The 111,282-nt window shown below is 33.0% G+C and overlaps 6 protein-coding genes across 8 annotated transcripts in view; 5 read left to right on the plus strand and 1 right to left on the minus strand.

The window, feature by feature from the left end:
- Positions 1-2,408: 2,408 nt before the first annotated feature.
- On the plus strand, positions 2,409-6,541 carry LOC105323566 (uncharacterized). 2 transcript variants are annotated; one of them, XM_066081742.1, is made up of 8 exons: positions 2,409-2,561; positions 2,982-3,054; positions 3,263-3,357; positions 3,589-3,732; positions 3,835-3,906; positions 4,958-5,099; positions 5,451-5,559; positions 5,966-6,541. In XM_066081742.1, exons 1-8 carry the CDS (start codon positions 2,531-2,533, stop codon positions 6,317-6,319), a joined length of 1,020 nt encoding a protein of 339 aa, XP_065937814.1. In that variant the 5' UTR covers positions 2,409-2,530; the 3' UTR covers positions 6,320-6,541. The 2 variants fall into 2 exon arrangements, with proteins under 2 accessions (XP_065937814.1, XP_065937815.1); XM_066081743.1 differs by lacking the exons at positions 2,982-3,054; positions 3,263-3,357 and having other exon boundaries at positions 2,429-2,561.
- A 4,418-nt stretch (positions 6,542-10,959) lies between these two features.
- On the plus strand, positions 10,960-15,000 carry LOC105323565 (uncharacterized). Its single transcript, XM_011422625.4, has 5 exons — positions 10,960-11,087; positions 11,587-11,674; positions 12,553-12,705; positions 13,469-13,726; positions 14,737-15,000. The coding sequence occupies exons 2-5, from the start codon at positions 11,596-11,598 to the stop codon at positions 14,808-14,810; spliced, it is 564 nt and encodes a 187-aa protein (XP_011420927.3). The 5' UTR covers positions 10,960-11,087; positions 11,587-11,595; the 3' UTR covers positions 14,811-15,000.
- Positions 15,001-19,813: 4,813 nt separating this feature from the next.
- LOC117682429 (transmembrane protein 243) lies at positions 19,814-31,984 on the plus strand. The gene is made up of 4 exons (XM_034449933.2): positions 19,814-20,007; positions 29,195-29,245; positions 29,989-30,093; positions 30,682-31,984. The coding sequence occupies exons 1-4, from the start codon at positions 19,924-19,926 to the stop codon at positions 30,814-30,816; spliced, it is 375 nt and encodes a 124-aa protein (XP_034305824.1). The 5' UTR covers positions 19,814-19,923; the 3' UTR covers positions 30,817-31,984.
- Positions 31,985-32,542: 558 nt separating this feature from the next.
- LOC117686233 (uncharacterized) lies at positions 32,543-37,363 on the plus strand. Its single transcript, XM_066081744.1, has 2 exons — positions 32,543-32,954; positions 36,266-37,363. Exons 1-2 carry the CDS (start codon positions 32,576-32,578, stop codon positions 36,868-36,870), a joined length of 984 nt encoding a protein of 327 aa, XP_065937816.1. The 5' UTR covers positions 32,543-32,575; the 3' UTR covers positions 36,871-37,363.
- A 3,782-nt stretch (positions 37,364-41,145) lies between these two features.
- On the plus strand, positions 41,146-100,352 carry LOC105331976 (transmembrane cell adhesion receptor mua-3). Its single transcript, XM_034449932.2, has 79 exons — positions 41,146-41,283; positions 45,295-46,638; positions 47,082-47,255; positions 47,425-47,568; positions 49,087-49,242; positions 50,086-50,220; positions 50,631-50,749; positions 51,167-51,328; positions 52,287-52,475; positions 53,250-53,506; positions 54,075-54,428; positions 54,592-54,752; positions 54,944-55,183; positions 56,527-56,739; positions 57,067-57,177; positions 57,593-57,895; positions 58,160-58,440; positions 58,720-58,963; positions 59,194-59,319; positions 59,538-59,666; positions 59,959-60,081; positions 61,304-61,426; positions 62,722-62,859; positions 63,291-63,419; positions 63,860-63,982; positions 64,806-64,934; positions 66,156-66,275; positions 66,532-66,663; positions 67,300-67,419; positions 67,639-67,776; positions 67,982-68,104; positions 69,625-69,747; positions 69,978-70,115; positions 70,413-70,532; positions 70,710-70,838; positions 71,378-71,500; positions 71,662-71,904; positions 74,709-74,996; positions 75,427-75,600; positions 75,706-75,849; positions 76,379-76,534; positions 77,216-77,350; positions 77,655-77,773; positions 78,001-78,162; positions 78,418-78,606; positions 79,126-79,382; positions 79,694-80,041; positions 80,148-80,308; positions 80,553-80,792; positions 81,247-81,459; positions 81,791-81,901; positions 82,143-82,445; positions 83,536-83,816; positions 84,089-84,332; positions 84,526-84,651; positions 84,863-84,991; positions 85,194-85,316; positions 85,899-86,021; positions 86,370-86,507; positions 86,838-86,966; positions 87,533-87,655; positions 87,846-87,974; positions 88,839-88,958; positions 89,315-89,446; positions 90,227-90,346; positions 90,458-90,595; positions 90,798-90,920; positions 92,080-92,202; positions 92,624-92,761; positions 93,023-93,145; positions 93,732-93,860; positions 95,327-95,449; positions 95,893-96,066; positions 96,381-96,442; positions 96,685-96,800; positions 97,353-97,586; positions 97,856-98,012; positions 98,672-98,799; positions 99,288-100,352. The coding sequence occupies exons 1-79, from the start codon at positions 41,196-41,198 to the stop codon at positions 99,676-99,678; spliced, it is 14,280 nt and encodes a 4,759-aa protein (XP_034305823.2). The 5' UTR covers positions 41,146-41,195; the 3' UTR covers positions 99,679-100,352.
- Positions 100,353-102,044: 1,692 nt separating this feature from the next.
- The window catches only part of LOC105342412 (cyclin-D-binding Myb-like transcription factor 1), a 10,940-nt gene continuing 1,702 nt past the window's right edge, over positions 102,045-111,282 (minus strand). For both annotated transcript variants that reach the window (XM_034449930.2, XM_034449931.2), the window contains exons 2-17: positions 111,039-111,282; positions 110,571-110,716; positions 110,025-110,151; positions 109,685-109,761; positions 109,246-109,436; positions 108,483-108,592; positions 107,926-107,994; positions 107,551-107,710; positions 107,010-107,078; positions 106,830-106,912; positions 106,458-106,562; positions 105,529-105,689; positions 105,098-105,233; positions 104,748-104,836; positions 103,901-104,054; positions 102,045-103,316 (exon numbers count right to left, since the gene is read on the minus strand). The exon at positions 111,039-111,282 is cut by the window's right edge and continues 121 nt beyond it. In XM_034449930.2, the coding sequence (XP_034305821.2) occupies positions 103,192-103,316; positions 103,901-104,054; positions 104,748-104,836; positions 105,098-105,233; positions 105,529-105,689; positions 106,458-106,562; positions 106,830-106,912; positions 107,010-107,078; positions 107,551-107,710; positions 107,926-107,994; positions 108,483-108,592; positions 109,246-109,436; positions 109,685-109,761; positions 110,025-110,151; positions 110,571-110,716; positions 111,039-111,282 (2,046 nt within the window). In that variant the 3' untranslated portion in view covers positions 102,045-103,191. The remainder of the gene's footprint in view (positions 103,317-103,900; positions 104,055-104,747; positions 104,837-105,097; positions 105,234-105,528; positions 105,690-106,457; positions 106,563-106,829; positions 106,913-107,009; positions 107,079-107,550; positions 107,711-107,925; positions 107,995-108,482; positions 108,593-109,245; positions 109,437-109,684; positions 109,762-110,024; positions 110,152-110,570; positions 110,717-111,038) is intronic.

The raw sequence follows: 111,282 nt of genomic DNA on the forward strand, positions 1-111,282 counted from the left end.
TGCATCCGTAAGAACTAATTTCCATAGATACAAGTTTCACTATATGACTCAAAACATGATTTCTTAGGGCTTTTGTATTCAGTAGATAAAAATTGATAATATAACAGTAGCTTAATTTTTTTTTTTACTTTCCATGGATTATTTCATGCTTGAGGATTTAGATTCTTTAATGTTAAACAGATACATTGTATTTGTCAATAATAATTTATTTGTTTCCTATTGTTCATGAAAATTTTACATCATAATTAGCAAACATTTACATTTACTTTGATACCGTTATAGAGTGTTGGATCTTTTGTGTCACAATGATTCTTTAAATAAATGTTTTTGATGAATGATTTCAAAATTCAATTCTTTGTAAATAACTTTGATTACTTCAATTTGAATTTGTCTTGAAACCATTTGCGAAAATACCCGTTATCTGATTAATCGTCTTTGGACTCCTAAACAAAAGATGTAACACACCATCAGGAATTTGTAATTGTAATTTGGAAACATGCAAACAACAGGAATTTGTCAATTGTAATTTGGAAACTTGCCAATACAGACACCACTAACGATATAAATGTTAAACGATTTAAGATGCTTTTGTTTGAAGATGTGAAATGTTTTAATATATAAATCTTGATGCAAAATGACAGAAAAGATCCCAGGCACGTAAAATTTGATTATTTTTCATCACTGATTTCAGTTATTTCAATTAATAAGCATTCAGTGAAAGTTCCGTTACTCTCCAAGAACACAATATATTTTGCTCTAGTTGTTTCTTTCTGTTCAACTATATATTGAGCTTTATATTAAATGAATTAGGTAAAATTTATAGCACCTTTTATGTAATAATGTGTAATGAATGGTCTCATCCTCAGAAAATAAAGGGGTTTCCGTTTACTTATTTGGCAAATATTGGTTTAAAAAACGTCCTTAAATATAAAACTATTACTCGATGCAATTTTTATTTCAGAAGAAACCACTTCTTGTGAGGACTCAAATTATGTCAATATGTGCCGAATATTTTGATCAGAAATGTTATGGGGCAACTTTAGAGAACGCAATGATACCAGTATGTACATTGTATTACCCGGATAACGAGCGTGGTCATAAGAGATATCATTTGAAACACAATGAGTTTAATACCACAATAACACGTTTTATATACTATATTTATTTATATTATATTTATTTTATATTAATAATATTTTGTGCAAGTAAAGCGATTTATTGTTAATAGGAGATTTATTGGATGGATACAAAAAATCCTAACCTTTGGGTCGGACTGAGCTTTCTGCATATATATAATAATAAATTTCGTACATACAAATAAAAGACCTAAATAATTATAGAGTAGAATTCTTTTGAACTTTATTGCATTCAGTAAAAACCGTGTTAATTCATAGAGGATGTACCATTTAGTTCAAATTATATTGAAAAAAAAACAAACAAACAAATATCGAGACATGGCGCACCCATGATATCGAGTGGCCAATTATTTAAGGATTAATTTGCGATCGCAAAAATTTGCAAAGATGTGAAGGTGGAAGTGCAAAGAAGCAAAGGCTTAAGAATAAATATAAAATAAAAGCGATATGCTTTAAATAACGTATTACTATTATTTATGTTGTGTGTTCGTTCACCTTAAGACTGTTTTCTCATCTTTGAGGTTTTGCCCCAATCCTTCCCTATCGCATCATTGCATCTTCTGAAAATCTGCAGATTTACTTTTAGAATTAGCACAATTTAGAATTGGCTCTAAATGAGAAAGAGATATTAGGCGTGTGGTCCCAGTCAAGAACACCTATGCAGACATATGCAAGTTACTTTTATTTTATCTACTAAATCTCATTTTCACTGAATTTAGTGTATTAGTAGTATATCACAATTGGTTAGAATTGTTTATTGAGATACATTTACAGTAAACATATGAGAGGCGTTTCTGCAATATATTCTTATACATGAAAATAACTCTTTAAAAAAGGGTTTGTGACCATTTTGTAGTAAGTTTTACCTCACAATTACAAATCAAATGATTTTCACTGTTACGATTCCAATTTTTGATTATATATTGTTTTAAAATAAATTGTTCATGATGCACGGGAAGTTATTGTGTAGACCTAAATGTCGAGCCCCTTTAAACAACAAATCCCTTAGGCAAAGTTATATTTATTTAGTGAATGAGAAATAAACAAGATTGAGAGATAAACAACATGATAATGGGAGTCTGGTTTGATAAGTGAGTCATATTTTGTCCTAGTAACTATATTATCTAAAAATAACGATCCTCGTTATTGATCGGAAAACACCTCTTAAGGGAATATATATCTCTTTCCTTAGTTTACAAGTTTGTTTCAAAAAGATGACAATCCTTCCGTTTATAAGTAAAGTTAAGACACGTCTTAACCAGTCATGCATAACATGATTCATTTCTTGATGGGAGAAATGACGCGTTTATTTTCCACATATATTACTTTTCCTTAACAAAAGTGTTTTAAGATATTGTACGCTTTCACCGAATAAGACATTCTCAACCCGGAAGATGCTTTTGTGTCATAAAACGATTAGATTAGGTAAGGTTACATTAATAATTATTATTAACAAACAGCATTTCTGAATTTACTTTTTTTTATTCTTTATATATCTTTTTGGAATATTTTTCAATAAAATGTACCCCGTTTTTAAATCTTTTAAAGTTAAAATCACTGTGTGTCAATTTTGAATAGTTTGCGAATTAAAAACAGTGCGCCAGATGTTATCGTATTTTCAAAAAGTGATTCATTTTAAACCTTGTTTAACTTTACCTGGCCTAAATTATGAGAGAGAGAGAGAGAGAGAGAGAGAGAGAGAGAGAGAGAGAGAGAGAGAGAGAGAGAGAGAGAGCTAAAGGAGACCATAATTTTACGATAAATGTGCTTACCTACTTGAATTTTTCTTTGAATTTGACGATAAATAATTGTTACAAACAAAGTAATTATGTTTATTTTGAACAGGTTTGGTCGTACTTTATACACTTATTCTGAGGAATATGGTTCACTCTCAATCTTTTCAAGAGTTCTCTCTCGAGTGAGTTTTAGATTGTCTTCTATTTTCATATCAGAAAATAAGTTAAGGAAGAAAAACATCCGTTTTACATAGAGCTTTGATTCAAATTGGAAATCAATCTCTCTCTCTCTCTCTCTCTCTCTCTCTCTCTCTCTCTCTCTCTCTCTCTCTCTCTCAACACGAACTGTGGTTTTCCCTTATATTTACTTACTTTCTCGTTGTTTTATAGAATTAAATGCACGGGAAATAAAGGTCAACCTGGTTTCCCAGCGACATTAGTACAAGTTTGCGTCAAAGACCGTTCTAAATCACATTGCAGCAATGGTATTTATCACTGAAATATTACTTTTAATGAAACGCATGATAAAGTTATGTATGAAGGATGCGTCTTAAGTAATTCGTTTAATCGTTAAATTTGGTATTTTCTTTGTGCACAAAAACCTGGTTCTTCCTGCATATTTTCTATATGTGAACAACAGCACCAATATCAATATTCAAATATTTAAAGGGGGTACAGTAAAGAGAAAAATATCTAATTTCCTATCTTTATTACAGATGATGAGGACAGTCCCGATGATGACAGCAAAGAGGATTCGGACGATCTATTCCATGTGTTTGTCGAGTTAATTGGTCGGGAAATATGTCGAAACAAAAAACCTGCAATCATTAATTTTTTCAATGAGACAAAACCTCTTTTCGGTAAGAATATCTATCTATCTATCTATCTATCTATCTATTTATCTATCAATCCATATTTAAATAGGGCCTATATTTATCAATTGATTTGTCGTTTCTGTGTAGGATTAGGAATTATCTCGGCTCAAGAGGAAACGCCAGACCAAGAAGCACTGAAATTATCTGACGAAATCGAAGGTATACGTCTAAAGAAATTACAACTGCGAGGCAAATTCCATGGGTTTTTTTTAATCATGAAAGTATTCACTTAGGTAATGTAACGTACCTATATAAATATTATATTGTTAACTTTCCTTTTTAAATTCACATTAACCGTGACAATGTGCCTCATGTTTTTAATACGATTGCAAAATCTTGCTTTTTTATATTCTTTACTTTTACTTTAATTAATTGTCTTTCATATCACCAACAAGATAATGCATTAAAAAGCGCTAAAATATGTATCACTGTTGTTGCATGTCAATTGTTCGTATTTGAGTTTCACGTTCTGAATAAAAACTGAATCCTAAAGTCAATTTCAGTTAAGGACCATGTACTACACAAGTTCTTATTTAGGCCCGCTCGGCAGGTAGCCTGTATCAATCAGTAATTCGTCGACAAAGTTCAATAAAAAAAAAAAAAAAAAAAAAAAAAATTCGTCAGTCTCTTTGTCCGTTTTTTTTTTTTCAATTCCTTTCGTCCATACCACATTTTCTTTGCCTCACACTAGGCTCAAACTTCAGCGATGAAACCCATGGGTTAGTGTGTGCCCTGCGATCTTAAAGATTTTTTTGTCTGGATGAAAGGTCAAGGCTAATAATTCTTTTGCGCATAATTTTTCTGGGTCATATTTTTCATTTTGTTTCACCTTTTCGATCATGCAGTACTGGCCTAAGACCAATTCTTGTCAAGTATCATTTTTCGACTTTACATTTAATACTATTTTATAAATATTAGTGTATAAAATTACATGTACATGATTGTATATATAATAACCGAATGTGTTGAAAAAGTATGATAATCACTTTTAAGACAAGTCTTATTTTCTTTAATATGCAAATCTGTTGCATTCAGCTTGCAGTTTCGACCAATCGATAAACGGGGCGTGTAGATTTCAGTCTGGCTGTTTCCATAGAGCTATGAATTAACTATATGTTTCCGTAAGAAATAGAGAAAATAATATTTAGTAGATATAAATATACCCATATAAAAATATATCAAGTACGAGTTCCAGATCTCTGATTTTTAGATGATGACATGCGGGCCACAATAGACAGGTTGCGGGTTGGAGTCGCAGTCGGAACCATCCTTGGATTCGTGGCCGGAGTCATGGTCACGGGGTTGTTGATATTACTGTACACAAAAAAGATGCACAGACTTACAAATTCAAGGTATAATTATCAAGTGGTGTTATTTGTACTAGTCAACATGAGAAAACAGTTTCGTGAATTGACGATTCTCTTGGTTATACAAAGATAAATTTGGTAGTTTAATGTTCTTGTGGATGTCATTCACGTGTATGATGTATTATTACGAAATTCCAGACATATGATCATTCCGTAGTATGAAAATATAATTATTTCGTAGTATGAAAATATCTTTTAAAACTGGTCATATTTTCTGTGATATGCAAATCCACTGCATTCAGTCCAGATGTTTTTTTTCTGATTATTTTATTTATTGATTTATTAATTCGTTACTCGATCAGCAGATTAAATAATAGAATCATGTACATTTTTCAGGTACTCTTCACAGGTAGACACACAGAGAAAAACACAATTACACGGAGAGAAAGCCGAATACAAATATGATAATGCACATTACACATACTGTGATGTCAATGATGAAATCGTAAGTTTATAGATATTTGTGTTTTCTTGTTTAAAATTTAGATTTTAAAATTAGTGGGATCAAAATGGAATACTAGTGATTCATGTATAACAGTAGAGTATATACAATTTATAGTACTTTTACGAAAATATTCGAAAATTAATTGGGGAAAAATATTTGATAAAAAGTAAGAATACAGCTTAGTGGGGTTCTTTTTATAAACTGCAAATTAATTATAGCATATGTTGTACTCAGTAGTTAAATTTCAAAGTGACTGTAAAGTAGAAATAAAATACCATTAAGTAACAAAGCATTGTATAATATAGCATCTGTAAAACAAATCTTTTAAATAGAGGCACAGTGAACATACGTTTGTACTATGTTGTAGATTTCTTCTAAAAATACAGCAATATTGTTCTATTTCCAGTGCCAAAGGCCGATAGAACCATCTTCTAAAAGTCAAAATAGCGAGGAATCCCACAAGTACCAAGATTGTAATTTGAACACATATAACCATCTTAACGAAAGCAATTCCAACAATGCCATCAGACATGAAGAGTATGACCATATCCGGGATGCGCGCGCAGACTCGTTACCATCAGACGGAGAATACAGGATGTTAGAACCAGCCAACTCGAAGCAAGAAGTTGGCATTTTGTCACTGGAGAAACCAACATGCGACATGAGTAAACCAAGTGATGATAATTACTTTGAACTTGAAAATGTGAAATGTCAAGCCACCAACCCGGATGCGTATTTTGTTTTAGAGAAGGACTCCTAGTAAAAACATAATCCTGATTATTATAATAATTTCTTATTTCTGTTTCTCCAGTTTTGTTTATTTGTTTATTTATTTCTTAGGGGGGGTGGGGGGTGTTTTTTTGTTGTTTTTTTATTTGGGGGGGGGGGGGGTTCTGTTCATTTTTTTTTGTTTCTGTTTTTGATTTTGTTTTCTTTTTGTTTTTGTTTTATTAGAAATTTTCAATAAATTATTTTTTTATTATACAGAAGTACGTTTTATAAGAGTCACATGTACATTTTCCAGAACAGTTAAAAAAACTGATGGGCGGTTTGCATACATTGTACATGTCATTGACTAAATACATGTAGCGGTACGTACGTGCGTATGCTTACAATCACTTGATGCAAAAATAGTGTGTATATCGTTATGTGTTTCATCAAACTAAAAAAAAAGGTCAGAATATATATGTATATTGTACGTAACAACAAAATTATAAATTATTGTAAGCGTAACTTAGCGACCATTTGTCATTTAATTCATATGATAAACAATGCTGCATTGAAAATTTGTGCAATAAATAAAATATTGAAATTACAAAATATGTACTGTAATGACAATTGATAAGGTATTGTTCAGGTATAGTATCAGAAAAAATACAAATCTAATGGTAAATGAAAAATATCAAAACAAAAATGCAGACAAGGAAGTTGCATAAAACTGTGTTAATTTGTGTGTATATGAATAATAAAGTTATGATGAAGGAGATTTAATATACATCTTTGTGTATACGGTATCTGGGTTAGCGCAATACATTACATTAATGTCATATACACTGTAATTTTAAATCTAGAAAAAAGTGCATTGTATGTTTAAACTGGCGCGGTAACTTGAGCGTTACGAAGAAGAATTTTTATAAATTAAAAGAATAGTACTTGGGCCTCTTTCACAAATCTACATGTACCTTATAACTATGATCTGTCTTAATTTAGTCTAACAGTTGTTATAACGTTTCACAAAACCGTCATATATTTAAGAGCTGTCCTAAACTTATTACAACCAGATACTGTACACGTCCCAAGTCCAAACATAACATTTATTGGCAGTTTATACTTGTATTTTAGTTCAACACAAAGGGCCCAGTAAATTATATAAGTCAAGTGCGCGTGACTTCTCGCAAATCTAATTTCATGCAGTCGTTTGCAATTGTGCGAAGTTATAACTTCTTTAGTATTGAAATTTGAAAATTGTTTTTTTAAATCACATTTATCATTATTCATAACATTTTTGTTGATTAATTGGATTTTTAAGACTTTAATCGGGTCAAGTAATAAAATGGCAAATCGTGCTTCTGAACCGGTAATTGTAAACATAATTTTTTAGGAGTCGAGAGAAGCATGATGTTAAACTCGCATTTTTTAATTTTACATCAAAAATAAAAATAATATGGTAAAAAAAAGTCTCTCTCTCTCTCTCTCTCTCTCTCTCTCTCTCTCTCTCTCTCTCTCTCTCTCTCTCTCTCTCTCTCTCTCTCGTCACGAATGCATTTAACGAACTGGTAACACATATTATAACAATGATAATGATTAATTAATTTATGCGACACCTTTAATATGAGAAGAAAAAACCCAACCTTTCCAAGTACAAATAACAAATGTGCTTCGTGCCTCCTGGTTGGAATCTTGTAAATTTAGATTCAGAATGTTTTCCTTATTTTCATTCATGTAAGGCTAAGTGAGCAGCAGTTTTCATGAATGACATTTATAAACATGAAAGGGTATATTGCGAATAACAATTGAATTAACCTATAGGATCTGTATGGGTTTCTGTCTTTACAAAAAACATCGATTTCCTTTCCACGTCTTGATTTTAGGCCATACACAGCAAACTCTTAGGTTCTAGTTCTCGTAATGCACAGTGATTGAAAAAAAAAGAGATTCACAGTCGTTGTCCGAGCAGTATAAGTTATCGCGCTTTTTTACTTGATTATCTTTAAATTTAAATTTTCAGTTTTCTTTCGATTATAAACGATACATGTTCTTTATATGCGTTTATTTACAACCAGGGACATATAAGCAATTTATATCGAAAGTCTCGCGCGACGCGACTTCAAAGCTAGGTTTCAAATCCTTTGCTATAAACAATGCAAGTCGTCTTAGTTTTTTTTCAACAGAAGGAACAGGAAGAATGGTGCTTGTAGATGTAGAATGATTTTTACCAGGCATTCGAATTCTATCATCATTCACCGTACATTCAACTGAACTCTTTCCGTATTAACAATTAATTAACTGCATGCATCCTTAAGCTTTGTATAAGGGGACGTACCTGATGCCGGGATGACAAGGGGACGGATTTCAGATTCTAACTGACCTACCCCCATTTTTTAATCTATAAACATTCCCCCTGCATTTTTGGCATAAAATGTCACAACGCACACATTCTTTGCAAAGAACGAACTGCATCTACTCGATCTGCAGTACTTCTCTCACAGTTGTACTACTTCCTATAGATGTTCATGAAAGCAAACGCAACAGTTTTTGCTCGGCATGTTTTTTTTTTACGTTGCACCTGTTTTGAGTAACACAGAGTGAATGATTCTTGTCCTCAAACAAAGCGTGCTTACACTAAGGTATAAACACTGTGTCGGATAATTATGCCAGTGCCAAGGTGGCATTTTTGCACCCGCTTTCGATGCAGTTTCGAAAAAATCTATATATACCAATTGATAGACTATCGTCTAGTCAGAGCATAAAACCACTTTTGTTTTTAGTGTGTTTCACCTGACAGGTGAGATATTTACCTTTTAAAATTAAAATCCCATACGAAAATGTTAAAGGTATATGTGGCGTATTTGGAGTAAAATTTTTGACATGAGTTTCAGTAAAAATATACATCATGCTTCTTAATTATAATTAGACGTTTCACAAACTCTAGGCCCGTAAAACATGTTCTTTCTTTAGTTATTTGTCTCTAAATATGCTAAACGTCTGATTAGTATTAAAGTGATCGGCCATTTGTAACGCCACTGCGCATGAGTGCGGAAAAACCTATACATGTAACACAGATGGAAGAACAGTTTGTTTACAAATTAGAATCATGTTTTTATGTCTTAAATTATATAATTCCTATATCAGATGATACTCGAACCATAAATAAATAAAAAATGCTCCCCAGGTTAGAACCCCCATACTTCACATTTGTATTAACGAGTCAGAGTTATATATGGTTTTTTTTTCTCTCTCTCTCTCTCTCGCTTACGCATGCATTGTTAATTATTAAGAAATACCACATATTGTATTATTATAATCTCTGTGTACCATTGTGCAATGGTGTTGAGATTGAAATAAATGAATGAATGAAACCATTATTATTCCGTTATTCATTAACGTAGAACGATATAAATTGTTGGTAATTATGTGTAATAAAGATGAAACAGTGACTATTTTAGCTTCAACGACACGGTAAAATGAGTGAATACCCCCTCTCCCCGAGGGATGCATGTACTGAGAGTGTTTATTTATTCTTTATTCAAAAATTTCTCTAAACGAAAATCCACTTGTGGTTCATAACTTACGAAGTAAAGACATGGAACACATGGAGCACGTACGAACCTGACTATAGCAAACCCCTACAACTTCATGATAAAAACTTAGTTTAATTCAGTCTATCTCTTTTTTCTTTCTTTTTAACCCGATTGATATAAACTGCATAACTTATTGTGAAAATATATCTTTATATAACATATTTAAATAAATCAATCAAATATTTTTTAGCATGACAAAATACGCCACATATACTTTTAATTCCCATAGGAGAAATTATTCTTCTACAGGAAATATTCACAATCCTATAGGATTTTCTAAAAATCCTTGAGGAATTATATTTCCTGTAGGAGAATGGTTTTATTTTCCTGCATGAATTTGATTCAGACAGGTAGTTTCCAATAGGAAATTAAGATTTCCTATTGGATTTTATCAAATCCTATCGGAATTTAATTGAAATTCCTAGGCCTGTATGAGGTGGGGGGGGGGGTGTATTCCGATCGAAATTTTCAAATTTCCGGTGGGAATATTGCTTTTCCTATGGAAAAAAATATTTTTCAGTAGGAATTTAATTTTGAAGGGTAATTATTTTACTTGACAGGTGATGTACAATGATAACACATATAGTCTATCATCAATCTAATTAAAATTAGACCTTTCATCTCGCTCTCTGTTATATATGGATACCGGAGCGGTATCCATATATAACAGAGAGCGAGATGAAAGGTCTAATTTTAATTAGATTGAGTCTATCACATGGCATATTTGAATTTTTCGATATATGTAGCATAGACGGGTGCAAAAATGCTACCTAATGGCACTGGCATAATTATCCGGCACAGTGTTTATAGTTCCGGTAGATTGCTTTTACGTGTACTACATGTAGTTAAGTAGTATACTCTTTTCATCGATATCTTTCATTTTAAGAGCAAATGTACATGTGTATTTAAGGAAGAAGATCGAAATTAAATATACAAAATCCACAATGCTGCATAAAAAAAAGAAAGGGCGTTTATTAATGCCGTTAGTAGGCCAAAAACCATGTAAAAATATATAAATTTACTGAGAAAATACTTTACTTTTTTGGTGTGGGCGTAATGCATGTCGTGTGGAGGTTACTGTTCGGGTTCGATATACTTGAAACATATACGAGTCACTGCGTAAATGAGGGGAATCGCGTAATTTCCGGCATAAACAGGGATTTTCCAATTTGGTTTAAAATACATCGCTTTGATAAACAAGGAAGGATTACTTAAGAAAGCAGATCTGTAAGTGTCTATGAAACCACTTTGATTATTGAATATCTCTTCCCGCCAAGATTGAATGAACTGACAAGCCGATGAAACATGTATACATGTAGAATAACAGAAACCAGTATAGTAGTCATCAATAGGGTCAAGTCTATGTATATACTAGTATACTACTTAGCTTTAGCATAGGTAATTCAGAACTCATTATTTATTTTTTAAAATTTTGTTTCATTTTCTAGTCATTAGAAAATGTATTAGCAGAGACATAATTAACATTTTTTCAACAACAAAACACGTTAATGGCGGTGTTGCCAATCTCTGTTATTTATGTCTCTGGTATTAGCTTTAACCAGAGACATAATTGTTATTTATGTCTCTGCTTTAACAATCTACAGATTTTAAAAACAGTTAAAGATATTCAAAGTGGGTGAATTTTCTTTCATACACTTTTCGGAAAGGTTTTTTTTTTTAAATACATTGAAGGAAATTAACATCATAATTATTTTGTTTCCTGTAGACTGCAAGCATGTGGCGGATCAAAGATCTACAACTATGTGCTGTTTTGATTTCCTTGTGGCTAGGGATTGCTTTCTGTGATTCAGATGGTAAGATTGAAGTTTATTGTAATCCGATATACATCATGGATCATTATATGTACACATGGTACATGTACATGTACAGCACCTCTATTCTCAATATTTACATTTACAAATATTTTTCGTTACATGAACCTATCGAATAGTGAAAACGTTCAATTCTGTATGAACTTTTTCATGACCTCACAATGATCAGAGCACGAGCTTATCGCTTGTGGCTTGGATTATTGTAAACATAAAATCTCTTGTAATTTTAACAGTTCTGAATGATTTCTCTTTTATTCCAAACATTAATATAAAAAATAAACAGCAATATTAAAAAGTTCACTGAGATATGAAGTTGGTGGGTACACTGTATGTGATCAAATCTACTAAGAAGCCTTTTGGGCTTCACAGGATTTGATCACGGGACCAATCAACTTCATATCCTGGTGAACTTTTTGAATTGCTCTTTATTTCTTAATTGAATAATACATGTATTTTGTTTGTTCCTTTTCTGTCAGCTGATCTGTTGCATTCGAAAACTGAAAATGTTTTGAAAATTTAAGTAAATATTTATCAAATTTCACTTTTTAAAATAATTATGTTAATCTGTAAATAAGTAAATATGTAATATCAGTACTTACATGTATCATATGCTTATGCCAATGTATACAATTACATGTATTACAGTTATGATATATTTCAAAACCAACAGCAAATGCTTTCTTTAAATGGTTTAATTTTTACATAATTTATATACTGGCAGTATAAGCTTTTCAAATGTGAGGTTATGATCAGTAATGCAGTATTAAAGTATATGCATAAGAATTTAAGTCTTAGAAATATAACATTGTGATACATGTATTTATTAAAACTGAAATTTTATCGATTTTTCTCTCTTGCAGACTTTGATTCCAATCATTCCGATTTTGAAAGCAGTTACAACGTGGTAAGGAATGCCTCCATGTCTATCGCGGCCATCATTGGAATAGTGGCCGGGCTGATCATCCTTGTCATAGTTGTCTCTATAGTCGTCGTCTGCTGTTGTTGTATGCGAAGTAAGTGATCCAGGGAATTTGAGTTTGACTAAAGTAATTTACATGTAATTATCCATCCTGATATTTATTCAATAAAGGTTCATTCTCTCTCAGCACACTCCTTTAGAAATTTGCTTCTATTCAATATTCAAGAAAAATTTAACAAACTTGATTATGAAACAAATTTATAATTCATCATCACCATCAATACGTTCTTAAAGAATTTTCCAAACATAAAGACACCTGAAATACATATGTAAAAAAAGTTTACAGTTGAGTGACCTTCAACCTCAAAATCTACATAGAAATTTGCTGAAGTTAATAGAGATAGGATAATTTTTGAAAAGGAATTATGAAATATTGTCTAAAATTAAGCACATCATTTCAGCATGCCTTATGCCTTGCTAGAAATGTTTTTTTCAAAGAAGTCAATTTCAGTGTGAAAGTTTATGAATGTAACTGACTTAATCGTAATGTATGTTTTTCATTTTTGGAGAGTTTTATCTTACACACTGGCATTGAGTTCAAAATAAACATGTCAGACAGATTTACAAATGTTATACAAATGTATATGATTAATAATAAAATTTATAAATTTGAATAATCAAAAATTTAGTCAAAAATGATATGTTTTAACTTTCAAGTCTAATGCTGATTTCATTATATTGTAATATTCTCATTAGTCACCAGTGGCGTTTTCTGAATCAAACAGGGAAATGCTATAAAGTTAACAATTTAGAAATGCAAGTGTTTACATCATTTCAACTCTATTCTTTTTAAATAGGGCAAAGGTCAGCTGGTCAGGTGTACAGACAACCAGCCAATCAGATGATTATCACCACGGGAACACAACAATCCTATCCAAACCAGTATCCTCCTCAGCAACCTTATACACAGTACCCCACAGCTCAAAACCAGTACCCTTACCAAGGGTATGTTCAGCACCCACCCCCTGTACAAGGAGGGTATTCCCCAGTACAGCAAGCACCACCAATGACCGGGTCAGGGTACCCCCCTCAGGAGAGCAAGGCAGCGCCCTCAGGTATGTGTTCAGTAGGCAAAGGCAGCAGGGAGGGGTTTTTTTTAAGGTGAAAATTCTAATAAGCATATACATTGTATTTTCATCCCCTGCTTAAGAGAGTACACATGATTTACAATTTATACAAATGTACAACTACATTTATTGAAAATGCAAAAAAGAAAGAAAAATGTTAAGTAAAGAATTATACATATATTACATGGCATCGAGGGCGACATACCAGAATATTTGCCCCTAGGTGGCAGGAAAGCCCTGGAGTGTTATGTCGCCCGATGCCGAAGGCAGAGGGCGACATAACACTCCAGGGCTTTCCTGTCACCGAGGGACAAATATTCTGGTATTGTCGCCCGAGAAGACATGTAATGTATGTTATATAACATTTTTAAACAAATCAAAGTCGGGTTATGAACATATTTATTTAATTCACAAGGCAGAGGCAAATATTTTTAAAACACTCACGCTTGAGTTTATCACTTTTGTCGTATTTGCCGAATTTTTTTCATCAATTAAACTATCGAGTTCATCTGAATTTAGATGAACAAACCGCAGACGTTGGCCTGACATGTTTAAAATTCGCGGATCTGTTTACGTTTGCTTAGCAACTGGCTCGTTGAATTTCGAACCCGACGTAATTAATATGCAGAATTCTTGCACGCGATGGTGATATTACAGTTTCGGGAGGGCAATATAACTATTTCCTGTGATATATAACTGTTTCCGGGAGGGCAATATAACTGTTTCCGGTGTGATTCAGCAATTTTCGGGGCATAGTAATAAAATTATCTCATTTGTGACATAACGAGAAAACTTATTCAAAAATGGTATATAATTAAATAAATGATAAATGAGCAAACACATGTAAACAAATTTAGCCTGTTGATGAAAATAAAAGTTTGTACATGCTATTGGTTTTTCAATGTTTGTATGCATTTCTGATTTGTTTGTAACTAGTCTAGTAAGTAACTGGTGCATGCACTTAATATTTCTTCAATGTATGTTTTGCTGTTTTGTAGCCCCTCCCCCAGATGATGGTTACCCACCCTATCCCACAAACCCCCAACAACCCCCACCCTACCCAGGGAACTGAAAGCAAGGCCAGAGGAAATATATCTTTTCTGGATAGAAATATATAGATAAATTGTGATATGACTAAAGTTGAATCCTAATTTTGTTATTATATAAGTATGTTGTCAATTTTATTTGGGTTTTTTTTTTTCATGTACTATGATGTTTGGGAGAAAATACTCTTTATTGTTGATAAATTCTTTTTAGTACAATACAGACTCAATAATTAAGGTATTTAATGTAGTTTTTGCTTTTTTATGTAATGTGAATTTATTTATTTTGCCAGAGTAGAGGCTCAATTATAAGAATTGTTTTTATTATAGGGTTGCTTTTTTATATGATTTTATATTTTACTTTTAATATGTCACCAAAATTTACAAGTTTATGTTAATACTAAAGCATCCACATCAATATTTGTGTTACTTGACATGTGTTTTGCCTAGATATGTACAGCTACCCAATTTATTCTCTGAACTCTTTTATGCTTTTTTTTTCCAAGAACTTTTTTAATTTTTTTTTTTATTGAACATGTTTTTTTTTTTTGTTTTTTTTTGCAAATGATCAAAATATTGTATATTATTTTGCTTATACTCGTACAAACCTACATTATTGTTTTGTTCCATCACATTATTTTTCAGGTGAAAATTCTCACTGCTCTTCATTCAAATCATGTTAAACTTTGATGAAGAAAATTTGTTGCCATATTACATGTCATTGAGCATATTTTGAAGAAAGCATGCATTAGATGTATATTCTTATTTTACTTTTATGAGTGAGTGATTATATATCTTGAATTATACATGTGTCTTAAATATTCTCAATATAAAAGTTTATATATATAAAAAAAAAACAATGTCTTGCTTATTAAGTGCACAAGATTGTGTAAATTGAACTACTAGTCAACTAGAAGAGATGAAGTTTTAATGAAATCATCTTTGATCTTGGAATTAGTAATTTTTTTTGTTTTACACAAACTGTTTTTAATTATTGATTATTTAATGTGAATGCTTGAAAAATTTTAATATAATGTTTTATTATACCCTTTTTTATTGCAACAAATTTACTTGACAGATATATCCAGGTGTTATTTCATTAGATTTTTGAAATCTGTGGGAGTCAAAAGAATGAATATAATTATGTTCAAAACATTAGTTATGAAAAGCCATAAGTCATTCAGTTGAACTAAATGTATAAACTTTAGAGTACTGTATACGTAATTTACAGTATTTGTCTGTGTAATTGTAATTTATAAATCATTTCTGACAGACTTTGCAGCTTTCATTTTTATCAAACTTATCGCTAAATGTCAAGTTTACATTTGAAGTGTGGATTTTTTGAACATTTGTTACATTTTTGCATTAAGTTACAGTTACCAGTACATATAATCTGCTCTCTCTACAATGCAGTATAAAATGATGATTGCTAATTTTTCATTTTTTTGCTTACCTGAGATGAAAGCTATTTAGAATTTTTGATCACCTTTTCACCAGTGTTGGTCTTTTAACTTGTTTAAATTATAAACTCTCATTTGTCTGTCTGTCCATCAGTCTTAATTTTTTAATTGAATTTTTGTCGCCTTGTCCATGGCCAGTTTCAAACGAACATGTCACAAAACATCCATAGGGGAAACTTCTGATAACTTTTACATATTAATTTATCAACTTCTCCAATAGAGCCAGTTTCAACCAAACTTTTCACAAAATATTTGGGGGTTAAAGGCTTGTGGGTTTGTTTAATAAGGAACCAGGTCTACATCAAAGAATTAGAATTTTATACCATGACCCCTGGAGACAATGAGAGGATACACTGATAGTATGGAATCAAGCTTGTACATTAACAATAGGAATGTTCAGGTTATTGATAGAACAGTTTAAGTTTTTGATTTTCAAAATGGAGACACAAGTTACGATATATATTTTTATATACAAAAAATTCCTATATGAAATTTAATGGATTTTATTTTATATTTTTTGTCAATTTTCAATTATTGAACAGTAAGAAAACTTGAATGCAGAAACATTTGAAATGAAAGAATTCCCTATAAATAGTGATTTCATAATGGAGACACAAGTTATATTTTTTATGTAGAAAAAAAAATACTATTTATATGAAATTTGATGGCCTTTTTTGGTCAAATTGTCAATTTTAAATTAGCGAGAAAAATATCTAACATGAAACAATTTCCTATAAATAGTGTTCATTATTTCTGAGAAAGTCAGACCCTTGTACAAATTTATTGTATTAGATAATTTAAAAGTAATATTTGGGTCAAATTAAAGCTATATTGTTGCTCAGGTGGGCCATGTTGCCAATGGGTTCCATGTCTTAAAAAAAAAGTGCATCAACAGCACATGTGAAATAAATGTAAAATTGTAACATTTTGATATATATTTTTATGCTATTAAGCAATGATTAACAATGCATCTACAGTGTATGTAAGAGAATGTTTGATGCAAGTTGATGTCAGGCACGTAGCATCGTTTTTGAAAGTGGGGGGTGGGGCCGACTCATCCAAAAAATCTTGACAAGCAAAAAAAAAAAAAAAATAATGAAAATTTAAAGTTTCCCAAAATCTTCAAAATCCTTATCCGTGTGTGTGTGTGGGGGGGGGGGGGTGATGCTACGTGCCTGGATGTGTACATCATGCATGTACAATATTTATCTTTAATTTGCTCACTGTATTTGATTCTAGTTCTTTAAATAAACCAAGGGTTTTTCTTTGTTTTTTAATCTTTTTTCTGTGGATTATATACTTGTACAGTCTGAGATACATTTTTATGTCTTATAATACATGAAATTTAAAACTTCACTAGTATTAAAACTCTTTTTGAGATTTCAATGTAAGATTTTTTTTTTTGGCATGTTGAATGTAAAATTTTTACAATTAAAAAAAAGTTTATTTATGAGTATAATAAAAGAATCTCTTCTATTCTGACGGTCTTATTTAGAAATAGTTACGAATATGATATGGAATTGTTTTATGGGAAATGTTGTGCAATGAAAAATAGTTGCAAAACTCAGTAGTGTGGCTTTACAATCTAATTAGATTGTGTGGCTTTACTGAAGAATCTAGTGAAGCAAAAATAGTCAGTGTGACAGGTGGTTGGACTAGAACACACAGCAAGGTCAAAGACCTAGTTTGGGGGGGGGGGGGCTACCCAATCGCCCCCACCCTTAAGAAAAAAACGAGTCTTAGTAAAGAATCGAAATTTCTCATTAAAATCATTTAGAATCCGATTTATAAATAGGTAGGCCTAAATAAAGATATTAAGGTAGGTCCCTAGCTACTCAGACGCGTCATCAATTTAGCGGATATAAAGTTTTAAAATCGAAAACGATATTTTTTCGGATTTATCGTTTTTGGTTAAAAATTTTTCAATGTTTAATTGATAATTCTGAATTTGATAGAAGCAGTCAAGTGTAAATAATGTCCACCAGACAGTACCAGTATATAAAGGTTTTGATCTTCAATGAGTCTAATAGTTGGAAATCGTGAATTTTTGTAATGAGATTTTAGTACGTTTGTGTTTATATATGCAGAGGACAGGTACTGTTTATCAAAAAAATTAATTTGTACTCAATACATGTAGTTTTGAAAGAAGACTTTTAGTGTTTATCAAAGCAAAGAAATAAAATTCTGTTTTCTGATATGTTGTTAAGTTGTGTTTGTGACACTTTTTTAGCTGCATTTTATAAGGGGGTATATGTGTTCTAAAGGTCGTAGAAAAAAATGAAGCATGTGAAGAACTATATTTTTTTTTGCTTTTTAGTTGCAGTAGACATAAATCTAATATTTTAAAGTTTAAAAAATGGTGTTTAACCATAACATTTTTAAGATAAGTTAAAAAATGTGAAATTATGTAAAAATTTTGAAATAGCATTTTTGTAACATTTCATTATAAAATTTCATTTTAATCAATTAGATGATGATAATCACACTTGTTATTACTTTCTTACATATAAATGATAAATTAAAACATTTGAAACTTTGTTTTGCTTTGATATTTTTTTTTAATATGAGCTAAATAATGATTTTGGTTGAAATCATGTGATCGAAGAAGGGGGTATGCATTTTCTGGTGACTCTAGTGATAAAAGTAAATATAGTTAAGACATGTATTTTATGGGCTTTTTTATTACATAAGTTATTATTCTACTTGATTAATGAATAAAACCCTTACTTTAACCACAAAAATCCTGAGTAGGGACCTACCTTAAAATTGCGAATCCTTCGAAATTTTTTGTTTCGCAAACGATCCGATGGCCAGGGATTTTTATTTTAAAACCGATGCCTTGGGTACGCGTTGCATAACTATGCAAAGATAGCCAAAGCGACTTACCCCAACATCTTGACGTCAAGAAAAAAGGGGTACAATGTGTTTGATAACGGAATTCAACACTCACTTAATTTCCAGGCACGAAGCAGGGGTAGGGGGCACTCTTTCTCGAAGTAGACATTTTTCTTAACTTTCATATATACACCACTGCCCCAATAACGAAGAATATTGACCCGGGATATTTACCTGACAACATGATAAATGAAGAGTTGTAATATTTTTATCTGACGAGTCGTCATCACTTTTGTTAAAAAATTTAAACAGCTAAGTTAATCTAACGAATATGAAAAAAAAACTGTAAAATTTTATTTAAAAAATTCAAGTTATAAATATCAATTGCTTTAATTTGTGCTTATGTGCTGTCGAAATTTGAACCGGTTTCATGATCAAAATTCCACGATGCGGATCAATTTTCAACGGACCAGGACTTTGGTCTCAAAATTGACCCCCGCGGGGTCAATTTTCAGCTTGGTCCAAATTCTTCTTTACATCCCAACTCACTCTTTTTTGGGAGCATGTTTACAGTTTGAAAATGTTTAGGGATAATTAACTAAATTAGCAATGCAATAGAAATTTTAGATACATGTACTACGATTTACCCGAGAAGTTGCGATTGGTTGAACGAGACTAGTACCAATTATTGATCATCCGACATTTCTGTGATCGACTTATCCAATCTGACTGTGAAAATGAAACCGGAAGTTATCCTCTCAAGTCATGTGAAAAAAAATATAATAGTTGTCAAAAATGAGAGGTTTTTAACTTTCTTTGACCAATTGAATGACTTGATATTACCAAAATGAGTGCAAGGAATTATAATTCAACAGATACTAGTCATACAGATGCCGCGGACGTTCCGTTATTTGGCGATCAACAGCCAAGAGTAAGCAAAGTTTGTGGAGATCGAATGTAACCAGGTTCAGCACAATCTATTGATAAAGCTATAAAGCTTGAAAAAAGCTATGTATCTTAACAAAGCTATTTAGCATATCTTGATTTAGCTTTTTTGTTATACATATTTCTCAAATGTGTATTTTCAGGATTTAAACAAAATCGCTGTTTAATAGTTCAGTAATAGTTTTCAACTTTGAACAGGTTGGGCACCAACTCCCGCTTGGTGGTTGGAGTCCCATTTGGTGGTTAAATGCCTAAACGGTATACCTATTTTACCTACCAAATGGGACTCCTTTTTCGTTAAACTCAGATTACGTTTTTCTGGAGAAAAGGCGCATCATGTTTATTACCGGAGCAAGTACTCTGACATGTTTGCTTCATGATTAAACATTCGTTTATTAAATTTTATGTGTCGATTTTTCCGCACATGTGTTAAAAAAAAGGCCAAAATGAAATGTTCCCTGGAAGTGGCGTTTAAACAAAGTGTTAATGTCTTCTAAAAGATCGATTTTAATCAAAGTACGACATGGCCTCATTCCTTGAACTCTGTACAAATGTACTTTCAATTTCTATCATCCGGGCAAAAACAATTGTTAAAGCTAATTTTAATAAGGGTTCCTTTTTAATGGTGCAGGGAATAATGAGTGGTAATTACCTTGTGATTTTTTGTTTTCATGTGTATTTCTGATAATTAACATTTTTGTGAAAAACTGCTTATAAATAGTTTTACCAAGATAGTCTACAGTAATTAGCTTTAATTACACAGGGCGAAAAACCATCTTTAAGCAAGTCCTTAAAGGTGGCTTAAAGGTGACTTAAAGGAGCTTAAAGGCTATACAACCTTTAAGCCGCCTTTAAGTCACCTTTAAGCAAGTGCTTATAGGTCCTTAATGTCCAAACTTCTTTAAGCTACCTTTAAGCCACCTTTAAGCATCTTTAAGTGGCATTTACGCTCTCTTTACACTGCCTTTACACTGTCTTTAAGTGGCCTTTAAGTCAATATTGATCAAGCTGAACAATAAAAACATATATTAAATGCAAAACCTCTTTTATAGAGATGGGAGGGGGTCATCCGAGTGATAATATAATTTAAGGAAGGGGGGGGGGGGGTTCCAGGCGGTTTTAATCGTCGCTCCATTAAACACAGATCGCTATCATCAGCACCGCTCCGATGGACACAGATTGCCGTTATAAAATTCTTTATAATTTTTTGGGGGTTTCAAAATTATTGTAGGGATGAGCGCAGTCTCTGTATCTTAATATGTGCATAAAACTAATTAAAGTATGTTTGTTTCCTATTATAAATTAATCGGTGAAAAAATATCTCTCTCTCTCTCTCTCTCTCTCTCTCTCTCTCTCTCTCTCTCTCAGTTCATCTGGTTATTAAACAAAATAAAGATAATGAACCAAAAATGCATGATTTAATTTGTTAATCGGTTTAAGGTTTGTATTTTTTTTTTCAATTTTCATTATTTCTAACTCTAGATCTGCTAGATACATGTTAAAGATGAAAATACTCTCAACTGCCTTTGTTATATCGGGCAGGATATTACTGCTTTGTTTGTCTAGACATAGTTTTGTTCGTTTGTGTATATCTAATTAGAGTCTATTGTGTTAGACCATGTGCTTTATTCAACTCGTTCACTAAAAGTAACTTTACAGGATGAAGAGCTCCCTTAGGGGGAGATAAGTAAAACATAAACAAGAGTTACTTCTCTTGTCATTGCATATTAAGTAAACTAACATTAATTATACTTTTCTCTTTTTTGAGCATAATGTACAGGTAAACAAAACTAAAAATGACAAAAGTTCAGAATTAATTAGAATGTGTCTGGTTTAAGAATAACAGTAATTCTGTCCATTTAAAACACAAAATCTGGCAACATCCGTCCTGTCTGAAGAATCTTCAAAACACATAAACCATTTGCTCCTGCTTTTGTTAGGCAATTTGCGAGCTGTTTTTGTCCAGAACACCACTGAATTTTCCTCACATCTCCTTGAGTAACTGCTTCAGTCAATGCAGCGATATCAATACGAAGTCTCCTGTCCTCCACCAGTTTTGTCGAATGCACAGATTCTATCACACTCTTATTGTCTATAAATGCATAAATTTCAATGGATTTGCTGGGGACTCCTAAAATTTCCTCTAACATGTGTCGATAGTAAAAACTTGCCTCCAGTCCTTCTTGTAGACTAAGCGCCTCTGCTGCTAGCGTGGAACGGACAACTCTTCTTATCTTTTTAGCCTGCCAGAAAAGGGGACAGCATTTCCCTTGTCTATCCATAATCCAAATAATGACTCCTTGAGTACTTCCCACTCCATCATTCAGGTTTCCTAGAGATGCATCGGTAAATGTCACTATCTTCACTGAAGTGAGATCTAAAGCTGGAAATCTAAGAATACTTTTGAAGTCTTTAAGCCTATTTATGGTTTTCGTTGCTCTGATTAAGTCTGCCATGTTTCCACTTCTTAGCTTAGTGCTCATGTCTATCATTTCAAATGCAAGGTCTGGTCTTGACCCCTGCACTGCCCAATTGATCTGCCCTATGATCTGTCTGTATGCAGTCTGTTCTTCAGTGCTTAGCTGACTTTCCTTCTGATATGCTCTCAGGGGATCAATCTCTATACTTTGTAACTTCTCCATGTAACTAGTGTGATCCAGTTCTATACCTTCCTGAGTTTGCTTAACGTAGAAACCAATATATGGAAATTGGCATTCAGCAATTTTTCCTGCTGAAAACCTCTCTCGAAACCTGCAAATCTGCCCCTCAAAGATTTCGTCCCCAGCATGGAGAAAATCATCAACATGAGAGCAGATGATTCCATGAAGCCTTCCATCCTTTCTATAGCAGAAGAGAGCCGGGTCTACGCTACACTGTTCAAAGCCGAGTTTATCAAGTTCTTCTTTAACACTTAAGTAAAACTGTCTGGCACCATCTTTCAGTCCATAAAGACAGTGTTTTAACTTCCATATCATTCCTACAGGAGTGATACTTTCCTTTGGAGGTTGAAGATAAACATCTCTATCAAGTTTTTTTCCTTGTAAAAAAGCTGACTTAATGTCTGTGGTTTTGACATCCCAGAATTTACTTGCTGTTATTGTCAAAAATATCTTAAGACCCCCTTTTCCAACTGTCGGACTGTCTCTTGGAATATCAAATTCCTCCTCAAATCCACGTGCTACAAGTCTTGCTCTTACTTGTTCTTCTTTTGAAGTGATAACCCATCTTGTAGATAGTCTATTTTGTCCTTCATCCAGAACTTCAGTGTATGTGTCAAAGTTTTTGAGCTTCTCTAGTTCATTTTGTTTAGCTAGGGATATATTGTCACAGCTTGTATTTTCACATGTTGTAGAATTAACACATTCATCGCTGATTCTTTCCCAAGGGAGCCTACTTAGGTCTATGCTCTTTTGTTCTTCACTCTCAACATCTTTTACATTATACCAATTTCTGTTATTACCAGAAGCTTTGCCTGCTCTGCCAAGAATTGTTGTTTTTATCCAATTTTCATCCTCCGATCCCATCTTATACTGAATGTTGTCATTTGTTTTTAATGCAAAATTGCGTTGAGGAGGTAAAGGTAACTTCTGTTCCTCTTTGTTCTCTGACAGGTATTCAGAAACTGTACACTTTTTAAGTTGCTTTTCACTTGCTTTTCCTTGGTGTGGTGTTCTTTCTTTATTTGTGCCTGTAGTTTCAGTGTCTGATATCTTCTCTTCTACTTGAGTACAGCCTGCGGTTGCTTTTTGTAATCTGTTAGGGGACACTCGAACAAAAACTCCCCCATGGCGAACAAAAACAACTTTTCCATCCTGAAACACAACTCTACCAGGACCAAGCCATCTGTCTCTACCCTCACGCTTGTAGTACACCAAATCTCCATTTTCATAACATTGTTCAGCTGCCCTCACTTTGTTCAGTAATGCCCGTCTGATTCTCTCATCAGCTTCTGCCTCTATGTATGCTCGTCTGGTGCTGTGCAGTAAATTCAGATGTTTAGCAAAAGTCTCACTCACTGTACGGCCTTCTAAAGCTGGTAACTTGTCTGTCATAATGTTGGGTAGATTGGGGTTCCATCCAAACACAAGCTGGTGGCTACTAAAGCCGTTCCACATCTGTAATACATTCCTTGCCATGTTAGCCCAGCACAACAAGCTCTGCTCATTTACATCTTTGTAGTCCTGTTCCAATTTTGTTAGCATCATATCCGTTACGGAGTGCACTCGTTCACACAAGCCGTTCTGAAATGGGCTTTCACCTGCGGATGTGCACACTTTGACGTTCAAAATGGATGCCACTTCTCGCATTTCGTCAGAGTTAAATTCTCCTCCATTATCTGTCATAATTGCACCCATAACACCAAATATCCCTATCCAGTGAGACATGATTTTATCAATGACATCAGTTGTCTTTTTCCTCTGGATAAAAATGGAAATTGTGTATCTGGACCACATGTCAATCAAATGTAAGATCCACTTTCCTCTCCAGTACTTCAGATCCATGGCCACCTTCTCATTAAAGTAAGTCGCCATTGGAAATGACACAACAGGCCGTGAAGGGGTTCTTGCATAGGTCTTGCACACATCACATCTCTCCTCTATTTTTTCAAGATCCTCGTCAAAGTTGTCTCGCCAAGCACCTGCATCCTGTAAGAGGGATACTAGTCGTTTCTTTGGTGGGTGCGCAAACTGTCGGTGCAGTTTTAACAGAGTTGAGTATCTCTTTTTTGGGTCTACATCATCAATCCTGACTGAGCAAACTTCCTCAACAGGTATCATTTCTGCTTTATCTATGGGAATACAATAATGTCCAGAAGAGGTCACATTTAGGTTCATTGTTTTCCCTAAAATCTCCGCTGTGTCATCCTCTAAGTTCAACTTCACACCAGCAGTTTTCATAGCCGTTCTTGACAACAGCAACGGAATGTCTGAATCAACAACATCAGTTATTATGGTCACATCTTTCCCTGCTATACGAGCTGGAATTGCAAATTCTCCTTCAGATTTCAGACGAGCCCCCCCTCCAAACTTAAACATTTTTCTGCCTTCAGTTTTCTTAACTCTATTTTTGTCCAAATCATTGAGTGAATCGATGTATGTGTTGATCCATGCACTACCACACACAGTACTACTGCAGGCACTGTCTAGGACTGCACAATTTCTAGCTTCCATCCCCAGGTGTCTTATTTCCTTTGGTTGGTAACCTGTAAACAGTACGAATTCTTCTTCTTCAGTTGAACATGCATTTACTTTTGCCATATTTTCCCAACTATGAGGACATGCTGCCATCAGATGTCTATATGACCCGCAAGACTTGCATGTCAACACATTTCCATCTTGTCCTGATGGATTCATACTCTTTTTAACTGCTAAACTGCCTGCTCGTGATTGTCCCCCATGCTGACCTCGATAAAAGCCTCTACTTTGGCCACTTTGAAATCCTCTGCCCCGCATCTGCTCACTTCTTCCCCCTCCTCGATAAAATTTGTTGTTCCTCATTCTAGCATATCCAGCTGCCATCAGCGCTTCTTCGTTCTCTGCAAGGAATGCTGGTTCAAGTTTAATGGACATTGGTGTAGAAGAAGAATGTCCTTCACAAGTTTCACCTTTGAATTTTTTAAGGGATTTCTTAGCTTCCTCATACAGAGTTTCTTTATTTTCAAAATTCATTCCCGTCAAAACAATCATTCTTTCTTCTTTGCTAATTTGTGATCTTTTGAGTAATTTGAATGCTAAAATCTCTGGAGGTAATTTCATATTTTTCTTCTCAATTTTTCTGTATTTAGCATCAAAAATGGAAATGTATTCATTGACAGATTGTCCATCAGACCTTTTAAAATCTTCAAAGTCTTCAAATTTCTCTAAGCTATCTGCTAAATCATCTTTGGCCAAATGTTTGTCCAAAAATTCTATCAATGTTTTTAAACCTGTCTCTTTTTTGAGATCCTCCAAATTCAGCTGATCAAACACTTTTTCTCTTATCTGGGACTCATCATTTTCAGGAAGAGACAATGCTATAGCAACACCTTGTTTCTTTTTATCTAACTCAGTGACCTCTTTCCATGCTAAAAGTTCTTGCTTGAAGAGTTCATAACTTTTGATTTTAGGATTGTACAAAGGGGGGTTGATTTTTGTTGACATTTTCTCAGTCCACTAACACCACTGTTTTTCACATTTATCAAACTCTGAATAACAAGTAATTAATTGTCACACCTCGCTTACACTGTTTCTAACACTAGGAATCACCAATTTTCTTTCAACCACGCTCTGTTACCATTGTTAGACCATGTGCTTTATTCAACTCGTTCACTAAAAGTAACTTTACAGGATGAAGAGCTCCCTTAGGGGGAGATAAGTAAAACATAAACAAGAGTTACTTCTCTTGTCATTGCATATTAAGTAAACTAACATATTGTTTGTCCAACTTAAGAAAACCCCTGGAACTAACACAGAATATACAAGATATACACAACAGTTGTGTCGTGTGCCCAGGTGCATGTTTGTGTATATCTAATTAAAGTCTATTGTTTGTCCAACTTAAGAAAACCCCTGGAACTAACACAGAATATACAAGATACATGTATACACAACAGGTGTGTCGTGTGCCCAGGTGCACGTCAGTGTTTCTAAAGGCGTTGAATCTTAGTATGTACGAGTATACGATAAGTCTAGTGAATAAAAGTTAATTTACATTTGTAATTCATTTTCAAAGTATTATTTCCTAGCTCTGGGTTTCAAATATGTTACGTCTACAAATTAACGATACATGTATGTAAGAGTAAAATCTTGAGGCTAATTAATTAATGTACCGGTGATCATAAATAGGGGTTGATTATTTAAATATATGTATAAGGGTAAATATGTCAAATATACCCGGCCTGGCACATCATACAATTGTATGTACAAGTCATTTGCAATTGCCACATGCAGTAAATACGTCACCGGTAATTGGTAATTTTGTTTGTTATAGAATTGATAGTTTAAAAATCATGTACATACAATTACATGTAAATATTTAAACATATTGGAATGGCGCCGCGATCATGAAAACCGGGAAATTGCGGGAAATTGAACAAATACCCTAATAGTATCAATGCATTTAATAAAAGAAATGATTTCATTTTCTTTCTTACATTTTTATAGCTATAAATTAGATGAATTACGTATATCTACTCGGTTTAAATTTATTAACTAAGAAAGCCTACTATAGTGAACCTAACGGTTTCCATTTAGTGATAATATATTTTTGTTCACTGAAGACCAAGTTCCGTATTTCATTCTAAATACATGCATGCATGTTATTTATAAATTAGATATAATTGATTGTTACAAACTGAATGGTTTGTCAAAATCTTTTCAAGTAAACACATTCAATACAGTGATTCAATATCCACTGATATATAGGATATAAAAACACTTATAAATATGTAAGTTGCCGTGGCGCAGAGGATGTGTGGTGATGCTAGTAAACTAATGGTCCCGAGTTCAATTCTCACCGCGGCCGTTTTTTGGGGTTTTTTTTTTTTCATTTTTCTTTCTAGAACAAAAACCGTTTTAATACCTTTTCTTTCATAAAGTTAATACATTTTGTTGGAAATTAAGCACAATATTGAATTAAAATTTTTTTTAATGGCTTAAAGGTGGCTTAAAGGTAGCTTAAAGGTGGCTTAAAGGTGGCTTAAAGAAGTTTGGACATTAAGGACCTATAAGTTGTCCTTAAAGGTGGCTTAAAGGTGGCTTAAAGATAGTCTTTAAGCTGCCTTTAAGCCATCTTTACGCTTTCTTTAAGCCACCTTTAAGCAATACATATAGCTTAACGGTAGCTTAAAGGTGGCTTAAAGATCGTCTTTAAGCTACCTTTAAACACCTTTAAGCTATCTTTAAGGAGGACTTAAAGATGGTCATTCATCCTGTGTTAGCTATATGACTTTTTTTTTCAAGCTATATATAGCCAAATGAAGAGATTGTGCTTGACGTGGAAAATGAGGATGTTGTTTTCCAAATTGAATATTAGATAAAGTGATTATTCCTTTTTTTTTTAGTATGTTTAATATTAATGAGCATGATGAGGAAAACATTCATTTATTCATTTTCATCTCAGGATATTGATGTTACTGAAGGATATATATTCATATATTTGATTAAGTGTTAAATACAGAGTTCTTTCCCCTTGTTTAAAGTGATTGTGATGTCAGAGTTCACTATTGCATATTAGGTTTGATGTCGTCCGGCTTTTTTTTTTTTTTAAACTCCCCTGTTTGGGAATAAGCTACATGCATTAAAATTATTTACCCTTGTAATGTTTTAAGTTTTTACTTGTTCTTGCAAGAACATGGAATTGGAAGCCCTATGCAATTCACACAAAATAGTGGGTCTGATTCTGACTTTGAAAAAACTCAATAAGAATAAGGGATCAGTAGATCAATTTTTCTCTTCATCCAGGCATTTCTGTGAACGTTAGCAGTGCTTGTAGCTATACTTTAAAACACATTTATTAAGATCAAAGACTTTGCTTTCATCTGCTAGCATTGAATATGATTATCATTACTTAATAATCATGTGGAAAACCATTGGTGTTCAAATATTGTATCTGACTACCTTGTTTTTCTCTCAGGTGCTTGAGGACCCTCACCCAAATTCCCAAGATATCTAGATCACCCCCATCCCCAAGATAGACCCCCGATTCTTTTCTACATTTTTTATTAATCATCCTTTAGTCAAACAAAAACTGTTTATTATTAATAAAGTTGGTAAAATGCTTGTTTTTTCTGGACTGAGTGTATGAATAAGATCAAAGATATGTCATCAAAAGATGATTTTTGAAGAAGAAGAAAGAGTAAAGACTGAGGGTTTTATACAGCAGTGGAAGGGGGAGGAGACGAGTGAAAGGGTTATGGGGGTCAGTCCAATCTAATTAAAATCAGATCTTTGATCCGCTCTGACTATAGTTCAATATTGCTATATATCATATTGGTCCTGTTCTCAAGCACCATGGTTTTTTCTTGATTTTACTTTATCCGCTTGATTTTTTTAAAGACAAACTTGAACCTGTTTAAGTCACAGTAATGTATTATAATATAATTATGTTTTCTGACAAAGTCATTACAGGTTACAGTCTCATTTTATAATTAGCCATTCAAACACTTGGTTCTTTCTTATTCTTATTTCTTGTAGGACCGCATGATAAACCTGGTTGTTGGAGTCTTCACAAGTATAGTTGTAGCTGTAAGTATTAGTCTACACAGAATGAGCGTATTTTAAAAATGTTTATTTAATTTGGAGGAGATATGATGCATGTACAGTAACTAATTTAACTGTAGTAAGTGAACGATACCTCTTAAGTGTCACTTTTGCATATATGCATGTGTATATATATATATTTTTTTAAAGGGAGAGAGAAATTAAGTGCCTTCACTTAATATAATAAGGATTTCATGGGTTTTTTTTTGCATTGAAGGGAAGTCTGTAAAATCAACCCCCCCCTTTCACACATTCTTTCTTAGGTTTTTTTTTATTTGGGGGGGGGGGGGATAACTAACATGTTGGCCCAGAGTAAAGCAATCTCTAAATTGAAGTATGTATTATATGAATTGTGTTGAATACCATTACAGTGGAATATATTCTTTTTGATATAGAATATTCTCAATATCAAGAAAATGTTTTTACAATATTTGAAGATTTTGGATGTTGCAAAACAATAAATTGTATCAACATTTGTACTAAATACTTAAAAGGTATTATCATATATTTATGTGCATTGCATAAATTTAATAAAACAATCTATAGGTGATTAATTTTGTATTGTAAGAAAAAAAATCCAAGTTAATGATAATTATTTAACCTCTAAAACAGACAGACAGGCATTCTGATTTTAAATATATACATTGTATACAGATTTTAAGGAATATGTTTGCTGTTGATACGAACTCTACATATTGTACAAAGCTGAAGTAATTTTTCCCTTACAGGTTACACTCATTAGTGCATTCGTTTTCCCAACTTTTCCTCCCAATGGAATCAATGTTTTCTTTGCTGTTGTCATCGTCATGATTTGTGGATCTCATTTGTTATTGGTAAGAAAAGATAGAAGGGTAGTTACTGAAAAGTTGTTGAATTCCTTATTGCAAGTTATTTAGAGAATAATAGAAAACATTTCTATATGCACTGAAGCACTTCCTAAGCATTTAACTGTCTTGCAGACGTAGATTCCTACCCACCAACCCCATCTCAATTAAAGAACTCCCTAAGATATGCTTTTCATGGACTATACTCAATCATTATGAAAAAAATACCACAAAAAGAAAAGAAAAATTTTAGTTGAGAAAAATTGTGTTATTTCCCTTTTCAAATATAAAGAGAGATAACTCTTGCAATAGGCATAAAAGCATAAAATACTTGCCAGTCAAATTATATTGCCTTTTTTTTTGGGGGGGGGGGTAGTAGTAGTAAGTTTGTGGGTTTTGTGTTTTTTCATGTTAACTGGGTATTACCTATGTACATATTTGTACATGTACATTGAAGTGTTAAGTTTGGTCTAGATTATGATGCATTAGATAAATATAGTGTACAGTATGCATTAGCAATTTCAATGTCTTACACTTAGCCTGTTATTCATATGCTGCATGATTGTAAAGAGAATTCAAACTGTTGATATTTTACAGATTTTCTGGTACCGACAGGGAGATTTAGAGCCCAAGTTTCGACGGATGATTATCTACAATGCCTTCACCATCATACTCTTGTGTGTTTGTGGCAATCTGTATTTCCATAACATTTTACGAAAAAAAACATCTTGACGAAATTAAGGTTACTTTGTTCATGGAGAGAGAGAGAGAGAGAGAGAGAGAGAGAGAGAGAGAGAGAGAGAGAGAGAATATCATATAGTACATGATGAGTTTGAGAAACTAAAAAAAAACTAAGTTAACATCAGGAATGTTCCAAATTTTCTCATTTGTTTTCCAAAGGAAAGGGTGCCATAGATATGTGATATTTTGAATGTGAGTGAATGTAATGTTATTACCAGAGTTTCTCCCATTTATGTTTAGGGTGTTCTCAAATGCCTCTGATTCCACAGACTGCATCAATTTTGCTTGTTACACATTTTTTTTTTTACATTTGCATTGTCTTTAATAGGTACATGTAGGCTTTATTACAGCATGAGATGTGTAGAAAGAAAGAAAAGTTATTTGTGAATTTAAATGTGAGTATTTTAAAATATCTGTATGACTGTGAATAAAGGAGAATTCAAAATTGGAAGATGCTTGTATTTTTTTTTTATATAACATGTTTATGAGGTCTTTAAGAAAATAGTAATATGGTTAAGAGAGAGAAACTTAATGAAAAAATGGTGGCACACAGAACATAGCATAAACAGAAATGTTTAATTTTATTTTACAAAACTTTATTTTCATTATACTAAAATAAAGTCTATCTGTTTAAAAGTATGTCCATAGAATAAACATCCATTTTACATTAACATTAACAAGTGTTCATTTTTTCTTCCATTGTATATTAATATTTACCAGTCATTGTAACCAACTTGCAAGAAAATTTTGATAACCTCGTTGTGTACATGTACAGATAATTATCTATGCTTTTTTAGTTTGACCATAAATTTCATATTATGCTGTATGATTTTTTATAACATCTCTGTCATCTGTAAGGAGTAAGGTGATGGCAATTTACTGAGTTTGAAAAAAAAAAACTTTTAATGTAATTTGTTTATTCTTTTCATTTATTCAAATAACTTTGAGTTGTGAAACCATTCATTATTTAGCGCTTGTTTTTTTTTGTAATATATCTTCATATATTTTCTTTGTAATATAATTTCGAATTCCTGCAGAGAGGAAAATGTTATTTTAGATAAATATCAAGAAATAATTTTGAACATTACATACCATAATGTCTGACCTTTTTGGTATCCTATTTTCTCACTGAATGTTATTAAAAACCAAGTACTTGTCATGTAACGTGTTGTTATTGTCATAATGAAGTGTTAAAATGTTTTGAGCACTTGTACATTTATTAAATACTGAAAAAATTAAAACGAGCTAGTTATAAAAGCAATTGGTTATGTTTATATTTATACAATGAAATGATTTCCTTGGTGAGCCATGTGGGATATGAAGGTGGCGACATTACAGAAAAAATACCTTTTTGGTATCCTATTTTCTCACTGAATGTTATTAAAAACCAAGTACTTGTCATGTAACGTGTTGTTATTGTCATAATAAAATTTATTTTCTTTTGAAAAATAAATCAGATTATTATAGCAATGAACAAACCTAACTGTACTATAAATAAATCTGGGAAATTTCATTCCCCGTATACATTGTGACGTCATACTTTTTTCTCATTGCGTCACATTCTACAACGGTTGTAAACAGGCCCCGGAGCCATAAAACTTAGATGAGCTTACTTTGGATCTAAGTCTCACTTTTACAAAAGGAACATATGATGGAAAAGTGAGACTGAGATCAAAAGTGAGCTCGTCTAAGTTTTATGGCCCCGGGCCCTGATCAGCTGGGTAGACTGAGTGAAGAAAAATTGTTTGAAATGCAGCCCCGTCAGGCTTCCCATTCAAAGGATGTTCGGCAGACCGAAAAAAGGAAATTGGCCGGGAAAGCTCGCCTACCGGGTAGGACTAAGAGGTCCAAACTTCAAAACGTACCGGACCAAACAGACCCGACGAATAGCGGAGTCAGCATCGAGGAAGTAGCTGCATCTGTATCTCAAATGATCCTCCCAGAATTGACACAGACAATCCAGACATTAATATCCCAGAGGGAAGATAATGGCGTGGTTTCAAGAAACCAACAACCGATTGAAAAATCTCCACCAGCAATCAACTTGGAATCCCTGGCAGGCCCGAGTACGGACTCTGAGCAAAAAATTGAAACAATCATCAACCCACATCAGCCAGATTCGTGTGAAGGTACCAGTTTTGATTGCATTAATGTTCGTTCAAACAATGCAGATTTAGATTTAGATGTTAACAATGCTATAATTAGCGTTAATGATGAACTCGGCATGCACGTAGCTCATGCTACAAAACAAAAAATTATGAAGGGGGAATTCGTGGAATTGTACAGTTTATTAGATAGACATCAAGTTAATGACCAGGAAAACAAAATTGTTTTGAATAACGGTCAATTGTCTTCAAACCAGTGAATCAAAACAAAATTTTTGATATCCAAACATGGCTAGATGCTTTTTTCATTTACATGAGCATATACTTAGTAGCCCATCCCGATCAAGCACAAAAGATGCTTAAATATATGGCAAATGTAAAAACTGCTGCTAGTCGATCACATGGATTTGGTTGGAGGGAATATGATAGACAATTTCGCATCAAGAAAGCAAGAAATGATTGTATTCCCTGGAACCAAATCGATCAAGAATTATGGCTTTTGTATATTAATTCACCATCAAGCGCGCCTGGGCAACAATCGCCTCAGCGAAATGCATGCTTTGATTTTAACAATAAGGGGTTTTGTATGCGACAATATTGTCATTATAGTCATACATGTTTGAAATGTTCTGGTAAACACCCGGCAACTAAATGTCATGAAAAATATCAAAACAACAAAACATTTATGTCGCAACCAAGCTCTGACAAGCCCGTTCCTCACTTTTTTCGTGGCTCATGGAAAAAGTCCCATACAACAAACTATCAAAAAACCAGGAACAACACCTATTAAATTGTGTAATATGCATCTTTACCTTTCTTTGTATCCTAAAACTCTGGATGCTAGTGAGTTGAGGGATGGCTTTAAATACGGTTTTAAAATCAACTATTTTGGTCCCCGTTTTTCCTCAACCTGTGATAACTTAATTTCAACCAAACAGCACCCAGATGAAGTAAGACAAAAAATATACAAAGAAATTGAATTAGGTCGTGTTGCAGGTCCATTCGATCAAGTACCTATGCATAATTTTAGATTATCACCTATAGGCATTGTTGCTAAGAAAGATGGGGGTTGGCGTTTAATACATCATTTATCATTCCCTGAAGGAAGTAGTGTGAATGATTTCATTGACCCAGATTATTGCACGGTTCATTACACACCGTTTGATGAGGTTCTAGAAATGATTGCTAACTTAGGTACAGACTCTTTTCTTGCAAAAATGGACGTGAAGTCAGCTTTTCGTTTATTACCCGTACATCCAGCTGACCAAGAGTTGTTAGGTTTTAAATTTAACAATCAGTTTTATTATGATATGTGCCTCCCTATGGGCTGTTCGATAAGTTGTGCTCTATGGGAAAAATTTGCTAGTTTTCTAGAATGGGTGACAATAACAAAAACAGGTAAAGATACATTAAGGCATTACCTTGATGATTTCATTTTTGCAGCCAAAGATATTGAAGGGTGCAAATTATTAATGTCAAGTTTTCAGAATACTTGTAGAGATTTTGGAATTCCGCTAGCAGAGGAAAAAACAGTTGGTCCTAAAAAGTCATTGGTTTTTCTAGGCATAGAAATCGACACAGAAAAGATGGTTATAAGTATACCGGAGGATAAAACAATTGCTTTGAAGCACAGTATATCACAGATTTTGGGCAAATCCAAAATAACACTAAAAATTTTACAGTCCCTGGTAGGTACTTTGAATTTTTGCGCCAAGGCAATTCCTGCAGCTCGTGCTTTTAACCGTCGTTTCTGTGACGCTATGTGTGGTATTAAGCACCCATCTCATTTCATAAGGGTCAATGAAGGTATGAAGAGTGACCTTCGTGTTTGGCTTAGCTTTCTTGAACAATTTAACGGAAGCTTAAATTTTTTAGAAATAAATTGGCTTTCCGATTTTGACCTTCACCTATACACGGATAGTGCAGGTAATCCACAACTTGGCTGCGGCGTTTATTTACAGGGTCAGTGGGCTTATTTCCAATGGCCTCATGAATGGCAGAACACAGATATTATATCTGATATTACTTTTTTAGAACTTATTCCAATAGTTTTGGCAGTTATGCTATTCAAAAGCCATTTCCACAATAAGAAAATTATGTTTCATACAGACAATATTGCTTTAGTGGCAATTCTCAACAAGAAGACATCAAAATCGAAACGAGTAATGCAATTGGTTCGCCCTTTAGTTCTTTATGCTATGATTAATAATACTTATTTCAAATCAAGGCATATAAGTGGCTGTAATAACTCAATCGCCGATTCTATTTCTCGTAAACAGTGGACAAGGTTCAGATCGCTCGCACCGGAAGCGGACGTTCATCCTTTGCCCATTCCAGAAGATTTCACGAGGATGATATCAGAGCTGAAATAGAACTGCTAACACTAAACTCTGTAGCCACAAACACAAAAATTTCATACAATAATAGTTTAAGAATTTTTTCAAGTTTTCGAAAAGACTATGGTTTTTCCGACATTTGGGGTCCGCCAGTTTCCCACTTATGTGTTTTCATTGCTCATATGTCCCTGAAAGGCTTAGCATATAGTACAATATCATCATATCTAGCTGGAATAAGTTTCAAATGCAAACTTTTATGCACCAACGATTGTACAAAATACTTCCTAGTTAGAAAACTTTTAGAAGGTGTTAAACGTTCACGCAAATCAATTGACCAACGTTTGCCTATAACTCAAGATATTTTAAAAAAGCTCATATCAAGTTCAAGCTATGTTTGCTCATCTAATTTTGAAACCTTCCTATTTTGTGCTGCATTTTCTTTGGCATATCATGCCTTTTTGAGAGTAGGTGAATTTACAAGGAACAATGCCAATAACATTCACCATATTATTGGTATTAAGGACATACAGATTATGAGATAATCAACGACCAATCAATTAATAGGAAACTATTAAAGCTTACTGTTCCGTTTTCGAAAACCGACCAATCAGGAAAAGGTTCATCAATTCAGTTGGTTGAATCCGATACTCAAGCTATTTGCCCTATTTTGCTTTTACTAAGATATCTGTCAGTCAGGCCAAATATTGGTGGGCAACTCTTTATTCATATGGATGGCAGTCCACTTACGCGCTATCAGTTTACGTTAGTACTGAATAAATCAATAGATATCATAGGTCTTTCAAACTCACTCTACACTTCCCACTCTTTTCGAATAGGGGCTGCTTCTGATAGTTTTTTAAAAGGTCATTCTGAATCAGAAATTATGAAAAAAGGTAGATGGTCATCAAATGCGTACAAAAGCTACATTAGAATTTAAAAAATTCGAATCAGTAAGAATTTTTGTTTTTTTCTTATATACACATTTGTTATCATATATAGGTCAAGAAAGGAACATTTGGATAATAGGTTCATCTATTATCAAGTGGGCTTTCCAACGCGCTTGCCTTTCTGAAGAGAAAGCTCATCTAGGACTTCAACGACAAAATTATCGCATCCTTTGGCAGGGCAAGGGCGGTTTAACGTTGAATAAGTTGTTCCCTCGAATTCAGTTGCTGTTGAGGTACGAACCTTCTCCTGATATTTTAATTATTCACTGTGGGGGAAATGATATTGGTAATGTTCCTCTTCTTGACTTACGTACAAAAATGAAAGAAATATTTCAAAGAATTCAGACCAGGCTTCCAAACACCATTCTTGGTTGGTCTCATATTCTTCCTAGATCTTCGTGGCGTTATAGCAATAATGTAAAATCTCAAAATTTTGCTGCCAAAAGAATTAACAGCTTTATGAGCAAATTGTTTGTACAAAATGATGGTTTTTACATCAGCTATCCAGAAATCGCATGGGATTCTTATGGCTTATTCAGAAAAGACGGAGTTCATTTAACTGAACTTGGAAATGACATACTACTCTACAATTTACAAAGTACATTGCAACAAATCTGCTCTTTTAATGGCGAACGTGGAACACGGCCAGTGTACTAAGCGTCGCTAATCCTCCAATGTTATTGGCGGTGGTTGTTCTCGCATAACTCGAACAACCATGTGGCGATTTTTCGCGACGCTTTTGGTTTTATAGATTTGATAGCAAAATGATACTGAGTATCTGTTCCCAGTACCAGTATTGTTTTGTCTATCTTTCAAAATCATTTAGCCAATAATGTAATGTATAATGTCATAATGTATAATGAGCATGATGCTTTAATGTATAATGTTGACTAATTGTCTTAATGTTGCATAATGAGTGATGGATGATATAATGGTCATCAATGGTTGACATTCATAATGTAATGTATAATGTAACACATAATGTAATGTATAATGTAATGCTTACTGTAATCTATAATGTAATGCATAATGTAATGTTTTAATGATAGGGCTAGCCATTTTACATACGGCAGTCCTAAGGCCGTGGCCACGTTCGCCAACAAAATAAAACATAGATTAACATTTTACATTTGCCTTCATTGTCTATAATAATGAAGTGTTAAAATGTTTTGAGCACTTGTACATTTATTAAATACTGAAAAAATTAAAACGAGCTAGTTATAAAAGCAATTGGTTATGTTTATATTTATACAATGAAATGATTTCCTTGGTGAGCCATGTGGGATATGAAGGTGGCGACATTACAGAAAAAATAAATATCCGCGTCAGCGAATTTTCACAATTATGGCAGTTTAAACTGCGCGACACAACCCGGGTTTTCTTCGTTCTTTTTAATTTATTGAGAAAAAATCCAGAAATTTAAAATGTACAAACACTTCAGATCTTGCTGGTGTGCATGTTGTAGTTTCTGGAGTAAAGTACTTGTAACTTATTTAAAGTTATCTGATTGGCTGCCCGATTTGTGTTTAACCTATATGCCCACCATCCTTCATGTCCGTACACCAGGATTCATGACTTCTGTTGTATCGGAAAGCTCCTGTTTGTCTTCTTACATACATGTATAAGCCATTGCCTCCCAATAGCATGACATTCAATCATGTTCGAATAAATCTGTTTCGATTGTAAGCAAAACAAATTCACCGCGTGTTGTTTGGAAATATTGCCTGCAAATACTTTCACTGTATATATATGGCGGTTATATACTGCAATTTAAGCTATTTTCTTACACGCTTACCTGTAATAAGAACGCACGAAAAGATCATTGATATATGCAAATATATAAACATATATTTTGAATTTTGTAATATTTTGTGCATAATGAAAAAATACGTAAGTCTTTATCGCAAGGAATTAATAAGAGACGAGTTATATAACAAGTTGTTAGCAATTTGAAATTCAAATTAACTTAACAGATTTGACAAAGAGGCAGTGTCTCTATTTGCCGTAAGTCCGATTAGGAATCCTAACCCAACCCTTAAGATCTTATTAATACTGATAACCAATAAACTGTTTTGTTTTATCGTTCTTACGGGTATAAAGGTAGCAAACATCACAGAAAAATATACATAACTCCGGTAAATCACTCCATGTCTAGAAAAGTTTATAAAAGCTTTGAGATTATAACCACAACCTCCTTAATTTTTTTCTTCCATTTTTAAACTGCCTTCTGTTACGAGTATTTAAAATCCTAATAAATGTGATTGTTATTGCCGGTTCAACATGTATTTTTCTATGCTTTTTATTTATTTATTTTAATTATTATGAAATGCTGATCACAAAGTGTGCAATAAGGACAATATAAATATATATATCCAAAACCTTATGCATGTGTGTCTACGCCCCTTCGAGCGTCCAGAAGCAATGGCGGATGTAGGCTTGAGGATGTAACTTCCAAACAAGGATCCGCGTCAAGGATCTCGCGCACCGTATGTCTGTCCTATTTGGTTGCACGGTAAGTTCCGTGCAATCGGCAATGTATAGCGATCAACATCCTCGTTTCAAAAGTTTATATCAAATTTTCTTCTAAAATTCCGGATTTTTTTTTCAAGCTGTTTGAGTGAATTTCCTCCTCTTATGTCTTCTAAAATTCTTGATTTTTAAACAATATTTCTGGGTTTTACTTTTTTTTTTTTGCTTTGTTTTTGTTGCATAAATAAATCTTCTTTTAAGAGCATGGCAAAATTTTCTATATTGGCACGCAATTAATAAGCTTACTGTTGTTATTGCCGCGTAACCTGATCTGTTTGAATGGCATGACTACCTGCAGAAGTAATACTGGTACATCGTTAGAAACCCGCAAGCGAAATATGCCACTTGGACTTAAATTGCATTTCTCAATATTCAGCTGAATTGAATATTTCACTTAGCTAAGTTAAGAATGTGATTGTTTGATTAGAATGAAATTCCCTGTTCATGATTTATAACAGGCATTCGTCCAACTCTGTTTAACTTATCAACTTATTTGTCGCTCTATCAGTTCTTTTGTGAAATCATGAAACCATTCTTCTAAATTATCTTGAACATGCATGTATAATGGAAAATTCAAAATGTCTTCTTTTTTTGCAATTTTGTTGTTGTTTATTCATTTTTTATTTTTAATTGTTCTAATCATGTCCATTTATATTAAACCAAATATGATTATCAGAAACGTATGTATGCATGTACGTTTGTAGATTGATATTAAAGTTATATCTTCACGAGGCAAATATAGCTGTTGGATTCAAATTCTAATATGTAAATGCAATATTGACACAATTCCACGTTGATATTTGCGTAGTTAAGATGCATTAAAGATACTTTCGGTAGTTAATATTGCTCAACTGGTCTGACATTTCTTTTTTTCATATTAACATCAAGTTATCAGTTGTTAACCATGTATATACATGTAACGCAAGATGTACTTTTTGTTGTTGAATATTGAATATGTTTTGTATGAAGGTAACAAACTGTTGATTATAAACTGTTTTAATTAATATTATAATATTTTAATGTATAAAACAAGGAGAGGACTAAGTTTTTAGAACTTGTGTCCGATCCTTTTGGCATTTAATAGTCAATAAAATATGTAAAACTCAACACTGTTAATTTTTTTTCTCACTTATTTAGGATGGTTGTTTAACAGATAAGTTATCAGATCACTCCTTCATTTGTAAAATAGGATCGTTTTAGCCATTACCTAGTACTGTGAAATCATTTAAAGCAAAATGAGCTGCAATTTTCATGTTGTGAATTTTTTTTTTTACGAAAATGTTATTTTCTTCTAGTTGACAAAGAATATCACGGTTTTTTGAATTTCTGTAAGCCATATTATTGTGGAAAAGGCCGTTAAGAAGCCTTATTTGGAGCAAAATTGAATTATAGTCGTCCTGTACAAAAACTGATCTGCTATATATTCCGTAGAATAGAAATCTTTCCTCAGACAAAAAACAACCATTTTTTCAAATCTTATTTATCATAAAAGTTTAAGTCACATGCAGACTTATCATACTAGCAGGTTTTGCCGCAAAATAAAATTCTAAAAAATACAGCTCATATTGCTTTAATTTCATGGGGGCCAATTTTCATGAATTGTGGAGTTTTTGTTTATTTGTGGGAATGTAATTTCCTGGATGCACCGGTTTTCAGTTTCAGTTGGAAAACAAAATCCTAGTATATAATTAGTTTTCATATCGAAGATGTTAATTCATTGGTGAGGGCTACCAATGAATATCATAAAAATGGAACCACCACGAAGTCTAATGATTCCACGGTGTTTTGTAATGAAACATTCCACAAATTTCAGCTTTTAAAATAATTTAAATTATTTTCAACATTTTTATACAAAGCTATCCTTCTAAACTTCTAAAGGAGATTGTCATAGTCTAAAAATGGTTTCGACCATCCAGCCCCCCTAAACAATATTATGTTTTTGCAACCAGAATTTTCAAGAACTTCGAAAAATGACAAAGTAAATTATCATGTTAGGATACCCGTAAACAATTGTTCGATTATTCCACTTCGGGTCGAAAGTTGCGCAAATAATGAAACTTAAAAAAAACCTTATTCATTGATTAAAAAACGATAAATGCAAATGTCTAGATTTCAGAAATGAAAATCTGTTATATTATTAATTTATTCAAAAGTAACCAAATTATTTTTTTTTTAAATAGCAGCTGAATTGTTTTTCTTTCTCTGGCCTTCGCATTCTATTATGATTATAAAACTTTCGGGCAGTGGTTATATAAAATTCAGAAAATGTCCCAAAACTACATGTAATTCTCAAGATCAGCATCGTTGTAGCTGATCATATAGCACGGATCCCAATTCTTACACAACTTCCTACTTCCTATTAACGGCTGATAAATACACTCCCAAACCTGGATGGTATTCTATCTTACTCAGATCAGCCCCCATAGCCTATTGTATATTTCTTGTACCGTGAAATGGGGCTTTACTTCCATCCATTCAAAATGAAATGGAAATTCTTTTTAATTTCTTGTGCTTTATTCCTTTTGGCATTGCACGTTCCAGGTAAGTGATTTTTTTTCATAATTTTTTTTTTTTTTTTTTATAAAATATGAATTAATAGATGTGAAGATTCAAGACTTGATAGGCGTAGACTTTTGAAGTTCGGTTTGCGACGAATTTCGGTGAATTTTATCTGTAAAATATTGTTTTCGACCGTCTCTTGTCGTTATCTATTTAATACGGATAATAGTTGGAATATCCCATGTTAATTTATCCAGAACCATATATATTATTGTTTATTAACCAAGAACCATACGATTCATAGGTTTATAAACATTTATACACTATTCTTGAGTATGTTGTGCAAACCCATGTAAACAATTTTTTAAATACCACAATTTTAGAATAGTCTGCGTGATAGCAGCTTATATACAGTACCGAAAACGTTATCTTTTACAAGATAAACGATAGGATAGGTTTTATGCACGATATGATAGGATAAACACACAATTTAACAACATACACGCACGATAGGATAGGATTAACACACGATATAACAATATACACGCACGATACGATATGATTGATACACGATAGGAAAGGATAAACGATGTTCATGATAAACGTATAATTGCCCTAAACGATTAACCTGATAATGGCAAAATTTGATAAAGAACTCGTGCGAATCAAGATGTATGCAGGATTTATTATCAATTACAAATGCCGAGTTGTTAGTCATCACTGTGTCATTTATACAATAAAGAAAATTAACCAGTTGAAATTTATTAACAAAAATTAGGAGCCTAAATGGTTGATAAATTATTTGTATTGGTAACATTGATTTCATAACCGAACACCCCAGCCGACCACCGCGAACATTTCAGTCAATCACACTAAAAATAAAAGGTTCAATTAAACTACAACTCTTGTTACAAAAAATGTTTACATGCATTTTCCTACTGTCTTTGTCTGTGATAGCATTAGAATCAATTTTGAACCCTAAAACCCAATAACTTCATAAAACATGAGTGACACAAAATGGGCGTGTCTTATAGCATAACCGACCGAAAAATTCAACGCATGTGCTACATAGTAAAATAGTGGTTTTAAAAAATGTTGTTTTATAGTGTATTAATTGAAAATAATATGAATATAAGCAATAAGGAAGTATTCTTTGAATTTTATGAGGTGATAATTTCGGTCAGAGCGTGGTCAAATCTATCATAAAGCCCTTCGGGCTTTATTGGATTTGACCACGCCCCGACCGAAATCATAACCTCATAATACTCAAAGAATGTTTCCTTATTCCTTAAATAAAATCTATCATAAATATGCTGTTTCTGTAAAAAAAAAAAGAAAAAAAAAAAAAAAAGAAGAAAAACGACTCCGCGTACGATTTTGTATATTCGACGTACAGGTAATTAAATATGTTACCTTGTTCCAAAGAATTTCGATTGTTGACATTTTTTTCATTTCCACTGCTTACAGATATAATTCAATGTAATATCTTGTTTAATTTTGCTCGAAAGAGTTTATTAGAAATCAATGTGATAGAGAGCTGAAATTGTACATTTCTTATTTGATAAATTATCGTATACGGCGCATTTAACGACTTAATTGAAACTTTGAAATAAAGTTGCTTGCATATAAAAAGGCACCGAACGATTAAACGATAGGATTAACGGAAGAAAAAATTTAGGACTGAACGATAAACCTGATAGGGTTAATGCACAATAGAGTAGGATTAACGCACTATGGTACATTACACACGCATGATACGATAGGACTGATACACGATAGGATAGGATAGGATAGGATCGGATAGGATTGAAAAAATAACGTTGCGCCATATTTGGGTACTATATATTGCAATGAAAATGAGAAATTAGAGATGAAAAAGATAATAGTAAACGGGATAATGGAAAGGATATTCTCAAGACATAAAAAAATTAAGAATAATTTATCTTAATTTTAATTTAATTTTAAGCATTTATAAAGTTATTTGCCCAAGTTACACAGTCCTTTGATATTCTTTGATGAACGAGTTTAAAGGCAGACGTATTTTCCCACAATATTTTTTTTTTACATACAGCTTTCTTATATTTTTAATTTATAAAATGTTCAGATTAGCTAGGATAAAATAAAATTGAACTTCAATCTGTGATATCATACAGTAACATAATTTACAAACTCTCTCGTTTCTATGAATATCATAAAACCTGCCACGCTCAATCTCAAGTTGATGAGAGGACAACGATATTTACTTATAAACTGTACATTTATATTTGGTATTCATTGGATTTTTTATCAAATATTCTTGCCATTCAAAATTATCGCATAAGTGCATATACATTATGCATTTGGAGGAACCTTCAAAGTAGCTATGGCCTTGTTATATAAACATGTTGGTTAACCTCTGTTTCACTTTCAGTAAAACACATCTTCATAAAATTGTTCATTACAGTTCCATATGAACCCAAAACATAAATTATCAATCAACTATTTAATGTATTACTAAGACAGCCATCAATTAGGGGATACCTCTGTTTCACATACATTAAGCATATCTTGTTTTAAGCATATATTTTGCTTTAAAAAAAACCGTCTCACTATATATATTCTTTAATTTTGACTGTGCACAATGGTTTACGAACCAATTAAAAATATACCACAATGTATCTCTTTTCGTAACACAGTACTGTGGTTTCATCAATATTCGTTGAATACCAATTTTCGTAGATTTCGTTGTTTAGTTGATCCACGAAATTAAATGTTCATTAAATTGCCTTTTCTATTCACACTTTGCATTGATAGGGTCATTGACCACGATTTTACGTATCCTTGAAACTGTAATTTTCACTTTATCCACGAAAATTGATACCCTTGAATATTAATGAAACCTTATCTTACAAAAAATCTAAATGTACCCTCTCTTAATTACTTGCTGGCTTTTGTCCACACACCGGTAATTCGCAACTGCAATGCACTATACTAACAATGTATGTCTCAAACAATGACAATTTTGTAGTTACGTTCAAATGCAATGGCTTTATTTCGGACAATAAACAGTGCAGTCTTTTTACTCTGTGATGCCAAAACACTTTTTGTTTTGTGAAAACTGCCATAAGAATTCAAAGTTATACCAAGAATAGATAATTAACATTTTTTAACGATATCAATAACTTCATTATCATAAATGCAACAATGCTGATTTTTTTTCCCAACCTTCCGTCTTTCCTATATACAACAATTTTAGTTATTTCTAAAGCAACTTTTAACTTCCAATTGAATGTGTATTGCTGTAAACAATCAAGCATATCTTGTTAACCCTGTTCTAGTGCTGAAAATAGGACGAACTCATCTGCATACATGGTCAAGAATAAGACAATTACTCTAATTTCAACCGGTAAACGAATCTTCTTCATGAATTCAATTCAATTCCATGGAGCAACTTTAATTTTTCTACGCTACAAAAAAAATGAATTCGAGTTTGATATGATAATTAAAAGTGATTAGAAAATTAAAAAAAAAAAATGAAAGAATATGATGAAACCAATGAAACGAAGAAATATAAATCTTATTGAAAAAATATCTCCATATCATTATCTATACTTGTATTTGTATGTGTTCTTTTTTTCCGGAACAATTATGATATACTTGTGATTTTTTTTCTGACAATGACGAAAACATTTCTTAATGTTACCAGATAATTACAGTAAAACACGCTTATAACGAAATGCCATGGATGGAGAATTTTGCTTCTTTATAAGCATAATTCGTTACATCCGTTAAGCTCGCAACAAGTAACAAGTCACCTGGAATGAAAATCATTTCGCTGTAAGCGTCAGTTCTTTATAAGCGCGTGTGCTATAACCGTGTTTTACTTTATATAAAAATTCAAGAAACAATTCTCTATTTTCTATATTTTTGATTTTATTTTTTGCAATTTAGCATTCTGGATGGTCAAAAAATTAACCATCAGATCGACCTAAAATTTTAAAATATGATTTTTTAGCTATAGACTTTTATTTCGTAAAGGAAAAATCGATATAAATGTGTATTTTATAAATGTAGCGCCTACAAGTGCTGAAACGACACCATCTGAAACGTCTACGGGAAATGCAGCGTCTTCAAGTACTGAGGCATCTACAGGTTCTGAAGTATCCACAGGTTCTGAAGTATCCACAGGTTCTGAAGTATCTACAGGTTCTGAAGTTACCACAGGCTCTGAAGTATCCACAGGTAATGCAGCATCAGCAAGCACTGCAGCATCTATAAGTACTGAAGCATTAGCAAGCACTGCAGCATCTATAAGTACTGAAGCATCAGCAAGCACTGCAGCATCTATAAGTACTGAAGCATCAGCAAGCACTGCAGCATCTACAAGCACAACGGCTTCCCAAAGCTCAGCAGCATCTACAAGCACCACAGCTCCCCCAAGCACAGCAGCATCCACAAGCACCACGGCTCCCCCGAGCACTGCCGCATCTACAAGTACAACGGCTCCCCCAAGCACTGCAGCATCTACAAGCACTGCAGCATCTACAAGCACAACGGCTTCCCAAAGCTCAGCAGCATCTACAAGCACCACGGCTCCCCCGAGCACTGCCGCATCTACAAGTACAACGGCTCCCCCAAGCACTGCAGCATCTACAAGCACAACGGCTTCCCAAAGCACAGCAGCATCCACAAGCACCACAGCTCCCCCAAGCACAGCAGCATCCACAAGCACCACAGCTCCCCCAAGCACAGCAGCATCCACAAGCACCACGGCTCCCCCAAGCACTGCAGCATCTACAAGCACAACGGCTTCCCAAAGCACAGCAGCATCCACAAGCACCACGGCTCCCCCAAGCACAGCAGCATCCACAAGCACAACGGCTCCTCCAAGCACAGCAGCATCTACAAGCACAACGGCTCCTCCAAGCACAGCAGCATCCACAAGCACCACGGCTCCCCCAAGCACAGCAGCATCTACAAGCACCACGGCTCCCCCAAGCACAGCAGCATCCACAAGCACCACGGCTCCCCCAAGCACAGCAGCATCTACAAGCACCACGGCTCCCCCAAGCACAGCAGCATTCACAAGCACAACGGCTCCTCCAAGCACCGCAGCAAGCACTGCAGCATCTACAAGCACCACGGCTCCCCCAAGCACTGCAGCATCCACAAGCACAACGGCTCCTCCAAGCACTGCAGCATCCACAAGCACAACGGCTCCTCCAAGCACTGCAGCATCCACAAGCACAACGGCTCCCCCAAGCACTGCAGCATCAACAACCACTGCAACTCCAACAACCACAACGGCTGATCCTTGTGCAAGCATTACATGTCAAAATGGTGGTCAATGCGTTGTCACAAAGGGTATTGCCGGATGTGTTTGCAATGCCAGTTTCTCTGGGCAACTTTGTCAGTTTGGTAAGATTTCGTGAAGATTAAGTCAACTAGGAAGTGATAGTCTATCTAATGGCAATATTTCTTGGAAAGATTGGAATATTTAGTCTACAAATATTTAATTTTTTTGTCTGTGATAATACTACGAATCAATTTTATAACGTATACTTCAACGTAATTCATCAATGACTTTATTGTTCAATCGTACATTTAATGAAAATTACATACATACACATGTAAGCAATAAGGAATTTGTTTTCAATATAATAAGGTGATCATAAACGGTTGGGCGTGATCAAAATTTATCATAAAGCCCTTCATGTTTAATTAGATTGGATCAACTCCGACCGTATTTGATCACCCCATTCTACTCAAAGAATGATCCCGGCCTTGTTATTACATGTAGTATAGAATTGATAATCAGGAGCAAAAAGATATTCATCGAATGAAATCTTGCAACATTATAGCTGTTCCTTACTACACCCAATGGTCAGCATATGGGGCCTGTGACTCGTCTTGTGGAGATGGTCTGCAGAAAAGAACACGTAACTGTACCGATATCACTGGAGCAAACAGAGGCCAGGACTGTGGACCTGACTTGGAAAACGAGAAAGCTTGCGTTGGTCTGCCAGAATGCGTGGGTAAAGAGCTTTGATTTGTAGGCAAAATTATGAATACCTATTCATTAATGTCACATTTTTGTGCTGGTGTGTGCAGTTTTTGTTGTTTGTTTTTCTTACTGAATAACATATACTACTTTTTTTTTATCAGTGATAAAATGCATTTTTTTTGGTGGGTTTTACTTTTCAGTAACTTCTAACCCGTGCGATGCACCTGTAAATCCTTGTTTATCTGACGGTGTTTCGCACACATGTCGTCTCCAATCTGGTGGAACCTTCAAATGCAAATGTAAAGATGGTTATGTCAACGATGCTGCCGGAAAATATTGTGTCAGTAAGTAGCAATATTTATGCTCTCAAGGTACACTATATGAAGCGAAAGTATTCGAGAGACAGAATGAAAACCAATTTCATATAGAGATAACTGATGGCCAGATTCAAATGCAATGATGCATTATAGTGCACTATAACAGAGGAAAAATCTTTTATCTATTTTTTTTAAATTTTTTTTTTGTTATCCATGAGTCGCTTCAATTTTTGAGGGTTGATTTTAATCAACTCTCCTATGCAGTTACTCTGACAAACCGAAAGTGAAACAGTGTTTGAACCAAAGCACAAATCATCGCCGCTAACAAGAATTAGTTCTTGAGAATAATTGATTAATTCGAAATAATGTATGCTAAAACATTGTTCTTCAAGGAAACATATTTATAAATACCTTGAAAATAGTCAGATTTTAAATGGTACGAACAATTTAGATATTTTTTGTAGTAGTTTGTATTCTTACGCCAGACTTCAATATAGTCTCGTTCAACTCGACGCTCGGCTGTCTCCTTAAATTCTCCGACAAGCAGAGAGTCTGTCTTGCTTGCTGGGGATTAACAGCGATAGCCGAGCGTTTGGTTGAACGAGATGAGATTTTAATATTGCTTGGATCCATAAATTTTCGAGAAATATTTCTATCACTGATACATAGTTTGATTGAATTCATTCTATCTTTAAATATTATATTACTTAACATGATTCATATGGAGTTTTATCAACATTCTTGAGTCAAAAAAGTCCGAAAATTCATATTATAAAACTGTGCCTTATTCAAATACAGATTAGAAACTACCTATACTTGTTATGCAAAATAACACATCATTGATTTTGAAATAAATAAACACCAATGAGATCAACTCCCGTCAGTTCTTCTTTGATTCTTGTTATGGCCTTGCTATGAAAGGAAACACAGTTTATGTTCAATTTAAAGGAAAAAGGTGTAGTCTGTTTTATTTGTGGCCACCAAATTTTGGGAATTATATTTGGATGAACGTCAATAAATGCGAACTGTTTTTCATAATTCAGTTGTGAGCTGTATTTTACAACAAATCCTCAAAACTGATTAAGCACCCAATATGATCACTATGTTACGCAACTATATAAAATCATCTATAACATAGGTCTATTTTCTCATAAAGACAAGTTTAATACTGTGAGTTTGACCTTATTCATCATTTTCATGCTTACCAAATGTAATTTCTAAATTCTATAGTGAATGTAAATCCGTTAAACCTTTATTTACCAAACATGGAAAATAATCGAAAAAATCCATCAGATTGTGGCTATTCTATTACCGATATTTTAAATGCTATGATTTTTTATATTTTTGAATTTTTCAACTCTCCTGTCCCCTTTGGTTTCAAATGTATTTTCACTTTGTCATTTGTATGATAAGAGAACCTATTGTAGTAACTCTCGATGGTTTCACAAAAGACATTATTTTTTTTTTACTGCATGACCTTTTGCAATAAAATAAAAAAAAATGCATAGCAAAACCTACAGCATCTTTTTTGTTATTGCTTTACAGATGAAAACGAATGTAATAGGGTAATCAATGACTGCAAAGACCTCAACACAAAGACCCTGAAACAAGGCGTGGCGAGTTGCAAAGACACGGTTGGAAGCTATGATTGCGTGTGTGCTAGTGGATTTACATATAACAGTACATCTAGAGTGTGTACCGGTGAGTTTGTAAAACAATATAACAATATACAAGAAATATTCGCCCCGCTTTATTTCCGCCAATTTCGCCCTCATTGTTAGGCGAGCGAATTTAAGACCAGGGAAAATTCATATGTCTTGAGTTATCTTTATATTGTATCGTTACTGTGTCTGGGCAAATTCAAGACCAGGCGACACTGTTTGAAAGTGTAGAAGGAGGAAATCATGTGGGCCAAAATAATCCTGTATTTATTATGACTAATAAGACAGTGCCTTATAAGAGAAATATTGACGGAGAAGTCAATCTCAGCTCATATTGCAGAACAAATAAAGGAATAGGTATTGTAAATGTACAATTATATTGTGTCATTACGTCATCATATCATAATTGGTAAGACTTTCAATTATTTATGGATAGGTGTATCTATAAACTTTATCGGATTTCTTTTTATTTGTGCCTAAAAATTAAGAAATGTACAGTTTCCGGGACTCATACGGGTTACAAAAACGTGATTGGTATATTTTCATAATATTTTCATAAACTTTTGAATCTCGTTGATATATGTAAACATATGTTCTTTTGTTGTTATCGTTTAACGGGCAAACATACAGCACTATGGAAGAAGCTATTCCCTATATCAGATGCGGATGGTATTGTTTAAAAACCCTGGAAATAATAACTTAAGAATTAAAAAAAAACATTTACAGTTTATTTTATAATTTGAATGCCCCTCCCGTAATTACAATGGAATCGAATGTTTTTGTGCACAAAGAACGTGAATTTGTACAAATATAAATTGCGTGGAATTACATGTATGCCTTTTCTGAGTGTATGATAAAACAAATGACAACTGGTGTTTTACAGACGTTGACGAGTGCAGCACAGGTGCCCACAACTGTGACATCACCTCTCGAGCTACCTGTACGAACACACCTGGCAGTTTCACCTGCAGGTGTCTCGCTGGGTACCAAGGTGCTGGTACAACAGGAACGTGCAAAGGTTTGTTAGTTTGTCACGTGCAAGGCACCTTTTAATAAGTTAACGGATTGTAAATCAATTTGGGTTTCAAATTGATTGTTTTGATTTTTTTTATTTTGATGATTTTGATTCTATACTGTAATTCCTAAAATAAATTTTCTGAGATATTTGGTCAAAGAAGAATTTCGTACAAATTTTACTTGGCTGCACGCTAATTCGGTGTTCTTTTATTTTTATTTATTTATTTATTTTTTTTTTTGGGGGGGGGGGGGGGGGTAAAAGTTGTTTATCATCATTTTGCTTTTTAAAAAGGGTACTAGTACATGTAAAAGAAATTATATCAAGATATAATTGTTGCTTCGTCAAATTCTCACATCATTACATTATTAAGTTTTTTTTCTTTTTTTTCTAATATTTATGATATATTTCAGAAAATCGGCTGTTGAGTTTCACAGGACACTCCAAACTGTCTTCGTCTGCTATATACTCTGATTACCTAGCACCGAATTTTGCGATGAAAGTAGGGGGTTTCCTATACCCTTCATTTTATGTAAGTTTTTGATATCATATCTCTAAAATCAATAACCTGCTAATAATTAAAAGTTTTATATTTATATACACATTCACAATGTTGTTCAAGAAATGAATGTTATAAAATAATCCTGTTAGGAGCTAATTTTTTTTTAATAGAGAAATAAAGCAGACATGCACATAGAAGTAATCTCAATATTTTACAGAATTTTCACAAACGCTCCTTAAAAATCGCCGCAAAAATGTTATCGAATTTTATTCTTATAGTCACGTGCACAAATTCAAAGATCGCAAAATAATGACCATTACCTTATATTGTTATTAAAACATTGTAGGCTATAGAAATATTTATCAAAAAATATTTACAATTCTCTAATACGAGATGTTTCTATAATTTGGCAATACAAATGAATGTAGTTTTATAATTCGTTTCCAGTTCACCAGGGGAGGTTTGCTCCTTTTCACTACAGTGACCAGTGACACCAAGAGCTCAGGGGTGAGACGTCCCTTCACCAACCCCTCCAAGTTCGCCTTGGACCCTTCTTTCCAGGAAAAGGCCGCTTTTGCTCCCTGGTGGTCCAACCTTATCACGGGCACTGTAAGTCATTAGATATATTGTCACATCTTAGAACCATTTTAACCGGAACTTGGACTTTGGGTAGTTGTGTCAAACAGCTATCTGACGTAGGTCTGTCTATTTCATTGTATGGCCACTTAGTTTTGTTTTTTTTTTTCTTCAAATAAACAAGATGTGTCTAACGTTTGAGCTATGACTAAGGAATCTGTGTATATTTCAATTGAAATCAGTGTCATTCTTTTTAACTTGTATTGATGCAGGAAACAGATCGTAGGAAAATCCTACGGAAAGTTCAAAATCTCGATAAAAACGGTTCTATTTTCAAATGATATCACCATCTTTAAACAAATTCAAAATCCCCCATTATATTTGCATTTCACTAAGCATTTACATATTACACTCTTGTCAAGGTCAGCAAAGCAAAACAGATGAAACGACTAACCAAGGGTGCAACTTAATCATTAAATTCCCAACCATTCCATGAATATCTATTTAAAATGAAAAAAAAGAGAAACACCTTTTAATTAAAAAAAAAAAATAATTTATTTCAATTCAAGAATGAAGACATAAACACCAAATGCTCTGTATATTTCTCAAGATAAATAGCTTTCAAATCACTTCCAACACATTATCGAAGTTTTTTCTTTTCTCCAAAAATGATCAAGACATTTATTATTTTTTTAACAGATATTATTTAATCATATATATTGAATGAAAGTTGTTTTTTTACCTAAATATTACGAGATTATCAAAGATATCTGAAAAATTTAGAAATGGAATATTGCATAATTTTGAAATACTAGTACTTTTGAACACAATATTATTTATTATAATCTACCTCATTTATAACAACAAACATAAATTGCTAATTCACACTACGTGACGTTTATAAAGGCACATTAAGGTCGAATTTTCATTGTAAGATATCTGTGTTACAACGTTTTTGTGAGAAATTGATAATATTATCTTATTTTGGCAGGATGCAAAAAGTGGAGTTTATTACAAGGAATTTTCCTCAGATGTTCCGAGCGAAAACACTGTAATACAGGGAGAGAAGAGAGATTTCTCTAGCAACTACGCCGGATTCAGTATGTCATCTCCAAAGTATATGATCATTATAACATGGAACAAAATGGAACTCAGCAAAAATCCGAGAGCCAATGCCGAGGTGAGGACTAAATTGTTGGAATTTTTTTTCAAAGGATAAAGGAGTCCATTTTATACCCCTTCCCCGGAAAAAAATTAAGAAATTACATGGTTTATCTTTTATCGTATACATTTGTTTTACCAATAGCCGATTTTTTTTTCAATGATATCGGTTTTTAATTTCAGCTTTGAAAACACTACGGGTCGATTTTGTAAAGTATAGTTCAATACATTTCATCAATGACTTTAAATATTTTAATCGTACAATTGCTGAAAATTATGTATATATATAAGTAATAAGGAATCATTCTTTGAATATTATGTGGTGATCAAATACGGTCGCGGTTGATTAAACCTATAAGCCCTTCGCGCTTTATTGTATTTGATCACACTCACCGGATTTAATCACCTCATAATTCGTTTTAATCATAAAAATTTAGATACAACGTTGAAAACTAAAAGGTGTAAAATAAGATTCTCTTTAAATCTGTTATACTAAAAAAAATTACTGACAGGGATAAACTTGCTTTTAATTTTGTATAATGTCAATATGGACAAAGGACTCATTATCTAAATGCATGCTAAAACTTAGTGGATTTATCCAAAAAAAAGAGAATTTAGTGTTGTAAGTAAAAAGTGATATATGAAGTAACCTTTTCTTCCCCTCTCCTTATTTAGAGGTGTATATGTAGGAACGTTAACTATTGTTAGTATCAAACGAACTTCCTTTTTTCAGCCTGAAAATTGCTAGCAGAAACTTCTTTAAAAATAAGTTGTTGTTTTTTCACATTTACAGACTGTGACCTTCCAACTTGTCATGATAACCGACTATGAGAACACCTATGTCAAGGTCATTTACAACGACAGAGAAATGACTTGGGACGTCCTCAACTCAGTGGGCAACTACCCCGTTAGGATTGGAGTTCTGAAACAAAACGAAACTGCCGAAGAATACCCCCAGTCCTACTTGAACCTTATTTCAAATCCACAGGATAAGAGCAAGATAGAGAAGATAGACGAAGTCATTCCCACAGGCCTAACAGGGGATGTCTCGTGAGTGTATTAGAGTTGGTTATATGGTTAAATGTACTGACAGTGTGTTAAATATCATGTTCAGTCCGATTCCTAAAAGGTTGAAGACATTTCAAGTGTTGTGATTGATCAATCATAGGTAGAGTCTACGAATTTACTAGTATACGAGAGATTTGTAGCCGTCTATGTCAATATTCATAAAAGCAATTATCATTTCTTTGTCGTTGTACGTCGGTCGTTAACTTTTGTAGTTTTTATCTTAAATTCCCTTTATTCATAATTTTATCCACCACAACAACCCCCCCCCCCTCACCATTAGCGGTGGGGAAAGGTCACACGCTTTGGATTTTTTTCACAAATTGTCGTTCTTAAGTATACTATCAAAATCTGCAGTATTACCAGCATAATGTACAAAAAGACTCCGAGTTTAGAACTGTTTTTATAGAAATGCAAAAGATCTATGGGTCTCTCATCAATAAACAAACAGAAATAAAGATACTATATACTATATATAGCAATTTCATTAATGGATTTAACACAACACATATATAACATACAACTGACAGAAGTTTGACGTTATAAATTTCAGATGGAAAAAGAAAGGATTTTCATATTATAAGATTTCTGGATCAGGGGGGATTTCCTCTCACCCTGGCTTACAGTGTAGTTCCTTCCTTACTACTAAAAGATCCCAGCTCAGAAATCCATTGTTCTCCGTTAAGACAGATGAAGTCAGCAAATGCCCACCAAGTCTTTTGCAAAAGACTGACTCTTTGGTGACATTCTCGGCCGCTGGCATTCCTAGCTCCATTACATGTTTTGCCAAAAGAAGTGCTTTGTCTAGCACAGCCAAGGATGAACGAACCCCACGTTGCTGTTATGACAAAAGCAACAAAGGTCTTATCATGGAAGCTACTATTGCTAAAGGATTTAACACGTATATGTAAGTACAGAAGACTAAGCTATTATATCGATTTCAGAACTAAAAAATATAAGGTTTTATTTAATTATACCTACTTATGTTGAAACGTTTTAAAGTTGCTGTGTTAGGCAGAGCAAACATTAAATTTTAGTTCTTACATTTAATGTTTAAAATATCTTTAAAGGATTCGCAAGCCAAGTTCCGCCGTTCAAACAACAGCAGATCAAGCATTCGACACATGCTGCAATGCTGGAAATAGTTATGCTTCAAAGACAGACCAATGCAGTGAATATTTAACGGTTCTACCCGTGTGCTCTTCTGAGAACTTTGTCGCCAGTGGAGCAGGTAATTTTTTTTTTCGGAGAGAGATGAAACTTTTAATCTTATTCCATGATTTCAGCTATCTCCTTTCTTAGTTTTTATTAAATGTTGTATAGTACCAAACTTATCAAGAAAAAAAAAATAAAAGAATGGTTTATAAAATCATACTTCATGATCATCTATGGTATATATTAATTTTTGTTTATGTATATCAGGTGGCGCTTTGGGAGATCCCCATTTGACCTCCCTTGATGGTTTATCTTTTACCTTTAATGGTCATGGAGAGTTTGTATTGTTGAAAGCAACTAATGTCGAAGTTCAAGGCCGATTTTCACCTCAGCGAAACGCTGCTGGATTAAAGAGTGCAACTTTCATCAGTGGAATTGCTGGCCAACAGTCAAACCCTGCAAGTGCTAAAGTGGAATTCAGATTGGATGCTAATAGCAATGATACAGGTATTGAGACAATATTTTGAATTTTTATTATACTATAATGCGCATTGAAAAAAAATGTGTATCCGTTTTAAACTTTAAGAACTATTATATTAAAATTGCCTACACACTTTGAAACAATACTGATAAATCATTAGATTTCATGGTGGCTCAATGTTTGCGGTATTCGTGGTTAGCCTTTCCCCACGAATTTACATCCTCAACGAAAACAGATTTTGAAAAAGTAATTATTCTTACTAAAATTGAAAACCGACCAATCCACGAAAAAAATCCCCACGAATAAGCAAGAATACCCAAAATTCACAAAAATTTACCCCCACTTATCTAAATGATTTTACAGTATAAATAATAATCAATGTGTCATTTTTTGATATTATTATTTAAAGAGTTTTTGAAATAATTCCACAAAATATTTGTGATGGAATTTTTTATTTTTATTTTTAGTGCACACAAAAAAAAAATAATAATAAAAATCAAGATCCTTCCAATTTAACTTCTTCTTCATCAAATTTATATGTTTTCTCTATGATTTGTCATTTCATCTATTTTAATTTATGTGTTGAACAAAAAGTGTTGGAAAAATTGTTTTCTGAATCTGATTTAATTTTTTTGTTTGTTAATTTTTAACGAAAACTTATTGTCATTAAGCAAATAAAAACAAATCTTTGGTGATTCGAGACACATATATTAAGTTGGAACTTTGGGTTTTCCTTCTTAAACATCCTCTGAAACATTATTTCAGTTCGAGATTCATAATAGATACTTAATAGTTTAAAACATTAAACACAAAAGATGTATGTTCACATTGTAAATTATAGTTCTTTTAATCGGGTACTATATAAATCAATGTTCAAACTTCAGATTCAAATCTGTCAATAGCCTTTATGTACTATTAAAGAATATATAAAAGCCAATTACATGTATATGTTTTAACAAATGAGGTTAGTGGGGCGTTATATTAAAATAAGAATCTGCTTATAAAATTGCATACTCTCATTTCATTGACTTATATCTATATGAACTGCTTGAGTATGTGTAATATTTTCCAAAAATGTTGATCATTGCGTTTCACTTCAAACTATTGTTTTCAGTATATGTGTTACATTAAAAGATTAAAATCAAAGTCTTCTAAACTTATCTATGACAATCAAGATAATTATAGATAAGTTTAAAATCTTTGATTTTAAACTTTTTATGTGGCAAACGTTACTACAGCTACTCAAAATGTAAGATATGCTCACCTATCCCCATAGCAGATTTTTTTTAAATATTAAGATAATTGAATAGCAGAGTCAGATGCATTTGGGTTATACATGTAACTCGAACTCAATTCGTTTTATCAACAGAAATCCTCATAAACGGAGTGCTCCAAAATGTGAACTTATCATCAGGAGCAGCGGACTTTTTGGAGGTTACAGTGACGAAAGAAACCGATAGCAAAGGTGTATCTACATGGAAGATGATCTTTTCTGGAGGATTGACAGCTGGTGTACAGCTGACAAATAAAATGTTCCAGCTTGTGATCTCGGCTTCGGCAAGCTACCGTACACAGTTTGAAGGTAACGGTGTTCAATTGCCTTGTTTTCTGCAACTCTGGGAATTGTTCCAACTGGAAAAGCAAATGAAAATTTTTAGCCAACCACTTTGAATTAAGGAGATTGGGTGGTCAACAAATTAGCTGCAGATCTTCTTTTCAAGGAGATTCATAAAGTCTACAAATAACCTTGACCATCCAGCCCTCTTAATAATCATGCCTGACAATCTTGTTTTTCTGTTAAAAATGAAATATGAAACTCAAACCCAACTGAGCTAAAACTTGTTTTATAACTAAGCGTTATTGCTTGTTTTATGACTAAGCATTAAAATACATTTTTTTTTCATGAAAGGTTTACTTGGAAATTTCGATGGCAATTCAACAAATGATTTTAAAGCACCAAACGGGGATATAACACCGTCGAATTCTGTTGAGAGTGTTATCTACACTTTTGGAAAACTGTGTAAGCTCGTTTTCATAGCAGCAAATGTACACACCTGATAATAAATTTGTTGTGAAATTTAACCTTTGATTTAATGAAGTTTGTAAATTTATAATTAGTTTAGAATAACTATTTTTTAAAAGTGCTTGTAATCTTTGAACAATTTATACCAGCAGGTTATTAGGGTAAATTAATCTCAGGGATAATCTCAATAAGGCGTTACTGTATTAACAACATAAAAACAACGTTTCCTTTCCTAACAAACAAAGCTTAATTTGAGAGAAAAAAAAACAATGTCTATTTTTTTTTTCAAACGAATATCGATGCTTCTTCAATAATGTTAGAATTTGTAGCTATTCATCTGAAAAAAAGTAGAAATTAGCTACATGATTAAAGCCAAAGTAAGCAGTTTACATTCAAAACGATGTTTTTACAGGGCAAAACACTAAGAACAATACTTTGTTCACATATGGAGGCAGTGCAAGTAACGCTAACTGGACCAGTCACATAGACACATCGTATACACCTGTGTTTTTCAATGCTAATTTGACCGTCATGTTTCCCGATCCATCCAAACGATCTACAGCCATTTCTACGTGTAACAGTGGTAAAAGCACTGATTCTGATCCAGAAAAGCGCAAGGAATGTTACTTTGACTTTAAGGTCACAGAAAATGCTGCCCTTGCCGCTTCCACCTCCGATACCAAAACGGCGCTGGCTGAAACACAGTCTGCTCTTGGTTAGTTGAGAACATTGTAAAAGTGAAAAAAAATGTTTTAATTTCCAGCTAGAGCTTTGCATATCCTTAAGGCTTAATATTTTTATTGGTTTATATAACTCATAATTGAAAAATATCTTGCAAATTACATTCATTCCCTGAACAATAAAATAACACAAATATCTTTTTAAGTGAACGGAATATGAAAGTAATTTTTCTAAAGCTAAAGTGTACAATTTTCCCTCTACCGGTAATTAAGAAAACGGTTTTTATCTGCCTTTTCAGCAAATTATCCACCAGAAATCAAGAACGGGAATGTGACCATTGAAGTCACTGTGGGTGGAAACTACTCCCTTGTGCTGAATGCTGTGGATGAAAATGAAGGAGATACAATTTTTTTCTTGCTAAATAGCGATGCTCCTTCTGGAGTTACCGTCAACAATGCCACAAAAACTCTAACCTGGGTTGGAGTTCCGGACAGTAATTCAATGAGTATCAAGATCACTGTGTCCGACGGAAAAGCCCAGTCTCTGTGGACACCAAAGATCAAACTTTGTAAATGCAAGGTAAGTTGATTGTTTTATGTGTAGACAATATCAATCCACATAGTCGATACATTAATAAAAAATCATGCAACAGTCAAGTTTTTCCCATTTCATAAATCACTCATTATATTTGCGAAGTGTAATGTACTAAATATATAGATAAAACTAATACTTTTGAAAGTATTTTCAAACAACACCCGAAGTACTTAATTTTTAAAGCTTCTGAAATTGGTTGTGACTTATGTTAAAATATGCGTAGTAGAGAGATATATTATGCTCGAGTAAAAATAAATTCTTCAGAATGGTGCTACATGTGGGTTTGGCGTGGAGAGCAGTGAGCAGTTCTTTATCGTCCCTTGTACCTGTGTGAAAGGATATGACGGTACCTACTGTGAGAATGATGAGGATGGGTGTGCTTCTAGACCGTGCTGGCCCGGGGTGGACTGTACTGATGTTCTTGCTAGGGACCTCACGACGACTCCTGCAGGATTTACTTGTGGATCATGTCCATCTCATCTTGATGGAGATGGAATCACTTGCTCGGGTATCTATATCTAAATAATAATTGAAAATAGAAAAAAACTTTATCAATAAACCTTCTTTTATCTGTGACTTTAATGAAGTAGACACAGTTGTAATTCACTTTTACACACCAAATGTAAGGAAAATTTAGAAATTATTTTTTATGCGATACCATTTGGAAGAAATATCGACGATTTAAAAGAAAAAGCTTAAACAATTTCATTATCTGTAAATCTCCAATTTAATTCGTAGACAAAGATGAGTGTGTTGTCAATAAACCTCCGCCATGTCAACAGAAATGTACAAACATTGCTAACGGATACACCTGTTCTTGTAACGCTGGCTATGTACTTGGAAGTGATTTAAGCAGCTGTGTTGGTGAGTCTCTCTCACTGTTATTCTCTTTCTGATGTTTACTCTTACCTCGTATGTACTCAATATTATTATCCTTTCGTTTTGATGTCCATTCTGAGTTACTTAAATATGGTATCTTTCAAGCCTCTTTTTTGGAGGGTGCAACGATAATGAAAACTTTTGCATGTTAGAGTAAGTTTTCTTAACTTTGCCTACGGTTGAACATTGGATATTTTTTGCAGATAACGATGAATGTCAGCTTAAAACAGACAACTGTGATAAAGCGACCACAACCTGTACCAATACCGTCGGTTCATTCACTTGTGAATGCAAAAAGGGTTACACTAGGGAGTCCGCAACTCAGTGCACTGGTACGGAAAAGGTTTTCACGCTATCATTTAATTTACCAAAAAAAACTTTTAAGCAATTAAGTGAACTAGTTCAAAGCTTCTTTGTTTTAACTGTTTTGTAATCATTTTCTTTTTGAAAAAAGATATAAAACGCACAAAAATACTTTTTGAGTGTACAACAATCAAACTATATTAAGTTAAAAAAACCTTACAGATTAATTTTCATTTCCTAGAATTAACGTGCAACATTTAATAAAAACTCATCTACTGTAAAGCGTGTTTTTTGATCAGTGTTTCTTACCTCCCTTTTCAGATATCAATGAATGTGATAAAAATCCTTGCCCTGCAAACTCAAGATGTCAGAACACAGTGGGCAGTTACACGTGTACATGTAACTATGGTTACCAGCTAAATACACAGTCCAATCAGTGCGAAGGTTTGTATTTTTTTCACACTTTGACGACTTTTTCGTTTTAATTACTCTCGGTGCACAAGATTGAATTCCACACCAGAAGTATGATATCAAATTGATTGTTAGAATAAAAAAAATCTACTATACAAAACAAATACATGTAAAATAAAAGGGGAAATGTTAGCACAACTAATTCTGCAAATTAAATTTTTAAAAAATACATTCAAAAGATAAATTTTTAGTTTGAATACAGGTTTCAAATCTGCTCTCTAGGCCGTGCGGCCGATCACTTGAATGTATCAAACAGAAGTGTCGATAACCGACTTTATAGCCGAATACGTGTATGAGATCATGCATCGGGCAAAAGTTTGCAAAAACATATAAATGTACATCATTTAGCGTGTTTGGAAACGGAAAAAGGACAATCCAAAATACAGAATAATAATTAAACAGTTCATCATTTAAATTAAGTACACGAAGAAGGTCCATTCCCTACTCCTCATCTTTTCTTTCCAAACATACACTGAGTAATATTTAATAAACTGGAGTAACAAACTCCAAAATCTCGATAATATAAACCATTTTTTGGATATGGCGTAAGCAAATATTTTTTTTGTACCAGATACATGTAAGATATCCTTTTAAAAAGAGATCCCTTTTTAAGGAAAAAAATTGCTGCATTTTAGTTGTTCATAAAGAAGCATGGTCACGATTTTGGTTAAGAAAATGTTTCCCATTTTTAATGTTTACAAGGCTTCAGTCAGGCATTTCTTATAATTAATCAAACTATGAGTATAAGTTTAAAGTAAGATACACAGCACAAAATTCTTTGATATGTAAACAACGCTTTTGTTTACATTTTGAATGTTGAAGTGACAATTTTAGTTTTAGAACTAAAATAAATGTGATAAAAGTTATTATTTGTAGTATTTGATTTAACAAAATTAGCAGCCTTAAATTCAACTTGAACAAGAACTTTTATTGAACCAATGAAAAAAGAGGAAACAAGACTTATTTACATACCAAAGAATTGTGAACTTTGTATCTTGCTCCTAACTTTACAACTCAACATTCAAATTTTCAAAGGTTCATTGTGTCTGCTAATAATCATGAAAACACTAAACAAACAAAACTGCTAGTAAACCTTTGCAAAATTCAAATTCACTGTGTCCTGAAAAATTTCAACATACGTAATTTGTGTGTGTTTATTTTGTATTTTGTATTTCATTTCAATTATGCTTTGTAGATAAGGATGAATGTGCAGGATCAAACAATTGTCAACAAAGGTGTATTGATGGTGTGGGTACTTACACTTGTGGCTGTAATACTGGATATCGTCTGAACGAAACTGACCTTATTAGTTGTTTGCGTAAGTCTCAAATTTTCTTTCTTGGCTGAATTTATATACTGTATTCTAGGAAATATTCGCCCCCGTTTTATTTTTGCCCTTTGGACCTCGTTGTCAACGGGCGAATTAGGTACTGGGCGAATTACAATGTCCCAAGTTATTTCTTTAAATTAGTACAAAAGCAGTCTGGACGAATTCAAGACGGGGCGAAAGTGTAGAGGGGCGCAAATAACACGGGGCGAAGATAACCCTGTATATAGTACTTTTGATTTTGTCATATTTAAATACAAAATCTCCTTATAATAAGAGTTTCATCGATTCATGAATAAACGTTCAAATCTCAAATATACGATAAACATAGTTTCACAATTTATATAATATCAACTACAGTCTACAGACCAATAACCATAACTATCTCATTGTAAACTATAGTTTACATTCGTAAAACTATACCTAACAGTTGTAAGGTATACATTACGAATAATAATCTAGCTTTAATATCTTCAAATAAACGATGACACCATACAACTTGTTTGCTAAAATTGTATATTCACATCCAAAACCGATAATTCACGTTTATTAACTATATACTGTGGTTTCATCATTATTCGTTGAATACCAATTTTCGTGGATTTCGCTGTTAAGTTCATCCATGAAGTTTAATGTTCATTGAAGTGCAATTTTTATCAACATTTTATATTGATAGGGCATTGGCCACGAATTTATGTATTCTTGAAAGTGTGATTTTCACTTTATCCACGAAAATTGATACCCTTGAATATGAATGAAACCACAGTAGTATACATGAAGTTAGGAGCTGTAACTATATTAAATGGGCATTGTGAATTATAGGATTTTAGAAAAAAAAAAAGTTCGGTGTATTTATAAGGAATCATTCATTATTTTTTCTTTATTATATCAGAGTAAAATGAATCGTGATGTTGATCTAATGAAATTTAAAACGTGTTTATATGATGTTTTGTTTCAAATTAGAATTACTGAATAAACAGTTTTATGATAGAGTGTTATATGTATGCGAAAGAAAAGGCTCTGTTTCTTGTAATCTATGAACGCATGTTAGTATTTGTACAAAATAAGTTATGAAATGGATTATAATGAATTTTTATCGAAGCCTTTCTTAACTTTTGAATAATAGAATTCTATTCCATTTTCTTCTGCCATTAAAACTGAAAATTTTAATTTTCGCTCCATAAATTTAAGATACAAAGTTGCGGTTCAAGTCAACTTTAAAAAACGTGTTTTCTCATGTGAAAATATTGTCAGAGGTCAGGTTTAATAATTTAAGCTTTTTTCAGCTGAAAACGAGTGTACATCTCCACAAAAGGCGACTTGTGATGGCGGCAACCCTCGAACGTCCTGTGCTGTTCTGAAAGGTGACGTCTATTGCACCTGTCCCTCGGGATTTGCCCTCAATGCAACAAAATATTGCATAGGTAAGATTGTTTCATTATACTGACTTTTTCTAAATTAAGAGCATACACTATAATTGTGTTTAATGCTGCCATTGAAGCTTTTTCTTCTCTGGTTATTAAGTTTTTCTTACAGTACACAACCTGTCATTGGGTCAAATAAAATGTGACTGATTTAAATATCTCTGCCAATAAGTCACCTTTCTCACCTTTTAGTTAATATTCAGTTGACTGAATGGCATGACTTTTTCCTCTGTAAAAAAGCAAACTTTATGGTTGTTGATTGATCATTGTAATCTATTTTAGTAACGCAAGAATACAATGTGATAATATATTAAATCATTGCTAATTTGAACGATAAACTACTAACTTCATATGTATAAAAGCATGCTACAAACATGTAACAACACGTAGTATTAATTTATTTTGAAAGACAAGAGTTGTATTAATTTCAGATATTGACGAATGCGCTACCAACGTCGATATCTGTGTCGACTCAAAAAGTGACTGCGTGAACAGAGAGGGAGGCTATAGATGTCAGTGTAAAGCTGGCTACAAAAACCAGGGAGACTTTGCTTGTGCAGGTACGGAGTATTTGTTGCAGCCAGTTCATTAAATCAAATACCGGTATATTACTCCCTCAACAATAACTTTTGCCAATGAGACAGCTTAAGCCTTGTTATTCTCTAGATTACAAAATTTAAATGTATATGTTATTCATCTAGATTTATTTTTACAGAAAGTATATCTGTTTTTGTCAACTTGGTGTCATATTAAATTACATTGTTTATTTTTTTTTTCGAAACAGAATTTTCATTTTACTTTTACTGTAATCAAAGCAAGCGCTAAAAATCATACCGATATAAAAAGCAATGCAAGATGATTGTATTTGCCATTTTAATAAAAAAAAAATATGATGGACAAACTAGCTGTAGAAGATACATTTAAGGGTTTTTTGGGGTTTTTTAAGAGCATGGGGGCATTTGATTATAGAACTGACTTGTTTTCTGTCCATGTATCTCAGATATTGATGAGTGTACGTCTGGTAACAACTGTACGAGTCCTGCTACATGTAGTAATACTGATGGAAGCTACGCTTGTGTGTGCCCTAGTGGATATACCAAATCTGGTCAATATGGCTGCTCAGGTATGTCACACCATAAAGAAATCTTTCATTTAAAGTAGATAATAATAAGGTAAGTTAGGGGCTATTTTCAATGCAAATAACAATCATAAGTTTGCTTTAATTAAAAATGATATGTAAACACAAGATGAAATCAATGCTCTCTAAAGATATAACTTCAATTCACATTTCAATTTTGCACCATGAAAAGCAGAGACAAATTAAGCGATTTCTTTTGTAAAATAAATATCATTCTGATTCAATTTTTGTACATTCATAATCATCATTTCAAACGAGTTAATTTATGAACTTAAAGCAGACAAATAAGTAGATATGATACCATATGCTTATTTTTGTAAAGGGTATACAACTTATAAACTTCACACAAAGACAACTAAAAGTTTAAATAATAGGAAATCGGTTGATGGGTTCATTGAATATATAACCTTTCTGACTATCATTTGATGAATCAATTATGTCGTGGCATTTCAAATATACATTATTTCTAATAAGATAAGTGCATTTATTTATGGTTTTAAAAAATCTTAGATTGTGCTGTATGGTTTTTTTTTTACCAACAATCATAAAAAGTTTTAAAACCTGGCAGAAAAGTAATCATTTTGTTCTACAAATCATTGTTTTATTTCTTATAGCAAAATATGTAAGACCCAAAACTACGTCAAATTGTTTCCAAATTAATAACTCTTTTCATTTCACATCACATTTAGCATTTTCTTATAGCGTTGTTATAAACATTTCAACAAACTACAACTTCTTTCCCCAATTAAAGAACTATTTTCATATCACTAAGCCAAGAAAAGTTTACAACAGAACTTGTGTTTGGCAGATATTAACGAATGTGCGTCGTCCGCCACCCATAATTGTGACAAGCAGTATGGAACCTGTAGCAATACCCCCGGTGGATATGGATGTTCCTGTAACAAAGGATTCACTGGAAATGGTTATGTTTGTGCCGGTAAGTGGCGGCTTGGAAGCTATTATTTTTCTTTCCTATAAAACGGCTGGATGGTGATGATCATTTTTAGTTCATATTAATGTCCCTTTGACGAAAAGTTTCGTATAAAATATTTAAAAAAAAATATTCAAATTTTCACGCCCCTTTTTTGATTTTTTTCTTTTCTAATAGATATATTATGGTTAAAATCATCATATATAAAATTGAAAGGCAAACTTTGTATTAAAATATTTGAAAAATATTCAAATTTTCACGCCCCTTGCATATTTTGAAGTTTTTCTTTACTAATAGATATTTTATGGTTTAAACCATCATATGTAAAATTAAAAGGCAAACTCCGTAATAAAATATATAAAAAAAAATGTTCAAATTTTAACCGTACATATTTGAAAATTCCCTTTCTTATTATATAAGTAATGGTTCAAATCATCATTGTAAAAGCTTTGTATTAAAAAATAAAAACAATATTCAAATTTTAACCTTAAATATTTGCAATTTTTCTCTACTTATAAGTATTTTTATTATACTTAAAATTATCACATGAATAATTTAAGGACAGTTCCAATCGGTAATTTTTTGATCAGTTCCTTTGAGTTCTATTATCTCTCATAAAAATCATATTGAACAAAAATTAAATTTTGTTCGATATCTAATAAATTGTCATTTATATCGACGATTAAGTTGTAGTTTTTTTTTCTAACTTTAGACATAAAGAAAAACCAAAAGGTCACATGAAATAACAATAGTATTATTTTATGATAGTTAATATAATAATAGCACAGTGCTTTAAAATGTGATCAGCTTATCCATGTATACTTCTAATTTTAATCGAGTTACTGTTGTACTGATGCAGAGATTTCGGTGGATAAGTGACTGTCGTCACATCAGTTAAAGATGCACCATCGAAATATTTTTTCAATGGTATTTGAAAATGGATTTAAAAAAAAACGTTTTCAGATACTGATGGGATAATGACCACTATTTCTAAAGTGGTTGATGTTTAAATACTATTGTGACAATAGTGTAAAGTGCGTTCTCAATCACTGCTGATATTATTTCCATTTTGATCGACATCTCAATACTTAGAGCTTTGTTTTAAATTTAGTTTTGACAACAATATATATTGAAATTTTTAAAAATATATATTTACTGTGAACAAGTAAATCGTTTTACCAATGCCAAATGTTCTATTTAAAAGACATCATTTTATTTACTTTACAGATTTGAATGAGTGTGCTACAAAAAACAACTGCACCCAAAAATGCTCCAACGCTATAGGAAGTTATACTTGTTCTTGTTTCGAAGGCTACACGCTAGCTGCTGACGGGCTTACGTGTAATGGTAAGTATCGGTAATATTTTAAGTAACAAATGGTTTACAGTGATTTTGTGAATCAGAGGAACTCTTAGAATCAGTTTCTACAATTTTTTTCCATCCTGTAAAAGTAAAACGTAGTATTCGGAAAAATAATCATTACTTTTGATAAGAGTTATACCAACTTTTTTGTAATGAAAATTGAGACAAAGTGAAAAAGACAATTCTAAGCATGAGATGTTTATCAGAGTATCTTATGAATACGAATGTTTTGCTCTTGTAGATAATAATGAATGTACTGATTCGGCTGCCAATGGTTGCTTCAGCAATGCGTACTGTACCAACACTCAGGGAAGTTACACGTGCTCTTGTCCCTCTGATTATATTTTGAAAGGAGACGGAAAAACCTGTGAATGTAAGTTATCCTTTTGGTTTTTACCTTCCAAATTTTAAATGGATTTTATGATTTTCTAATTGTAATTTTTATCAAGGATGAAATATAAAATCAGATATAAATTTGCATTTAAGTCTTACTATCTAATATATGTTGTACAAAATCAACTAGTTTCAATGATTTTTTTTCCAGAAATATATACATTAACATGTAACACTATATTCTTGCATATATTGTACTAGAATATTTCAGGAAATATTTTTTTAGTTTCCGACATTTTTGAAACAAGTATATGATAATGACATGCATTTCATTTTGAAACTGGACTGTGTGTTCCAAGTATGCATTATTTTTTTATGTATGTGCAAAAATGATCAGATAAACTTTTTATCAAAACTTAAAATTGTTTTATATTTTCCATTCAATTCTTAATTACGTCCAGTTTTGTAGTAAACTAATGAAATCCATAAAAATACGGTTAACCATTCCAGCCCTTTGAAAATAGATTTACAATCTGTTTTGTCTTCAAAATAGGAATATCTAGGTTACTTACATTGCATTTAGTTTTAGATTTCTTATTCCAGTGAATGAAAATTCCCAATAGCTATTAAATAATTTAGAATTGTCAAAATCGAAGATCTTATTTTTTCATATCAGCCAAATTCAAGTGTGCCGACAATCATGGATGTAGTCATACGTGTGGACGAGTCAACATGGTCGACACGTGTTCCTGTCCAACTGGAATGGAACTGGATAATACCAACAAAACTTGTGTTGGTAAGTAATCCTGTGAATAAAATATTTGATTGGCTTTGAGAAACCTTTGCCTTTTTTAGCATGACAAATCCGAATAATTTGTAAAATTTGAAATTTGTATGGGTGAAATTCTGCGGAACATAATGTCGTCTTTTCCCCTGTATCTACTGTCTTAATATTAAATTCAATATTTACTTTTTTAATGTAAATAGTGCTTTATTGTTTGTGAATTTTTTTCAGATAAAAATGAGTGCGCTTCACCAGACACAAACAAATGTAAACTTGTAAACAACGTTGTTTGTGCCGACACCAATGGTTCCTATGTATGTAACTGCGTAAACAGCTCTTATGTCAAATCACAGGAATCGTCCTGCGTTGGTATGAAACATTAAACTTATCAATTTTTTTCATTTATTAAAAATTGTTTTCTTTAACAATTTTTCTTCTTTAAATTTTTCAACACCTGTCTTTCATACTCATTATATTCATTTAGGACTATTTATTCAACTAAATATTGTTTTTTTTATTAATCGGGGTTTTGGTTGCTTTTAAAATTTGTGTCTGTATGGTTTTCTGTTTGCAGATGCCAATGAGTGTATATTGAAAACTGCAGAATGTCCCGCCAATTCTCAATGTATTAATCTTGACCCGGGGTACACGTGTCAGTGTTCATCGGGTTACCAGAAAAATGGATCCCTTTGCCAGGGTTAGTTTACTATAGTCTGTCCCAAGATATTTATGCAGCACATTTTCCGGATTTTAATGAAAATATACATACCTGTGAAAGAAGTGCAAATGAAATCAATGAAAGGGAAAATTTCCAAGATATCTTCATTGACACATAATCATTTTTCACTCGAAAAAATTCACAGAAACAAAAACATATTTCTTGCAGAGGTTTATAATGTAAAACATTTACATTTTTTCCAACTGGAAGTCTCTGGAAATACCTCGCTCAATTTTTGGGTGTTGATTTTAATCAACTCTCCTATGCAGTTACTCAGACAAACCGAAAGTGAAACAGTGTTTGGACCTCAGTACAAATCATTGCTGCTGACTTAGAAAATCTTAAAAATAATTGATAGATTCGACGTAATGTATGCTAAAGCATTGTTTTTCAAAAATAGTCAGATTTTAAATGGTACGAACAATTTAAATATTTTTTGTAGTCGTATGTATTCCTACGCCAGAGTTCAACATAGTCTCGTTCAACTAGACGCTCGGCTGTCTCCGTAAACCCTTGTCGGATATTTACGGTGTCAACCGAGCGTTTGGTTGAACGAGACTAGAATTCAATATTGCTTGGATCCATGCAATTTTCGAGAAATATTTCTATTACTGATACATAGTTTGATTGAATTAATTTTATCTTTAAATATTATTTAACATGATTCATATGGAGGTTTCTCGACATTCTTGTCGAAAAAGTACAAAAATTCAATTATAAAAATGTGCGTAATTCAAATCAAATTAGAAACTACATGTACTTGTCATGCAAAATAACATATCATTGATTTTAAAATAAATAAACATCGACAAAATCAACTCCCATCAGTTCTTCAGTACTTTGATTTAACGTTATCATCGGGTCTGCAACAATACAAAATTCAAATAGACACCGGATTTTCAAGCCAAGTATTGAAACTTGATAAGCTAAAGAGGGCGTTTAAACTAAGAAATCTTGGAAAATTTTCATACTTTTGAATGAACATCGTTTGAATCCTGAGGTATTTATAAATACCGGGTAACTAAGCTAAATGTAGATCGTAGATATCTTAATAAAGATTGTATTTAATATTTCCTTGTTACACACAATGACTTTTTCTTCAGAGGTAATTTATAGAGTAACCGGGAGGTGAAACTCTACTGGGGGTACAAGATACTCAAACCTCGGTAAAAACGGGATCTGTTGTTTAAAGCCGGTATAGCTGTAATACCGTGTTTAAGAAGACAGAACTGTCATTGCCATTTTATATTTTATTAAACTCTATTAGACGCAGAGCTACGTATGAAAAGTTCATGTATTTGAAATATTTTATGGTTGTTTGATTTTGCTCGTTAATATTTACTTATATTAAGAATTAGTTGATTTGTTTGCACTTCTGAGTTTTGACATACTTTCATTTATGTCGAAAAATCATATTCTTAAGATTATGATATTGTGTAAGGAGGCCACTTTAAATAAGATTGAGGCTACAATGAAATTTACAATTACAATTAATGCAGATATCAATGAATGTGACAGAGCAAACGATTGCAACTCAAAATTGGGTGTCTGCAACAATAACGCAGGAGGATACTCGTGTTCTTGCAAAACAGGGTATTCTGGAGATGGACGAACATGTGTAGGTAGGTATCATTGTTTTTACAGTTACATCAGAAATGTGATACATAGAGTCGATCGTATTTTACATTTTAACATGCCACATACAGTAAAACATAAAAAATAGACATTTACGAACTAATTACTTTACTAGTACTAACAGAAGTAGAATTTTTAACTCAAAATTCTTGAACAAATTTTGTAATGTGCTACATATATCAAATTATAAACGTTTACCAATAAAAATGGTTTTTAGATGTGGATGAATGTACTCTAAATACACATAACTGCGACAGTAGGAGTGACAGAAGGATATGTACTAACACACCTGGTAGTTTTGTATGTAGCTGTCGAAGCGGTTACCAAATAGCTGCAGATGGTCGAACTTGCAACGGTAAGGGCCTTAATACACAGAGAGAGAGAGAGAGAGAGAGAGAGAGAGAGAGAGAGAGACTGAAGAGAGATTGTTTCCTAGAGAATTTATTTATATCGAAAAGACGCATACCCGATTACTTGTCGCCGGCAACTTTTAATGGTGAATGTAAAGATAATCAAAATGCCCTATGTAACCGAATCAGACAAACAGTAAACTTTGATCCACACTCAAACATATACAGTTTGTGCAGTAAAAACGCTACTCTAAGAACCTGCAACTTTGCTGTGTTAAATTATAACTGCCTTCAATTTCTAGATGTGGATGAGTGTGCCGGTAGCCACGGATGTGGACAGTTATGTAAGAATCTCCCTGGTGGTTTTGAGTGCCAATGTCAACAGGGCTATAGACTTGAAGCTGACCAAAAGACCTGTGTTGGTAAGAAACTGCCCTTTTTTGCACTCGAATAATTTTAATTACAGAGAACTTGCGACATAAAAGAGTTTAAACAAAGGTACATATTTTGGAATGTTTGTTTACGGCCAAAAATCGCAATAACGTTGACAGTAAAAGTATAATTTTATGCAATTTTGACGCCATAGCTTGCTTTTTAAGCGGAGGCTGAGTGCGACTCTGCAAAGAAGAAGACATGTCAAAATGAGCTATGTGCAAAAGTGAATGGAACACAAATCTGCCAGTGTCCTCCTGGATTCGTGCTTGACACAAACGGAACATCCTGTAATGGTAAGTGGTAGTACATGTATATTTTTATTTATATGTTTTAAAAATCTAATAATTAAATAAATGTAAATTTTAGAGTAGTACATGTACACGAAATTATAAAACGTAAAACATAACGCTGTTAGTGAGTAAAACAGAGAATGTTTTATGAAAAGTTTTTTTAATGATTTAATATTCTTAATTAAAAGGCAATTTTTTTTCTCATAAATATGTAAAAGTTCTGTAAATGGTTATTGCATAAAAAATAAAACTTGCATTTGTTATTAGTACGCGTTGATGACAGTTTACTATTTCTACTATTTCTAAGTGATTTTTACATTACATTACATTACATACCATTGATAGTCTATTGACAATTTTGCCATTTATTAAAACAAATAACCAACAGTAATTGGAATTGATGAAATATATGCGTAAAATAATTTAATGGAATAGATAAAATATATATGTTACAAACAAGGCGTGGGTTTTGTGTATGGGTTATTTTTTCATATTCCATGACATGTTGATTGTATAAGAATTGTTACATTTATTTTCTTCAGACACAGACGAGTGTCTTGCATCTCCTTGTTATAAAACCAACAGTCGTTGTGAGAATACAGTCGGAAGTTATAACTGCTCATGTATCAATGGCTTTATACTGGGACCTAACAATGTCTGCAAAGGTTGGTAAAGATTCATTGAACTTCATTAACCTAATAAGTTATGTACATTTACATTTCATGTTTATAAAAGAGATTCATAGTACATAGCTTAACCAAGTGTGGAAAAAATTATTCCAAAAAATACTTAGGTTGAAATAATTGCCTTTCTTCATCTTTTCAAGATCGAAACGGTGGGCTTTCTTCATGGACGGTATGGGGTAATTGTACCAAACCATGCGGCTCTGGAACATCAACTCGAACGCGAGCGTGTGACAACCCTACTAAGGAAGGATTCGGGGCTGACTGTGTCGGAGAGCGTTCACAGAGTAAACCATGTAATACACAGGATTGTCCAACGACGACGACGCAAGCACCGACCACCCAGCCTCCAACTACCTCCACAACACGCCCAACTATTGTTACTGGTAACTATGGAATAACTAACTGTTCACATGCAGCTTAGCATAGATTCTGTCAGTGTCAATCGTTCATTTCTTAAAGTTTCTACGATGTTTGGCGCAAAAGGATTCTTCAACAAGTTACCTTAAATTTTATTAAGTGCTATTTCTAATGTGCCAGTATATCTGCCTACATATTTGACAATTGATGGTGTACTTGATTTATCGGAAGTATTTTTTGGCCAGAAAAAAAAACGCTAAATAGATTACGCCGCTTTATGTTATAAATTTGCAGTAATCATTTACAAATTGCTCAATATTTGCAGCTCAGTGCAGATTTTGTCTCTTCATTTGTACTGCTCTCCATCTACCAGTTTAAAAACTATATTTTATTGATGAAAAAACTAATATTGAGACAAAAGTAAAATAGATTTTTGTTATGAAAATTATTAAGGATAAATTGCGATTTGCATTACACTCGCGCTTTAAGCCATGCTCACGCAATCTTAGAGGGACATAAATAGTTAAAATATTTGAGACAAAAACTAATTTACAAAACAAAATTAGATAGATGAGCATGTGCACCAACACACTTTTATAGTTTTTTTAGTAGTGTTAGTTGTAGTGCTAGATTTTGTTGTCTTTGTTTTTACCCATGTAATTTATTGCTTTTGTCCTGACGAAGGGATTTGTCCCAAAAATTTGTTTGAGTCGTTAGCCATTTTTAGTGCCTTATATATTCAGTTTACTGGTTTAGTATCTTAAGATTAAAGATACATGTACCTAGTGTTGTTGATTCTATGCAGTGCTTTATTTATAACTTTATTTAGTTTTGACTGTTATAATTAAAATCGTAAGATTACGCTACTGACTAAAAGCTTATTATTTAAATAGATGACACTGCAATAAAATCGGGTAGTTCATTACTGCCACCATTATTACGTGATAACTATAAATAGCTTGCATTTATTCCTTAAAATAAAATGAGATAGAACTACACCACAGTTTCCAGAAAAAATAAACATCAAGTAAAGAAAAAAGATCTCAGTTTTATAAAATCTGCTGCTAGAATCATATATTTTCCTCTAATAAATAGTAAGAAGTCTAGTTCTCCACAACCCTTCCCACATTTTGCTTGGAAAATAGCTTGCTGCATCAAAGTGACTCACATCATGAGATTCTATCAGCTCTTCTTTAAGTTAAGCAATGTTCGAACTATTGATACGTGTTAATTATGAAGATCATGAAATACAGGGTAGTGTTGTTCTAGTCATATATCATAAACAACGACAGAGGAAAGCCTGGCCAATATTACATACCTTTTAGCGAATTTTTGATACAGTTAACATACGTCCTAGTTTTCTCTTGTTCAATTCTCAACAAATCCCACCAAAGTAATTTATAAGAGTTTTTAAATTTCCTTTATTTTGAATCTGTTTACAGTACTTTCCGATCAAATATTTACACGACACTTTACTTTCAGTCATGAGGTCATCAATGAGTAAATCTACGTAATACAGTCAAATTTCCAAAAAAAAATATATCTTTTGTTTGACTTTTCTCTGTGTTTTGCTATTTTAATATTTGAAAAGGAATTAAATATCTAAGATTTGTTATTCATGTACATGACCTTCGATTTGATAAGCTTCCTTAACACCCTGCGTTAACAGAGAATGTTGTAAAATAAAACTTAATATATTGAAACCACTTTAAGCGGTGGACACGTGTTAGAAACTTCATCTTTAACTATTGGCTTGCTGGCTTCTTGCTTCTTAAACAGGTGGGTCACCCAGGGGTGTGTTTTCTTTGTTTAATAAGATATTTACTCATAAAGGAGTTAATGTGTAAGGCACGATATTCATTGTCTGAATATGATAAACCTTGTATAGCTATCTGAAAGTTGATACTTAAAAATCTAAAAATTGTTTATGTTTTGAGTTTACGGGTCCCAGAAGAGATAATGTTGACTTTCTATTTAATAATTTTATTTGTTGTTAAATATATGAAAATAATCGTCAATTGCAAAAGAGCTCTCAGCGATTGTCATCGACACCGAAAGGCTACCATCCTCATATAATGCAGATGACAATATCTGTATTTTTTCTGTTTACAGCATACAAACCTGTTCATCTGCATTTAAATAATTGTAAACAATCCTGTCGTAATACATCGTTTTGTATGCTGCTTTTCTGAAATACTATTCCCGCAAATTCAAATCAAACCTTAGTTGTTTATGAATATGCATAGGTAAATCGCCGTTATTCATTTTCAAATAATGGCTACTACCCCGTTATTTTTTTTTTATTAGAAATTAAATTGCAAGATTTTCTATAAACTTCTATTTTATATATCTTGTAATGCTGACAAAATTTGGGTCTGGTTTTCAACATCGCAAAAATACCATCAAAAACGGTGTATATACCTTAAAGTAAAATTAACTTAATTATTGCCAAAGTACTCCAGTCCGTAAGCTAAACAAAACAGTCAAATCGTTTTTAATTGGAATTTAAATCTAACACCATCACGATTATTTCGTGCAGTCCGTTATTTTTAGGTTGTTGTAGGTTTGACCAGTCGAGTAGTGAAGGGTATACATGTAGATTTTAGTCAGTCAGTCTCAGAGAGCTATGAAATGCAATAAGTTTCCTTAAGTTATAGATGGAACCATACTTGGTAGATGAAAATGTAATTGATTAGGCACAAAACCCTCTTAATTCATTTTCTTGTTTGTTTTTTTTTTTACCTTAAAGATAATGTTTAAGAATTGAATAAAAAATATCTTAATTTTGAATGCTTGAATAACAGAGCAAATGAATTTGTTTTGCTTGAAGGACCTATCACAACATCGGTTTTCAATTCCTCGCAACCGGCAAGCAACGTTACACAGCCGCCAACCTCCAATCCCAGTACCGATTCCTCGGAACCGGCAAGCAACGTTTCACAGTCGCCAAATACCAAGCCCACTATACCAACTACCACTACCACTAGCAGTCCCACCACTACCACTCCAAATCTTTGTGATGGCTTCACCTGTCTAAATGGCGGAGCCTGTGTTGTCATTGATGGCAGCCCTCGATGTCAATGCAATGCCAGCTATACAGGAAATGTTTGTCAATACGGTAGGAAAAATGCCTTTTTGCAAAAATAGGGAAACGGCCAGAGTAATCAATATATGACGCCCGCAGAACGACCGGAACAAATAGACTGACTGACCAAAATAGACATAATAGATATTAAAACATACCAATTACTATCGGATATTGTTTGTAATACTTTTTTGTCAAGGGAAGAGAAATGAAAAATATGACAATTCATTACTAAATGCTAAACTGTTCACATGTAAGCAATGTTGTAAGAAATATTGAGAATTTTTTAATTACAATTTATAGAATTATCATACATGTGGTACTGAATCAGAAAGAAATTGCTGATGAACTTTAAATTAAACCCCCTCCCCCATCCACGAAAGGAATGTTATACTTGATTTATATATACATACGATCATATAGAAGAGGCATAATATTTCAATATTAATTTGCAACTATGTAGCTGTTCCTTACTACACCCAATGGTCAGCATATGGGCCCTGTGACTCGTCTTGTGGGGATGGTCTGCAGAAAAGAACACGAAACTGTACTGATATCACTGGAGCAAACAGAGGCCAGGACTGTGGAGCTGACTTGGAAAACGAGAAAGCTTGCGTTGGTCTGCCAGAATGCGTGGGTATGTGGATAAAACTGAATTTATAAAGAACTATAAACATCGTTCACTTCTCTTTTTCAAAATTATTGGATAGCAAGATTATGGTTGTTATATTTTACTCTCCAGTAACTTCTAACCCGTGCGATGCGCCTGTAAACCCTTGTTTATCTGACGGTGTTTCGCACACATGCCGTCTCCAAGCTGGTGGAACCTTCAAATGTAAATGTAAAGATGGTTTTGTCAACGATGCTGCCGGGAAATATTGTGTCAGTAAGTACACAACTCCTTCTATAGGAAAAAGAAAACGATTAAAAATCTACTTAATAGAGGAGCACGCACGTTTGCAATCAATACATAATGTACCAATGGTTTCGTGATGTCCTTTCTGCGTCAATAAATTGAAAACATTTTAGCATCAGCTTAGCACTATATATGTTTGTATAAATAGATGATATTTAACATTTGATTAGCCTGGGCGTATTTTATTGAATATTTCTAAATAACGCAATAACTGTCTCCAAGAGAAAAATCGAATATATTTCCATTGATAAGATACCTTTTGGCGTAGATGACGAACTTAACGTTACAGTACTCAAATGGTTGTAAACATCATTTATAAAGAGCACGAAAGCATATTACTGACAATTTTTTTTAATCAAATGTTTAAAGGTAATGTGTTCGATACTTTGACAACCATTATGATTATTATAGTGATGTCCCAATTGTTAATGAGGGGCCACGATAGGGTTTCATAATTTAACTTTCATAGATAATGAACACCTATGCCATCACATTACAGATGAAAACGAATGCAATAGGGTAAATAATGACTGCAAAGACGTAAACACAAAAACTTGGAAACAAGGTGTAACTGGTTGCAAAGACACGGTTGGAAGCTATGACTGCGTTTGTGCTAGTGGATTCACATATAATAGTACATCTAGAGTGTGTACCGGTAAGTCTAGATCATATCACTTTTACCAGTATTATAGTATATGTATATACCTGTAGGCTTTTACCATTTTATTATTGAAAAAGTACATATGATGTAATTTGCCTTTCATGATATATTTCATTAATAATTTATGTTTGAAAACAAATTCCAATCACTACTTTATATTTAAATTAAGGTTACATACATATATGTATGCATGTCCTGTTTGAGAGTATTTAATTCATCAGACACACTAGTGCTCTACTGAACTCATGGACATGAAACGTTTTGCAAACATCTTGATGATAAAATGTTTAATCTTTTATTTGATCATAAAGTATTCTCCGTGAAACAAAAAAAAAGTATTTTGGGTTCAAATGAGTCATAAATCTATGTTTAAAAAAGACTTCCCATGAATGAGAGTGCTACAAGAAAAATAGGTCCTAAATAAAATGAAAATAATACAGCAATCTTTTTTAAAAGTAATTATGTCGTTGATATAATATCACAGGGTTTATTTGAATTTAGATAAAAAATGTGAATGTTATTTTTGTTGTTGATCTGATTAATGACGGCTTTTTCTCTTGATCAAAACATACATGTAACAGCTTCTGACATTAAAATGTTGTTCCAAGCAACCGTTAATCCATCTTTGTTGTACAATCAATGTTTCAAAAGAATATTTTATCTTTAATTATGAAGATGTGGACGAGTGCAGCACTGGCGCTAATAACTGTGATGTTTCATCGCGTGCAACCTGTAAAAATACACCCGGAAGTTTCAATTGTACTTGTAAATCTGGCTACACAGGTGATGGTACCACAGGAAAATGCAAAGGTATAATCCATTCCCACAATAGTTTTCGTATACAATTCAAGTATTATCCATTCTTTTTTGGAGGTAATATTTTTTATGAAGGAGGTTATATGTAGATAATGAAATAGTTGATTGCCAATTTGACTTTAGCTCAGATTAGCCTCTAGAAGAAAAAAGTGTTGATTTTAGTTGTTTTTAAGTAATGTATAATAGTCCAAGTAGATCTTGACCATTAAAAAAATCAAACTACCGTTGTTAAGGAAGTAAAAAGTTTTAGATTTTTCTACATTGATTGAATTCAATACTGTTGTTTTGTTTTTTGCAGTAAACAGAATAATAATTTTTACCGGCCACTCAAAACTTGGTTCGTCAGATAAATATTCGACATATTTCCAACCAAACTTTGCCATGAAAGTAGGAAACTACCTGTATCCGTCATTCTATGTAAGTTTTTATTTATGAAAGCACAGAAATCGAATAATTTATCTTTTTTAATCAAACCTTAAATTTTGTGTTGTAAAACTAAACTATGAGTACGTAAAGTATGCTATATATGTATGAGACCATGTATTATTAATAGCAAGACTGTACAATAATTTTGAAATTTTATATTTTTGTTGTTGTTGACTTAATTACCAATGAACATTAAAATAATAACACAATCATTTTAGTTCACCAGGGGAGGTTTAGTTCTGTTCACTACAGTGACTAGTGACACTGTAAGCTCAGGGGTGAGACGATCCTTCACCAACCCCTCCAAATTTAGCCTTGATCCAACCTTCCAGGAAAAGGCTGCTTTTGCTCCTTGGTGGGCCAACCTTATCACGGGCACTGTAAGTAAATATCTGTTGTCAATGAAGAAGGACGCCATCCTTGTTATTTTTGTAGCAGAAAAAGATGAAAATGTTTCACTCTTTCTAATAAGTAATTGGTGAAATCCTAGATGCCTTAATAGATTTAATGATTTATCATTCAAAGAATATTTTATTTTGTCACAATAAAAATATGTCACAATACTGTCGTTTTAAAGTCTTGTTTATTAAAAAGTGAAGTTTAACAGGGAATAAGATCAAAACATTTATTCGCAGGAAGCAGATAGTGGCGTTTATTATAAGGAATTTTCCTCGGCTGTTCCGGGCGAAAATACCGTGATACAGACACAAAAGTCAGATTTCTCAAGCAACTACGCCGGATTCAGTATGCCCTCTCCAAAGTATATGATTATCATTACATGGAACAAAATGGAACTGAGTAAAAATCCGAGAGCCAATGCTGAGGTAAGGTATCAAAGAAATGGTACGTCGTAATTGAACTACGTCTGTTTGGGGTTTAACAAACATCAGTCGTCTTGCATAAAGAAAAAAGAGATGACCCAAAGATATTATATACAAACTTTGCATATTATTAGAAAGCATCAGTATAAAATCCCTTAAAGAATATTTTAGAATATTTAAACTGATATTTATGTAACACAATTTCGTAATGGGACATGCAGTTCTTTAAGTATAGAATCTGCTTTATTATTCGCAACAGAAAATGCATTGCAAATCGCTTAAATAATTTTGGTCGAATTTTGTCCTAACTTCAATTTTAAAATAAGCTACTTTTTGAATTATGCTTACTTTCGAAAAGGAAATGCTCAACCCAGTATTTTTTTAATTTTAAATTTGATTTTAATATTTTACATTTTTAAAATTAGTGTAAACCTTCTATGAAATACCTGTTCATACAAAATATATTCTTAAAACGATATCAGTCATCTAACTCCTATGAATATTTTATATCCATAATTACAGACTGTGACCTTCCAACTTGTCATGATAACCGACTATGAGAACACCTATGTCAAGGTCATTTACAACGACAGAGAAATGACTTGGGACGTCCTGAGCTCAGTGGGCAACTACCCCGTTAGGATTGGAGTTCTGAAACAAAACGAAACTGCCGAAGAATACCCCCAATCCTACTTGAACCTTATTTCAAATCCGCAGGATAAGAGCAAGATAGAGAAGATAGACGAAGTCATTCCCACAGGTCTAAAAGGAGATGTCTCGTGAGTTCATTTCTGAAGGGGGACTTAATAAGTGATTTGCATGATTAATTTTTTTGTTTTTCAAAGACTGAAACCGACACAAATTGTAAATGTTCTTAGTCTAATTTTTAATAAAGTTGCTTTGAATTTAATTTTCAATGCAAATTTATTGGATCAGAAGGCAAAATTCAAAAAAGTACTGTTTACTTTTGAGTATAGACTTTATATTTTTTAACGTTGCTTGTGAATAGTACTACAAATAGGCTGTAGACACTTTTTTGATTCGAAATTTTGAGAACAGACACTGAACTTTGTTGTTTTACTTTGGTCAGATGGAAAAGGAAAGGATTTTCATATTATAAGATTTCTGGATCAGCATCGACCCATCCTGGTTTAGTATGCGATACCTTCCTTTCTCAAAAGAGAGTTCAAATGAGCAATTCATCGTTCTCGGTTAAGACAGAAGACGTCAGCAAATGCCCGCCAAGTTTATTGCAAAAGACCGACTCTTTGGCTACAATTACAGCTGCAGGAATTCCTAGTTCCATCACATGCTTTGCCAAGAGAAGTGCTTTGTCTAGCACAGCCAAGGACGAACGAACCCCGCGTTGTTGTTATGACAAAAGCAACAAAGGTCTTATTACTGAAGCTTCCCTTGCTAAAGGATACAACACATATATGTCAGTATATATTGCGCAATCGGTTGCCTAAATGAACTTAAAGTTTCTAATGAGATTTAGACATTATTTTATTCTTAATTCATTATATCATTTACCACATTTTAAGGATTCGGAAGCCAAACTCCAGGGAACAAGGATCAATAGATGGTGCATACGTAACCTGTTGTAATGCAGAATATAGTTTTGCCTCCAAGTCAGATTTGTGCAGTGAATATCTTAAAATGTTTCCCGTCTGTTCATCGGAGAACTTTGTAGCAAGTGGAGCGGGTATGTTGAATACTAGAATTTCTGATGCTGAAATTGCAAAACATACTGTTTAATTCATTTAAACAATATTTATAATTTACCGCCTTAAAAATTAAAAAAACATCGCTCTTCCTGTCAGATTGATCTATGAATGGAATGTATGAAACAGCTACGAATATATTAAAAGAACTTCTCTTATTTGTTATTTTTAGTTTTTAAACAAGCAAGGTCTTTTAGTTAGTTATTCATGATGTTTTGTCAACAGGTGGAGCCTTGGGAGATCCCCATTTGGCTTCTCTAGATGGATTGTCTTTTACCTTTAATGGCCATGGAGAGTTTGTATTGTTGAAAGCAACTGATGTCGAAGTACAAGGCCGATTTTCACCTCAGCGAAACGCTGCTGGAGTAAAGAGTGCAACTTTCATTAGTGGAATTGCTGGCCAACAATCTAGTCCTAGTAGTGACAAAGTGGAATTCAGATTAGCTGCAGATGGCAATACTACAGGTATTGAAATGAAAGGCGGATACATGTACATACGTATAAAATTTATTTATTTATTTTAGAAAATTGTTTTGACACATTTTAAAATGTTGTTTTGACAAATTAAAAAAAAAACCCAGAATTATCACTTTCTTTTTTTAATATCTTTAAAACCGATTAGATGTCATACAATTGTTTCTTGTGAAGAATGTATGACTCATGGAAAATGCAAAAATATGAACACATCACAATCTTACGAGAAATAGTCATAAATTACAAATTCTTAAAGAAAATTTTTAAATTGGTTCAGATTGAAAATGCGTTTGATAAGCTAGCTCTTTTAAACACATCGTGTTGTGAACATATATTGAAATTTTTTTACATGAACAACATTTTAGGTTCTTGTTCTGCAAATTATATATGCCTTACGATATATGATTTTACTAAATAACTATACAATATTTCTCTGTATCACCAGAAATTCTGAGAAATGGGGTCGTCGATAACGTAGATTTGTCATCTAGACCAGCGGATTGGAAAGAGGTTACTGTTATCAAAGAGACAAATAGCGCTAAAATCTCTACATGGAAGATGATCTTTTCTGGAGGGTTGACAGCTGGTGTACAGCTAACAAACGGAATGTTCCAGCTAGTCATTTCTGCTTCTTCCAGTTACCGCAGTCAGTTTGAAGGTATCCTGTCATGTCACCACAATATTCAACATGAATGCAATGGCATGAAATAAAACTGATCTGTGTATGAAACACAGAATAAAAGTAACTAAGTCTCCCTTTGAGTAATATTTCATGCACGGTCAAACTAAGATATATATATATATATATTATATATATATATATATATATATATATATATATATATATATATATATATATATATATATATATATTTAACATTTACTTTTTTCAAACTAAGCCCATCTTCTCATTCCTTTATATAAGTGAAAAAAATTGAAGTTCAAGCGTATTAATGATTGATTTTGCAATTTTGCAACTTTTGTTTTAGGTCTCCTTGGAAATTTTGACGGAAATGTCACCAATGACTTTAAGGGACCAAATGGAGTCATTACTGCCTCTGACTCAGTAGAAAGTATCATTTACAATTACGGACAACTTTGTAAGTTTTTTATTCCTTATAAATTATATAATTCATGGATATCTTTAAAAACTAATATGATGTTTTGATTAATTTAATCAATGTAATTTTCGAATACACCTTTTCTTCAAAATATGCGTGTAAAGATGTGGAAAATATGGACACTTTTTTAACCATTCGATACAGCTGTTTGGGTTTGATATAAATGTCCACATATCATAAGGAACAAGAAAATGAAGTATGATTTTGTTTTCTTTTACAGGGCAAAACACTAAGAACAATACTTTGTTTACGTATGGAGGCAGTGCAAGTAACGCTAACTGGACCAGTCACGTAGACACATCGTACACACCGGTGTTTTTCAATGCTAATTTGACCGTCATGTTTCCTGATCCATCCAAACGATCTACAGCCATTTCTCTGTGTAACAGTGGCAAAAGCACTGATTCTGATCCAGAAAAGCGCAAGGAATGTTACTTTGATTTTAAGGTTACGGAGAACGCTGCTGTAGCTTCATCAACCTCTAACACTAAGGCGGAACTGGCTGAAACACAGTCTACGCTAGGTTAGTGGACATGTTGTAAAATTTATTGCAATATGGTGTAGAACTCCAATATATATGAGAGAGAGAGAGAGGGAGAGAGAGAGAGAGAGAATGTTTAAAAACCGTCTTGTCAAGAACTACAATGCTACAATTTGTGATATTATTCTGCAAGCATCCTCAGGTTGTGTAAATTCTTAATTGTTAAAACCATTACCCCCATATCAATATTGTGACCCTGGGTGGGGTTAAAAAATTAATATATAAAAATATAGAGAAAATATTTAAAAATATTCTCCTCGAGAACTGCAATGTTACATTTAGTGATATTGATATACAAGCATCCTAAAATCTTATATATTTTAAATTGTTAAAATCGTGACCCCCCCCCCCTTCCCCTGAATAATACTGGGGCCCTAAAAGGGAAACAAATTTTAAGGAAAATGTAAGAAAAACCTTATTTCTTCTAACCATCTACCATGCCATAATTTTTTATATTTACTATGCAAGCATCCTCATTAAGTGAATATTCTAAATTGTAAAAAATCATGAACCCGAGGATTCATGTATGTTATGCAGTGAATAAACGTTTCCTCTCTCGTAGCAGACGACTATGCGTATCTCGGAGAAAATTGTTCTAAATACCCGAACTCGTGATTTAGCCGATAACTGGTCTCGGCTAAAGCAATACATGTACATGTAACTGTCCCAGAACCAGTTTATATATATATATATATATATATATATATATATATATATATATATATATATATATATGTATATGTGTGTGTGTGTGTGTGTGATTTTATTTCTTGTTATATCAATAGCATAGCATTGAACGATAAATAGATAATTGTTATTTTATCTCATTGATTATTTGTCGACCTGTTTACTAGGTCTAGGAAAGCGTGAAAATCTGATTTTTATGCATGGTTATGTTCAAAACGAATACCTTAACACTTGAATCTTTAATTTAAGGCTCAAATATAATTTTCTTAGATGAAACAGGAATGTCTCTTTGGTCAATACAAATAGAATTGATACCATAAAATATTTCAACAGTTTCCAGTATGTTGCAGCAACGGTACTGAAGTTTTTATTTTCCTCTTTTAAGCTAACTATCCACCAGAAATCAAAAATGGCAATGTGACCATTGAAGTCTCAGTGGGTGGAAACTATACCCTTGTTTTAAATGCCAAGGATCAGAATGAGGGGGATACAATTTCTTTCTTTTTGAATGACGATGTTCCATCTGGAGTCTCTATTAGCAATACCACAAAAACACTAACCTGGGTCGGAGTTCCGGACAGTAATTCCATGAGTATCAAGGTCACCGTGTCCGACGGGAAAGCCCAGTCTCTATGGACACCAAAGATCAAACTTTGTAAATGCCAGGTAAGGATGTTCAGTATGTATATCGGATGTAAACTGAAAACTGTATAGCCAAAATTAATGCTCATTTAGTCCATCACAACTATCCATTTTCGAAACAGTACAGTTGCATGCTACCCAAAGGTATTGTAAGGAGGAAAATAATAGGATTTGCTTGATCACAGTAAATTATACATTCTTATAACTTAATTATGGAAAATATATGCGTAAGGTCCGCTGGAAAACAACAACATATACAATTACCACAATTTATATGCGAAAAAAATTAATTTTAGAATGGTGCTAAATGTGAGTTTGGCGTGGAGAGCACTGAGCAGTTCTTTATCGTCCCTTGTACCTGTGTGAAAGGATATGACGGTACCTACTGTGAGAATGATGAGGATGGGTGCGCTTCTAGACCGTGCTGGCCCGGGGTGGACTGTACTGATGTCCTCGCTAGGGACCTCAGTAAAACCCCTGCTGGATTTACCTGTGGATCGTGTCCATCTCATTTGGATGGTGATGGAATCACTTGTTCAGGTAAATAAAAAAATAGGAATACTTAAGCATTCCATGACTTAATACAATCAAATTTGAATATGCATTTAGTTAAAAGGAAACAACGCTGTCTCTTTCTATTGAGAAAATTAAAAGTTTAGGGAGAAGGCGTAATTTTTTAAATGCAGAAAAATTAACTTTTCCGTAATTTTTCAATTTCAATTCTTTTTCACAGACAAAGATGAGTGTGTTGTCAATAAACCTCCGCCATGTCAACAGAAATGTACAAACATTGCTAACGGATACACGTGTTCTTGTAACGCTGGCTATGTACTTGGAAGTGATTTAAGCAGCTGTGTTGGTGAGCTAGTCTCTCTCTCTCTCTCTCTCTCTCTCTCTCTCTCTCTCTCTCACTCTCTTTCTCTCTTTCGCTCTCTCCTCTCCTGTGTTTGAGCATCTGAAGGCATATTATATACTCGTTTTATTGGAGGATGCATATTAATATTTAACAGTCTTACAAATTGATATAAATCATTTGTTAACTCTGCATATGAATTTTGAATGTCTTACAGATAACAATGAATGTCAGCTAAAGACAGACAACTGTGATAAAGCGACCACAACCTGTACCAACACCGTCGGTTCATTCTCATGTGAATGCAAAAAAGGTTACTCTAAAGAATCAGCATCTAAATGTACAGGTCAGAAATGATTTCATTTTATTAATTTTATTGTTAATCAAAGAAATTATAAGTTATCATACTGTCAAAATTCTTTGAAAAATATGAATATTGGTTGTTCTTTACAATTACTATGAATAACATTGTTTCTCTTTGTGCTAGTTTACTCTACTTTCATTTCTAAGCGAAATTATTTGCTTATAAGTCTTGTATTCGTTTTCAGACATCAATGAATGTGATAAAAATCCTTGCCCTGCAAACTCAAGATGTCAGAATACAGTGGGCAGTTACACGTGTACATGTAACTATGGTTACCAGCTAAACACACAGTCCAATCAGTGCGAAGGTTTGTTTTTTGACAGATTTTGATAACCGCTGTGAGTTTATTTCTCATATTTATATTGAAGAATTTGATTGTGTTCATGTATTTACCGTTTAAAAACGGAACCACGATCTGACCCATTTGACCATATTAATCACATAATATACCTATTTTGTGACTATGTAAGCTACGATTTACATTACCAAATTGGGATATTAGTAATATCTGGTTGGTATTTGTTGTGATTATCCTGTGTTGTGTTATATGTAGTACATGCAAGTATCTTCGTAATTTCCTTTTACAGAAAGACTAGTTTGTATGACCACGCACTTATTTTTGCATGCACTGAAATTGAACAATAATTTCAGACAACATTTTACTATTACAGTTTTTTTTTTAAATCACCTTTTTCAGTTTGCTGACTATTCAGATAGCTCAATTTATCAATTTTTATACATAGTTGCACTAATGATAATAACAAGTTTAAACCGTGTTATAAACTGATGGGCTTATACAAACTAATTTTTAAAACAAATAAATAACGTTTATCTTCAGCATCTCTTTGTGCGCATGTTTTCATTCTTGAATTGTTTGTGTATTTTATAGACAAGGATGAATGTGCAGGATCCAACAATTGTCAACAAAAGTGCATTGATGGTGTGGGTACTTATACTTGTGGCTGTAATACTGGATATCGCTTGAACACCACCGACCTTATTAGTTGTCTGCGTAAGTCAACTTCGATTTTCAATCGATATCTTGATTCAGTGATTAATCAGAATTGTTAAGCGTTTTTATGAAACAAAAAATCCTGATATTTAAGGGAACAGTCCGAGTTATTCTATTTGTTATGAGAGTGTTACAAGTGTTACAGTTTGGAAATGATCGTCAAATAACTCTATTGACAAAGACAGCAGTACTGTATTTCGATAACTTCAGTGGGGGGGGGGGGGGTGCTGGCTATTGTGTCGATTTATTTTTTTATCATTATTTGAAAAATATTCTTCAAATAAATGTTTTTAGAAAAATTATTTGTGAGTTTTATGCCAATCAGGTCTAATACTTATTTTTCCCCAGCTGAAAACGAGTGTTCAGCTCAACAAAAGGCGACTTGTGACGGCGGCAATCCCCGCACTTCCTGCGCTGTTCTTAATGGTGACGTCTACTGCACCTGTCCCTCTGGATTTGCCCTCAATGCAACAAAATATTGCATAGGTAAGATTACTTCATTACAATACACTAACTTACGTCCATTTGCATATTTATTTGTGTTGATGTCGTTATAGAAGTTGTTAACGGCTTTTCAATTCATAAATTTCTAGCTAATTCTAAATAATATGGTAATTGCAAGTCATTATGTATTGTTTTATATTATGAAAATATATTTTAAAAAACCAATTTGAACGATATGCTACCCTTTTATTTTAAGTCAGTTATAAATCTAACCTTTATAAATTATGAAAATATATTTTAAAAGACTAATTTGAACGATATACTACCCTATTATTTTAAGTCAGCTTTAAATCTAACCTTTATAAATTTCAGATATTGACGAGTGCGCTACCAACGTCGATATTTGTGTCGACTCTCAAAGTGACTGTGTGAACAGAGAGGGAGGCTATAGATGTCAGTGTAAAGCTGGCTACAAAAACCAGGGAGACTTTGCTTGTGCAGGTATGTGATATTCATATTATATTTATTTAATAATAATACATTTCACATTCTTACAAATCTTTAAATCATTTTTCTATCAAAAGGCAGAACCGTGCTGCTTATTTAAATGGTTTTCATAATGCAAGCTACTTGAACTTTTGGTAAATTTATGCTATATTTGACTTAATTTTTATTCCATAGAGCAATAAATACATTTCCAACTACACTACTTATTTTACTTAGTGTTCTGGAATAATAAATAATTTTAATTCGAAAATTGTTAGTAATTTCACATTTTACTGGCAAAAACAAATTCTCGCTACGGACCATTTCTCGCTAGTGCATCATGACGTAACAATGCACTTGTATTTCGTGTATGTTTTGACACGTGTGCTCAGTTATTTGTGTTTTCTTGAACGAATTGTGGATTTTTTTTAACTATATGGGCATACTGATATGCCTTCAAACCAATAGCGTGTGTTCTATAGTAAAACAAATTATTGCATGAAGTGGGGAAGCTGCATATCTAACCTCTATTTAAAAATCATAAGATGCTGTGACTAGCCTTAAGTCGTACCCATTTGCAGATATTGACGAGTGTACGTCTGGTAACAATTGTACGAGTCCTGCTACATGTAGTAATACCGTCGGAAGTTACACCTGTGTGTGTCCCAATGGGTATACCAAATCTACTCAGTTTAGCTGCTCAGGTATGTTTATATGAGTACACGAGTAGAAAATAAAATTGCATGTTGAGTTATAGACATTTCCTCACTTTTGAATTATTATCTAGATTAAAATCTCCAACTTTAAAGTCAAATTCAAATTGTTGCTCAGGTTCTTGGATTTGATAATAGCACAACTTACAGATGTAATCGTGAATATATATTTGTTTGGCAGATGTCAATGAATGTGCATCGGCCGCCACCCATGGTTGTGATAAAGAGTATGGAACGTGTAGCAATACCCCCGGTGGTTATACGTGTTCGTGCAACAAAGGATTCACTGGAACTGGCTATGTCTGTGCAGGTAAGATGAGATATAGTACACTTGATTTTAGTCAGATGAGAGTCTATAGCATTCATATTTCTTTAACAAGTGTTTATCAGAAAATGTAGCTATTATTATGCATTGCCTTACAGAGAAAATCAAAATTATATTTATAAGTAATTTTATGTGCAATCTGAAATCAATACTGTCACACATTGTAATTCTTAAGGTAGCTCCATACTCGTAAAATTCTCTGAGGAAAGTTGAAAAACCGAACTGATTTCGACTTAATAGACTTAAATGTCATCAATTGTTAGAAAAAATATACATGTCATCACACTTTTTAAGATGCCAGATAAACATACACTAAAGCATATTTTAGCATTAGAAAAATGTATTTTTTTCTGTTAAAAGTAAAATCTTGTAGGCAGAAATTTGTTTTTCTTGTTTAATTTTAATGTCAACTTTATCAGAAAACTAAAATTACAAAAATATTTTAAAATTAATCGTTGGAATAAGAAAAACTACAGCATTTAGACATACAACTGAGAGAAAAGTCAGAAAAAGAGTTGTTTCCCCTTTGCATAGATAAAATATATAAAAATTTGGAAATTTAGTATAAAATTAAGTGCGAAAATATCTTTAACCTACCAATAATTCTAATTACATCCATGTGATTATATTCACATAAAATGAATAAAACTATCTTGCACAATTTTTAAAGAATTCAAAGTTTTACAAAAAAGTGTGACGTCACAGAACACTGGATCTACTTTAAATGAATAGTTTTCTTGTATTTAATATTGTACTTTGATTATCTGATACAATGATGTCTAAGTACACAAATATAAAATTTAACATACATTTTTATGTCGTAAACTTTGAAATGTGACATCTTTACAGATTTGAATGAGTGTGCTACAAAAAACAACTGCACCCAAAAATGCTCCAACGCTATAGGAAGTTATACTTGCTCATGTTTTGAAGGCTATACACTAGGCGGCGATGGATTTTCATGTTCAGGTAGATCTACAAAATATTGACATTACAAATGTGACCTGATGCTGATTTAAAAAAAATATTAAATTTGTTTTACTTACGAATGTTTTAAATTAGATTTCTTCAAATAAGGTTCATTCTTAACTCAATTTGTGTTTAAATACACATTTTATTTAATTAATTTGAGAAATAATCGTTAAAGTATCAAATCTTGTAAATAGATTGTGTGCCTTAAACAAACTTATATTCAATTTTCAAATGAAATGAATTTCATCTCTGCCTCTATAGTAAATACTTTCAACTCTCTGTAATTATACCTAATTTATCTTTAAATGTGTGAATCTCTTAAGAAATGATTTTTACTGGTGTTTTTTCGGCAGATGTTAATGAATGTTCTGATTCGGCCGCCAATGGCTGCTACAACAATGCGCACTGTACCAACACACAGGGAAGTTACACATGCTCTTGTCCTGCTAATTATCGTCTCAAAGGAGACGGGAAGACTTGTGAATGTAAGTTTTTTTTAATTTTTACCATTATATAAATAGTGCCTCTTTGTGAGAACAATTCAAATTTACACCCCCTCGAAAAGCACTGTCAACCGACGCTTCAACTGTTACCTCCAAAACATTTTATTTATTATATTATACTGAATGCCTTAATTTGAAAAAAAAAACTTTAATGCTTTAATATAAAATGTAATTATTTCTACGGCAAACCGTACGCGCACAATGATTGCACGTGTAACATTATGTTGTGTTGCCCGTTGCCAAGTGTGTTGCTAACGTTGAGGGTAATAGAACCGATTATCAGCTGCGTCTAAACCAATCAGATTTCAGTATTTAAAATGAAAGTATAATAAAATGGCATGTTATACTATTTTGCCGTCATATTCATAAAAAAATACGTCATTAACCTTTGTTAAGGAAATAAGGTTGAATATAGTATATTATTTACAAATAAATCACTTGAGAAAAAAATTTACGATATTTCTTGTTAATTTTGTATAAATACAAAAGAGTCAAAATATAATATTGTGTGTTGAGTTCATTTCCCTAATGTTAGTAGAAATTTCTTTTTTGAAACATGTTAAACGTATCTGATCTAATTTTTGAATTATGTATTACGAAAAAAAATCAAACTTAAAACTTAATTAAAAGTGAGAGCGTTATCAACAATTAGAATTTCTTATAATTTGTAATGTTATTTTTGGTAAATATTATGATCAGAGATTAATATTTGTATAGAAAAATAAAAATTATTATAATTATAAATATTGAAACATATTTTAGCAATTTTCAAATGTGCGGATAATCATGGATGTAGTCATACCTGTGGTAAAATCAACTCGGTGGATACTTGCTCATGTCCCAGTGGAATGGAGCTAGATAGCACAAACAAAACTTGCGTTGGTGAGTAATTCATACTACAGTTAAAATAATTTGAGATTTAGACATTGCTAGGGAAACTTTTAGTTTTCCCATTTCAGATTAAATACATTTACGGTTGTTATTTTTCTTCAGATACAAACGAGTGTGCTTCGTCATCGACCAATTTGTGTAAAGCAGCAAACTTCGTTGTTTGTGCTAACACCAATGGTTCCTATGTATGTAATTGCGTCAATAATTCATACGTCAAATCCCAAGAGTCCGTTTGCGTAGGTAAGTAATCTTGAATTTATATAAAACAACTATACAGTGTAAGATTATCATCGTTTTGTTAAAAGATAATTTTATTTCAATCTTGGTTCTGTCGAGTGTGTACTAATTTGAAAAGATTGTGCTCTCTGCTTTTATCAAAAATGTTTCATATACCTTATATAAAATATATAACACTTACATGATTTTGTTTTGTTAACTTTAGATGCCAATGAGTGTATATTAAGAATAGCTAACTGTCCAGCAAACTCAGCGTGTGTAAATCAAAATCCGGGTTACGAATGCCGATGTTTAACAGGATACCAAAAAGTGGGATCTCTCTGCACCGGTAAATGAACAACTTGTTATAATTTCATTTAAGATAGCTGGTGGTCATGGCTGTTTTAGACCTTATAAGTTTCTTTGAAAAGAAAAGCTTTATATAACGAAATAAGAAAATATACAAATTTTAAAGCTAAAATACATGTAATTATTGTCATTTATCAAATAATAGTTATGGCGCAAAATAAATCATATCTGAAAATTTAAGCTAACCTGATAGGTAATTTGTTTTATCACTTCTAAATACTTAAATATATTAATCAAGGTCTTTCTATGTTACCATCAGAGTAGGTACATAGTATTACTTGAATATATACTATAGTAAGGTGTACAAATTTGTAGGTTTAGAAAACAATGGTTTTGTGCATATATATGGTTCTAAACTCACAAGAGCTGAAGAATAAAGTGATAATTGATTCAGCAACCTTTATTAATGCTGGTATGATCTAAGACTTTTTTTTAAAATCAAAATTCGATCTTCTCTAGAATAAAATGTCAATCACAAATGCAAAATAGTATTTTTGGAGGCCTGATCTAAATTTGGCTAGGCTGTATGGTCAAACCTAGATTGAAAGAAATATTTACAAAAAAAGGATGTGTGTTATCAGAATTTTTTTTATTAACGTCCTCCTAAGAAATCAAGTCTGTTAATTCAGAATTATTGAAACCTAAGATATTTTAATAGGGCCATAAGAGTGGAACAAAAATGTTAATTGTTAGTTAGCATAATTATCAGAGACAATGTTGCAATATGTGGTATTTAAATTGAATGTAACTAAGCTTTATATAATTGTTTTAATTCAAGTTTGTACAAAATGTGACCGCCTTGACTGATAAAAAACCAAAGAAAGGATGGGTTTACATTTCTCCATTAGAATTTATATGGGAAAATATTCACAGATTTAATGTACAAGAAAAGCCCGATCATTTAGATATTTCAAGATTTGTACATGGGGTTTTTGTTGTTGTTTTTTTTAAATCTTAATCCTAGGTGACATATTGTGGTTCCACTTTGATTCAATGACCTTATGTAAAGACCAATTATATTTTTGTTTCTTTTAAACTAATTTTTAAAAAGTAAAACCATCGACTCTATGTAGAATCTTTAATAAATATCTATTTAAAACTTTTAAAGACTTACTTAATAAAATATTTCCTTTCTTCAGATATAAACGAATGCAGTGGTTCCAACGACTGTCACCCTACCTTGGCCACCTGTAGCAATAGCCCCGGGGGATATTCCTGTGCCTGCAAGGCAGGTTATTCCGGAGATGGCAGAACCTGTACAGGTTTGTATTGTAGTTTTGTCTTTAAAACTTTTTAAAGTTTTGTAAAAAAAAAAAAACTTCTGAATTCCGAATGGGTTTGAGTTTGTTACAAAATTGAATCATCAACCCTTGAAAAGTCACTAATATTCAGACGTTAACAATGTTTTTTTTTCATTAACATTAACATAAAATGCCCAAATAAGTTAAAGAAGCTATATAATCCGTTATAAGAATATAATAAAATTACCAAAACAAGGAATTATCATGGTAAATAAATGAAACTTTATATAGCAACAATAGAGTCATGTCACAATATCAATCGATTTAAACAAAGACAACGTGTTTTTTTTCAAAGTGATCTGAAACAATGCTTTCATTTTACCTATTGAAACTACAATATCCCTTTATATCTTCATATTATTTCTTTTTATACTGTTTATAGATGTGAATGAATGTACTCTAAATACACATAACTGCGACAGTAGGAGTGACAGAAGGACATGTACTAACACACCTGGTAGTTTTACATGTGGCTGCGTCAGTGGCTATCAACTAGCAGGAGACCGTCGAACTTGCAACGGTAAGATCTTGTTTTATAAACAATAACAAATAGTAAAGCCTAGCAAATAATAAGAGATCCATGTATTGCTTCTGTTTGATGCTATTCTTTTAAAAATGTATCTTAATTCCCTCGGGCTTTATTGAATTTGATCAACATTTGGATTATCAGTTGTTTTATACACAAAAAAAGAACGTTATAATTTTTAAAACATTGAAGCCGGTATACATGTAGATACCCTATTCTTAAACTTTATAACCGTTTGTGTTGGTTTGTTTTTAGATGTGGACGAGTGTGCTGGAAGTAGTCATGGGTGTTCACAGATATGTAAAAACACCGATGGTGGGTTTGAATGCAAATGTCAGTCGGGATATAGACTAGAAGCCGACCAGAAGACCTGTGTCGGTAAGGACAGTTGTTGTTGAATCTTCCAGCCGATGTATAAATGAGTTAAGGTTTCTCTATATTTCACCCTTATATATAATCTTAACTAAGTTGGCAAGCTTATATTAAAATACAAATTATGAAATTTAAATTGGACACAATTATTTGCACATTCGTGTATTTAAGTTTTATCGTATAGGTTTAATAGTTAAAATCATAGTATTTTTCTGAAACAATTTTCTTCATGTGTTTTGTATATATGTTTCTCACTTGAAACAGTACACTATTGTGCCTTAGTAATTCTTTCTTTTCCTAAGTTTACTACAAAGAGAACTGACGAGGTTCCTATGTATAAAATGCCTAATGGGAAAATTGAATGAAATAATATTAGTTTTTAATAATAAAGCAAATCTTATTTCATGAACTACAATATTAAATGTTTGTGGTATAATCTCTATTATATTAATACAAAAATATCGCATGTGTAAATTAATTCAATATTTATAAATTTATGTAATTTAACTATTTAGCATTTGATATTTTACAAAAATGCTTGTATGAGTTGATATCAATGTCCTAATTTTGCAAACTGGTGAATATATTACAGTTGAGGCTGAGTGTGGAGCAGCTAAGAAAGCAACTTGTTTTAATCAGATGTGTGCCAAAGTAAACGGTACCGACACCTGCCAGTGTCCACCAGGATATGAGCTGGGCTCGAACGGCACGTCTTGTAACGGTAAGTTGCTCCTTGAATAAGCTAACTTTTTTATTGTATTAATAAAAGAGAAGATCTATTCTTATAATTATTTATAAACTGGGATAGATCAATTTGGGTCACTGATTAATATGTTGGAACACTTGAGGTTTTTTTACGTTTTTTAAATAACAAGGTTTTATAAAGAATAATCGCAAAAAATACATTTTTATCTTAAATACCAACACACTAAGTGTATTTATTGTTTCGTTTATTAAATTGATACTGTTTAATAATTTCTCTTTTTTTAAAGCACCAAGCATAGCTCAGCGCTTTATTGTCGTAAGACTTCTGCTTCAGGTGCATCGAATAACCGCCCTTATGAGCAGAAATATACATCATTTAAACTGGTTAGAGAACCAGTTTCAGGAGTTTACGCACATAATTGCACAGGCTATTGTTGTTCGGGCTATTGTAAATCTAACCTGCGGGGCTTACGTACATCACTGCAGCGGCTGTCACGAAGTGATAAGGAAATTTATTGCGCATACCAAAGTTGAAATATAGAAAAATGAAATCGATTCTTTTTAACTAAGCTATCACAAAGTGAATTTCTTTAGAACCAAGCTAGATTAGAGCTTTTCAGTACTATCAGTATTTCGATTAAGAGTTGGTATTGATATTGTTCATTCCTTGTTGATTGATAATACTTAAGATTCAATATACAGGGAAAAAAAGTATGCGTTGTCGTTGTTTCTTAAGAATAACATCCGATGTCTGATTGTACATTAATTCTTTTCCAATTTCGAATATTATATTGAAAGTGAGGAAGTGTCGTACATCGTTTATATCAAAGAATCATTTTATTAACGATTCTGAAATTCAATCATTTGGGTTTTTTTAAGGTCAGATGTGACTTATCTCCCTTTTTTTCTATCTCCACAATTTGAAGATTTCCACCAAGTAATTCCATAATTATGTTTTCATGTAATATGATGTTTTAATAATTAAGATATAAAGTGTTCAATTGAAAATATATATTAAGACTTTATTTATAAGCATTAAAATGCATTTTGCATGCTATTTTATGAAAAATTCTAACTATTCTAGCTTCGAAAATAGCCTAGTAATTATCTTGAGTTTTTGGGAAGTAACAGGTTTAAATGTTAAAAAATAAGGAATAATATATCAAGAACAATTATATAAAATCGAGGACCGTCTCGTGTGTCCTTAAAACGTGTTGGCTTTATTTACTCGTTTGAATATATGAGCGGAAAAATCGTCGATTTAATCTCAATGAGACGTGCAGAGTTTCTTTAAAATGTATCTTAATCAATACATCAAGTTTGTTACCCCTTTGCATGTTTTATATTATTATTCAATCTAAAAAAATTTAATGAAGGGGGAAAATATGGCTTTTCTTTTATTTTGGCAAAAACTGTTTTAAAATCTATCATAATTGATACATTTGAAGCATTTTTTATGTCTTAATTACTTATTGCTTCCAGACATCAACGAATGCCTTAAATCCCCCTGTTATGTAAACAACAGTCGCTGTGAGAATACCCGAGGAGGTTATAACTGCTCTTGTACCAATGGTTATATACTAGGGGCAAATAATGTCTGCAAAGGTAACTATATTTTACTCATTTAAATTGTTTTTGCCGTAGACCTGTGATGTTTCAATTTAGAAAGCACTTATCAAATTATTTTTGCATAAGAAGTAATAACAAGAAAAAAAAACTTTAATCAATAAATTTATGTTATACCGGTAATTGTTTCTGATTTAATTATGTGTTCGTTGTGAAAGTTAGACATTTTTGCATGAGGGGTAAAAACAAGAAAAAAAATATTAATCTAAAAATTTAATCTATAATTGTTTCTTATTTAAATATTTATGTGTTGGTTGTGAAAGTCGGAGACTATTAAAGTATGCAAGGGAAAGTTTATGTCTGTAAGTCTATTTTGTCATTGACATTGAATGCAGACACACCTACACTTACAAAGCAGATTCATTATTTCATTCTCGTTCAAGGAAAAACTGTACGAAATAAAAATTGAGTATTTTCTTTAGATCGAAACGGCGGACTTTCTCTTTGGGGTGCATGGGGTAGTTGTTCCAAATCTTGTGGAGGTGGTGTGCAAACAAGGACGAGGGCTTGTGATAACCCTACCCGGAAAGGATTTGGAGCTGACTGCGTTGGTGCACTTTCAATGAATCAAGCCTGCAATCAACAACTCTGTCCACGTAAGCTCTCGAAATTGTAAAAAAAAAAAAAACTAGTACTGTGGTTTCAACAATATTCGTTAGATATCCAATTTTTTCGAGTTCACGTTTGTTTGACAAGTTATTTTTTTCTTTTTACATTTGTAAATGGCTTTGCCCTGGCTTGAATTCGGCCAGACACGGAAATGAACACTGTTTTAAATAAATAACTTATCACAAATTGTTTCGAATTTGCCAACTGACAGCGAGAGTGCAAAGGGCGAAAATAAAACGTTAGTGAATACAGTTTATCATTTAACAATTTAGTGTTCATCTTTCTGTGTTCTTATATACAGCTAACGAGGTGGAGAAGAATTATGGAATCCTTCTCCAGTTTAACGGACTACCAGTGGCATATGTAAGTATTTATCCCATTCAATCTGGATAATAAAAATTTTACATTATAATTCATGTTATTGACTATTGGTATATATTGCTATTAATGTTTTTGAAAGTTTATGTTTGTTTTATGGCTATTTAAGAGCTTATGTTAAGTAGTGTTTTCAATTTACATTATACTGAATATATGTATGTACATAAGAAATATACCATATTACTTGATGAAATAAATCTAGCATAATGTTGTTAATCTTTATGTAGTTCACAACACGAGTACAAGGCGAATTCAGAACAACAGTTGCTAATGGAATAAACAACTACTGTAACACAAATAACGGAAATCTCAGGAAATGTTGTAACAGCAATTCTACCTACGTGTAAGTTTCATTTTAGTGTTCCCCTTGTACACCAAAATTATTATAACGCCATTTATTGATACTGTACATTTAATATAAGAAGCTAAGATCGTCTTACGAATGATTGCTTCTGTAACGGTCGTTCGTGAATAAATGGGTCTGATCTGGAAATTGTCAGAACATATATCAATTTATTATTGCATAAAGGTTCGTCGGTCCATCTATTACCATGGTTTTGATTTTAAATGGGTTGTGTCCAATATATCAAGGTCATCAGGAAGTCGAATTAGCTTACTAGCTTACTAGCTTACGAATATAGCGTTGCAGATAAAGTAATGTAATTGTTGTACTTCGTTTGTTAAAAAACATTGTGCGGTTTGATAATAACATACACAACAAAACATATTAGTAACTGATTTTGGATTTTTTTTTCATTGTATAGTAAATGACAGAATACAAGGGGAACATACTTTTGGAGAATGAAATATAATGAAAAAGTTTCATAGAAGATTTTGAATTATAAAATAGCTCAGTAATGGATCGTATCGATATATTTAACTATTCATATTTTAGGCCCAATACTTCATCTCTTAAGCAATTCACGAATTTTGGTCAAATCGCCATTGGAACCGGTTTCCCGAGAGAACGAAATGGATTGACGCAGGTCATGTTGGTTGTCAAATCCGATAAGGCCAATGCCTTATGCTCAGCCAGTAAGAAGCGAAAGAGGCGTGGAATTTCTCTGGGGGGAAGTGAGACTGCTATTCCGCAAAGCATCCTAGCAGATATCATGAAAGATCCGTCTATGTAAGTCACCGACGGACAGCTTCCATGTTCTTTTCCTCCGCTTCTTTTCTCTGTTTACTAATTTTAATCTGCCTTTTTAACGGATCCCTTTTTGCTAATTTTTTTAAAATAGTAAATTTTAGATAGCTATCGGGATTTTATTTTACAAAAGAATAGTTTGTGCTAAACGTCATTTATTTAATAAAGATATGTTGCTATAATCTTGTCACTGGTACTCGTCCCAATAGCAAATCAGTTTATAATTCATATTGCACTTTTCCTCGCCTCAGATCTCAGGCTGTTGTGTCCAACATAGTGAATACAGTTAAATCAGAATCTAACGTTACACTGACCGTGGCAGCTGCTCCCATTGCTCTGGTCACCAACGACACCAATGAAGAGATTCCAACTACAGAAGTTTCTACTGTAACAGTCCCTGCTACCACGGTACGTATACCCCCGTTAAAGTACCTGTTAAAGTACCTGTTAAAGTATCTGTTAAAGTATCTGTATCAGACAACGGAACGTGCTGAAGTATCGTAGTTCTCTGGACTATTAAACGTATCTGTGTTATACGTGCTAAAGTGTAGGTGGTTTATGCGCTAGATCATCGGTATAGTACCTGCTAAAGTATAAATACTCAACAAGTATTGGTGCTAAATTGCCGATATTCGCAACTCTTAACATAAATGCACCGGTTTTTACACTGTAAATGCTTACCTTTCGTTATATCTAAAACATGGACAGCTATAGTGTTATTATCAACCAATCTTACAAAGCTACTGTGTATACATGAATAAACAGTATCCATCCTTCTTTATGCTAACACAGTGGTATCCTCCACTTTATACACACTAAAGTATTATGGTATTTACGATGGTACACACTAAAGTATATGGTGAATGTCAACCATAACATGCTAAAGTATTGGTGTACGTCCGATCTTATCTTGCTAATGACACTAGAGCACTATTCAGCCCCCTTTCAGTCATTTGCACTGCTTAAATTGTTTTTTTTAATTACAACACTCTACATGTATATGCTCATATGATATATGAACATTACTGTTACCTATTATATTCAACGCTATTTTTTTTTAATTTCAGGATGGCAATATTGTTGTCACCAAGGAGGACAGTAAAGGATGGGTGGCTGCCATCGCTGCCATCTTCTCTGTTATTGGCGTCATTGTTATCTTATTGCTTCTATTTATTTTGTTGTCAAGGAAGAACATGTAAGTAAACTAGATATTCAACCAATTCGCACAGCTTTGGCTAATGCTATTTATCATACTTGAAGCAAACCATTTACGTAGGCCAGTTTTACTTAGATTATTTTAGCCCCATAACTTTAAATAATGCTAGTACATGATTATATAATGTTTATGAAAACACCTCGATCATATTTGTGATGTTAAAAATGGCACGATTATTGAAAAGATAGAAATTGATTTATTTTTTTTCGAATCAACCTCTAACATTTTAATGTGGATTCACATTTGATTTTAATCAACTGCATTTTAATTGGATAACGTCGGGGTTTATTGACATCTAAAATTTATTGTTTCCAGCGATCGTTCGATGAGTCCTTATTAGGTGTTTTGTGGACGTTGAAAATAAAATTTGAACAGAAATATATTAGTAGTCATCTAAGATATTGTATGACTAACTAACAACGGCTAGTGTAGGACTTATAATGGCCTATTTTAATGAATAATTTTAGGATTCCTGGATTACCAGGAAGTGGAAAGAAAGGCAAGGAAGAGGATGAGGAAATAAAAATGGAAGAAAGTGGCAAAGCATCTGGATCAGATGAGAGTAAAGAGGAGGAGAAAAAGGAAGAAGAGGAACAATCTGAGAAGGAGAAGAAGGAGGAAGAGGGAAAATCAGAAGAGGAAAAATCAGAGGACAAAGATGAAAAAGAGGAGAAAGAAGAAGACAAGGCAGAAGAGAAGGAAGAAGAGGAGGATAAAAAGGAAGAGAAAGACGATAAGGAAAATGATGAATCGGAAGAGGACACAGAAAAGAAAGAAGAGTCCTCTGATGACGTTCTAGGCGTAGCAACTGATGAAACGGAAGGAGAGAAAGACAAGGAAGAAGAAGCAGAAGATTGATGATGATAGTGATGATGATGATGATGACAATGATGATAATGATGATGATAAAGCATTGTTTTAAATACAGAATGTGTCCTTTCAATAAACATTATTTAAATGTTCTTTTTGAGAGGCAGGTCTTGTAGATGTTTGAATATTTTTTTCTAGCACATTTCTTTTTAATTTTCTGGATGAGAGGGTTCATTTCGGTTTTCTCATCAATTCGTGTTAGAAGAAAAATTGAGTGTTCCAAGTTTGCCTCGTGACAATCACACATAATGTACATCAACTGATGTTGAATGATACCTTAATGAAAGTGACAAAGAGCAAGATATTAATTAACGAATGTATTCATTCATGCCCAAAATTTACAAATACCATTTAATATATATAGTTATCTACTATTTAGATGAATATGTAATCATCTTGGATTAAATCTTCTATGAGTCACATTTTTCTCGTTCACAAATATATTTACACGAAGGTGGAGTATTTCATTGATCATACCGGATAAAGGTGGAACAAATTGAGAAGTCTTATATTGACATTCTGTCTTTATTTGGTGTGTATCTTTGAATTAACTTCAGGTTAAAGTATATGTAATGCGCATTGTTTTCTGTGATATATACCAAATGATTTTCATTGACGATTTATATTTAAATATTGCATTTTTGTTATTAAACTTTGATTTTGGATAATTTTTTTGTTTATTTTATACTTAAACTACCTGCTCAAATGTGTAGGGAATCCCTAAATTTCACCGTATGTGAATATGTTGATGCTTAGGTCGAGTGTCCAACGCATGCGATTGCTACCTATAAATATAATTATCAATTTTGCAAAATGACAGATGACACACTACACAACAATCATATGATTTCTTAAGAACTATATATACTCTATACTCTGTCCCGAGTTTTTGCTTCCACCACTTTTTGCTTGATATTTCAATAACAATAAATACCTTTGTGCTCAAACTACGTTCATCCACTAATATGAAAAAATGTCCAGATTGTCTGTTTTAAAACGCCCCCTCTACCGCTTCAGGTTTCAATACACATCCCAAAATTTAAAGTCTACGGAGATTTTGCATTGCATCAGTCATTAATAAGCCCGGATGATAACGTTAAAAAATTGCGCGAAGTATCCCGAGTACTTCCAAATGGAGAAAAGATGTGAACATTTCCCATTATAAATCTCCGTAAGAAAGTTGTTTTCGTTCGTGTGAAATTTCATGAGTGAAAAGAGATAATAATTTTTGTTCAATGAAGATCTCTTGGATATATTCCCTTTCATCGATTTTAATTGTATTTCTTTCACAGGTATGTGTATTTTTATTAAAAATCATCAAAAATTGATGGAAGCAATAACTTGGGACAGACTATAGTATGTCTTTATCAGTTTTGGTCCTGCCGTCACTATAACTGTTCAATGATGATATAAATTAAAGTGTCATTAGTTGTCAGACTTTTGTCCGTATCGATATAATTTTATCATTAACGACCTACTTAAGCGTCCACTAATGATACAATGTCAAGGTCAAAATTAACGCCCCCAAATCAAATAAGCAAAAAATGCAAAATAAGCATCGTTAATGGTTGAAGTTCACCCTCTATCATAGTCTATTGCAATAAAATATTATATCATTAACCTTTAATTAAAAGTCAACGATGTACTTAATGCACTATTTTTTTTTGTATTATTAAGGGTTATATGCGGCCATCTTGTACATTTGAGGATAAGAATGTTAACATTTCTTGAATTGGCTTTTTTCTGCCCGAAGCTGGCCAAAATTTGCAATGTTCATCTTAGCAATTAAAGACTACTGCCATTTTAATTTTTTTAAATATTTTTTTGATGAAAATATACCCCCTAAAAACTACCACTGCTTTAATGGCACCATAACTCATTTTCTTGTTAAAACTGCCATAAAAATGCAAGTCATGGAGTACTGTCTACAGTCAGTCTAACTTCCGTTCAAATCCGATTTTTACTGAAATCAGTTATGTTTGCGTCTGAAGACAATTTTATCAAATGCAATTATGAAAACAACTAAGTCTATAAGAATTCAGTAGAAAATTCAAGTCAAGTCGTTTCCATCTGCATATCACGTTCTGCAACAAGAACAAACCATGAGTGAGAAACAAATAGAAGACGTTTCATTTCAAAAATGTTTTATAATCAAAACAGGAACATTAAAAAGTAACAGTTACTGTACACAACATATTTCTGAAACAGTAAGCATTGTAACAAACATGAGCTAACTGGATAAAATAACCTTTTATTTAAACATTAAACTGGCATTTCTTGGATTTAAACAGTAGGACTGGAGCATACACTTTGGGTGCATTTTATTTGGTAGCACAAATATAGCTTTTCTACAGTTTCTTACAAAGAAACCACAAACACCTCATTTTCTCAGTTGTAAGAGACATGAGTTATTCCCCTTGTCACATATTACAGCTTTTGATTCTGCTAGCCCAATACTTACCCTCAACTTCAATTAAAGCTGCTTGGTCCAATTTTATATTAAATTTTGTGTACGCTTTTAAACAATGGTTATGCTAAGTATGTGTATAATAATAGACATTGCAGTAATTTCCCGGTCAATTAAGCCAAATTTTAATTAAAAATGTACAAAATTTGTTATAATCAACACATACGACATTACGTTATTTCGCCTCATGTTAAAATTGACCCCTGATGTTGAGACGGGTATGGTTGTATTACGACTTTGACATTGCTATAAATAAAGGTCATATTGATCAGGCAAATTAAAAATAAACCCGAGTACATTTTGTTCGCTTTGTTTACAATTAACGCATAGCATGCGGTTGAATAACCCCAATTATTCGGGAAACGAAACCAAACGGTTTCCTTTTCTAAACATTCACATGATACATTTTGGTTTGTATGTTTGTTTGGCCATAACAAATTATTTTTTTTACTTTGAATATTTCTAACTTTGAAAATAGACTGAATATGCTGGTGTGAAAAGGAGAAAGCCTGTGACTCTCTAAGATAATTGGTTTGTATGGACAATTATTTGATGCTGTAATAACAAAAAAATTGGACAAAGCAGCTTTAATAGACAACACATTGAGTCTCGTTGGTCAAACAATTTGTTTCAAATATTTTCCATCACTGCAATCACACATATAAATTCTTTTATACATCAACAAAAAAAAAAACTACATGCATCATTTTCCAGGGACTAAATGGTTCAATAGTTTCAACAGCCATGCATAATTTTGTGCTGTACCAGACTCCTGCATTTAGGGATCACCATACAAGAATATCAAGCGGAAAAAAAACTTGTCATACCACACATGTACAATATCCATAGTAAAAGATTAAGAACATAGTTCTTGTCTTATATGTCTGCTTTTTACTACATTTTTCATTACTGAAACTGTTGATCTTTAAATTCTTTGTAACATTAGGACAACAGTACATAAAATTGACCTCTGTATTTGCTGAGGTTTCCAGATGACTTCTGGTGCTGTCAGTAGCCCACACAGATATGAATATTCATGAAGATGAGGTTGTGATGTCTGGACTGGATATGTCCAGTGTGACTTGACCTTGACCTTTGTCAGAATCTATGTCAGACGAAGCACCAATCAGGTCGGTCTCTCCTGAGGGCAGCATGGGATCTGTAATATGTCAAATATCAAAATAACTCAATGCGGTTAAAGAGAGGAACAGGGTTTATAAAGAAGTAGAGACTGGTCGACTTTGGTTTTATTTTAATAATAAAATGCTTTCTTTTTCGACCAATAGATAAACAGGACGTGTTGATTTCAGTCTGGCTGTTTCTATAGAGCTATGAATTGACTATAAGTTTCTTTAAGAAGTAGAGGGAATCATACTTATTAGTAAATTATATGTATAAATGAATTTGAAAACAACAAAAATTATTCATAACTATTAATTTAGATTTCTAAAGACAAATTGCTCCTAAATAACAAAAGACTGTACGAAATTGCTATGCCATTTGAAATCACAAGTCATGAAGAAGAGAGAAAGTTTATGCATATAATATTCAAGAAAATTATTCTTATAATCAAGCAATAGCCATTGAATTCAATTGAATTGAATTTTTTAAGAATTTATGAAATCAAAGTCTTACATCGATACTTTACTATATTTGAATGTGTACAGGTGTGAGAATGTCAGCTTTAAAAAATAGAGTCAGTATTTTGCAGCAGAGACTGTTTTCACACCTGATTTTTCGTACCTGACTGTGAGAACATGTACTCCTCGGTACTGTTGTCATTGGATGCGGTGACCATCACTAACTTGTAGTTTCCCGGGAGGTCATTCTCTGAGGATATCACGATCTGGGACTGACTGGCCTCATGATCCGCCTCTATCACAGATGATGCTATGGTCTGTTCCAAAATTAAAATATATTAAATCAATGCATGATTCCTTAATCAATACTGATATCAACATTTATTTTTTCAATAAAAGAATGACTATGTTATACACTATTTACAAACCACGAGATGGTCTGCTCTAAATATAAAATGATTAATAATCATAGGGCAAGGGCAACCATCAAATGTATCTTATTCTACTGTACTCTAAAGACACAAAGGGTCAATATACTTAGTAACAACTTTACAGCTCAACTTTTAGAAACTGATTTATTTATTTTAAAAATCATACCACTTCAGTTAATATTTCCTACAGCTACCTGACTTTGTCAATAATGGATGGAGATATTTTTCCATATAACTGATAAGATTTTCAGTTAATTGTCAATTGAAAATATATATTATGAAATCTGGCCTGAGGATTATGAAGCAATTTCAAACTTGAGAGAAAATTTAAGCTAGTCACAAAATGATTGTTTATTATGAAATTAAGATTGAGATTTGCAATCAACCTTTATATATCAATACACTTTTAATAGCAATTCACTTTTGTTGATGTTGTCAATCCAGAGACATTTAAACGGTGTACAATTTTGCACTTAATTCAAAGACTGCTCCATGATCCTGAGGCCTGATGTCTGGATTTCAATGATAAAAGTTCCATAAAAGCAAATACACCTGTATATGCCAGGAAATAAGTCCTACCTCATTTTCAAAAGATGTAGACTCTGAAGTAATTTCAGTCTGTGTGTCAATTTCAGGTGTGGAATTGGATATCATCTGATCTGCCAAGTCTGAAATAAAGAACAATGTAATTGTAATCCTGTTTTTCTCTCACCATTCAGCAGCTATGAATAATTTCAATGAAAATAAAATGTGAATAAAATCCAGAGCATTTATAAGACTTTGTATCAGACTCTCTCAAACTCATCTAGCAGAGATAAAAATACATGTACATTAAAAAACATTCACTGCTGAGACAGGTATTCACATTGCTCAATATTAGCATGAGAGCTCCATTATGATAGTACCGATCTACTGAGATAATGACTCACCTTGCTCGGTACTGTTAGTGGAGTTCTGAAGCGAGATTTCTGCCGAGTCGAGACTAAGACTGTCTGTGGATGTGTTGAGTATGATTGGGTTCATCTGTACTGCCAAGTTCTCCTGACCCTGTACTGCTGTGGAGGTCTACAATTTGATCATTTTATTAAAGCATGTGGTCTGTACTTACAGGAATTGTATGGACAATGATAAGGTCGGTACATACAGGTAATGTATGGACAATGATATGGTCGCTACTTACAGGTAATGTATGGACAATGATATGGTCGCTACTTACAGGTAATGTATGGACAATGATATGGTCGCTACTTACAGGTAATGTATGGACAATGATATGGTCGCTACTTACAAGTAATGTTTGGACAATGATGTGGCCTGTACTTACAGGTAATGTATGGACAATGATATGGTAGGTACTTACAGGTAATGTATGGACAATAATATGATCGGTGGTGACTGGGGAGCCATTTATGGTGATGGCCGGGTTATTGTTGGGTTGTGTGATCAGGAAAGCCCCTGAGCTGGTCTGATGTAGGATTTCATACGTCTGTACAGCCTCAGTAGTGGTCGAACCATCTGAACCTGTTTAAAACATTGACACATTAAAATAAAAGGTTTGTGTGCATTCTCATCTCTCTCCACCACTTACCTACAAGAACATGTGAGCTTGATATACTTGGGCAAAAAAGGTAGCATTTAAATTTATTTCTTATAATATAATGGTTTAATAAGTCCAGTATATTAGAGTATTTGCCCTCAAAATTTCAATTCAACTATTTGAACATACATGTATTTACTGTCATATATATTAAAACAATGAGGATGAGCTAAAGTAGTACTTAAATTCACGGGAAAAGATTTTTTTTTGACAAATTACATAATGTGACATAGGCAACCCAAGTAACATGATACAAACTAAATTCTTTATCCCTTCAAATACCAGATTACATTAGTAACAACAAGATATCATTCACAGAAAACCTGTGTAAATCTTGCAGAAAGAACTTCAGAATCTCAGGAAGACGTTCACAATAGCAATGCCATCATGCCATTTCTTTGATACAAGGAAATAAAGTTCTTATTTTTTCTTTTTGCACCTTTCACACCAATCACAGATAAAACCTCTGTAGGTTTCACAGAGTCAAGAGGGAAAGAGTTGTATGATTGAAAAGAAACAAGAAACATTTTTACATACATTGTACAAACATGTATCCTTATCTATATAGCTTACATTATATACATACATATTTATATCTAACATACATGTACTCATACATGTACATATACAAAGTACATGTGAAATCTCTGTATGTTTTATGTATGTTTCAAGGCACCTGCCTTCATTCTCACCTGTCTGTAGAGTTACTGGCATGGCTACCATTTCCGAGGATAATTTCATCTGGTTCTTCATCCGAACATTTCCAACATGGTTGGTCTTTAAATGTTCAAGCAAATCTGAAAATTGGTGAGAATAGATCGTTAATCAAAACCATTGAGAATTTTCATTTAATACCCATGTATTTGTATGACTTGTAAGTAGTCAATCAGAATTCAAATTGACAATACATTGTTATGAAGAACTGTTTAATTTTTTAGGAGAAAAACATTTCAATAGACAATTTCAAAATACACTTTATCCATAGATCTACATTATAAGGATGTAAAACAAACACCCACACATGTGTACAAGTTATATAAAAATCAATGAGTTCTTATAAGGACCTTGAAATGGCATGCACTGGTAGTGGTGATAGTTCCGTTTCAGCGACCACCATTTTCCTCTCAACCACTGTGGAGACCTCACACTGTAAAAATATAATAGAAATAGTCAAACAGTTTCTCACTATGCTTTCAATATCAGTGACCTAAAATCATCTTCTACAGAAACAAACCACTGCTCACCTCGGCCAGTTATCTGACAGTGCCTTCCAGTCTATCTCAGTGTCATTGGACACTCCAAGATTGGATATTCTGCAGGAAATAAAAAAATATATATTTATGTATTTAGATACCTGTGTTGTTTTTTATAAAACTCTTACTGTATCTATTATTTAGACCTCATAATTCATATGGTTTTTTTTTTTAAGATGAGATTGTCCAAGTGTTGTTCGTTAAAATACCATATTTCATACACCTGAACATGTTACCTTGGACAATGAGACATGAAGAAATGGGGGTTATATATTTTTTTTCTGCAATGTCGCCACCTTCATATCCCGAATGAATCACCAAAGAAAGGATTTTATTGTTTAATTATTATCTTTATCACCCAAAGTTAACTTCACACACCTATGATGAGGGTACAATTCTAATTCCAGCCTCTACTTTGGTTTAAGAGTTCTAAAAAATTCCCACACATTAATATGAGACTGCCTTCCACATCAAGTTTTCACTTCAGCATCCCCTTTAGTTTCTGTATTTGACTATTCACACACACACATACCTTATAATGAGATTCATGTCGTCCTCCCTGGTCCATTCCGTCCCTCCCTTCTGCTTCCAGTTCATGTAGTTCAGCCATTTTGTGCGGCACTGTTTCTCGGATCGCGTCACCACCCTCTCTGCCACATTGGACCAGGACAGCCCAGAGGTCACACTTTCCCCTGGAACAGATAGACAAATGTATCTCATCACTGATTTTACATTTGCAATTTTTCATTGGTTTTTATTTACATAATAAAAGAAAGGGGGAAGGATTGATTTTTGCAATAATTTTTTTAGGCTTCTGTATAAATGTTAATATCTTTAACACTCAAGAAACTTGAACATATCTTAACTAAGAACACAATAATGTCAGCAACAGTAAAACAATGATTACCTTGTTTAGTTCCACTTAACTCATACACTGCATCACACAATCTTTTCTCCTCTTCTGGAAGCCATTTTCCTGTCAAAGAAATGATACTTACTACACTTACATATACCAGCAACATGTTCATGAAATACATATACATATAGCAAATAAGGAAAATTCTCTATAAATAGTGAATACTCAGTTACAGATGCAATATCCCTCTGATAAGAGTAACAAAGCTCTTTCACCGTCTTTGGAATATAGTAAAAATATACAAATAAATGCAAATGTATTCTATTACAATTGGTGAATTCATGAAGTGATTTTATCAAACCCTGCCCCTTGAGGTATGCTGATACTGTATACATTTTAGTTACAACTAACATTTCTCCGAGATATTATTATCACATAGGAGCAAAATCATAATTAAATGAGTGTAACTAGGAAATCTGAATCTACAATACATTTCATTAATCAACAAATTAACATATGTACATGTGTGACAGAAAATCCAAACAACTTAAAGTATGCAACTTATGTTGCACATTACCAGTCATGACATCATAGAGGAACCATTGTACCTGAGTTGCAGGTTTCCTTCATGAGTCGACATTTATCCTTCACAGATGAAGCACTCCTTCCTAAAGCCTGCCCTATGGTGGCCCAATCATTGCCGTACATTTTACGCAGCCTGGTGAACAAAAAAAGAATAAAGAAGATAGATCTTCATGGAGAATTTAATATATAACAAGGACAATTTAATGTGATTGGTGCCAATTCTTTTTCATAAATATCAATTACGAGACCATGCGAGATTGTTTTGCGCATATGCTGATTCAGTGTTCTGTTACTTGTGTTGGATTCAGACATGTTTTAATGAAGATTCTGTCAACTTGTTTGACAATTTTAATTTATCCTATTTATCAAAAGAGGTTTGATGGCCTTACATTTAAGGTATCTTGTATAGTTGTGTGGTTTTATATGCAACAGACTTGTATATATTTTCTACACATGGTACAGTGCAGGTGTTGCTGATCGCAAATGCCATGTTGTCCCCAGAGAAGAACAACATTCTTCCTACAGATGTTTATGAGGAAAAACGAACACCAGAAAAAGAAAAGCAGAGACTGCTGTTACTAAGCCTAGTAGCAAATCTGCCAAATTGGACTCGGTATCGAGTCAATCATCAACTTCTTCATCATCGAAAGACTGAAGCACTGATCGTTGACCAACTTTATTGTCGGGCGCGAGTGGCTTGATCCATCTAATACAAATGTGGTGGAATCTTGAAAGTTGTGTAAGATGATAAATAACAATTTTTGGAATTATTCTAGTTCTACTCACTCTTTCAGTAAGTCAATTTCCTCCACTGTATACTTCCCCATGTAATTCTTTTGGTCGTACATTCGAGTCACCCTTCGATACACAGAAAATAACGGTCTCATCAGCCCTTTGGCCACTGTTCTGTAGAAATTCTTGCGTTCATCCTTAGACATTTCAAAAATTATTTCTGTCGGATCTGCAATATTGTGTTCCTGGAAATACAATGTACAGAATAGATTATTTGCATTTAAAAAATACACAGAAAAGTATATCATAATTCAAAATTTCACAATCTAAGATAAATTATTAAGAAAAATTTAATTATATAGCCTTTTACATAATTCTAGCTCATATCAAAATATACAGTGTACATATCTTTAACCAAATGTCTCCATATCTTTTCGTACATGACTTTTGTACAGAACGTTCTATCACCCAGTACGACATGCTGTGTACCAACCTTGCAGTAATTGGTAATGTTACTCTGTAGTATCTCCACCTCCTCGTTTGTCCACTGACCCTGTTTCCAACTGACTCCTGGAATAACATTGACAACAATCAACTTCCAATCATATTTCCCGATCGTCCCTTTCTCCTTATTAATAAAGTAACAGAATTCCTCAATTTTGTTTTAAAATTAAGTTTATCAATAATTTTATTTAATGCTCCCCTTTCTCCATTTAAGAAACAGAAGTCCTCATTTGACAACATTTTAATTTTAATTTAATACACTCAAAAACTTCCAAATTTTAAAAACTAACAATGGAACTGACAATCTGCCAACATTACCCTTCCCTTACCTGTGTTGTGCAGGGCCTGCTTGTCATCTCGGGTTGTGAACCAGGCCTGGTTGATTTCGGATTTCTGTGCGATGCTGTTGGTCACTTTGTGTGGGTTGACTGTTCCACTGGCTGTTGATGTTGTCACCTGTTGCAGAATAATACAATCTTATATGTGAGGGATGCACGAATGGAAAAAAAAAATAGCTAATACTTGATAAGTGTAGAAAAGCTGTGACCACACCCAACAGGTGTATTTGTGAAACAAAGAACATGGCTCAAGTTAAGATTAGTTTAAGTAATGATGGATGTAAAACTGAATTTTCTCTGTTATCAGTTGAAAAACACCTTGTGTCAAAAACATTTTAAGAATTAATTAATGATTCTCAGGCCAAAGGTTAAAAAAAAAATTATAAGGCAGGAAGGTACCGTATATTATTTTAATTGCAAGGATTATGTATTCCCCTATTCAATATGGCAATAAAATCAATCAATGAGGCAGGATTAGAGTGGCTGTGAACCAGTACATTTATTTTTTTGTTGTTGCTTTATTCATACAACTCTTACCAGGAACATTTGCTGCTCGTTGCCTGATTTGTCATGCTCTATACTAATAGCTTTGTTTCCTTCGTCTGTGACAGCAACAATATAGGACTCGCCATCAATTCTTATCTTCTTGGTCGCTGGTTCACTGCCTTCCACACCAAAAGAGGCTATAAATAACATCATTATTAGTCAATCATTATCAACTCCACAAAAAACCAACCCCATCTTTTATACTAAGACCCTGAACGTTTTCAAAATCATCTGATTTATAGAAAGACTAGCAGGGGTATTAGGATTTCGTATGCTTTGACAAACAACTACCGGTAAATGAAGATCAAAATATAAATCTTAGCATTAATTGCTGTTTTTTGTACCACTGACTGAAAGATAAGGAATCTGCACATATGAGTAAAATATACATAGTACACAATATACATATATACAAAGATTAACGGTTGCTTGTCACAATGAACCACAATCATATCATACCTGCAGCATCCCCTGAAAGAATTATATAGCCACCATCTCCCAACTCATTTTCCATTTGAAAGACATTTTCAACAGGCACTGAACCTTTACCCCCTTCCATCTGAAGAACAATAGCTTCGTTGCGATTCTTCTGGTCGTTTTGATTCACTGTTATGGAATTGTCAATCTGATTGGCCATAATATCACTGCCCAGGTTTGTCTCATTCTCTGTCTCAGCTTTGATTTCTTCCAAGTCAGCTGTCCT

This window comes from Magallana gigas, chromosome 4 (genome assembly GCF_963853765.1).
Source record: "Magallana gigas chromosome 4, xbMagGiga1.1, whole genome shotgun sequence".
NCBI classification, from domain to species: domain Eukaryota; kingdom Metazoa; phylum Mollusca; class Bivalvia; order Ostreida; family Ostreidae; genus Magallana; species Magallana gigas.

What these genes read in the sequence shown, in the direction of transcription:
- LOC105323566 (XM_066081742.1), top strand. Translation starts at nt 2,531, where the DNA reads ATGCTTTTGTGTCATAAAACGATTAGATTAG. An exon ending in TAAATCACATTGCAGCAATG is followed by an intron (nt 3,358 to 3,588) that starts GTATTTATCACT and finishes TCTTTATTACAG; the next exon opens with ATGATGAGGACAGTCCCGAT. An exon ending in ATTATCTGACGAAATCGAAG is followed by an intron (nt 3,907 to 4,957) that starts GTATACGTCTAA and finishes TCTGATTTTTAG; the next exon opens with ATGATGACATGCGGGCCACA.
- LOC105323565 (XM_011422625.4), top strand. Translation starts at nt 11,596, where the DNA reads ATGTGGCGGATCAAAGATCTACAACTATGTGCTGTTTTGATTTCCTTG. An exon ending in TGCTTTCTGTGATTCAGATG is followed by an intron (nt 11,675 to 12,552) that starts GTAAGATTGAAG and finishes TCTCTCTTGCAG; the next exon opens with ACTTTGATTCCAATCATTCC. An exon ending in CTGCTGTTGTTGTATGCGAA is followed by an intron (nt 12,706 to 13,468) that starts GTAAGTGATCCA and finishes CTTTTTAAATAG; the next exon opens with GGCAAAGGTCAGCTGGTCAG.
- LOC117682429 (XM_034449933.2), top strand. Translation starts at nt 19,924, where the DNA reads ATGAGTGCAAGGAATTATAATTCAACAGATACTAGTCATACAGATGCC. An exon ending in TTGGCGATCAACAGCCAAGA is followed by an intron (nt 20,008 to 29,194) that starts GTAAGCAAAGTT and finishes TATTTCTTGTAG; the next exon opens with GACCGCATGATAAACCTGGT. An exon ending in GTGGATCTCATTTGTTATTG is followed by an intron (nt 30,094 to 30,681) that starts GTAAGAAAAGAT and finishes GATATTTTACAG; the next exon opens with ATTTTCTGGTACCGACAGGG.
- LOC117686233 (XM_066081744.1), top strand. Translation starts at nt 32,576, where the DNA reads ATGCAGCCCCGTCAGGCTTCCCATTCAAAGGATGTTCGGCAGACCGAA. An exon ending in TCAGCCAGATTCGTGTGAAG is followed by an intron (nt 32,955 to 36,265) that starts GTACCAGTTTTG and finishes TATCATATATAG; the next exon opens with GTCAAGAAAGGAACATTTGG.
- LOC105331976 (XM_034449932.2), top strand. Translation starts at nt 41,196, where the DNA reads ATGGGGCTTTACTTCCATCCATTCAAAATGAAATGGAAATTCTTTTTA. An exon ending in TACAACAGGAACGTGCAAAG is followed by an intron (nt 50,221 to 50,630) that starts GTTTGTTAGTTT and finishes GATATATTTCAG; the next exon opens with AAAATCGGCTGTTGAGTTTC. An exon ending in CTTTGTCGCCAGTGGAGCAG is followed by an intron (nt 54,753 to 54,943) that starts GTAATTTTTTTT and finishes TATGTATATCAG; the next exon opens with GTGGCGCTTTGGGAGATCCC.